This window comes from Myotis nattereri, assembly GCF_964212035.1.
Source record: "Myotis nattereri genome assembly, chromosome: 1".
NCBI lineage: Eukaryota > Metazoa > Chordata > Mammalia > Chiroptera > Vespertilionidae > Myotis > Myotis nattereri.
The window spans coordinates 10,427,153-10,571,331 of NC_138075.1; the positions used below are offsets into that span (position 1 = coordinate 10,427,153).

The window sequence follows — 144,179 nt, forward strand, 5'->3', positions numbered from 1 at the left end:
CTCTTTCTTTCTCCTTCTCCCTGCCTCTCTCTAAAATCAATAAAAAAATTCAAAAAAATCTTTTAAAGATTAGGCAAAAAACAAATTTTCAATATCAGTAATACAATGTAATATGTATAACCCAATCATTAGGCCATGAAACAAATGCAGACATTCCCCCCACCCCACCCCACCCCACCCCACCCTCCAAAAATAAATAGAATTTTAGGCTTACTCTATTCAGGAATAAGAGTTTAAGTGAATTTTTTTCAAAGCTCCGCAAAGAAAACATACTCTTCATCTTCTGTCACATTGTTGTACGTATCTGGTTTTCAGTATCAGAAGGCAGTAAATGTATAATCCACAAGAAAAGCTCTGTACACATTTTCAATGGAATGAAATGAATTCTAGTCTGATTTCACTTATATGGAACTATACATAGTTAAATAAGACTGATCCTTCTAAAATTACTGAGTATAAAGAGGAGAGCTTAAATACATACAAAATAAGCATAAAGACCTGCCACGATCAAGCTACATGCTAAAAAGTCATCGACAGATTACAATAGGGCGACATGATTTTCATTTTTAAGTTCAATGGAAATTGCATATATTCCCTTTTTATTCTTAAACACAGGTGGTGTATACTATTATCAGACTGCCAAGATGTGAGGACAGAAAGGATGACTGTCTCCAGATACAACATTATGTTTGTCGCATTGTATATAAAATCTAACCACTGCTTAGGCAAACTTGGGAGAAAGCAAGCCTAAAAGATGAAAACGTTTACAGCTTGTAAATCAGTGATACTATTATCTTATCGAAATGTGAGGTTCGAATTTATTTCCTTGAAAACAGAGCACTAAACGGTTTCTAACACAGTCATCTAGCTGGTAGTTAAGCTGTGTCTAACATGTACACAGAACGCTTAAGACTGTAACACATGGAGGAATTCTGTTGAATTATGTGTATTCAGATGATGGTGTTATAATTCAAACTGAACAACAACAAAATCTTGGTAAAACAAGAAATGGAAGGAATAAAAATTGATTTCTGAACCAAATGTGTCCAACTTCACGCTAGTGGATCTGAGAAATACAGGCATGGAGGAGATATGCTGCATGTGATGACAACTGCATATTATAATTGAAGAGAAGAGTTACAGCCCATATTCTACCTTTTTTTTTTTTTTTTTTAACTAGGTAGGCCTCAAAAAACTTTTATCAGTTTTTTTCTAATAGCACATCTTTTCTAAATAATTCTCAGTTTGCATTCCAGAAAATGTAAGAAACAGTTTGCAAGAATTTGTGCAAATATGTTTCTCTAAGGCCATGAACTGGTTTGCTAAGTTGCATTGTTTTATTCAAGTAAAGAGCCCTTCAAGAGTTAGATGCTGTGAAGGAAAGCAAGTACCTTCACCTCTCAGGTCTGCACACAGGTCTCTCCCATTCAAAGCCAAAAGGTAGAATGCTTGTTAGAGCATTGCAAAATATTTACATTGTAAAAAATCTAATGCACGTTTAGTTTTTCTGATAGATTCTTTTTGTATATTACAAAAAAAAGCGCAAAAGCTTAGAATAAGAATCCTTTTTTTCTTATAAAGGTCAAACAGATACTTCTTCACATGCTGTCCTTTACACAATGGCATACTGTTCATATAAAAGGTCTCTTATCCTATAAAAATCTTGACAAAGGCAGCCTTCTAATCCGATGCGTCCAGTTTCCGTCTAGAAACCAAGTGAAAAAAAAAGTTCTTTAGTACATTCTCTACCATTAATATGCACACATAATAACCAAAATAAGTTAACTTTAGGATTGGTCAGGAAATAGATTGCTCTGATTCACGGAATATGGATATATTATTCAAGTCATGAATTTTACATACATATCAATGTCAGAGAATTCAAATAAAAATTTACAGTAAAATTATCAAGTCTTTGAGAGTCACTTTTTAAAGCCTTCAAGGTCATCATTATGAATATAAATGACTGATTTTCAGTTTTGTGAAATTACCAATCAAGAATTATAGAATTCAAAATGGCAAAACATCAGAAGCAGCTGTTCAATTCAACCCTTATTAATTAATAAACACGCTTACTCTACGAACTGCTACTTGATTGTTGCAAACAAGGACACCTCCTACAAATTCAGCTTGGATCCCCTCCCGTAAGAGAACTTGTTTGAAGTCGGACAGTCTTGGTTCGTTCATGAAGACTGACTGGTGTCCAGGAACCTTGGATAAGGTGAAAGGGGAAGAAGGACTTCAAACGGAGGACTAGACACATAGCTGTACTGACAAAAGTAAAAATAGCCCATGACCTTTAAGACATTTTCTATTATTCCCTGAAGTCCTTCGACAGATCATTTCAAGAATGTAAATCACATTCCAAGTTGTTATTCTGAATCTCACCTCATTATTTGACATTACAAAGGCCTTCACATTTTCTGAATGCTTCACAATCAATTTTATTAGTCATGCCTCATAATAACAGAGAGACATTTGGTAATGTTATGCTCTTCACTCACCCACTTGCCCCAGGGGGTCAACTAGAGTGCCAGTGGGCACAGCTGAACCAAAAACCCTTTGCTTAGTTCAGAGGAGATTTTCTCCGGATCCCTCCTCCCTCAGAGCGAAAGCAGTGGATGCTACGGGCTTTAGAATCGCAAAGACAAGTGCTTCAACCTAATGCTGCTACTCTGAAATTGCTTTGATGAGTGCTAGCTTCAGCACAGAGAAAAAAACAGTTCTAACTCCTCCCCATCTCAAGAGTAGTACTGACAGGGATGGAGGCTGTCTCTTTTCTTTATTGCTTAGAAGGGCTAAGCCATCACTTGACATGCACGTAAGACTCTTATAATACGGTTTTAATGTTGTAAGTTAATTCCCCGAAACCTTTGCTAAGTAGGTATCTCTTGAGAACATGTCAATACTAGACTAGAATTATATTTGTACTAAATAAAGATTTCTAACTATATCAAAAGCAAGTGATTTGAACTGAATTGACAACAGACAAAACTGGGGTGCAGGAGAACGACATTCTTAGGAAACTATAAATCTCCCAATTAGAGGCAGGTAGCCGATTCTCAGAATCATCAAACTTAAAAGTCCATACTGAAAAAAAAAATCATGAAACAATTATGCATCTTATAACATCTGCTAACGGTTTCCTTTAAGTTATTATTCCCTAGCCATACCACACACACACACACACACACACACACACACACACACAACGAGTAATCTAAAAAACTCCGAAATCAGCCTAAATATGACATATATTTTTAATGGAAAATTCAAGGATGACAAATGAAGGAAAAGATAGAAGCAGCGCACGCTTTCCTACCTCATTAGGTGGCAAGGGTTCCAAAGTAGGAATGATCTCACTTTCTTCACCTGTTTCTTTCTCATCATCTCCAAACAGACTTTTCATGGCCTTTTGTTGGGCGATAACGCTAGAATCTGAAGGTGCGTCCACTTGCATTTCTGAGTCCTCTCCATCATCCTTCAGTTCTCCTTCTTCTAAAATAACTCCTGTGTCCACTTTGGAAACTCTCATGTCTAAGACACCATCTATCCAAGCCAGTTCAGCATCTTTTGCCTTACAAAACTGAAGGGAGCTAACAAGTGAGTCTTTTAATCTCACCTACACACGCAAAGGGGAGGAAGAGAAATAAAACCCATGAATAAATTAACCTATTACTATCATTTTCTAAGTCTGGTAATGTGCATTAAAATTTCAAAATGGTTCACTTCACCTGATCTTCACCATGACTGGTAATGACCTAATGACCTGTAAGGTCACTTGGCCCCTGTCTACTTCCCAAAATAAAGCTTCTTAACCCAGACTGCACACTGGGGTCACACTGCACATTTTTTTCCCCATTTATCAGTGTCAGGGCCCCACTTGCAATCATTCGAATATAACTAGTGAAACTAAGAGCATTGAGACCCCCAGTTCCCCCACAGATTCCCCAGATGTACAGGTGAGGCTGAAAACCACTGGTAAGTGTCATTCCCTAATACCTGATGGCACTAGAGCAGCACTGAGTGCTTACAGTTTTCTAAATAAGCCATGAGGTTTCACACCTCCCTATTCTTAGAATGTTGCTTCCACCTGTTTTGCCCAGAATGACAAGTTTCGCCTGGTAAATTCTAATCCATTTTTTCCAAACAAATATAGATATCACTTCTGCCTTAACGGACACCATCTCCCACTAACAAATAAGAATTAATCAATTTCTCCTCTATTCCTATTTTCTGTGCCTATCCCCATTTTTTTTTTCTATTAGTAGAACCCTGACATCTGTGAATTTTTATAAAACTTTTGAATTCTTGAACACTCACCATTCCCCTCAGCTGTATATTTTTGCATATGTAGTTCTCTCTCTTTCCTACTCTATATACATCCCTTCGAATCCATCCATCAGGATTTGGTTTAGTAATCACTTCCTCTGGGAAATCTTTTGTAGCCTCTAAATATGGGTTGGTCTCCCTCTTTAGACTCTTGTAACATCCTCTACTTTCTCTGTCAAAGGTAAAACGGTGTGATAAATACTATTTCCTTGCTATAAGCCCCACAGACTAAGATCTGCCTTGGCAGGGGACCACGTGTGTCACTCACTGCTACATTCCTGATGGAGCTGTCCGTCCTAACCTGCAGCAGGCAGTGTTTCCTGTGTGTGGCTCCAGTGCCGGCACGCTCACCTGGTAGATGTGGGTCTCGCTGGTGGCGTCCACGGTCTCGTGCAGCTTCGGCATGTACACTTTAATGTCTTTCCCCCCAAACGCACGGCAGCACTCGGCCAGATCCTGACTGGCCTCTGGAGGCCCGTGGACAATGATCAGCTGTCGGGGTTTCATCTGATTAATGATCTTTTTAATGGAATCCCCATCAGAGCGTCCTTCATAGTCTATGTAAGTAACCCTGGCTCTGTAATTAGACATAATTATTCAATTTTACTTTTCTGATAATTCAAAAACCAGAATTTAATGACTTTTATTATCTGGAAAGAAACATATACAGTATATAAAATGAGGTTTTAAAGAACACACATGTGTTATATTATTATTAATGTGTATTTGCGGGAGGTATTATGGATTTTTTAATAGGTGTTATTAGAAAAAAATGGCTCTCTATACAACAAAAAATAAAACTGGGTCTTGACCTAATGCCATATAAAACAGCAGCTGAGTTGAAGTCATAAAAGAAAAAAAAAAGTAAAGCTTTAGATTAAGGAATAAAATATAAGAATTATTTTTGTGACCAAGGATAGGGAAAGACTTTTTAAAATATGAAACCCCAAATACCTAATGGGAAATATTCTATTATTTCCTTACATCAACATTAAAGATGTTTTTAAATGAAGTAGACCATGGTCAACTCTTATAAACAAATACTAGAATGAGAGGTGGCACTTATTGGCACTGTCTAAAACCAGCCAGCAATATTATCCAGAATATACACCGAACTCCTGCAAATCAATTAACAAAAAGGCAGCAACCTCTAGAGAAAAATGCACAAAAGATATAAACATGGACTTTACAGAAGAGAAAACAAAAACCGTAACAAGCATCTGAAGAGATAATCAAGCTCAGTAATAATCACAGTAAGACAATGGAAATAGCACTGACATGTTACTTTATACCCAGGAGACGGGAAACACGAAAGAGTTGGATAAGCCGCATGTGCTGGTGAAACGGGGAAGACGGAGCTCCCGCTCTGCTAGGGAAATGTAAACGGGTCCAGCCAGTCTGGAGAGACCTTGTGAGACTGCTGATATGCAGCACTGAGAACTTAGCTTTACCCAAGAATGATACTAGATGATATCACAGGACAGATATAAACCAATGTGCTCTCTAATGAGTTTTTTAAATTCCAAAATGAGGATTTACTGGGGTTAACTGTGCCAAGCAGAGAAGGAAACAGAGTTTTCTGAAGATGACGATAGCAGTTTTAAGATATTAGGACACTGGAAATGTCTAAGTCGAGTATATTAAACAAGCACTTGGGAAAATTAAACCTATGAATTGTATGCCTTCACCTGCTACTAGACACACTAGAAATGCCAAAAAGAATGTTTCTTTATATAAGTGTACAATTTAATGTTTAACCCCTCCTCTCCACCAGTTCAATTACTCTGGCATTCAGGTATAATTAATGAAGAGAAAATACGTCCATACTTCACAAGTCTTTACATGAAAAATTAAATTTTGAAAGCGCAAACTTACTAGAGGACATTCAGAAGTTTCACTTTGGAAACAATGTAAATTATATAATTCAAGTGTTTGAAATTTTTATTTACAAAATGCAATGAAAGCACTTACTTTATTTCAATAGATTCTGTCATAGAAATACACTTGGTAGGAACATCAGATAAATCCTGATCCATGGGTTCATCTCCATTTGTCAAGCCAGATTCTAATTTGCTTTTTTCTTCTTCAGTGGCTTGAAGTTCTGGCACCAAGAAATCCTCTGGTCTAAATAATAAGTCTCTAATTAGAAGTAGTAACAAACAAGCTAATATTATGTTACTATAACTGACTAGTAGATGGCATAATTTTTAGACTCCTCACATATCTCAAGACTTAAATATACAGTTGATCCAAAGCCAATGCAACTTCATAACATCAATTATCAGATGACTGCATATATTATGTTCTTCATGGCCATTAAGGAGTACGCTTTAAAACACAGCCTGTGCGCCAGTGAGAGCCCCCAGACAGGTCATCAGATCTCAGCGGTTAGTGTAAGTACTATTACAGCCTGGCTCTGCATTTGCTTCCAGTTTCTGTGGTTTCCCTGGCCACCTCCCAATTCTTATAAATCTCATACATCCTTGATTTCTTTAAGACCCCCAGTCCTCCCACCCCTGCTCAAAGAAAGCAGGTAGCTCTCCATTTGCACATTAACGAGAAGACTGACATACAAAATCATCAGCTCCCTCAAAAGCCCCTGTCTTTATTACAACGAACTGTTAAGACATCTGTCTTCCATTTTTACCTCCAGGTTCAGAGAGTTGAACGTTAAAATTCAAAAACAAACTTTTAAAACTGTTTTCTCTAACTCCTGTGATTTCTGTCTAGGCCCCACCCCCAAACCCCTCACACGCCTTGGAATCCCCACCTGTTACCCAGCACCTAGACTGCCGTAGCTGCTTTCCCCTGAAGCCGTCGCCCACTGTCATCCACAGAACAGCAGCAGCAGCCACCTGACGTGCATTTACTATGATTAGACTCTATGCTAAGTGCCTTAACAACAACAACCTTGTTTAATTCTTACCCTATTTTTCAGACAAGGAATTGAAGCTAAAAAGCACCATCCATATGCTAAACAGATTGGCCATTAATTAAGTGGGATGGTAAGCAAACTCACCAATGCTGTTTAGATTATTTTTCTTCTCTACTATTTTAGACGTCCAAGTAGACAGTGGAATTTTCCTAATTAAACCCAAGAGTGAGTTTAAAACCCAAGTCCACAATAGGCTCAAGACAGTATTATGAAAGTACAACGAGAGTACAAGAAAGGAACCGTGTTGAGGTAGCAAGGAAGAGCCAGGGAAGGTTTCCAATAGTTTGTGGGGCCAGATTTAGCAGCCCAGACACCTGGGATGGGAAGGTGGGACACAGCAGAAGAAACAACATGTGCAAAGGGGTAAATGAAGAAGCTGAGAGGGAATCTGAGAAGGCTGAAGAACACGGACGTAGCAGAAGGATGTCGAAACATCACAGAACAGGAGAGAGAAACTAGGTCGTGAAAGACATCGTGCGCTGTGCTAAGGCACTGACATTTACCTGAAAGCAATGGCACCCTAAGGGGTCTTTATACAGGATAGTGTTTTCAGATTTGAGATTAGAACATGTGATTTCAGTTCTTTTTCTAATTGTGGGTATAGACTTTGTAGATTTCCCATGGTTCCACTCATGCTATCTCATGTTTTTCTTCTAAGTAAAACATGGGTGTAACACTATCTGAGACATAACCCATTTCCCAAACTTAACATAATCCCACCCATCAAAAGTTCTTCCTATCCTATGTCTCTTCCCAATGCATGTCCTTTATCTCTCTTTTTAAGTGGGAAATAGAAGTCTTCATTCTAAGTAATAAAACTACCAGCTCTCCGCCCTAGCTGGTTTGGCTCAGTGGATAGAGCATCAGCCTGAGGACTGAAGGGTCCTGGGTTCAATTCCAGTCAAGGGCACATGACCAGGTTGGGGGCTCAATCCCAAGTAGGGGGCGTGCAGGAGGCAGTCAATCAATAATTCTCTCTGACCATTGATGTTTCTAGCTCTCTCTCCCTTCCCTTCCTCTATGAAATCAATAAAAATATATTTTAAAAAATAATAAAAAAGTGATACCTGAGTATAAAAAAACAAACAAAAACTACCAGCTCTCCTTTAATTTCAATTCTCTAGATGTTTCTCCACCTTCCCACTTTTACATTTCACACTGTCTACATTTTTCAAGCTGAGGTTCTCAGAAAGCAACAAGGTACACAAAGACCAGAAAGACCAAATTCATTGGACTCAAGTGGTAACACACTTGATACCTCTAATCTGTAAGAAAGAAAAGCTTGTTTTGCTCACATACTTGATAATTTCTCCATATTCATCCCATTTAATTCTCTCTTCTGGGGCAGGAAACATGGGATAAGACTTTTTAGCCTGTTTGAAGAAACTCCCTTTCCGACTGCCTTCACCTTTCATCATCAGGTCGTGCTTAGTCTTATGAGCCGAAGGCTGGTCAATGTCTTCCTCAACGTCACTCTCATCGCTGGAATCTATATCGGCCCTAGGAGGATTTTAGACTAGATAAAGGTCATAGAGTCCCCTAAAGATTTTGAATTAATGCGCATAAAATTATTACTGAATACTGAATATTAACTGGATGGTAATATAATCATCAATATTATTGGGTTGATATTTTGTAAAACATAGCATTAACTGCCAGTTAATAAATACATATTAATGTTAGCAATGAAAGAATTTGATATTGCAGAATCATTTGAAAGATGGAACGAAAGTAATGCAGTTGAAACAAAAGTTAAATATTTTCAATTAAACTTTTTTTATCTTAGAAATGTTTTTCTCAAATTACATATGTAAAATTATAATATGTCTGAAAATAACTCACTCTTTGGACTGCTCAAGTTTTTTAGCAGCTTCTTTCTTTAGCTTCTCTCTTTCCAAGTATTCTTCAAGTTCTTTCCCTTCAAGCTTTACCCGTTTCCTCAACTAAAGAGAAATAGCAGACAAAAGGAAATATTATTATGAGATTAAGGTAAGTGAGGTGTGAGAAATATTGCATCTCTAAATTGATTCATCATTTTTAAACTGAATTTTTCTCTGAAATTATTCAAGTGTCCATTATGGGCACTTACAGATCCTATTTAGATTAGTACAAAAATTGAGCTTTCCCATTTCTAGGATGGACTTAATTTAAATCAAACTGGTTTCAAATCACTAATAAGGGAAAGAAAATACAGCTAAGTATTTTTACAATTTAGTGTAGGCAAGGCCTACATATGACATAACACCTAAAAGCCGTAAGGAAAATATGAATAAATATCCTATATAATTAAAGCCTAATATGCTAAATGTCCAGTCAACTGATGGGTCGTTCAACCAATCAAAGTGTAATATGCTAATGATATGCTAAGGCCGCTCAACCACTCACTATGACATGCACTGACAACCAGGGGACAGTCAACCAGTTGCTATGACATGCACTGACCACTAGGGGGCAGATGCTCCGACAGGTAGGTTAGCTTGCTGCTAGAGTCTGGCCCATCAGGAATGAGCGAGATGGGCCAGACATGCCCTGGAGCCCTCCTGCAGTCCCTCCCTGGCTGGCCAACCTCCCGCGTTTCTCCCCAGCCCCAATTGTGCACCTGTGGGGTCCCTTAGCCTGGCCTGTACCCTCTCGCAATCTGGGACCCCTTGGGGGATGTCGGAGAGCCGGTTTTGGCCCAATCCCACAGGCCCGGCCAAGGGACCCCACTGGTGCACGAATTTGTGCATTGGGCCTCTAGTGGCAGTATAAAAAATAAAATCTATTTAACATTTTAAATTTCATAGTTAAAAGAAACTGAAAAATCTATTTGCAGCACTATGTGACTAGCAGAAGCTACTGTTTTCCTAAGAAAAAGATGATCAACAAATCAGAAAAGATCAAATATATAGACAATTTCTAAAATAAGAAAAACAACAGCCATGAAGACACGTAGACTATATCTGGAGGTCAAGCCAATAGGAAGGATTTCTTGCTAGAATGATTATGGCTGTTAAAAGAAAAGTAAGGAAGTTAAAATAAGTTTTAATAATCTGTGCATTAGAAGTCAGGATAGTGTTTACCTTAGGAAGAAAGAGGTAGGGAAGACCAGAAAGGGGGCATCCGAGGTACTGATAATATTCTATTTCTTGGTCTAGATACAGGCTAGCCAAGTGTGTTCGATTTGTGAAAATTCATCACACTGTATGCGTACACTATGCACACTCTTCAATATATATTATACTTCAATGAGCCTTTTTTTTTTTTTAATTTCTGGATTTTTGGCTTGCGTAAACATGTGGAAAATGCTGTTATTCCCTGAGATGAGAAAACTCAAAGAAAAGGAAGTTTGGGAGAAGAGGAGACATAGTCAAAATTGTTTTAGATGTACCAAGTAGAGGAAAAAGTAATAGATAATGGACAGAAAAGGGTAACTACACAAGAAATATCCCTAACAAGGTAAGCGGGAATGAATCCTGAGGATAAGTACTACTTATGAAAAAAACTAAAAACCTCACATTTCAAGTTTCAGCTTTGAATGTCATTTTCTGTTTTTTTCAAACTTAAACCACGTTTAATATTCTTTTAAGAATTCCTCAAATGGCATATCTGCCTTAATTGAATTTCTAGTTATTAATATTTTCTAATACAGCATTTCATATCTGATGAAACTGTTTCAAATATTTCTGAGCTCTTTAAACTTTGTATTCCTAAGCTATTAAATAACCCAAAAGACAGTATTTTAAATTGGTGTGCTTGCTTTGAATCCTTCCTCAATAATTCTGTATTTACAGTGAATGCATATCAGATTTTAGTTACTATTACTATGGTTTTCTTAAGTAGAGTTTAATAAGATACTCTTCCTACTCAGCTTTAAAACTAGACATCCCTTAAAATGGCCGTATGAAGATAAAATGAAAAGCAGTCTTCTAAAACTCTGCCCAGCACTGGCAGTCATTAACCCATTCAATATCAATTGCTATAAATGTCAGGTGAATGATACCAGTTTTGGAAAATTGATATATTATGGTCTTTTGACATAACGGTCATTTGACTGTCTCGCTCCTATAACAGGAAACAAGGCAGCAGCAATGCAGATGCAGAAACAGGTGAGGCTATTTAGTGGTGAGAAGATAAGGGAATTCCCATCTGACTCCCACTTCTGTTAACAGCTCCCACAACATCATGTACTACGGGTGAGGACTGAGATGGAGCTGTAGGCGTTTTGAGAAGAAGAAGGTATGACGCTGTCTTACGGGACAGTGCAGAAAACTGCCCCAAAATGCTGAGTGCTAGTACTGGGTGTCCTTCTGAGATGTGAGGTCATGAACGGGCAGGAAAACCTGTCCCCACAGCAGAGAGTTTAAGTCCTTGGGTACAGGCACACACTAAGCAAATGGTTTAACTAGCCAAGGCTTTGCCAGGTGAGTACAATGGCAGAAAGAAGGATAAGAGAGTTAAAGGTGTTCACAGAGTAATGATGGACCACTGACTCAAAGCTGGAGGGAGGACGGATAGCAAAAGTGGTGAGGTTCACGAACCTAAAGTCCCCATGGGACCAAAGAACTGCTGGCATGGCAGTAAGAGTCATCTGTAAGATCAGGGTGGGATGCTTGAGGTAGTGGAGATGTGGAAGTTGTTCATCCATAACAAGGTTAAGGGCATGACCATGGGAATACACAGCACGAAGGTGGGAAAGATACTGAGGTGGAATAGAGGAAAAGATCACTAAGGAATAAGAGGTCAAGAAACAAGAGAGCCAAGGAACTGGGCAGAGAGAAATGCTAAAGTCATCAAGAATGAAGTCCTGAGTACAAGTGGACAGGAAGGCTATGAACCAGGGTCCGAAGTCACAGATGAATGACAGAATGACCAAGAGATCAGTAAATGCCAGGAACAAGGAGGGGTGAGTATATTGCCAAGTCTGACATAAGAACTGCAGAGGGAAGAGAAATGGCTTCAAAGCTGCAATACATAACAAGAACACCTACCTCACCCAAAGTACGTGGAACGTGAAAGGAGGAGAAAGAAGGAAAAAGAGCGTCTGCTTGAGAGGGCTACAGGGAAAAGTGTCATCAGGAAAGTGCTGGATTCCAACTAAGGAAAGGACGCAGAGCACCTTTTCAAAGGGGAAATGAGAACACAGTGTGTGTGCATACTGTCCGGGGTGGTTCCGGAGGCTACCATGGGAGGGTTCAAGAATGAGGATTTCCAACTAAGTAGCTCTGAAATTGGGCTACTAAAGGTTCTATACTGTTATTCTGATAAAAACCTTGAAAGTTTTGAGTTTTATAATGTATTCAAAACAGTGTTAAGATAAAATTCATATGCAAGCACTTACCTCTATTTCTGTAACTTTTTCAGCAGGATTATCAATTAGGAAACGTGCTAAAGTCCCAGGAGTAGTTCTGTAAGTTAGAATGATGGAGTTTTTAGGGTCCTCACACCACTGAATAAAGAGATCCCTTGAAAATCCACATTCCAGGTCGGGCTGGCTGGCAAGCACCACTTTAGGACTGGGTACTCGAGCCAAGTCAGAAAGACCATGACATAAAGAGAGATGGCGGAACTGGAACGGATTATTTCTTTTGTCTTCAAAACATCTCATCAATTTGTCACTCATCCATTCTACCTAATATGGGGGAAAGATGACAATGATAAGAAAATGCTATATTATAAATTCAATGTATTCTACCACAGTCAGGAAGTTCAATTCTAGCTCAAGTCCACCCCCCGACCCCCACCCCCACCACCACCACCACCACCACTAGTTGCTTAAATTTGTAACTTTCTGACAAGCAGCTTATTTTCTGCTTCTGTCCCCATTAGATCCCACCACCCATAGTGGTCACCCCCAAAACTCCAATTTTGCATTATGTTTCACTTATAAATTACTTTAAGCCTATTGAGACGGCTACGTATAAGTTCTAAATGAGTATCTTAGCCCAGAGATTGCTATTTCAAGGACAAGAGTTTATTCAAAAGAGAAAAATGAATTCTAACATTTATAGCCTAAGACCGTGGTTGGCAAACCACGGCTCGTGAGCCACATGTGGCTCTTTGGCCCCTTGAGTGTGGCTCTTCCACAAAATACCACGTGTGGGCGCACACGTACAGTGCGACTGAAACTTCGTGGCCCATGTGCAGAAGTCGGTATATTGTGGAAGAGCCATGCTCAAGGGGCCAAAGAGCCGCATGTGGCTTGCGAGCCACGGTTTGCCAAGCCACAGTTTGCCGACCACTGGCCTAAGGGGTTGGTTTAATTTTTGTCACCATCTGCCATGCTAAGTGCTAGAGGAGAAGCAACTTGCCCAATCTGTAAAATGGGGGCTGGGGGGAGGACAGAGGGGAGAGGAACAGAACCTATTTCATAGGGTATATAAGGATTAAATGAAATAATACATGTAAAGCAGAAAGCACAGTAAGTGGTTAATTTTTAGTTATTATTATTGTCATCATCACAACCTCTTCAAAAGAAAAATAAAATCTAAAGGGCAATTAAAACAGTGTTGTCTGTAGCAAACTATATTACAAACGATCATGAAAAGACAAACCTGGGACTTTGAAAACTCCACCACATTATAGCTGACGTTGTTCAGGAGTGCCAGGGAGTAGACACCCAGTCCTGCATCTTTAGTTCGCCAGATCTGGTCGAGGAGCTGCGCAAGTTCCAGAACTCTGCCTGCAGTGTCCACTGCTATCAACACGTTGCCATCCCCGCGAAGTGTCTCCAGGACATTTGCTAGAAAACAAGAGTGTAAAATCCCTATAGAACACAATAGTACTTTGCTACAAAATTAGAGATAACTTTATCTCCATGTTTTTACTATAAAAACTATGATTTATAAGTAAGCCATTACCAAGTCAGGTACAAATTAAAATAATTTTGTTCAGGCTATTACAAATACTTTTTATTCTCTGAATACATCTTTCTAAGAGTGAAAAACAATGCCATTAACTCTCAATTTTTTTTCACAGAGACATTAGAAATCACTGGTTTCCAACCCTTAATGTGGACTTTACACTAATACATACATGTTTTATATGTGTATGTATGCCTGTAGAATAAAATAGATCATATTCTCTCTGATAACAAAAGCATCTTTATAAACAGATTTAAATAGATTCCCTTGCTCTAGATAAAAGTGTGCTTGAAAATATTTAGTAAAACCAACTCTAGCAAAAACAAGAATTGAAAACATTCTTAGTGTAACAGAGTATACAAGCTATACTTTTTAAGTAGATAGACAAAGGCAGTGGTTTAAAAAAATGTTTAAAAGTAGAATCCCAAGCCCGGATGGTGTGGGTCAGTGGTTGAGCATTGAGCTATGAACCAGGAGGTCATGGTTCGATTCCCAGTCAGGGCACATGCCCGGGTTGCGGGCTCAAACCCCAGTAGAGGGGTGTGCAGAAGGCAGAGGATCGATGATTCTCTCTCATTTTTTTATTTTATTTTGTACCTGGCCTAGTAATGGCTTATTTATAAATCATAGTTTTTATAGTGAAAACATGAAAATAAAGTTATCTTTAATTCTGTAGCAAAGTACTGTTGTGTTCTTATTGATTTATATAAGATCTTTATATTTTGATATTCCCTAGACATATACCAGTGAGTGCCAGGGAGAGCTAGCCATATGGTGAATGGCAGGGAGAAGCCAATCTTTATACCTATTCCACAAAAATTAAATTCAAACCAATGAAAGAATCTTTTTGCTTTGATATGGTCACATAGGTGTTTTTTTTTTAAATAACTAGAGTTAGACAATCTCTTATGTCAAGAAAAATGAAAACCAGAACAGAATAAGCAGCAATTCACTCTACCAAGCACTTCCATGGCTCTTTACAAAGGTCCTTATGTAATACATACTCAGAAGTTGCTCATCTCTCTGTTTTCTCCTCGGCTGCACATATGTAGCATTAAATGAATCTGTGATAAGTAGGGAGGGTCTGCTTAGCATTTCCAGGGAACATCCATTTAAGTGGCTATAACAAATTTGAAGAAGAGAAATATTTTATATCATTTCAAATAAACCTGAAAATAAGCAATGTCTTTTATAAGGCCTTTTTCCTCCTCTAACTATAAAAGTATACATACATGCTCACTGATAAGAAAATCTGGTAAATTAAAAAAAAAAAAAAAAAAAGGAAAACCAAGATCTTCCAGAGTACCACCACTCAGGCATTTATAATAATAAAAGCGTAATATGCTAATTAGACCAGACGTCCTTCTGGGCGACCTTCCAGATGAAGCCGGGGCTGTGAGGGAAGCCCAGGTCCCGGGTGCCAGCGGGAAGTCAGTGCTGGCAGCTGGGGGAAGGGAGGCCTACTCTTGCACGAATTTCGTGCATCGGGCCTCTAGTAATTGATATAATATGCTATGAATACAAAATGAAGTATTTAAAATTAAACTGCTGTGTCTCCTTTTAAAGGGAGGCTGACTTTAAATATAACTATATTAGATGGTAATTACTAACTCTACCAAAAAAAAAAAAAGACAAAGTTCCTTTAAATAGCAGGTTAAGAGTATATAAAGTATAGTTTGATATACAAAAATTTATCTCTTTTGCAGCATCTCCAGGGAGAAATCTGTTTTATAGAGTGGACACTAACATGTAAATTTCAAATATATTTTTTATCTCTTAGTATCATAGTTTTCCCTTACCATGCAAAAAATTAAGTAATTTTCAAAATATTAACTAATTGGTGCATTTAAATATCTTTAGATTTCTGGTTAAAAAAATAACTGTTTTCTAATTTTCCCTCCAAAGTATAAAATAATGCCAATTGTATTTCTATTCGCTTTTCTCTTAATATACCTACATCTCCCTCTTGTGGTTGAAGTCAACTGCATAAACAATTTCTTCTTCTCCATCTTTGACTATTTTCCATATGGTCCCACCTATCATATGACCAGCCGGCAGAGGTGTGATAGACAAACCGTGTCCTTTTCCTAGGTCAACGAGATCATGACAACACTCAGATTTCTTTTACAACCCTACAGAGAGGTTATTTATTTGTAAGCTATTTTTTAACAGGTAATATAGAAAATGATACAAAATTCAAAAGTAAAAAGGCATACAGTGAAATGCAAGTCTCCTGGCTACTCCATTCCCTCATGGAAGCAAATGTTCTTGTCACTTTATTAAGATTCTTACAGACAGATCTGTGCTTATGAATAAAAGGCTAGAGATTGGACTTAAAGTTACTATTACTAGTAAGTTACTTAGTATGAACTACTAAATTTTATTACTTATATTGTACACACAATTATTAAGAATTTACATTTTTGCTAACCTCTAAACTGACCGTTCCTACCTCATTAAAGAATTTATCCTATAGAAAAATTCAGTACATGCACAACTATTGAGACCACTGTGAATTCCTAGTTAAATCTTCAGATTCCACTGTTGCACCATTTTTTCAATGCCAGGGTTCATATGTGAAAATCTTTAATACAATTATCTCTGTAGATAGTAAATATAAACTTACTATGTAACTTCCTGCCTTAATGAGAGAATAAACTTTTTAATGCTTGATTCTAGATAGAATTCAATCATTTTTGTCCTTAATGCTGCCATCGCATTCCATTTCCGTCAGTCACTACAGCCAGCCGTCTGTGCTGCTTATTCTCCTCGACCTGTGAGCTCCCAGGAGGATCTGCCCACGCTACCTCTGTGCATTACACACAGTAGACACTAAATAAATCTTTTCCAAGTTAAAGGTGTTGTCGCCCTAGCCAGCGGTGCTCAGTGGTTAGTGTCCAACCCCACACCACAGGGTCACAGGTTCAATTTCTGGTCAATGGCACTTATCTGGGTTGCAGGTTTGATCCCTGGCCCTAGCTGGGACACACATGGGAGGCAACAAATCAATGTGTCTCTCCCACATCGATGTTTCTCTCTCTTTTTCCCCCTCCCTCTCTCCTACTATCTCTAAAAAATCAATAGGAAAAAAATCCTTGGGTGAGGATTAACAACAAAAAGGCCAGAGTTGTTCACTTTTGTTAGTATTTCGTCTGGAATATTTTCCAGTCCAAATGACTCAGGGGAGGTTCAGAGTTCTTATTAAAAAATGCTAATTTTCTATTCCTCAGACCACAGTGCCTACAGCTTTTACTGCAAATTCCCCTTGCATTTTTCAGTAAGTTAAATCTCATTAGTCCAATTATTTTATTGATGGAAATATTTTTTACCTTTCAAATTCACAATCTGAGAGAATTTCAACTGCTGTATTTTATCAAAAGCTGCATCCACATCATCTAACGTGAACAGAGTGAAATCTTCTGTATTATGTCGAGACTAAAAGGATAACACAAATAAAAGGTTAAAAATGATCACTGCAGAACCGTTAAAACTTTTTTTAATTGCTTATATTACCTGGTAAAGATCATACATGAACATCTGTCCCATTTTATAAACAGGAATGGTCGCATAGATGGCGCAGTTCAGACCCAACTTCCCGACCGCGTACGGGAGGGCCCCGAGGTGGAGAGGATCCGGGTGAGACAGCAGCACCGCGTCGATCTGGTGAACGTGCCTGGAAGAGCACCAGCAACATTACCATTTCCCTAGTCATGTTTTAAGGATGAAGGCAGGACACTCAAACTAATTCACCAATTCAGATTCCTCTCAGCATTCTGAATTGAAGACTATGCTGGAGTATAAGAGCTAGAAGTATGATGCCTACAAATATTAATTCTAACCACTCCTGTCCTCTGTAGATATCAAAATCAAGGTGTAAGTCACACTAGGTCTATAGTGTATAGACACAAAAGAGAAAAGAAAAAGAAACGGTAGCTACCACATGTACGCTGATTTCAAATGTCTGCCTTACGTACCATTAATTAAAGTTCAAGAACTCAGTTTGGAATTTCAGAAATGAAGGAGGAAATACTTAAACAGCCACATATTTATTATGGATTTTTGGCCCAGCTATTTATCATGGCAATTGATAGCATATTCATGATAGTAAAACTTTACTTAATCAAGGAAGCATATGTTCTCATTGACAAAATAAAAAAATGTTTTGCTACAAGTTCTAAGTTTTGTAAATGTTTAAGTCCTCTTTCCTTCCCTAATTAGTACAATACTGCACACATTACTGAGTTTTTCTCCAATTGGTTACTATTGTTTTGTATCTCACGGTCACTATTCTGAGCAACAATTCTCAATGTCTAGTATCAAAAGATCAAAAAGTAAGCTCATGCGATCTGACTGTAGAGCTTTCACATGGAAGGTTTTTTTCTCTCTTCAAATTCTTATAAACTTACCCTTTTCTAAAATTTGAGTGCAAAATTTTTACTGAGATCCATTAGCCAAGTAACGATTAACTTAAGAGGATGTTGAATTTCAAATAACATAGCTTATTAGTCGATCAAACTTTATAAGTGAAAACTAGAGGTGCACAAAATTCAACCAGACGACTGGGCACTTAGCATATTAGGCTTTTATTACATAGGATAGTCATTCTTTGGCATAAGTAAAATTAAGTCTTTTACTATAAACTAAATTAGAGCAAAAAAAGCAAACACTATTTAACATGAAAACAGTATTACAATGTAGGAAAGCTGATGTACTAGAAATCTAGAAATATTAAGAGTAACTCACTTCCTCAGGGAATCGATAATATCCATAGAAAAGTGCTCATCCCAGCCACAGTCCAATAAAAATCTAAATTCATCGACTTGAAGAAGATAACAAAGAGCAGATTCTTCTTGAACCCCAGAGAGGGTGGTTAATTTGATAATAGATGTCATTCTTCTTGGTCCAATAACAACAGTCCAAACAGTTCTTTCAAAAGAAAAATATATATAATTAAGCATAAAAGTACAGCCTAATATACACACTAGACAAATTAAAATTATATATAATTTCTAAGTGGGCAGAAATTCCATAAACATGAAAAGCAAACATTTTAACACGTTAAGCGCCCAGTCACTGGTGACTGACACTATACTTTCCGTCCGGAAGACAAAACAGGCTGGGCGCTTAATGTGTTAAAAACCCCTTTTTATCACTGCTAAGTTTAAAAGCACAAACATCTTACTCACTATGTTTACAATGAATACTGTAATGGCTCCCCAGTTTGATTTAATGAAAAGTAGCGGAATGGGAATCAGACAGACTCAAATTTGACTCTGCTCCTATGTGGTTCTGGGTAAGTTAATTAACCTTTCCTCATAAATATTAATATATACATAAAGACAGAATTTATGTTGGGACACCTACTACACACATTTCAAGAAAATATAACATGAACACATCTATTGAGATTTAGAACCTAAAACTAGAATTGTGGGCTATTAAACAAATGTTATAAAAATATTCACTAGCAAAACAAAGCTCCACAGAAATATTCCAGATTTTAGCTCCTAAATATAAATTAGCCTTAGCCCTGGCCAGGTAGCTCAGTTGGTCAGAGTGTCTTCCAGATACTCCAAGGTTGTGAGTTTTATCTCATCAGGGCACATACAAGAAACAACCAATGAATGCATAAGTAAGTGAAACAAATTAATCTCTCTCTCCCTAATTGAAAAACAAAAATCAATTAAAAAATAAAATAAATTAGCCTTGCCCAGCTGGCGTGTCTCAGTGGTTGAGTGTCGACCTATGAACTAGGTCACCATTCGATTCCCGGTCAGGGCACATGCCTGGGTTGCAGGCCTGATCCCCAGTGTGGGGTGTACAGGAGGCAGCCATTCAATGAGTCTATCTCATTTTTGATGTTTCTATCTCTCTCTCCCTCTCCCTTCCTCTCTGAAATCAATAAAAATATATTAAAAAACAAAAATCACCGAGAGTAAAGGTGTGTTGAGACCAAGGCTAAGGTCACCCATACCCTCATGTTCCCAGTTACTACGTACAGATGTGAAAGTTGGGTAGTGAAGAAGCTAACAGGAAAAAACTGAACAAGTTAAGCCTGAAACATCACTGGAGGCCAAAAAAAATGACAACACTAAGGCTGTCCTACTTCACATCCATCATGAGAAGGCAGGGCTCTTTGAAAGTGGCAATCTACTGGGAAAAATAGAAAGCAGCAGGAAAAGAGGAAACCAAATATGAGATGGGCTGACCCCAGAGAAGAAGCCACAGGCGTGAGTCTGCAGGAGCTGAGCAGAACACTATGGACACCACTCATTTATAGAGTCACCAGGAGCTGGAGCCAATGCAACAGCAGGTAACACACCCACTACGATTTGTTAACGGCTGAAGAGAAACTCTTCATCTCAAATCTACCTGATCTCCCACTTTACTTCCATCATGAAGTGAACACTTTACTTCCATCATGAAGTGAAAACACAAAGTGCCTTGCAGATAGAATTGAATGAGTTCATGGTAAACGTTTCTGCAGACAGACCCTGATTTCACCACAGGAAAAGTATTTTTATTACAACTTCTCAGAATATAATAAAGCCAGATCTTTGTTAGACATTCATTACTTACTGATATCTCAGTCCTATATACGATGAAACACCATGAATTCAAAGTAAGAGCTCTTTACAAATCTAAAATATAAAGAAATGAGACTAATGAATGTGGCATAACGACTTACTTCAGTTTTAATTATGTTTAATTTCTATGTCTTGCCCTACGATAAACACTGTGAGCAGCAACAAACAATATGATATATGATCTTTTTTCAAAAAAGAAATTTGTCATGCCTGGCCGATGTGGCTCAATTAGTTGGAGCATCATTGAGTGCACCAGAAGGTTGCAGGTTCTATCCCAGTCGGGGCACGGACAGGAGGCAACCAATCAATGTGCCTCTCTCACATCAATGTTTCTCTCTCTTTCTCTCTCTTCCTTCCTCCCTCCCTCTAAAAAATCAATTAAAAAAAAAGAAACCTGTCATAATTTTAGGAAGCTTGAGCTGACATAAAATAGGGATAAGATAATAAAAGACATAATAAAAAACAAAAGTAATAATATACTAAATTGGTTATAATTAGAGGCTGAAATATGCAGTTTAGGAAATAAGATTTTTTAAATTGATATTAGCTTATGTTATTGAAAATCATAAAAAAGGTGGAATCTTAAGTTATTCATTAAGGATTGGTAGGACCTGGGTAGAAACAGACAAAGAGAAAAGGTATACAAAACAGTAACATGATCAAAGGCACAAAACAAAAAAAATTACAGGCTACCAGTGAAGAAACTAGCTGGCATCTGAATAGAAAAGGGCCAGACAGTGAAAGGCCTTGGAAACTTTGGACCTAGTTCTACAGGCAACAGAGAAACATTTTAAGATCCATGGTCAAGTAGGAAGATGACATGACCCAGGTAACTTTATTTTAGGGATATTGGCTGATGTATATGATTGATAAGAAGGTAAAGAAAGTTGAGAGATTGCCCAAACCGGTTTGGCTCAGTGGATGGAGCGTCGGCCTGCGGACTCGGGGGTCCCAGGTTCGATTCCGGTCAAGGGCATGTACCTTGGTTGCGGGCACATCCGCAGCAGGGAGTGTGCAGGAGGCACCTGATCGATGTTTCTCTCTCATCGATGTTTCTAACGCTCTATCCCTCTCCCTTCCTCTCTGTGAAAAATCAATAAAAAATATTAAAAAAAAAAAAAAAGAAAGTTGAGAGATTAAAAAGAGGGAGTATTTAGCAGGCTACTTCATCCTTTCAACTTTATTAGTTCTTTTTTAAGGCTATATTTCTTTAGCCCCCAAAATCTATATATATAAAAGCCTAAGAGACTGTTAAGACCAGTCGACCAAATGACCAGTCGCTATGACGTGCACTGACCACCCAGGGGACAGATGCTCAATGCAGGAGCTGCCCCCTGGGGGTCAGTGCGCTCCCACAGCCAATCTCCCGCAGTCCCTCCCCCTGACCGACAGGCCCCGATTAGCCCCGATCGCTGGCCAGGTCGAGAGACCCCAAGCATGCACGAACTCGTGCACTGGGCCTCTAGTACTTTCTTAAGTCTAAGACATGAATTCATCAGTATCTAAGTAACCAACACTTGTAACTCTACATGTTTAATTCCTTTTTTACTTCTTTTTGAACAGTCTGTTACCAACTTCTGGTTAGTTTTCCCTCAGAATGCCTTGCACATAACTCATTCTTTCTATTTCTACTGTCAGTACCTTAACGCAGGGTTTCTGTTTCCTGGCCTCCAGTCTTTCTGCCCTTATCTCAACTTAAACCAGAGGTCCTCAAACTTTTTAGACTGGGGGCCAGTTCACTGTCCCTCAGACATTCCACACATGCGCACTGCGGGCCCAGGACAAGTCGGCTGCTAAGCAGGACAGGCAGCAGCGGCAAAAACACCCGGCGGGCCGGATAAATGTTTTCGGCGGCCGCATGTGGCCCGCGGGCCGTAGTTTGAGGACCCGTGACTTAAACATTCCAGCCAGATTAATCTTCAGAAACACCCCTGCACACGTTATCCTCTGCTCAGAAATCTAGGCAGGCTTCCTACTACTTGAAGAAAAAAACAACACAGAAATCTGAATGCCTTCACTGGCCATGGAGGGTGCCAGCAAGCTGCCTTGACATCACTAGTCACCATCTCAAGACGCAGCTCAAATTCCACTTCCATACTAATTCCTCTATCATAGTCCAGACTACCACAGGTTAGCCCAGCAAAAATATAATGCAAGCCACAAATGTAAATTCAGGTTTTTTCAGAGCCATGCTGAAGTTTCACAGGTGGAATTAATTTTAATATACTTTTATTTAATCCAATATATATGTAATATTTCAACATGTAATCATTACTAAATTAATGATATTTTACTTTTTTGTATTAAGTCTTTGAAATCTAGTGTGTATTTCATATTTACAACACATTTCAATTTGGTCTAATTACAATTTCAAGATGTGGCTCCTGGTTACTGTAATAGCACAGGTCCAGACTCTCAAATCACTGCTTCCGAATGCAGAGCATGTGTTCTCCCACTCCGAAAGCGCAGGTTGGCACCGCTCTATTTTTATGTACATGTCTTAGGCTTGGTTTTAATGGTATCACCAACCACTTAGCCTCCCGGACTAAAAACTCTGGAGTCACCCTCTTACCACCAAATGGGCTGCCACCAGGTGAATCCTATTTGACATTTCAGAAATGTCACTCTGACGTCCTTTAACTCTCCTACCCCAACTGAGGCACTCATTACCTTACCTGAATGACTGCAATTTCCTCTCATCTAGTTTTCCTGTTCCAAGCTGATCCTCCATAACACAGCTGCCATCTTCTAAAAAGAACAAATATACTCATGCCACTTCCTTGTGCAAAGCATTCCGTGGCTTCCTAACTATTGAGTCAAATCTCAGATCTTTGCATTCCAGTCCTCCATGCAGGAATGACCTTCTCCTGAATCTAGTAAATTCCTTTTGACCCTGCAGGACCCAGCTCAAATATGTACTCCGTAATAAAGCTTTTTTGGTGTCCTCAGGTAGATATTTTCACCTAGCACAAACTGGGGACAAAAAATACTTGTTGAATGGATACTGAATGCACCAGGAGTAAAGGTATCGCCAATACCAAGCGCGGCCCTCAGAGCAACATAACTGTGCACTGAGGCTAGGAATGAACGCTAGCCACATCATAAACGCCTTCTGGACAGTGTTTCATTGCAACTGTCTATCAGTTCCAATCTCAATCTCTCTCTCTCTCTCTCTCTCTCTCTCTCTCTCTCTCTCTCTCTCTCTCTCTCAATAATGACCCTGCATGTCGATGACAACCAAGGGGAATTCTGCAAAATGCAAGGGAACAGGAAGGGGGTCCTGGTTGGCCCCTGAGCTGAATGCGGAGTCTCTTCCGGGTCACTTCCAGAAGAGCAGTGATTTCCTAACAGGATCAGCGCCGGTGTGCATTTTAAAAATCAGGAGATGGGCAATGGATAACCCAGGTCCGCCAGGTCACAGGAGCTCAGCCTCGCCAGGGGTATGGCTAGTGTGACCTCCTGTCGGCTTAGGAGCCTGTAAAATAGATGGAAGGCGGCCGGGGAGCGGGAGACTCGGAGGACCCAGCCCACTTTCACCAAAAAGGATGCCTGCTTTATTCCCAGTGCTTAGCAGCCTCCTGCTCTCTCACCCCGACACGACGGGGAAACGCCGAGGGGGAGGCGGAGAACACGGCAGCCACGAGGCTCAGGAGCCAAAGCGGGCGTCGGCTGGACGCCTCCAGCCCCGCCAGCTGCACGGCGCAGGGAAGCAGCCGGAGGGGGGGCGGGGAGGGGGGAATCGGACGGACGGCCGCCAAAGACCCTCGGAGACGTCACTTCTCCTTCCCTCGCTGAGCACTTGGGCCAAGATGAGCCGGACAGTCGCATCCGAAGCCCCCGGAGCCCGTCCCGGCGGAGGTTGGGTGGGAGCAGACTCCCCGCCGCCCAGGACGCCCCCTCCCCCATCCCGACGCTCACTCCTTTCCTCGCCCGCACTTGCCTCGTCCGTCCTCCCCCCAACGCCGTCCACTGCCCTTCCCAACCCCTCGGTGAATCCAGGTTCGAGAGCGAGGAAAGCTGACGCCCGCTCAGCAGCAGCCGTAACGGCCGGGCCGCAGACGCTCCGCCATGGCGGCCGCCATCTTGAAATTGGAGTCGGACCGCGTGGGCGGGGGGAGACCCGGGGCGATACCATCTCCCGGGGAGGGGCGGGGACGGGATGTAGGAAAGAGGCGGCCCTCGCCCCAAGTCTCGCCACCTGAGGCCTAAGGGTTACTCTCGCAGTAAAGGTTTCATATGTTAAAGCTAACATAAATGTGAGAAGAGTGGAGTATTGAAAGGAAAAAAGGTATGATATTGCGTGCCCCCCCCCCGTCCTGGAGCGGGCGCTGCGAATGGCGTGTCCCAAGGCCGCCGCTTCCGCCGGCGCTGGAGGCTGGACTCGCCGCTGCCCTTGGTCTTGGGGTCGGGCTCGCACCGAGGCCGCAGGTGGGTTCGGGGTCGACGCCGCGGGCTTCGGTTGTGCAGGCAGCCAGGGTGCGCCCCTAGGAAAGCCCTCGGCGATGGAGTGGGGGGGGGGGCCGCGGGTCGTAGTCTGGGGTTCCCCGGGGCTCCCCGGGGCTGGAGCGGCCCGGCCTCCCCGGGCTTCAGATCAGAGGAGGCGAGATGGGAAAGGGAGGTGCTGGGCCCAGGCCGTCTCGCGGCTGTTGGGAAGGGGACTCGGAGACTGTCATCCCGGGGCACGTGTTGTCGATCACGCGGTCCGCCCGGCCGCCCGAGAGGAAAGCGGCGGGGACGCGATGCTGGGCTGCAGCCTGGAGGGAGCCGCATGCGCCCCCGGTCCCGGGTCTGCGTTCCTCGTCACTCGCCATGGGAAGCTAACCCCGCTCTCTCTCTCTCGTAAATCTCAAACCCTCTGGAGCAGACCATGTGCACTTTTTAAAAATGGAATATTTACTTCGTGCTGAGTTTCTTGGGCGTATGTGTCGTTAAGACAGGCGACCTCAAGGAGCTCAGATTCTCCATGCATCCAGCGCTCTTTATCGGCAGCTTAGTTGACACTTTCTGATCAATACATATAAAATGCTGTGGGGAACAGTTAGAAAGTAGAAATATATATATATATACATATATATATGTATATATATGTTTATATATTTATGTGTGTGTGTGTGAGTCCATCTTTATTTTTCCAACGTGAATTCGGAGTGACATGCAAAAATTCACACCAGATAGTTTTCTTTTTTAGAAGGTAAGCGGGGAAAATTGGGTCGAAGAAAAAATAATATGTAGTTAGGGAACATAAGAGGAAGTGAAGAGTTATATAACTGTTTACCTCTGTGCTTCCTGTAAGAGACAGGAAGCACAAATACAAAGCTTGGCTCCAGGAGGCAGGCTGCCCATTAATCCCAGCTCTGCCGCTTGCTGCATCTGTGACCTCTGACAAATCAATTAACCCTGGATTTCCTCATCTGAAAAAAAATATGTCGACTGCTCTGGGGGCCTTTATTAATGAAACCTTGTGCTGTGAGGATTACTTGAGTTGTGATTAGGAAAAGCATTAAGAACAGTGCCTTGCGGGGGGGGGGGGTAATGTGGGTAATGTGTAATATTACATATTGCATATGTAATAATAAAGAAATTTTTTTTTAATGAACAGTGCCTTACACCCCTGGCTGGTTTGGCTCAGTGAATGGAGTGTGGATCTGCAGACTCAAGGGTCCCGGGTTTGATTCTGGTCGAGGGCACATGCCCGGTGTGCGGGCTTGGTCCCCAGTAGGGGGCGTACAGGAGGTGGCGGATCAATGATTCCCCTTCATCATTGATGTTTCTTGCTCTTCCTTTCCCTTCCTCTCTGAAATCAATAAAAATATTTTTTTAAAAATAGTTACTGCTAAGTCAGCTCTTTCTAGAGCAGTGGTTCTCAACCTTCCTAATGCCGCGACCCTTTAATACAGTTCCTCATGTGGTGACCCCCAACCATAAAATGATTTTCGTTGCTACTTCAAAACTGTAATCTTGCTACTGTTATGAATCGTAATGTAAATATCTGATATGCAGGACGTATTTCCATTGTTACAAATTGAACATAATTAAAGCATAGTGATTAATCACAAAAACAATATGTAATTTTATATGTGTTTTCTGATGGTCTTAGGCGACCCCTGCGAAAGGGTCATTCGACCCCCAAAGGTGTCGCGACCCACAGGTTGAGAACCGCTGTTCTAGAGGGAGGCAAAACAGCTTGATCTGTTATCTGATTCCTTGAGTGCATAAGATAAAAACCAACTCGTTTTGTTTGTTGTTTTTCCCAGGGATACCACAGCTACTCCCAGTTCGGAAGCAAGAGCAAACTTTTTCTTAAGAGCTTTCATGTAAAGAAGACAGTAATACAGGGTGTTGGAAAGTAGGCTTACAGGTGCTCACAATGCAGTGTATTTCAGTACACTAGTACATTACTGAAAATAATGCAGTCATTTAAAAATAATGCAAGAGCAAATTTTGTTTTGCACTCACAACTGTAAACTTACTTTTTCCCACCCCAGTGTGTACAGTGCCCTCATGGGCACCCAGGCGATGTCCCTCTTCATCCAAACCCAGGCTTGTCTCATCGGAGCCTGTCCCAGGCCCTCACTCGCCTTTACCCATCCCGTATGGCCTTGGGCCCATGACCAAGAGCTGAAAAGCCTGTCCATGCTCCCTCTCCTGTCCATTCTCCAAGAAATCATCCTAGCTCAGTTTTATGTCCATAAATCTTTGTCTTCCCTGGTCACCCTCTCGCAGCGAAATACACAGGAAAAGTATGTTCAGTGCTACTGCTCCCAAAGCCTATTCAATTGTAGATTTTACAATTATAATATGCAATACCTCTGGGACTAAGATTTGCCATTTCTTAGGGATGGAATCGGGTTTCCTTCGAGGTGGTTGAATCCAACTCTGGATTTTAAATGTACAGAATTCTTTAATCTATCAGTCCCACTGTCTTTTCCTGGACTCTCATAAGACCTCTATTCAGCAAGAACCTCAGGACTTGTATGGTCACATCTGCTCAGAGTAGAGCCAGACAAAAGGAGCTTCTGGCCACGTTGGAAGAATGCCAATAGTAAGTGGCTGATAGCCCACAGGTGGTCATGGGCTGAGCGTCCCCAAGTACTTTTTTGTTGGTGGTGAAATACAAACAGTATATAATAGTTATGCTGACGGTATGTTCCCTGACCGGGAAGCGAACAGTGACTCCTGGTTTATAGGTTGACGGTCAATCACTGAGCAACACTGGCCGAGCTTTTGCAGGTAGAATTTATACTCTCCATTTCACTGCATTATATCATCAGATCACCAATGAAAATAGGGAAAAAGTTAATAAATTGACTTTAGTGCATTACAATTTCTATGCTAATCATTGTCATCTATATAATTTTTATCAAGTAGATTTTAAGTAGTATACTACATTCTGATGCCAAGCAATTATAAAGAGGCTTATGCTTTTTTTTTTTTTAATTCTCACCAGAGGATATTTTTCCATTGATTCTTAGAGAAAGTGGAAGAGAGAGAGAAACATCTATGTGAGAGAAACACATCGATTGGTTGCCTCCTGCATGAGCCCGACCGGGGCCCGGGCCAGGGAGGAGGCTTCAACCAAGGTATGTGCCCTTAACCGGAATCAAGCAGGAACCCTCAGTCTGCAAGCCGACACTCTATCTTCTATCCACTAAGCCACACCGACTAGGGAAGAGGCGTATGCTTTTAATATCTATTCCTATATTCAGGACTATCTCCTGTTTCAGATGCAATTTAAAAGATATTTCAAAGTCAGTTACATTTCTGAATTTTTTATTTTTTTTAGCATTCAGGATGAGTTTAATTCAGCTTGTGCGTGACCACTGGGTACATATACTTGTCCCTATGGGATTTGTCATTGGATGTTATCTAGACAGAAAGAATGATGAAAAGCTAACTGCCTTCCGGAACAAGAGTTTGTTATTTAAAAGGTGAGTTTGGGCATTTTTAAACCAACAATTAGCCAGCTTTTGGAAGTATTCTTAATATCATATACAACAAAAATAAACAGAAGGGGTAATCTCCGTCCTCCAAGGACTTAGATCTAAGTGATATTATTTTCTAGCCTTGTTTGTTGTTTAATGATTGCATAAAACTGTATGATTACATTTGGAATGTAAACGGGTCTTCAGCTTATGAACAGACTATTTCAGATTTTTGGTATTCGAGGTACTTTTTAATATGGAAACTGCTTGAAATTGAACCAGCCCCCCAAAGCCTACTTTATATACAGCTTTCACATGTATGATGACATACCATCTTACGTGAGTCAGGGTGTCGCTGAAATAAATGGTGCTGACTGTGGTTTGGTGATGTGTTCTCAGCAGCACAGCCTGAGAGCTTTACACATGGCGGTTGAGTGACTAGATGGCAGCTAGTAGCCGCCTGCTTCCATTGTGTCTGGAAATGGCTCCCCTGGTAGCAGGGAGTTTGAGGTGACAAGATAGGGAGTTGCCCTGCATGTGCAGCTGGATCGGAGGAAGCTCAGAGGGCGAGAACAGAGCAGCAGTCGCAGTCCCTGCAGAGGAGGTTCACAGTCAAGGATTTCAAGAAAGATAAAATGAGCCGGAAAAGGTCTAGAAACAATTAATGAACTCATTGAGCTTTTATATGAAGACAGACTAAGAAATTACAGGTTATGCCCTAGCCGGCTTGGCTTAGTGGATAGAGTGTCGGTCTGCGGACTGAAAAGTTGCAGGTTCGATTCTGGTCAGGGGCATATACCTGGGTTGCGGGCTTGGTCCCCAGTGGGGGGCGTGCAGGAGGCAGCCAATCAATGATTCTCATCATTGATGTTTCTCTCTCTCTCTCCCTCTCCCTTCCTCTCTGAAATCAATAAAAATACATTTAAAAAAAGAAATGACATTTTAATCGGGAAAAATGTAATTGAAAAGATAGTAAAGGTTTAAAATCATGAGAGACTAGAATATGTTGACTCAACATAAAACCTTTTAAATGGGTTAATTTAATAGAGTATAAAATACTGAATTTATATTGTTCTGACTTTCCCTTTTATCCCTCATAAAAGTTTTATTTAATACTTTTTCCTTTCCTTCCATTTTTCTTTTCACACAGAGAATTGAGACCCAATGAAGAAGTCACCTGGAAGTAAAGGCTGTGGCTGAATTACAGAATGTTCACATTTTTTAAATTATCAGAAAAATAAAAACACTGAACAATTTAGAATGTGGTCCTTTTAATGTCGAAGTGATCTTTCACATTTCAAGTAATAAGTACACTAGCTTTCAAAATAATTAGTGTCTTCTGTACATTGATGTTAACTTTACAACTAGCATTTAATTTTCTGTTACTTAGTTTAGATCACAGTAATATTCATGTAGCCAATTTTTTCCTCAGATATTTTTCAGAAAATTATTTTCAAACCATGTCCTTCAAAGGAGCTTTAAAAGGAGGATGCTGCCGAAACCGGTTTGGCTCAGTGGATGGAGCGTCGGCATGCGGACTGAAAGGTCCCAGGTTCGATTCCGGTCAGGGGCATGTACCTGGGTTGCGGGCACATCCCCAGTGGGAGATGTGCAGGAGGAAGCTGATCGATGTTTCTCTCTCATCGATGTTTCTAACTCTCTATCCCTCTCCCTTCCTCTCTGTAAAAAATCAATAAAAAAAAAAAAACATAAAAAAAAAATACATTTAAAAGGAGGATGCTAAGATTTTATTTGCAATAAAAAGAAATGATCTATTGATACAACAGAGATGAATTTCAGGTTCATTATCCTGAATAAAAGAAGCCAAACAAAAAGAGCACACACACTGAATGATTTCTTGTGTATAACACGTGAGAAACTGCAAACTAATCCAGCGTAGAAAGGGGTCGGAAGGAAGAATGACAAAGCGACACATGGAAACTGGGGTATAGTACTGTATGTTAGTGTTCTTTCTTTTTTTTTTTTAATATATTTTATTGATTTTTTACAGAGAGGAAGGGAGAGAGATAGAGAGTTAGAAACATCGATGAGAGAGAAACATCGATCAGCTGCCTCCTGCACATCTCCCACTGGGGATGTGCCCGCAACCCAAGTACATGCCCTTGACCAGAATCGAACCTGGGACCTTTCAGTCCACAGGCTGACGCTCTATCCACTCAGCCAAACCAGTCCCGGCAAGGGTTCTTGATTGTGATGGTTTCATGAGTGGATATATATGTCACCTGTTAATGTTCAACTACCTTTTTTTGAGAAATTAGTTTCAGATTGAGTATAGACATAAAATTACAATGAAGTAATACACCCTGATTATCACTGATTCTTGTCGGAACTCAAGATACAAATTGACACATAAATGTTAAAATATCAAATGTTAAAATTTCTAAGCTGTTTGGTTTTTAGTAACAAAATGCCAGTTTAAAAGGTACAGTGTTGAAGACAATGGCTATACTCTCACTTATTAACAGAGTTCTAATGAAGTGGGTTAGAGAAAAGCTGTGTTGTTCAAGGTGACAGGAAGTACTGGAAGTGCATGTATTCTGTCTACCCTGTCTCTAGGAGCCCTCCTGATTAGCTCTGTAACCTCTCCTGCTGAATTATTGTAATACTCTTGCGCCAGTGAGTCAAAAAGAATTCATGCATTTATTCACTGTTCTGTACCAGCCCTTGATTACATATTGAGTAAAACTCTGATCCTGAAAAGCTGAGTGTAATAATGGCATGTAAAGTCATAATCCCACCGTGATGTAGCAAATGCTTTAATACAGGCATGTGCGAGGTATGGTGATGGCACAAAGGGCTGTTCATCTGAGGACTTTCGGGAGGTCAAGGGAACAGCTGATGTGACTAGAGCAGAGGGAATTCAGGGAGATAAAGCCAGACTGGTGGTTGGTCCAGATCGCAGAGCTTTTTAAGCCAGCAATGGGAAGCCACTGAAGGATATTTAATAGAGTAAAGTTTGTATAAGTATTCAAAGATCCCTCCCTCTATAAGCTCCATGAGGACGGGACCATTTGTCTCTCATGGTTGTCATCCCAGAGCTTGACACATTTGTTCAATGAGAGAAAAGCTGGTGAAATTTGCATTTCTGAGAGAACACTGATGGCACTAGGAACATAATTGAGACTGAAACCAGGAGACCAGAGATGCTTGGACTGGACTGCACAGGAAATCAAGAGGGCTTGAACTGAGCAGTAGCAATGAAGAGGGAATGAGGAGTGAACGCACAGCAAGTATTTGAGGACTGGCTGGAACAAGGGGTGAAGCAGGAGAGTTTGGAAAGAAATCAAGAAATGATTTCCAGACACCCGGCTTCATTAATTCATTTGAAAGACATCAACTACTAAATACAGAAAGTCAAATAAGACATTGATAGGGTATTGATTGGTGAAGATGTATGATTAAGTCAAATATGATACTGTATGAAAAGCACCATGTATGACAGGTACATACTGGAGCCCAGAGGAGGGACAGGGGCTTCTAAATTAGTGGGGCAGCGGGGAATACTTCCTGGAGAGTATGGTCATTGAGTTTTGAAAGACGATATGCATTATCTTACAGTTAAAGTTTAGGACATGCCAAATATTAGTTATCAGAATGGGAAATGTAACAAATCTAATAGCCAAATCATACATGGCTTCAGAGACAAAGCCAAAGCCAGAACCTGCATTCCGACTCCCAGGTATTGATATATTTTCACTTTATGATGCTTGCTATTAATCGCATGCTAAATAGGTTGGGAAGGCCTAATGAAATGGCTGGTATTAGTTCAGCATCCTCCTATATAATAAAAGCCTAATATGCTAAGTGTCTGGTCATCCATTCAACCAATCAAAGCATAATATGCTAATGTATGCTAAGGCCGCTCAACAGCTCGCTATGACATGCACTGACCACCAGGGGGCAGATGCTCCAACTGGTAGGTTAGCTTGCTGCTGGGGTCCAGCCAATCGTGACTGAGCAAGACAGGCCAGACACCCTGGAGCCCTCCTGCGGGCCTTCCCTGGCTGGCCAACCTCCAGCGTCTCTCTACAGCCCCATCGTGCACTGGTGGGGTCCCTCGGCCTGGCCGGCACGCTCTTGCAAACCGGGACCCCTCGGGGGATGTCAGAGAGCCAGTTTCGGCCTGATCCCACAGGCCAGGCCCAGGGACCTCACTGGTGCACGAATTTGTGCACTGGGCCTCTAGTCCTAGCTAATAAAAGAGAAACATGGTAATTAGCCATAACTTCGCTACCCTTCCCATTGGCTAATCAGAGCAATATGCAAATTAACTGCCAACCAAGATGGCGGCCGGCAGCCAGGCTACTGACATGAACAGGAGGTTTGCTTGCTCCAGTGATGGAGGAAGCCAACCTTCCCCGCCTGCTGCTGCTGGGCTCTGAGCTGCTCTCTAAGAAACATTGTTACAAATATAGAAGCTAAACAAAACTCCAGAAACCTGCTTTCAGCCAGCTGGGATCTCAGAGCTGGAGTCACGACAAAGTTTCAAATACAGAAGGTAAACAAAGCCCAGAAACCTGCTTTTAGCAGCCAAGGTCTCACAGCTAAAGCCAGCTCTCAGCTCCAGTGACAGCCATAGAAGGTAAATAAATCCAAGAATAAAAAAAAAAAAAGGAAAAAAGGAGAGGCTGGGAGCTTCAGTCACCCGCCAGCCTGAAAACGGCCCTCAGCCCCTCACCCAGACTGGCCAGGCACCCCAGTGGGGACCCCCACCCTGATCCGGGATACCCTTCAGGGCAAACCAGCTGGCCCCCACCCGTGCGCCAGGCCTCTATCTTATATAGTAAAAGGGTAATATGCCTCCCAGCACCGGGATCAGTGGAGCAGCGAGGCCTCCTGGCCCCTGGAGCAGCGTGACGGGACAGTGCCCAAACTCCCTGATCGCCCTGCAGCTCTGTGTGTGACAGGGTGCGGTGCCCCAACCACCCCATGGGCCCTGCTCTGTGTGTGACGGGGTGGAGCCGCAACCTCCCCATCGTCCCTGCCCTGAGTGACGGGGGAGTGCCCCAACCCCCCAATCGGCCCTACCCTGAGCGTGACTGAGGGTGGCATCGCAACCTCCTGATTGGCCCTGCTCTGTGCATGATGGGGGGAGCTCCCCAACCCCCTGATCGGCCCCGCTCTGTGTGTGACAGGGGGCAGCACCCCAGCCCCCTGATCGGCCAGCTCTGTATGTGACAGGGGTGGCACCACAACCCCGTGATCTGCCCTGCTCTGTGCTTGACAGGGGGTGGCGCCACAACCTCCCTATCGACCCTGCCTTGAGTGTGACAGGGGGCGGTGCCCCAACCCCCCAATCGGCCCTACCCTGAGCGTGACTGAGGGTGGCATCGCAATCTCCTGATCAACCCTGCTCTGTGCATGACAGGGGGCGGCGCCCCAACTCCCCAATTGGCCCTGCTCTGAGCCCAACCAGGAGCTGCGGGGCAGGTACCTAGGGATTGGGCCTGCCCTCTGCCACCTGGGAGTGGGCCTAAGCCAGCAGGTCGTTATCTCCCGAGGGGTCCCAGACTGTGAGAGGGCACAAGTGGGGCTGAGGGACACCCACCCGCCAGTGCACAAATTTTTGTACACCGGGCCTCTAGTATACAATAAAAGCCTAATATGCAAATCCACCGAGCAGTGAAATGACTGGTGGAATGAACAGTCACTATGACAGCCATGGGCAAACTACGGCCCGCGGGCCAGATCTGGCCCGTTCATCTGTTCTATCGGGCCCGCGGAGCCGAAAGAGCGGAGGGTTCTCTTGCTCTCCCCTCCGCTCCTTCACCAGCAGCAGTGTTAACATGGCAATGTCGGGAAACACGGCCACTGCTCCTTCTTCTGAGTCCAGTTTAAGAACCTATTGGCCCTCGAGTCAAAAAGTTTGCCCACCCCTGGGCTATGATGTGCACTGACCACCGTGGGCAGATACTCAATGCAGGAGCTGCCCGCAGGCCTCAGGCCGGTCAAGGCGGGTGCCAGCAGGGGCCCCCTGATGGCCTCACTGGTCGCCCCGCAGATCAGCCCTGGTCACCGGCCAGGCCTAGGGACCCTAACCATGCACTTAGGCCTCTAGTTACTAAATATATTCAAGAAGTGTTCTAGGTTATAAGGATTTAACAGTGAGCAAAACAATAAGGTCCTTTGGGTAGCATATATCCTAGCAAGCAACCACTGTAGAAAGTTGAGTCATGCACTTCCAAAATTCAAGTCCACCCAGAACCAAAGACCATATTTGGAAATAGAGTCTTTGCCAATTTAATTAGTTAAAGATCTCAATATGAAATCACCGTGGATTCAGTTGGTACCTAAATCCAATAAGAGGAGAGGACACAGAAGAGACACAGGAGAAAGAAGGCCACGTGAAGCCACTGGTAGAGATTGGAGCTATGTGGCCACAGCCAACTAATGCCAGAAGCCACCTGAAAGCAAGGAAGAATTCTCCCATAGATACTTGGGAAGGTGGCCTAGCTGACACTTAGGGTTCAGACATCTGGCCTTAAGAACAGTCAGATAATTTCTGTTGTTTTAAGTCCCCAGGTAGGTGATAATTTGCTACAGCAGTCATAGGACATGAATACAATCCAATTTTTTCTCAATAATACACTAATATAGTTAAACCAAGAATAAAACTGTAGCTGGGGCCAGTATGTCCCAGTTGGTTGGGCATCATCCTGTGCATGGAAAGATTGCCAGTTTGTTTCCTGGTCAGGGTACAGGCCATGGTTGTGGTCTTGATCCCCAGTAGGGGTGTGCAGGAGGCAAGCCGATCAACATTGATGTTTCTCTCTCTTTCTCCCTCTCCACGCCCCCCCCTCTCTTCCTCCCTCTTCCCCTTTCTTTTTCTCTAAAAATCAATTTTAAAATCTTTAATAAAAAAGAATAAAACTGTATACAGTGAAAAATCTCTATCCTACCCTTGTCTCTTATTTACCTAGTTCCTTTTCCATCTCAAACAGGTTAACCTCTGGGTTTCCTGTATATTCTTCCGGAAATTTGTAATATCTATATGCACACACCTACACAATACACACAATACATGTTTCTCTACACGGAAAGAAAATAAGAAAAAATGTTTTGCATATGTTTTCATTCCATGAGACCATGATTTGTTTCCCCAGTTGAGCCACAATTCCTTAAGAACACAGACTGTTTCCCCAACACCGTACAGGATGGTGCACTGCAAGGAGAGACATGGAGTTAGTGGTGACTGATTCCTCCCCTGAGCACCTGGGCCTCACTAGCAGCCTCCATTGCCTTACCTCCCACTGCTCCTTCTGTTCCTCTGAACCCGCGCTCACCAACGTTACCAGTGGCCTCCATTGCAGCAAAAGGTAGCGGGCCCTTGTCCTTATGTTGCAGGACCTATTGGAAGCAACATGGCTGCTCCCAAGAACATTCCCTTTTCAGGGCTCTCATAATATTACCTGCTCCTGCATTTCCTCCCTTCTCCTGGGCTGGTACTTCTCTAGGGACTCTACTCTAGATCCTTTTCTCAGTCTCTTCCTTTCCCCCACTGGTGATTTATTCACACCTGTGCCGTCAGCCGCCTTTTCTATGTCAACAACTCCCTATTCCACAGCCGAACCAGCCTCCTGCACTCCAGATCATATATACATATAACCATTTTTCAACATAACCACGTAACCTGGCTTCAAGGTGCAAGACCAGCTTCATCAAACTCTTCTGACCCCCAACCCTAACTTTACTAGGGTCACTCTCAGATCCTTCTACTGACACTTCCTCTTCAGGGCCTGAACACATAACACTAATAACAAGGTGTCTGTCTGGATTTGGACCCCAGCCCAGAACCTTGGACACTGTGCTGTTCATAGCCTCTCTGTGCCTCAGTTTCCACATGTGTAAAATAGGGATACTAGCACCTGCATCAAACGTTGCTGTAGTAAATTCATTAATATATGCAAAGCTCTTAGAAAATTGCCTACCCTCCAGTCAGCCCCATATCTGTATAAATATTAACTATCATTTTTACATAAGTGCTAGGTATTCGGGGAGGCAATGATGCCTGTTTCTTTTTTTTTTAAATGTATTTATTTATTGATTTCAGAGACGAAGGGAGAGAGGGGGAGAGAGAGAGAAACAACAATGATGAGGGAGAATCACTGATTGGCTGCCTCCTACATGCCCACACTGGGGAGGAAGTCCACAACCAGGGCAAGTGCCCTGATAGAGAATCCAACTGGTAATCTCCTGGTTCATAGGTCCATACTCAACCACTAAGCCACACCTGCTGGGCGATGCCTGTTTCTTAATGAGGCTTTCAATGGCGATAGAGAAATATATTAAGTAATTATAATCAGATATGAGTAGAAAGTACAAAGTATAGTGGAAAACAAAAAGAACATAGAACCCGGGAGGTCCTTAAGAATCCATAGCAATGGGTGGGAAGTGGAGAAGATCCTCCAGACGGCAGGCGGCGCTGCAGCCACCCTCCCCCCCCCCCCCCCCCCAGCCTGCCAGCTAACAGTGGATAGGAGGACGCGTTACATAGGTCACGTGTCCCCGCGTTTACCGCCCGGCTTTCACTCGCTCTTCTCTCCACGTGTCTCTCATCCTCGGGTGTGATTGGTCCGCGCGAAACACGTGGCCAGGGGCGGGCCAGGTGGGGCGGAGCCGGGTGGGCGGAGGGGTGGGGCCGGGGCGGGGGCGGAGCAGTAGGGGGTGGTCTGTCGCGGGGGCCGTTGGCTCCAGACAAATAAACATGGAGTCCATCTTCCACGAGAAAGTGAGTGTCCGCGTTCGGGGGCACCTGCCCGCGGTGCCGTGGCGGGCGTGGGGCGCGGTACTGCCATCTTCCAAAGAGCTGGGTGGGGCTCGTGGCGCCCCATCCCGATCTCGAGGGGCGGGGAAGACCTTCCTCGGGAGGGGAGCTTCCCTGAAGCCCCCACTGCACTCTTCGCCCCGGAGGCCCGTGCCTGTGACCGAGGTGCCCGGGGAGCCCGGGGAGCCCGGGGCCTGGGAAGTCCCGGGAGCCGGCGGGGAGTGTGGGCTGAGCCGGGGGCGCCGCGGGGCACCGGAGCCGGGGTGGCCCCGAGTGGGTTTGCTTCTGCGCTTCCCCTCCACTTTCCGTGGGCTTCCTTCCCCAGCCCTTCCTGCCCCCACTCTCCGTGGGTTGTAGCTCGTCACCTCCCGGGCGCCTCCCTCGCTCCTTCCAACTCTCGCAGCCCTGCTCGCGGCAGAATGAACTTTTCCTCCTCCGGGCTCCTCAATTTCCTATTGGAACCCCCGATCCGCTTAGTTCCCTGGGCTCGGGCTCACGTCCTGCCCCTGCACCAGTTCCCTGAGACTCCGGTGCCGGGAGCCTGGCTCCATCCCGTGGAGGGCCTGACATGTAGGGACCTAGACAGGGAAGTCGCCACGAGAGTTTTTGTTACGAAAGGTTTGGGTTTAGTTTCTTTGGGTTTCGTTTCTTTCGGTAGTCCCATCTTTCCGGATAGGAAACCAGGTTTCTTATTAGGTGTCGAGGGTGGGGGTGGGGGGATGGGTAGGATGGGGTGGGTGGGTAGGATGGAGTGGGGGGGTTGGGGGGGGGGTAGGATGGGGGGGGGGGTAGGATGGGGTGGGGTCCTAGCCTGGCTTGTTTTGATTCTTCGATGACGAGGAGCTTGAAAAGATGCTGCTTGTGGCATGCGGAGAAACTCGTCTTCTCCCACATGCAATTAGCTAGCTATTTCGGTTTGAGTGAAACCTTGCTCAGGATAACTTGGGCACATGATATTTTGTTTCGTAAGAGTTTCAAGTTTTGAAGGGGTTGCTGGTGAGGCTTTTAATTAGTAGGAGAAAAGAGGCTTTGTTTTGTTAAATAGTTGTAAATGATCATTTATCCATTTAAAAAGGTTCACAGGCACACCACCATCAAATAAAGACTAAGGAGGCAACAGCACAAATCTAAAGTTGTTAAATGGAATGCTTTCCTTTTTAAAATAACATATTTTTATTTATTTCGCAGAGGAAGGGAGAGGGAGAGAGAGAGATAGAAACATCAATGGTGAGAGAGAATCATGGATCGGCTGCCTCCTGCACAGGCCCTACTTGGGATCCAGCCCACAACCTGGGCATGTGCCCTTGACTGGAATTGAACCCCCGGGACCCTTCAGTCCGCAGGCTCATACTCTATCCACTGAGCCAAACCGGCTAGGGTGCTTTTCTTTTCAATAAAGAGAAGTTTTGGCATTAGAATAGACTAATTTTTATGTATGGGGAGGAAAGACTCTAGTATAGATATTACTAATCTTGACTTATTTGACATGATTTATGAAACTTGGGCAATAGAAATTTCGTTGATTGGCTATAAGGAGATTGGATAAGGAGAACCCTCTATGTACATATTGTTATTACTAATTTTCAGAAATTTTGGTATAAGACCAAATGTCTCAACATGGAAGATTCTTGAGACTTTTGCAATGCATATTTTAAAAATATAGACTGTTACCTATTTTAGATTGATTTCAGTGAAGGTAACTACTAAACCATGGGATCAAAAGGAGTGGAGCAATAGCCTAATGAAAATCTATTTACGTGAATGAAGTCACTCAATTATCAGCTTGAAGATATTTCAGGAATATATTTACCCTTATAAACATATGTACGTAGCAAATTAAGGCTCTTGAATTAAAGTTTTTCAGGCATATTTCAAGAGTATGGGAAGTACCTATAATCATAAGGCCCGTTGTTAGTCTCATCATAGTCCCTTCTCAGAATATATGAACTTAATATGCCATTTTCCACACACATATATTTAGCCCTTCCCCTCCACCACATATATTTAACCCTTGCTAGGTCCTGGGTTCAGAGAGCCAAAAACCCAACTCTGGCTCTAAGGAAGCTGTGCATGTAGGGATCTGCAAGCACTTCCCTTTGGAATCTTGGTTTCCTCATATTTAGAGTTGTCACTTTGAGGGTCCTTTTATTAAGTCAAAATGTAAACTCAACAAGTTTGCCTGTTACATCCCCAGGACCTAAGAGAGTGCTTGGCACATAGTAGATGCTAAATAAATATTGAACACATTGAGTTCTTGGAGCATCTAAGATATAATGGTGCTGTGTGTCTAAGCAATTTTTCTGTACATATTTTAGGCTTTGCAGGTCATATATTCTTGTTTATGTGTGTTTTCCTAACCATCTGAAAATATAAAAACCATTCTTAGCTACTGGTGCAGGTTGAATTTGGCTCAAGAGCAGGAGTTTGTCCTAATATTAAATGGCTCAAGAGCGGGAGTTAACTCTAATATGAAATGACCACTAACTGCTTTTTGTGTTTTTGTTTGTTTGTTTTTGTTTTTAAATATATTTTATTGATTCTTTACAGAGAGGAAGGGAGAGGAACAGAGAGTTAGAAACATTGACAGGAGAGAAACAGCTGCCTCCTGCACGCCCCCAACTGGGGATGTGCCCTTGACCAGAATCGAACCTGGGACCTCTCAGTCCACAGGCTGAGGCTCTATCCACTGAGCCAAACCGGTTAGGGCGCTTTTTGTTTTTTTTCGATTTTGATTTTCTGTTGCCTGCTTTCTGTCATTTTTGTTATCACTTCAATTGCTGGCTGCTCTCGGTGAGTTCACTGTGCCATCTGAATTGGTACTTTTATGTAATGTAAACTGAGAATGGTGACCAAACTTGCTGGGATTATATTTAAACTCAGTGGAAATGCTGAAAAGATGCTGAGCATTGACTTGATGACATCGATTATATGCCCTTTTGTGATTACTGGCTCTTAGCCACCGTCAGGATAGTTGAGGTTTAGTAATAGGTAAGTGGCACGGGGAAGTGGTGGTAACACAGACTTGAAGACTCTGCCTGGGTTTGGAGCCCAGCTTTGCCATTTATTGACTGCCTGTGTGATCTGGGTAAGTTACTTATATCTCTGGGACCCAGTTTCCTCCTCTGGTGTGAGGATAGTAAAGTGCCTGCCTCAGAGATATGAGTGCTTAGCCTGCTCCCTGGCACTTTGTGTTGCAGCAGTGCTGGCCTTGTTGTTACTGGGATGCTTGTGTTTGTGAACCTCAGGAGGCGGGGGACCTTGTTATAACTTGGTTGGGATGAAGTGCTGCTTGGTCGATTGGGTGGAGTATTTCCCTGGGAATTTGAGCTGGTTTCGGGTTGGTCCTGAAGACTTCGAGGGCAGTGGGGGATTTCATCCTTTTGTGGTTTTGTAAAGCTGGAGATGCAGTTTGCTTATCCTCTAATCCCAAAGCAAAGTTAGGACTGAAATCATGGAATTTCAGTACCTCTGAACTTAAACTATAGCAAAGTGAACTATTCAGCTTTGGTTGAAGCTTGATGAGGAGGAAGTGACTGGGGATAGTTTTTGGAGAGGGGGATGCATAATCTTTAGAGGGACCACTGTACAATTTTTTTGTTCCTTGTAGCATTTGATTCATCTTGTGACTTTAAAAAAAGTGCTTTTGAAATTTGGGCTGGACAATGTGCTATTTTCTCTCATTAAATCATAGTAAAAATACAGAATGATGTTATTTCCTAATAGTGATATAGTTTTACTTAGATAAGTGCTTGTTTTTCATTTTTTATATCAAATATTTGGATGTCACTGTTTCTATATATAGTATTAAGTATGGTAACCATAGTTCAAGAGCCCCAAACTGAGGTATGACAGCAGGAGAGAAAATTTGCATTAGGACTGATCCCAGAAAATTCATTGTCTGGTTACCATATTAGGTAACTCTTGCTGTGTGCAATAGCTGTATCTTAGCAGAGGCTTTTTTGTTGTTTGAATTTTTAAATTAAATATAATACATGTAGGGGCACACAGATCATAAGAGTGCAGCTCAATGAATTCTCACAAAGTAAACATACGTGTGAATAATACTGAGATTGAATAACAAACATGTATTTCCCTGCCTTTTCCACCCCTGCCTCCACTCCCTGCACTAGTCTAACATTGTAGACTAGTTTTGTCTGTTTTTGAACTTTTGTAAATGGAATCATATAGTGTAGACTCTTGAGTCTGTCTTCTTTTGTTTAACATCATTTGAGAGATTCATCCATATTGTTGCAGGTAGTTGTAGTTGATTCATTCTCATTGTTGTGTACTATTCCTTTGTGAATATAAACCAATGAACGAATACATTATACTGTGATGGGCATTTGCTAGTTTCCAATATGAATAAGTAGTGCTTTTTTGAACGTTCTTGTACATGTTTTTTGATGAACATAATTTTGCATTTCTGTTTTTTTAAATATATTCTTTATTGATTTCACAGAGGAAGGGAGTGGGAGAGAGAGATAGAAACATAAATGATGAGAGAGAATCATTGGTCAGCTGCCTCCTGCATGCTACACACTGGGGATCAAGCCCACAACCCCAGGCACGTGCCCTGACTGGGAATCAAACCGTGAGTTCCTGGTTCAGAGGTCGATGCTCAACCTCTGAGCTACACAGGCCGGGCGACATTTCTTTTGTTTGTGTTCTATACCTGGTAGTGGAATTGCTAGATCATAGGGTATGTGGATGATAAGCTTTAGTAGGTATTACAAATAGTTTTCCAAAGTGGTTATACTAACTTACACTTTCACTGGTAGCAAATGATAGTTTTGATGTCTCTAATACTTTCCAACATTGTAGCCATTTTGGAGAGTGTGTACTAGTAATGCATTGCGGTTTTAGTATATACTTCCCTAATGGTAATGGAGTTGAGCACCTTTTTGTGTGTTTTAGCCATTTGGCTTTCCTCTTGTGAGTGCTTGTTTGACCTGTAATTTTTCAGCAGAATATAACTAAGATATCTGTATATTCTTCGGTTTGCATTATAGTATTCAGTGGGAGTTGCTCTCTGGTGGTAGGAATACAGTAGAAGGAAAAGGAGGTGGAGACAAGTCCTCTTTCACTACCATACCAGGTTATGAAGATAAATTTAACTCAGCCCCTATCTCAAACTGTCTCAATGCTGCTTTCCTATTCCATTACATATGTATTCCTTATATCTTTTTTATAATTCTCACCCTGAGGATGTTTATTGATTTCTTTTTTAGAGAGAGGAAGGGAGAGAGACAGAAACATCAGTGTGAAAAACATCAATCGTTGCCTCCCGTACACACCCTCAACTGGAGATTGAACCCACAATGTAGGTATGTGCTCTGAACCGGAATCAAACCCACAACCTTTTGACGTATGGGACGTCGCTCCAACCAAGTGAACCACCAGGCTAGGGCTCCTTATATCTTTTTCAGCAGCTGAATTTTGTTCCTTGCACATTAATTGATCAGGAAGAATATGTATCTTGTAAGATGTTGTTCTTTGGGGTCACTGTCTGTTGTGTAACATAGCTCAGACAGACAGACTGGGTTACAGAATAGACTTTACTGGGGAAAGGAGAACTTAGAAGGCCAGAGTTAGCAGGAGAAACGTGTTTTCCTTGCTGCCATCATCCCACAGAGGCAAACCCCTGGTCTTGATTCATAGGCGGGATCTCATTTATTCTTGAATGTCTCTTCTTCTTTTTTAAAAAAATAGATTTTTATTGATTTCAGAGAGGAAGAGAGAGAGAAATGGAAACATCAGTGATGATGAGAGAGAATCATTGACCGGCGGCCTTGGGGATTGAGCCCACAATCCAGATACATGCCCTAACTGGGAATCGAACCATGACCTCCTGGTTCATAGGTGGGACACTCGACCACCTAGCTATGCAGGCAGGGCTTGAATGTCTCTTCTTAAAAGGCAAGCTTGGAAGAGCAACATTGTTTCAGGGAGAGGGCTGACGAGTCTTCTCAGTGCCAGGCAGTCTGGATACATACTTGGGTTGTCATACATGTAAAAAAGCCATCTGCCCAGCACCTGAAGGCCCATGGGAAGTTGTAATCCCCTGCGCCCATAACAGGAAGTCAGTGATGCCATGGGGAGCCGAGCTTGGATGCAGCCCCCCATGTTTGCTTGTCCAGAGTGAGCTCCAGGGATGCCTTTTGGACAGTCTTGCTCTCGCCACCACCCTGTGTGTGTCTTACCTTCAGAGTTCCCAAAGGAAACCTCAACTCTGCAGCCATGAGGTCTCATTAACTTAGATTGTTCTTACCTGTATCAGCTCTTGAGATATGAAGTTACGTGAATAAGCATTGAAATCAAGTAGACATTACCCTGTTAAAAGAACAAATGTTCTAGGGACTAAAATTCCCTTTCAGCATTAGTAATTTGCTCTGGAATCTTGAGTGGATTTATTTTAGGCACTGAAAATGAGGGAGGCTAAGTGCTTATAGAGTAATTTTTAGTAAAATATGAGATTTGGTGTATTTCATAGATGTTTGTTTAATATAAATCATTCTTAAGTTTTCCATTATAGAGCTAAATTATTATGGTTTCATTAATGGCAGGATTGTAAAACAAATGTTAAATGAAAATGCATTTACCTTTTGTTAGTGTTGTTTGTCTAAAGCAGCGGTTCTCAACTCCCTTTGGGGGTCGAACCACCCTTTCACAGGGGTCGCCTAAGACCATTGGAAAACACATATATAATTACATATTGTTTTGTGATTAACCACTATGCTTTAATTATGTTCAACTTGTAACAATGAAATTGGGGGTCACCATAACATGAGGAACTGTATTAAAGGATCGCCACATTAGGAAGGTTGAGAACCACTGGTCTAAAGCCAGAAAGGTTCAGTTTTGACAGTTAAGAAGTTAGTCATTAAATTCCTCTTTAAGGAAAGACCCTGAACAAATCTGTTTATCAAGCCACATTTGAATTTTTTCTTTTGGATATTAGCAAGAAGGCTCACTTTGTGCTCAGCATTGCTTGAATAATCTATTGCAAGGAGAATATTTTAGCCCTGTGGAATTATCTTCTATTGCACATCAACTAGATGAAGAAGAGAGGATGAGGATGGCAGAAGGCGGAGTGACTAGTGAAGACTATCGAACGTTTTTACAGGTACTGATTTTAAACTCGCCAAATTGCATTTTTTTAAAAATGTGGGTATTAAGACTCATAGAGAGCAGGCAGACAGCTCTGATGAGGGGGAGAGGGTGTTTGAGGGCATAGAGGGATTGGGGAAAGAACAAAAACAAAACACACACATGGGTATTAAAAAGAAAAAGAAAAAAATGTGGGTATTGTTTAGAAAAGAACAAACTATTCTCCCTATCGGGATCTGACTTGTTAATTATAACTCTGCTGTTGACTTTGTAAATGAGAATGCACAAAATGTTATTTTAAATATGCCTATTAATGACAGTTTTTCCTTCTTTCTCCACCCTCAACCTTCACCTCAACTACCTTTCCAAACTAAACAGCAGCCTTCTGGGAATATGGATGATAGTGGTTTTTTCTCTATTCAAGTAAGTAGTCACAAAAGTACTAAGTGTTGTTTTTGTCCCTGGCTGTATTTCAGCTCAGGGTATGGTTGATAGAAGCATCTTCTCACAGTGTTTCATAGTCACTCTAATGATATGATCTTTAGAAGTTCCTCCAATGGGTTGTGTCTAAAAGTATAAAATTGTACTCTTAGGGTATTATACTTTTATATAGGTAAATATGAAAATTAGGATTGTAGAATCTTCATTTTAGAATAGGGCTTTTTTGAAAGATTATTTAATTTGCATCTGGATACTAATAACCTTAACTCCAATAAGTCACAGTCTTTTAAAAATTACTATCTCTTGTGTAAATTTGAGAAAATGCAACACCTCACTGTCTCCCTTTTAATCAGCCTACTGAGACTGGGTTATTTTATTATGGCCCGAGGCTTTTTCTTTTCTTTTTTTTTAAAGGTATATTCACCCATAGACTTCAAAGGAAGCTATATTGCTTGTGAGATTCTTTTATCTGTGGGTCTTTCATGGTGTTTCTAACACCTTGAAGGTGCATCCAGAGTTCTTTCGGAACCTCTCTTGAGGGATCTCCTTCTGAAGATAATTTTGTTTGCATTCCCCTTGCGCTGTCCTGGACTCCTCATTCACCAGCATTTCCATTCAGTGCTTCCCTACAGGGCTGGGATGGAAGTCTGAGGGGCCAGCCCTTGTCCTTTGTGGTGTGTGGCGCTGCCCTTGGTGCTGATTCACATTTGCCCCTACATGGCATTCACTTTGTTTGCTAGTACCAAGTGCACTTGCCTCTTTGTCAGCTACCTAGAAGGATTAGTAGTGAATTTTCAGAAATCTCCTATTTCTTTCAAGACAGTTTGAAATAACCAGGGTTATCTTTTGTTTTTCCTAAAATTATAGACCTGTGATAACAGACGATTAAAATCTATGAACACTTCAGTTTAAACCCCTAGAAAGAACTCATCTTAATAGACATATAATTATCACTATTCCTGACATATCAGGTAGTGAGTTGAAATATAACTTTTCTGCAGCAGGACCATAGCGTCCAATTTATCATATGTATATAGAGGACTAGTTTTAAGAATACACATCTAGATTTTTGAGGCAGTTTTATCTAGGAATTGTGTGGTTCCCTGGAATATCCCAGAAACCTAGAGTTAAAAAGACTTTTTAAATGCTATGTTTGTATGTTATTTATAGGTTTAGTGAAATATCTTATACACACACACTTTGAAAAAACTATAGCCTTCCAGGGAAATTGATATATGAAGTATAATTGTTTGCACAATTAATATGACTTTCCCTAATTACATTTGGAATTGAATGATTTAGCTCATCAGAATTTGCTGTTTTTTTTAACAGGTTATAAGCAATGCCTTGAAAGTTTGGGGTTTAGAACTAATCCTGTTCAACAGTCCAGAGTATCAGAGGCTCAGGATCGATCCCATGTAAGATTTATCTTGCTTTTCCTACGTTTCTTTTCCTAAATTTGATTATTAAAGTTATAATTTCTTAAGAAAAATATATTTTGAATGTTTTTGTTTTGATGTACCCTGCTTCATTCCCTATTTCTCCTTTTGGAGATGTCCATGAACATGTGCCCTCTCAGCCTGCCTGGCAGCTCTGTGTGGTGGCACAGAGCTGATCCTTTAGTGATGTGTGATGCCTTCATTTTGCACAGCATCCCAAATGTGTAGAGATTCATTCTGTTTATAATTTTAAAAAAATTAGTGATACTAAACTGTAAACATAATCTTACTAGTAAATTATCATAAGTTTTATATAACACTTGCCAGTAGACAAACTAAATGACTATGAACTCTAAGACTTCAACTTAATATTGGGTCTTTATTTTTTTCCTTTTCTAGAAATGAAAGATCATTTATATGCAATTATAAAGAACACTGGTTTACAGTTAGAAAATTAGGAAAACAGGTAATGTTTCTCCTGCTTCCTTGTATTTTTTCTCATCCTGCACTCCATTTGCAACTAAAATGTTCAACAGTCCAGAGTATCAGAGGCTCAGGATCTGATGAAGAAACTCACCATTCATGTGCAGATATGTAGCATAGTTTCAATCTTGATAGTTAGAAATCTGCTATTTTAAAAGACAATGTCAGTTTCCAATATAGATTTATTTGTGACAACCATGTACAGTTTAGGTGTACCACAAGAAAAATTATTTATTTAAGACAAATGCAGCCCTGGCTGGGTGGCTCAGTTGGTAGGAAGCATCATCTTATGCACCAAAAGGTTGCTAGTTCAATTCTAGTCAGGGCACATACCTAGGTTGCGGGTTTGACCCCTGGACAAGGCAGGTACAGGATGCAACTGATTGATGTTTCTATCTCTCTTTATCTCTCTCCTCCTCCCTCTCCCTCTTCCTCTTTCTCTCTCTCTCTTCGAAATTTTTTTTTTTAATCTCAGTTTGACTTGTTTTCCAGCGGTTCTCAACCTGTGGGTCGCGACCCCTGAAAATACATCCTCCATATCAGATATTTACATGACGATTCATAACAGTAGCAAAATTACAGTTACGAAGTAGCAACGAAAATAATTTTATGGTTGGGGGTCACCACACCATGAGGAACTGTATTAAAGGGTCACGACATTAGGAAGGTTGAGAACCACTGGCAGTCATACTAAGCTTAGCTGGGTTATATCTATTCGTAACGTGAAATTTCCTTCTTAATTATAATGTATATTAATTTAAATGATGGCAATTTTTTTTTTCAGTGGTTCAACTTGAATTCTCTTTTGACGGGTCCAGAATTAATATCAGACACATACCTTGCACTTTTTTTGGCTCAATTGCAACAAGAAGGTAAATAAAAATGGAAAATTTTATAATGTTATCTTTCAAAGAAGCTAAATAAAACTAACTCATTAGATATGAATATAACAAAACTATTTTTATGGCAGTGAGGTAATCTTTGTTTTACATGGTGAACTTGAGGTTGTGGTCTGACTGATACTGTTCAGGGGGAGTTTTCACTGACACCTGGCCCTCCCCTGAGGATGCTGCTTCCTTTGCAGCTCTCTAAGTAATGGCTCTTTTTTCTCCGGTACTTCACATACCACAGAGCCAAGGGCTGGCCCAAGTAATTCTCTTCCTCCTCCTCGCCCCTTCTGGGCCACTGTTCTTCCCTAAAATTTCCAGCTCCTTTTAAATACGTCTCACTATATTAAACTTGACCCCCTGATTTTTTGTAGTCATTTGTGATCCGCCTCTTTTCCATTGAAGATCTTAGGGTCTGACTCACTGTCTTCCTTCTGCTTGAACTCCTTTCACCATTCTTAGTGATCTCTATATCAAAAATCAATCCAATGCCTTGCTTCTTAATTGCAAATATCTCTTTATTCCACTTTTGCCTTGCTGTTACCAATAACTGTACCACCTTTAAACCCTAATTGCAAGCATCCTATTTTTTTTACTATTGCCTCCTATCTTTGCATCATATTTTCTCTGTTTTGTCCATTGCAACAATTCTTTAAACCCTACCACAAGGTCCAAACATCCTCTTATAGTCTTACTTCTTATCTTAGTCTGCTTATTTTCTATAATCCATCATTATAATCACTACAGTCCTCAACTCCTTTCTCCTTTCCCTCCATCATACTTTCATAACAAAATTCCAAACCTGGTTAAAACCAAAACTTTGATCTTGTCCATTCTTGCACCAGAGCAGCTGAACATGGCTAAAGAATAACATGAGCCCTGGCCAGTTTGGCTCAGTGGATAGAACATCGGCCTGCACACTGAAGGGTCCCGGGTTCGATTCCGATCAAGGGCACATGCCTGGGTCACAGGCTCGATCCCCACTGGGGGGCGTGCAGGAAGCAGCCGATCCATGATTCTCTCTCATCGATGTTTCTATCTCTCTCCCTCCCTCTCCCTTTCTCTCTGAAATCAATAAAAATATATTTAAAAAAAAAGAGTACATAAAATGTGATGATTGATTTGGCTTTAAATCTATGGTCACAAATTTCAAGGGAGCCTTTAGTGCTACTTGCCATTCTTATTGTTTTCCTGTAAGTTCACTTACTCTCCATGATGGTTATTTCACAGCTTCTCTCTTCAGACCTCTAACCACTCCCCTGTCCTTTTCTACATTTATTATATTAGCTGAAAGACTTCTATACAAATAAACTTTCCCTCATCAACTATTTGGTTATCCTCAAGTATAGTCACATAGCAAAAGCAGGATAAATATTTCTTTTATCAGGTTTTCAAAAAGTTCATTTCATAGTATCTTTCCTTCAAAGGTAACCAATTGAATGGTTGTTTTCTAAAGTCATTGTAAGTTAATCCATTAAAACATAGTTTATATGTTTCAGTTCATTATAATTTTCATATTGATACTCAGATTGTCCCATCTTGGACCACTGGGAATCTTTTGAACTTGACTCCAAATTTCTGAAATGACTCTGATTGCCTTTTGAATCCTTTCTCATATTAACAGAATTTTCAGGCTTATCTTTTATTATTTCCTGCCTTTTTAGTAAAAGTGTTTACAGGTCACAGTCTGGGAACTGGCATGCTTCTTGTTGCTGGGTTGGTCCTCATGTAGAGCTTTCCGGTTCACATGTAACTTCTTTGGTTTTATATACTTGTATTGCCGGAAGCCGGTCCATCCTTGCTGATTGACACAGTCGCTGCAGGAAAGAAACATCTGCACAGCATATGTTTCAAGGGACCTGGCGTATATAGCATACTGTTCTTAATATGTTTGCTCCCCTTAGCGCTGTGTGTTTTAACCAAGGTCACCTCTCCGAGAAAGGTTGTTTCCCCAGGTAGGAATTTTTCCCTGAAGTCAGGGAGGGGATGCCTCTCCTAGAAAGGTTGTTTCCCCAGGTAGGAATTTTTCCCTGAAGTCAGGGAGGGGATGAAACTCCTTAACTAAGTGCCAGGCGGGTAGTTAATCACTACAAACAATCATGCTTAAGCTACATAATCTTTACTCCCTGGAATGGAGATAAGAAACGCCCTAACCTTTGTAATAGAAATTGACAGGATTAAAATCAACTGGGATAAATACGGATGTAACAAGACAATAAACAGCAGAACCTCTCTGGAGATCGAGACCAGAACTTGGCTGGAGATCCTGGCTAGGCTGCTGATCAACTGAACGCTGTCTCCGTGTCATTCCTTCTTCGCCGACTCCGTCTACGCCTTTGGGAACCCCTGGACCTGCTGGGGTTGGACCCCGGCATTGTATCTCTTTTCTTTTAAACCCTTAGTTTTTAACTATTCTTCCCTTCTTGAAATGCTGTCTACACTTGGCCGTAGACAGGCCACAGTGCTCTGATTTTCCTCGTCTTTCATTGGCTGCTTCCTTCAGATTCCGTTTGTGGATTGCTCTCTCCAGTTTCTAACCATTGAGTGTTCAATCCCTGGACAACTTCTTGACTATGTGCTGTCCCATTATTTTAAATAACGTCTCAAAATAAGATCTGTATTCCAGTTCTTCCCAAACTTGTATGTGCTGTCTAGACAGCCACCCTGAACACCAAATGCTTAACTTTGATATCTCCACTTGGAACTCCAGAAAGCATTTCAAACTGAACATGTTGAAAAAAGACTGATTATTTTTTCTCCCTGTACATGCTCTCCCTCAGGCTTTCCATTTCAGCAAGGGTCACTTTCTTGCACTCTGGTTCCCATATATTATATTGATAAAACAGCCCTGAGTGGTTTTTTAAAAAACATAATGCATATTATGGTACAACCTCACCCTTCACCTTTGAGTGGCTTCCCAGCACACATAAAATGAAATCTAGTCTTGAATAAAAACTAGGATTCTTACAGTATACCACCTGAATAGGCAGGGTTTCTGCTCTTCATGGAAGGCCATGGTGAGCCGACATAGTTCTTCTAAGATCTGGAAACGATTTACTGGCATAAAACATGTTAAACCATCTGAACTCTGAGCACACTTGTCCTTGTGAAACCAAAATGGCTAGCCCAGCTACTGTTGCTCAGTGGTGGAGTGTCGACCCATGAACCAGGAGATCACGGTTCGATTCCAGGTCAGGGCATATGCCTGGGTTGCGGCCTCAACTCCCAGTAGGGGTATGCAGGACACAGCCGATCGATGATTCTCTCTCATCATTGATGTTTCTCTATCTCTCCCTCTCCCTTCCTCTTTCTGAAATCAATAAAAACTATTTTTTTAAAAAAAGGTTAAACGTATTATTGTTTTGAGTTTTTCCATTAATACTCTTTGGTCCTATTTATTTGTTTCATTGTCTGTTTTTATTTTTTGGTATTATTTCAGTATCTATTAATGCTCACAAAAGATATCCAGTAACAAGCACCAAAGTTTAAGAAAATTTTATGGTAGAAAAACATAAATCGATTAGGATGACTTAGATATAGCCCATCCTTATTCAGTTTTTACTAGTATATGGAGTATTTAGCTGGGAAAACTGGCTTTCTAGAATAGTATTTATAAAAAATTATATAGGATCAGTGTAATTCTTTCAAAAGACAAGCCACACCTTTCATACCTTATATAGATTTTAGGTGTTGCTTCTCAGACCTTGTTTTCAGTTAGGAAAGGTGGGGGGGTCGGGGTGAGGAGGCAGCTCTTTCCACAGACTACTTATTTTACATTTATTATACATTATTACATATGTCATCTGATCGTGTCCTCATAGTAGCCCTCAGAGGAAGTACCAGTCTCATCTGTTTCACAATTGAAGAAACCAAGACATAGGTGGGCAAAGTGATTTACCGGAGACCATGCAGCTAGGAAATGGAAGAGCTCGCATTAAAACCCAGGCCGACTGCTTCCACATTCCTTGCTCTTACCCGGACCTTTACTGCTTCTCTGCTACCATGTAGTGAGTAGCCTACTTGGTCAAGCACTGTTTTAGGAGGACCCTTTATAGATATTATTTCCTTTATTTCTGATACTCCAGTAGATGGCTGTTCCCATTTTACAGGTGAGGAAAGTTATACTCAAAGACTTACTGGTAATTTATCCTAGCTTACCCTGCCAGTCCATGCAAGAATCATTACTGAACTCAGCTTTTTCTGATTCCTCAATTTATATTCCTTCCATTACTATACACCACGCTGCCTCTCTAGCTGCTATCATTTTTCATTGATTTTGAATCTCTTACTAGCTGTTTAGTTTATTTTTGCCTTTTTTTTAGGTTATTCTATATTTGTTGTTAAGGGTGATCTGCCAGATTGTGAAGCTGACCAACTCCTCCAGATGATCAGGGTCCAACAGATGCATCGACCAAAACTTATTGGAGAAGAATTAGCACAAGTAAAAGAACAGAGGTAAAATTAACTCTGCAGTATGGAATGTGTGATACTCTTTCATTACAAGAAATACATTTTCATGCTAACATTGGATGGGTGGTCCTTTTATTGTTGGTAATTTTTTTAGACCCACATGTTTTAGTGAAGTTTATTGGTTCAAACTTGAATCAACTCTTTGAATTACTTAAAAATGTTAACTTAGAGTCACATCAGAACACAAAGTTTATATTGTTAGACCTTATCTGCGAGAAAAATCTGTAAGTTTCTTTAATTCTATTTTTCAATTATAATTGACTGAAATGTGTAAGTTTTGACATATAAAATCTTCAGCTTATAAATATTTTTTTTTAAATTTTTTTAATTGCTCAAAGTATTACAAAGGGTATTACATATGTGTCTTTTTTTTCCCCCCGCCCTTGACTATCCCCTGGCCTCCCCCACCCCCCAGCGTCCCATGTCCATTGGTTATGCATATATGCATGCATACAAGTCCTTCGGTTGATCTCTTATACTCCTCCCTCCTGCCCCCCAACTTTCCCCGGCCTTCCCGCTGCAGTTTGACAATCTGTTTGAGGCAGCTCTGCCTCTGTATCTATTACTGTTCAAAAGTTTATAATGGTCTCTATTATCCATGAATGAGTGAGATCATGTGGTATTTTTCCTTCATTGACTGGCTTATTTCACTTAGCATAATGCTCTCCAGTTCCATCCATGCGGTTGCAAATGGTAGGAGTTCCTTCTTTTTTACAGCAGCATAGTATTCCATCGTGTAGATGTACCACAGTTTTCTAATCCATTCATCTACTGATGGGCACTTAGGCTGTTTCCATATCTTAGCTATGGTGAATTGTGCTGCTATGAACATATGGGTGCATATATCCTTTCTGATTGGTGTTTCTGGTTTCCTGGGATATATTCCTAGAAGTGGGATCACAGGGTCAAATGGTAGTTCCATTTGTAGTTTTTTGAGGAAACTCCATATATAAATATTTTTATATCTAAAATGCAAGATTGGTCTGTAGTTATTATCAGTGCTTTCATTCTTTAGCGTCCAGAAAACGGATCTGGAACAAACCTTAGAAGCAAATGAGGGATCAGGAGTGTTAGATGAAGAGGAGGAGGATTTGCAGCGGGCTCTGGCCCTAAGTCGCCAACAGATTGACATGGAAGATGAAGAAGCAGATCTCCGCAGGGCTATTCAGCTCAGTATGCAAGGTACAGACATTCTGACGGGGTTTTTTCATTGTTGAAGAATTGATTCAGATAATTCTTGGTTTCCTGGAAGTTAATGAACTGTTAGATGTTCTTTGACAGTTACTGCAGAATCAATAGCTATGTACAGTCAGCTGTTCTTTTAGTTTTCTTATAATATAAATACCTTTTACAACCTATGTTATATTAGGACTATATATTTTTTAATTCTCACCCGAGGTCATTTTCATTGATATTTTTAAAAAATATGTTTTTATTGATTTCAGAGAGAGGAAGGGAGAGCGAAACATCAATGATGAGAGAGAATCATTAACTGGCTGTCTCTTGCATGCCCCTTACTAGGGATCGAGTCCATAACCTGGGCATGTGCCCTGACCTGGAATTGAACCGTGACCGCAGTTCATGGGTCGACACTTAACCACTGAGCCATACTGGCCAGGCTTCATTGATTTTTAGAGAGAGGGAAAGAGAGGGAGAGAGGGGCAGGTCAGAGGAGGAGAGAGAGAGAGAAGTATTGATGTGAGATAGAAACTCCTCTTGCACATACCTCTACCAGGGCCAGGGAACTGAACCCACAACCTAGGCACATGCTTCACCCGGGAATCGAACCCACAACCTTTGGTACACAGACCAACCAAGCCACACTGGCCAAGATAACTAGCTGTATTTTTATTTCTGGTTATTCCATTTGGTTATAATACTATACTAACATAGCAATAAACTGAGGTCAATTTTTGTGGGCAAAAGTGGGGGAACTGTTACCCAGACCAACTGTTTCATAAATGTATTTGCTGTTAGACACAAAGGAAGGCCTGGGCAGAGAATATAAATTGATTTTAGAAAACTCTAACATTGGTGTCTGTGCAACATATAGCTTGAGTCCACTTTGACGCTTTTATAGTGATGTAAGCCCATACGCAGAGGAGAGGCAAGACATATTCCCTAGGGAATCCCGGCGGAAGGAAATGTCAAAACAGTAGCTCTAAGTGGCTTACATAAAAGCATGAGGAATTTCTTTTGGCAGTTTTGTTTTCATGTAATTAATATGATTTTGCCTTCTACTTTCTAATGAAATTGATTGAATTCCTGAAATCTATATGATAAAAGGCTAGTGGCCGGAACACCAGAACGCTGGAACGACCAAACGACCAGTCACCAGGAGGTGCATGGAGCACCTCTCGGTCCCTCCCTCCAGCCTGTGAGCTGCTTGCAGCGGCGCTGTGGCTCGTGGTGGCGAGCTACTCGCGCACGGCAGGTCTGGGGTCCCGCCAGTGCGGCGGGGCTGGGCCACTTGCGATTTCACGCACGGGGCCTCTACTATCTAAATAAAATTGAGGTAATGGCAGACACTAGCTTTTGCAATTTTAGTTATTTGTGCGTAATTCACTCTACTTACCACTTTATTTCACCATTTGTGCGAAATCTCTGGTTGGTACAATAAATGAGACCATGGAAATATACTGAAGTTGTTGTAGGACCCAAATTTTTGAAGATAAAGGAACACAGAGAATGTGTTTGTTTCATGATCATCCACTTTAAGTTGGTTCTAAGGAATTCTGTGTCTTTGGAAATATAGATTGATGTCTAATAAGTTAGAGCATGAGAAAGTGGTGTTAATGGCTCTTCCTCCCTAGTTGGTTGTTGGTCTTAAATCCTCACATTTGCTACCAAGTTGGGTGACAGCTTTGGCTGTAGTGGATACTGGTTAGGTTTGAACTGCGTTATTCAGATTTCCCCTGAGGCTTTCAGACCCTTACTTATCTATCTATTAAAAAGCTAATATGCAAAGTGTCCCCTTGGGAGTTTGACCTGGAGACCGGGAGTTCTATTGCTCGCTGTGATGTGCGCTGACCACCATGGGGCGGCGTAGAACGAAGGGAGGCCCTGGCCAGCAGCTGGCAGCCGGGAAACGGAAAGGGAGGCCCCAGCTGGCCGCCAGAAGGCCCCGATCAGCCCTGATTGCAGGCCAGGCCTTGAGCATCTAGTATTTACAGAATAGTAGCAGAATCCGTTTAAGAAGAAAACATTTTAAAAGCTTTTGTGTGAGGAGGTGGGAGTGGCTGGGGAGAGAATGGGGGGAAAAGGGAAACATATTAATAGTTTAAACAATAAAGAATTTAAATTTTTAAAAAAAGCCTTTGTGTGTAATTCACATAAGTATAAACATCTTGTTACTTTACCTGGTAAATAAACTGTTTGTTTTGGTCCTATTTTTGTTTGTTTTCAGGTAGTTCCAGAAATGCACCTCAAGATGTTCCACAGACATCAGGTACACAGCTGACTTCAGAAGAGCTACGGAAGAGAAGAGAAGCCTACTTTGAAAAGTAAAGTAGTTGGTACAATATTCAAATGGCATATTCAGTCTTTACTTTGGCTATTTTTTCTATTTGTGAACTTAGAGCTTTGGCTTAAACTACTTATTTTATTTAGGATTCTCTTTTTAAAAAAGACTGGTTACTCCCTGACCCTGTGAACATTTGGATGTACTTATTTTAATTTACAACAAATAAACTGTGAAATGGAATGTTGTTTTAGGGGGAAACTTTGCCCCAATACTAATTAAGTTTGCATGAAATTGGGTGAAGGAAACCCTGTGAGATTTCAGTCATCAAAGGGAAAATGAAATTGGATCAAGGCAAGAACCATGCTTCATGATCCTTTGACTGTGCTTCTCGGCTCCTAATCCTGCAATGTTCTTCTGTCTGTTCATAGGGAACAGCACTTTAGTTCGGGGAGCCCACTCCTACCACAAATAGAGGTGGTGGCTAAGAGCTCTGCTCATTGCGCTCTAGTGCGGTACTGCAGGACTGTCAGCATCTGGCATGGGAGGGCAGCCCATAAATCTGAATCATCAGCTCCTGAAACCTAGCTTTGTATCAGCTTTATAAAAAGTGCCCTTAAAATAAAAATTTTTTCCCAGAAAAATACCACTCTTTCCACTCACAGGTCTTCCCTTTATCTTAATGATAAAAATCCATCTTGGAAAGTACGAGATCTGTAACAGATATTCAGACCCTCTGATCCCAGATCAGAAACCAAAAGGCCAGTGGCTGAACTTGGCCTGTTAATTACTGTACTTCATCAATTCTCAGATGCACATATTTTCACATCTCCACACCTCTGCACCTGAGAAGCATCTCACAGTCATATTGGCAGTATTTTAGTGGTCCTTAAGATGTTGGAGCTAAAATTTGATGGTGTAATGGAGATAATATTTACTTTGTTTTCTGTGTTTGTTTGTTTTTAAGTCACAGCTCAGAAGTATATGAAGGAAAATTCTGATCAACTGACATCCTCTTAATGTGAGATATTTCTAGTCTTTATTCAGTGATAGAGTAATAGATTTAATTATATGTAAAATTCCAAAATAGTGCTTATTAGTACTTCTTTTAAATTTAACTTTTATTTTTTAAATATGATAAACTTAAAATTCATATAAAAGTAGAGAAACCAGCATAATGAACCCCTATTACCCAGATTTAACAAAGATTAGCACATACCAGCCTTGTGTTTCTATGTCCCCATCTCCTATGCTTGTCACTCTTCTACCCCCAAGTTGGGATTTTTTTTGTAACAAATCTAAATCATTATATCATTTATCCATATTTATTTCAGTATGCCTCTCTAAATATATGAGCTTATTTTTTTACATAGCCAAATGCTATTGTCACACAATAATATTTTATAATATCATAAAATATCTAGTATTAAAAATAACTTAAAACTACTTAATTAGATAAAAACTAATACCCTAGAAATTTTATTTTAAGACATATCAGAATTAAAAGGAAACATAATTCTACTTTCCTTATGTAATACTGATGTCAGTATTTGGCACCTTTTCTTCTGGTCACACAGACACACATACATATTACTTATACCCATTTCCCCTAATAGTAAATATTCTTCGTAAATAGGCTATATGGTACTTTATAAAATTAATGTGTGTATCATTTACATATGAACATTTTTATTTTTATTATTATAATTAATAGTGCAACGAACTATCCATGTACTGACTCAGTGTCTCAAATCTATCATTGTTCTAATTATTCTGAGGATGTCAGATTTTTTAGTTAAAGAACATGAACATTTTTAAGGCCTTGGTACAGATTTCTAAACTGCTTTCCAAATAATTTCCAAGTGATTCTTCTACCATGTTTTTTCAGACTTTGTTTTCTTGTTGTTGTTGTTTTTTTTTGCCAGAATAAAATTGTCCAAACAGACATACTTAATAGAGAATCTACAAAGTTTACAAATACATCCAAGAAAAGGAAACCGTCTTTTAAAGTATAAAAAACAAATTCCTCTCTTATTTAAAAATTTTAAAAGATATTTTGGATTAGAAATGTAGAATTTTCAATGCATTGAACTTTTTAGAGTGGAAAGAATAATGCAGTGACATTTCATAATGACTAAGGAAATTCTAACAAGCACAGTGCCAGTGATAACTGATGCAGATGTGTTATCAACCCTGTGCCCTGTTATGATGGCTGAGCATAGGGATAGCTCCCTCCTGGTTGGAGGGTAGTTGATGGGGAGGAAGATGTGCAGGGAAGGTTTCCAGCTTCAGGTTTTCATCCTCTGCCTCCTGGTTTGATCTCAGAAATACTGGTGGGGCTCTGGCTGATGTAGCTCAGTTGGTTGAGCATCGTCCAGTGCACTGAGAGATCACTGGTTAGCTTTCTGCTAGATGTCTGGGTTTTGGGCTTGATCCCCAAAAGTAGGGGGCTCTCAGGAGGCAGCTGATGGATATTTCTCTCATCGATTTTTCTCTTTCTCTCCCTCACCCTTCTTCTTTCTCTAAAATCAATAAAAACATTTTGTTTTAATTTTTTTTAAATATATTTTATTGAACTTTTACAGAGAGGCAGGGAGAGAGATATAGAGTTAGAAACATCGATGAGAGAGAAGCATCGATCAGCTGCCTCCTGCACATCTCCTACTGGGGATGTGCCCGCAACCCAGGTACATGCCCTTGCCCGGAATCGAACCTGGGACCTTTCAGTCCGCAGGCTGACGCTCTATCCACTGAGCCAAACCGGTTCTGGCAATATAAAAACATTTTTAAAATGTTGTTATTGATGTCGGAGAGGAAGGGGGGGGGGGAGAGAGAGAGAGAGAGAGAGAGAGAGAGAGAGAAAGAGAGAGAGAGAGAGAAACATCAATGATGAGAGAAAATCATTGATCAGCTGTCTCCTTCAGGCTCCACACTGGGGACCAAGCCCAACCCCGTGCATGTGCCCTGACTGGGAATCGAACCGTGACCTCCTGGTTCCTAGGTCAATGCTCAACCACAGCTATGCCGGCCAGGCTCAATAAAAACATTTTTAAAAAAATACTAGTGGAGAACTAGAGAAGATTTAGAGTCAAATGTTGCTGAGCGGAGTTAAGAGCTAACTTCTTGGTATTTCTTTTTAATAGTGGCTAGCATTCAAATATCATGTAGGGCTTATTAATAAAGGGGCTGAAAACTAATATTTGCCTTTCACTAGAATTTCTGATTATTAAGCCTAGATGGGCCCCTGTCTCTCTAGCTTCCATCTTTGGAAATGTGGCTGTAAGCTTCTCGAGTTAACTCTTTCTTCCTTCTAACCCTCTTCAAACTGACCATGGTGCTAACTTGTTATTTATTAAAATTTATAGGTTTGGTGGGAGTTTTTTTTTTATATATATACATATATTTTATTGATTTTTTACAGAGAGGAAGGGAGAGAGATAGAGAGTTAGAAACATCGATGAGAGAGAAACATCGATCAGCTGCCTCGTGCACATCTCCCACTGGGGATGTGCCCGCAACCCAGGTACATGCCCTTGACCGGAATCGAACCTGGGACCTTTCAGTCCGCAGGCCGACGCTCTATCCACTGAGCCAAACCGGTTTCGGCAATGATGCAGATTCTTAATTTAAAAAGTGTTTCCCAACAAGGACTATTTTCATGGTCATGGATTGCTTTCATTTTTTGATTGCCTGATACTTGAGCCACCACTTCAGTGGCATGGCTTGGTTAGGGTTCAGTTTAAGAAACATAAACGACTAGAGTTTTTTTTGTTTTTTATTTTTTATTGATTTTTTACAGAGAGGAAGGGAGAGATAGAGAGTTAGAAACATCGATGAGAGAGAAACATCGATCAACTGCCTCCTGCACATCTCCCACTGGGGATATGCCCGCAACCCAGGTACATGCCCTTGACCGGAATCGAACCTGGGACCCTTCAGTCCGCAGGCCGACGTTCTATCCACTGAGCCAAACCGGTTTCGGCCGACTAGAGTTTTTTTTTTTTACCAGAAAGTACTTAATACAGAAGGTAAGGCCTTACACAACCTTAGGAAGAGCTGAATGCAGCCTGTAGGCCAGGCCTCCAGAATTCTAACTTGTCTGAACAGCTTTGACCGCTGCCCAAGTTGAGATAATGGGGAATCGGGATATCGAGTTTAGGAACATACTTCCTGAGCTGTGATCCTAGGATCAGGAAACTGCCACCACAGTTGCCTAGACATGAAGACTCAGGAACATGAAATCGGGCTCCACTGCAACTGCCGTAAAGCAGAATTCTGGGATTGGCATCCCCATGACTTGACTTGGTGCAGAGAACAGCGAAAGCAGCAGGGAGATGGTTGTGCCTCATTTCTGCCCTTTAAAGCTCATACAAATGCTTTAAAAGCACTCTTTTTCCAGAATCTGAGGTCTAAAGCAATGTAAGACATGTTGTTTTCAGCTTTCCCGACTCTGTGATACAGAAGGCACAGTGGGAATGGATGCTGAGTGCTATTTGTGCACATTCTATCTCACGGTGTCATCACATATGAAAGGTGTTAGAAGTGTTTCAAGGTTGGCAGTTCATTTACTCACTTTTCATGAATTTAAAGTAGAATAAAAGTTACTGCTCTAAAGTCGCTGTCTCACCTGTCACTCCCTTGCATTCAGTGTGTTTTCTTGAGTGGAGGAGGAAGAGGGCGTGGAGAGAGATCTGATGTGCTAGGAAATCCACATAACTCACAACCTGTCCTTCTTGTGCCACGTTCCAGAGTCAGAGTATGCTAGTGGGCGTATACTGCCCACGTGTGCGTCATTAGCCTGCACACCAGCGTCATAAACACGTGCAGATGTCAGTGTGCTCGCTCCAAGACCAACAAGGAGAAATGAGGTTCCCCACTGGTTGAATTTCCTTTGTTGCTCATGTTTAAAACACAAGATTATGGGGGACACTAGGGAAAAATGTGCTATTAATAGTGTTACCGCTAATTTTAAAATTCTGTTTCCTTTAAAAATCCTTTTATGCATTTTTTTGAAAGCTATGGCTTCTCAGATTGTTGCTGTTTTTAATTTTTTTAATTTTAGCATATATATGTATATGTGAAATCATTTAAAATATACATAAATGCAGAAATAGTTCACAGAGCTCCATATACCCATTGCTCAGATTCCCCAGTTGTTGATATTTCTGAACCATTTGAGAATTACTTGCAGACATGATTTCTCATTACATGTCAGCACTTCAGTGTAGATTTTCTCAGTACAAGCACCTACCTATTACATCATAACCATCATGTTTAAATGTTTTATGACATTGTTTCTCCTGCTTAAAAAAATACAGGGAGAAGTTATTTTAATGCAGTAGATATTACTGAAACTTGGTAATGTATATTAAAGAGTTCATCAGGTAGTTGATGAGTGTCTACTAATGCCTAGCATAGTTTTATGCACTGGGCAACAAACAAGATAAGGGGAGTACTCTTGTTAGCTTACATTTTAAAGAGGAAGACAGAACACATGGTGATAACTTCATGCTGGAAATTAAAATGAAGTGACGGGATAGGGGGAATGCCAGGTGGCCACTGAGGACGGTGGGCAGGAAAGGTATCTCTGAGGACATATGAAGCTCAGATCTGAATGACAGGAAAGAGCCGGCCATGGAAAGATCATGTTAACGCTTATGGTAATTTGAGATGCTTTCCTTTCCTTGAAGTGCTTATTTTCAGAGACCTCCCACAATATTAAGGATCTGTAAACCAACACATTTGCATAAAAATAGCTGCCAGTGAATCCTTTTGTACAATGTGTTATTTTGTGGTTAAAAATACCTGTCTATTAATTTCTCTGATAAATGCAAATTTTACATCCAGATTTTGTAGGATCGCACTGTGATACTTTTAACTAATATATATATGTCAGACTGATTGCTTTTGCATCCTTTTGTGGTTTTCATGTCAGTGACTTTCGTTTTGTGGAACCATTTATTTTCCATGTGAATAGCACTCCTCATGGTGTATTTATTCTGAGGGTTTGTTTGTTTAATGTACATTGTCCTTTGCATGTTTCAGGCAGCAGCAACAGCAGCAGAGGCAGCAGCAGAACCCACCGGGACAGCTTCCACACCCACGTGAAACACCCACCACAAGTTCAGGAGCACTTGGCCGTGATCCAGGTACACCCCCGACTATACATCACGGTCGTTACCTGCACACTGTTGGACACACAGGCTCTGTGTGATTTTGGCTTTCCAGGTTGTTTCTTCTCTCTTTAATTGTATTGAAATTTTGAATGAATTTGTAATCTAAATTTCTCTGGATTAAGGAGCAGGCAGACTAGAGCACTCAAAGGGTATTTTGCTTTAAAATTATAAATGATACCCTGCAACGTCACAGTAATTAATACATTCTACGCAAGTTCTTCAGAAGTAATGAATATTGCTAGGTAGAAAATAAATTCATCTTACCCCCTGGACAGCTAAAACCCCCTAAGTATAGTCTAAGTAGCAACAGGAAGTCTAGAGTTACATATCAGGCCTGGGTTTAATAAGTCATAACCTTGGGCCAGTTATTGTTTAGTAGAAGTTGAGTGACAAAATGTATATGACAAAGGACTTCTAAGCAGAATGCGTGAAGAACTCTCAAAACTGAGATAAGAAAACAACTCAAAAATGGGCAAAGGATTTGAATGGGTACTTCACCAAATATATGGGTGACAAATAAGCACATTAAAATATGCCCAACATCACTCATCATTAGGGAAATGCAAATTAAAACCACAATGACATACCATTACACACCTTTGAGAATGGTTTGCTAAAGAATGAAAATGGCAATACCAGAGGCTGACAAGGATCAGAGCGACTGGGACTCACATACATTGTTAGTAGAAATGTAAAAGGGCACAGCACCTTTGGAAAAGGGTTTAATATTTTCTTAAAGTAAACTGAACCATGTGATCTACTGGTCCCACTCCTAGGTGTATAAACCAAGAAAAAGAAAACGGAGGTTTTCACAGAAAAGACTTGCATGTGACTCCTAAGAGCAGCTTTATTCATAATTGCTTCAAGCTGGAAACTGCCTAAATGTTGTCCTTCACTTGGTAAATGGATGCACAACCTGTGGCACATCCAAACAATGGACTGTAGTAGCAATAAAAAGGGGTGAACTGGTACTGTTTTCTACTCCTGCTAAGTACAGCTAGCAGCCCTGAGCATTTGTATTAAACCAGTGGTTCTCAACCTTCTGGCCCTTGAAGTACAGTTCCTCATGTTGTGACCCAACCATAAAATTATTTTCGTTGCTACTGTTATGAATCGTCATGTAAATATCTGATATGCAGGATGGTCTTAGGCGACCCCTGTGAAAGGGTCGTTCGACCTCCAAAGGGGTCGCGACCCACAGGTTGAGAACCCGCTGTATTAAACAAATCTAAGAGTCTGAAAGGTAGAGAGAAGACAGATGTGCGAGGCAGATCTGGGTTTTCTTTTTGCCTCATCTGTCATGGACCGTGTGCTGGAGAAACCACAGGTGCAAACCAAGAAAAAAGTGATGAGGAAAGGGACCACTGAGCAAGACAGAAACTCTTTGATAATAAACACCTTAGTCCGCCAAACTGGATGAGGTAAATAAACCGGCCCTACTGCCACCTCACCCTGTCAGCAGAGGCCAAGAGGGAGCCTAGACTTGTATCCCCACCTGGCAGTCATGAGGCACCCCGCCCCCCCCCCCTTCCCCTCCCCCTGGCCCAGGTGCTGTCCAAGAAAGCCAAGTGGGGAACTGGAGTTTTTATTACTCCTCCAGGAGGCAGCAAGGCTGCCTTTGCCGTGTGTCAGTGGTCGTGTGTCCTGAACTTGCACCAGCAATAAAGAGGCGTCCCTCTGGCTTCCTGCCTGGGTGGTGTCAGGAGAGGCTTAGTGCAGATTCAGGATTGTCATTGAGGCGGAAACAAGGCCACTCCCACAGTGTCGGTGAGAAACAGTAACAAGGCCTCCTACCCTCCCAGTCATGGAGACATCAGTGGAGGACGGTGGGAAGCCAGAACTCCCACATGTGCTCAGCAGTTGCGATCACACACACCCTCCCCTATCTGGCAGCAGCAGCAGGGTAGCACCCTTTCCCCCCACTGGTGCTGTGTCGGAGGAGGCCTGTTAAAAGAGAAAATTTAAATAAGATTCAACGTCTCCTAATATCCAGATGTCTCAGAGTCGATCCAGAATCACTTGTCATACCAATAGTCAGGAAAAGTTTAACTTGAATAACAAAAGAAATTACTAAGCACCGTTACCTAGATGACACTGATGTTAGAATGTTCTGACAAGGATTGGTAAAGCAGCCATCGTAAAAATGCTACGATGAGCAATTACAGATATGCTTCAAACAGTGAAAAATTAGAAAAAATAGGAGCTATAAAGATCCAAGCCCGGCTGGTGTGGCTCAGTAGAGCGTCAGCCCATGAACGAAGAGGTCATGGTTCAATTCCCAGTCAGGGCACATCCCTGGGTTTCGGCTTGATCCCTAGTAGTGTGCAGGAGGCAGTCAATCAGTGATTCTCTCTCATCATTGATGTTTCTAGCTCTCCCTTCCTTTCTCTGAAATCAATAAAAAAAAATTTTTTTTAAAAGAAGAACTAAATGGAACTCTTAGAATTGAAAAATAATAACTGAAATTTTAAAACTTAGTGGATGGACCCAACAGGCAAATGGAAGGACAGGAAAGAATCAGTGAACTTGAAAACAGAACAGAAGTTTCCCATTCTGCCCGCTGGTGTGGCTTAGTTGGTTCAGCCTTATCCCATGCACCAAGAGGTCGCACGTTCAATTTCCAGTCAGGGCACATGCATGGGTTGCTGGCTCGATCCCCAGTAGGGAGCATGCAGGAGGCAACCGATTGATGTTCTCTTTTATCACTGTTTCTCTCTCCCTTTCCTTCTCTCTCTCAGAATCAATAAAAATCATTTAAAAAAGAAAAGAAATTTCCTATTCTGAGCAACAGAGAGAATTAGACTCGGAAAATTAACAGCCTTTAAGACCTGTGGGACTATAATAAAAGATGTAACATGTTCCATGGGAATCCAGGAAGGAGATGAGAAAGGGGTTGGGTCTGAAAAAGTATTTGAATAAGTAATGGCTGAAAATTCTCCTAATTTGGCAAAAGATATAAACCTACAGATTCAAAATGATCAGTGGACCTCAAATAGGATACATCCAGGGAAATCCATACTAAGACACATATAGTCTAATTTCTGAAAATGGAAGACACAAAAAAAATCTGAAGACAGCTAGAAATAACTTAACCTACAACAATTTTGCATAATAGCAAATTTCTCATCTGAAATCTTGGAGGTCAGAAGGAAATGGCACATTTTTCAAGAGCTGAAAGAAAAGAACTCTCAACATAGATTTCTATATCCAGTGAAAATTTCCTTCAAGAATGAAGGGAGGAATTAGAGACTTTGTCACAGTAAACCTACTCTAAAATAATGGCTAAAGGAAGTTCTCTAAACAGTAATCTTGGAACATCAGGCAGGAAAAAAAGAATAATAAAAATAGGGGTAAACATACTAGACTTTCCTTTTGAGTTTTCTAAGTTATGTTTGATGATTAAAGCAAGAATTATAACATTGATTTGACTTTTAGTGTGTATATACAAAATATTTAAGGCAGTTTTAAACAGGGGAGAATAAAGGGGAGTAAAGGGAGGTTAGGTTTCTGCATTTCATTTGAACTAGTACAGCCACTCTGGAAAATACCTTGGGAGTTTCTCACAACCCAGCAGTTACACTCCTGAGAATTTAGTACAGAGAAATGAAAACTTCTGTCCATGTAAAAACCTGCACACAAAAATTCATAACAGCTTTATTTGTTATAACCAAAAACTGGGAACAACCAAGATGGCCTACAGGAGGTGAATAGTTAAACTAGTCCATCCACAGTGGAATACTACTCAGGATTAAAAAGAAACCAACTATTGCCCTGGCCGATTTGGCTCAGTGGGTAGAGTGTTGGCCTGCGGACTGAGGGGTCCCAGGTTCGATTCCGGTCAGGGCCAGGTACCTTGGTTGCGGGCGCATCCCCAGTAGGAGGTGTGCAGGAGGCAACTGATCGATGTTCCCAACTCTCTATCCTTCTCCCTTCCTCGCTATAAAAATATCAATAAAATATATTTAAAAAAAATAAAAAATAAAAAGAAACCAACTATTGATACATGCAGCAAACTTGGATGACTCTCAAGGGCATTATGCTGAGTGGGAAAAAATAAAATAAAAAAAGGCCTCAAAAGTGCTTATTCTGTATGATTCTATGTGTGTAACATTCTAAAAACGACAGATTCATAGTGATGGGGAACAGCTTAGTCGTTACTGCAGTTAGGGAAGGTAATGGGGAGAGACGTGGGCATGAATTTAAAGGAGTAGCAGGAGGCAGATCTTTGTGGTACTGTAGCAGTTCTCTGTCTTGGTGGTGGTTACACAGATCTGCACATATGATAAAATACCATAGAACTACACAACATTGTACCAGTGTTAATATCCAGGTTTTGGCTTAGGCTATACTTATATAAGATTTGGTGAAATTGAGCCAAAGTGTACCCAAGTCCTGTCTAAATTATCTTTGTAACTTCTGTGAATAAATTTTCAAAACAGATTTTTTTTTTTAAGTAATGAATGTGTATTTCGCCATACTCAAAAGGCTCCATACATACTGCTTCATCCCATTTATGTTGACATGCAGGGAAAAGCAAACTGTGGGGCAGAGAATGTGTCAGTGGTTGTCTAGGATTAGGGGATGGAGATTGGCCACAAAGGGGGAGCAAGAGGGAATTTGGAGGGGACAGTGGAACAGTTCTGTGTCTGGGTGTGACGGTAGTTATTCAACTCAATGCATTTGTCAAAACTTACAAAACTAAATTCGTGAAGTTTACTATTTTAAAATTTAAAAAACAAGGAAACTATAGTAGTCAAACAAATACATTTTCTAAGAGTTTACCTTTTGATGACTGATAATTTTCCAGAAATATCTAAGCAATATGTGTATTTTCTTTCCCCACAGGTGATATGAGTGAAGAAGACATGCTTCAGGCAGCTGTGACCATGTCTTTAGAAACTGTTAGAAATAATTTCATAACCGAAGAAAAAAAATAATGCCTTTTACAAGTCTCTAAAATAGTCATACTTTCCAACATTGTCCTGTGTGATTAAAGCATAGGGTCTATTTAGTAATGTGTCAAAGAGAACAAGGTTCAACAGAGGAAATAAGACTTTTAGGTGGTCTGCAAACAAGAAGATGAGAAAGTAGAAAAATGCATCAGTTGTAGGACTGAGTCATAATCCCTCAAATACTAGCCAAAGAGGCATCCAGCAGTTAAAGAAATTAATAATAGTTTTCTCAATGTTCCTTTTTCATTTTTGAGTGTGCAATATCTAATGTGTCTAAAATTAGGGCATTTTTCTTGACTCTTTTTGCAGACCAACTAGTAAGCTCTTGCCATAGAACTTTTCCCATATATTTTGTTTTCTTTTCCTCCCTTCTGTGTAGGTAATTGGCTCACTTTCATCACCTAATACAGTAGTTGCTTCTATGTCTCATTAACTAAAATGAACCTTTTAGGACAGTGTCTCTTCTCCATGCTGATAATAGGAACGGTTCCAGAGGATAAGTGTTCTCCCTCCACCTACATATGGTGCACTTGGATGTTTCCTCATGTTATTGTCTCTGGTCACAATTTATCTGCTACCTGGTTTTTATTATTTTTCTACAACTCTTAAAAGATGGGAATTTTTCTTGAGGTTTTTCTTTTTAAGCCCTCCAAGGTGGGATCATTATGTCATGATTCTGGTGCATTCCTAAACTCGCAAGTCAGCTCTGCACAAGTATTTAAGAATAAATGAGCATTTCTGAAACGTGTGAGCACATCCTTTCCCAGATGCTTCATGAATGTCTTCTCAGTGTCTTGGAACTTCGCAGCTGTGTCGTAACCCTCTCTCCAGCACGCTTCTTTTCCCCTTTTCCCGGTGAGAAAAACAGAAACGCGGTATGCAAGCAAGTTTCCTTCTGGTGTAAGACAACGTCTAATGCCCACCATGAATGTATGTTAGACAAAATTTGGCCTTCAATTTTAGTAGCAGAGCCAATTTATTTTTTTTCTCTTGTGATGGAGCTGTCTGTTCTGTTTACAGCTGGGTCATGGAATGTAGATAGATGTCAGCTTCTGCTGTACATCTTCTAATAGGTATAGCTTGCCAGAGATGATGGTCTGGAACATGAAAATAATTTACTCATAATATATATTAAAATTTATACTGTGATTTAACACTTGGTTGTTTAAAATAGCTTAAGAATTATAGAAGTCACATAGAACTGAATGGGTCTGTAAATAAGAAAGTCTTTAGTTTTGATAAACATTCTATGTGATGACCAGAGAGTTTCTTGCTAGGTCAATACAATGGTATGATTTAGGTGAAAATTAACTAGGTCTCTTTGAAATGGGTGTTTTAGATTCTGTCATCTACTCCTCATCCCTCATCCTCCATCCCCTTTTGAAGCCCTTTTGAATGTCAAATTGTTTATAAGCTGCAATGTAAGAAGACATTGCAGCCGATGACTTAGAAAAATAAAATATGGTGTGTTGCCATATTGGTGTGTGGCTGCACACATTTTATCAGGGGAATTTTTTTTATCTAGGATTTATTGCTAAGTGAAAAGAGATGAGAAAATGCATTTTATTTATGATTATGATATAGCTTTTTCTTGGAAAAAGACAGATTTTTTTTAGTCATTATTTTGTGCCAAATGAAGTCTTCTGACGATTCCCTTACATAAAATTAGAATTTTGCTTTAAAATCTAGTTTTCTTTTGACAATTGAGAATGTTCCAGAAGAATTATAAAACTTTAAAACTGCAAGTGATGTTAGAGTTTAGTACTACTCTCTCAAGACTTACAAATCAAAATATGTATTTGGCCTTTATTTTTTCCCATTGAAAATTTACTTTAAAACTCTTCATTCACTTGAATTGATGAGCTACTTACTATAAAAACGAGAGGACGAATACACATAAGTTTTAACCTAGAGTTTATAAAGTTTTTATATTACACACCTTTGTCAAAGCCTTTAGGGAAATAGAGCATGTCGACCTTCATTTGCTAGGGATTTTTTAAAAAGCAAAGCTGAGCACACACTGGATACATTTCAATGTGTTTATTTAGTTTGTTGTGACATTGTTATATTTGGCAGGCAGATCCAGAATCACCAGTAAAGTGCCATCGTGTTTGGATTAGGTTAAATGTTCAATTAGAACATTTAAATTCCATTGATTGGCCAGTATGAAAAGATGCCAGTGCTCATAATCACAGTATCAGAAAATGTAAAAGTTACGAAAAGCTACAGATCACACATCAGGAACTGCTGTTTACTATAAACAACCTAGAAGAAAGGAACAATAAAATTCACAACTGTCCTGCTAACAACTTTATATTAAGATTTCCATTCTGTTTCACCAATTGGGAACACCTTAATGTTTAATATTTAAACTATTGGTATCATTTTTCTAATGTATAGTTTGTATTACTAAGATAAAATACAGTGGCAATGCTAGTGTTAGAAGTAAAGTTTAAACAAGCTTTGGAAATGCCACTTTCATATTTTGAGGTGTCAGATTTAATAAATAGTTATTTATGTTTTAAATTTTGGAATAGTTAACCTCTGATCTAAAACCATCAATTTACATTTCTACAGTAATTAACTTACAAATATTTCAGTACTGTAAATTGTTTGAAGTGATTGCAGTGGGTAAACTATATTTCATTCAGCTCTAAGATCTTGGCCAAATAATTTACAATTCACAGAATATTTACGAAGGTGCTTTTTCCCCCCTTTAAACCTTTATTTTTCTTAATTATGACTTTATTCATGCCAAAGTTAATGAGGAAAAAAACCTCAAAACTAGTTGAGACTCATATGCAAAATTACCCATAGTCTACATTGTTTCACATACTATTAAGTTCAATAAAGTAAATTTTATTTTAGTCAGAGCCTAAATCACATTTTTAGTGTCTGCTTGTTTGATACTATATTTAATAGTATCATGCTAGTGCCAAGATTTACTAAATGTCCTAAAATTGGCCCATTGGACCTGTCCAAGTTAAAAAAAAGAATTGACTCAGTACATACACAAAATATAATATCTTCAGTTGAAAATATTGAAATATCTTCAGTTGAAAAATCTTGATGTGTTAAATTCTGAGGAAGATTCAATAATTAATATTGATGGCTTCCTACTAAAAACTTGACCTGCAATTAGAGAGGCCGATGACCACTACTTTCAAAGTGAATTGTTACATTGGGGCCTCACAAGTATGGACATGTGTGTGATCTTAATTAAGAAAAAACATTGGATCAACTGATCTCAGTAGTGTAGATAATTTTTCTTGTTTTTTTTTTTTTTTTTAATCCTCACTGGAGGACATGTTTAGAGAGAAAGGGAGAGAGAGAGAGACATCTATTGGTTGCCCTCTGTATGCTCCCTGAATGAGGATCAAACCCGCATCCCAGGCACTTGCCCTAACTAGGATCACACTGGCAACCTTCCGGTGTATGGAGTGATGCTCAACCAACTGAGCCACACCAGCCGAGCTAATATTTTCACTTTCCTTCATTCCTGGTCCCTTTATAACCAGTATCTTTTGCTAAAGAAGTGAACTGGGTTGAATCTTTTAGAGCCTTACACATAACAAAAGTATTTTTTGTTCCATTCTGCTTTCATGAACAAAAAGATTATTGACATAGTTGGTTAATTCCTGAATTTTGATTTTTTTTTAATTTGAAGGAAATCTTTGCTGTTTTTCACCCAAACTGAGCTGGCATTTTAAGAAGTAATACTAGTAGCATACTTCTAATTTCACAGTAGTTGGCATGCTAAATTAATAATGAATCAAGGAGTGGGAAGCAATAGTGAAGTATATGTGGAAATTCCTGACTTATTGAGGAAGCACGTCAGTTTTCTCTGGCATAGTTCAAAGGTGAATGTTTCTGGGAATGTTTTTAATGCTTTTTTTTTTCTTAAAGAGGCAAATGTACATTTGAATGTGGTTATCTACTTTCTACAACACTGGATTACTAGAAATAATTTTTAAAAAATCAGTCTTCTATATAAGTAAACTATCTGAAATTCAAGTACAAAAACATCTGAAATAAAAAGCATTGTCTTGGCCATGACACAAGTGCACTGTGACGGTGCCATTTGCTCAGGACTCAACTCTGCAACCCTTGTCTGTGCACCCGTCTGAGTCTTCCGCCGTTAGTACACACACAGGCCTTCCTGTCTGGTCCTTAGAAAAGCCGGGCTTCCAAATCACTGTTGAACACAGGATTCTATTGTTAATGTGGATGTTCTATAAGTTGTATTTTAAATATCACAGATTATTAAATAAAGGTAATGTTTGCTTTTTTATTTCCGTTTTTATGTGTGTTTATTGTTAATTCATAGCCTTGCCATTCAAAGTTTGGTTGGAGGACCAGCAACGTCTGCACCACCCCGAGAACTTCATAAATGCAGTTTCAGGCCACACTCCGACCTACTGAGAGCCTGTTTTTAACAGGATCCCCAGGGGATTCCAGTGCAGAGTGAGGCTGGAGAAGCATTTTATGGACTATGGTGATGAATATAGCAGGCCTGGGGCACCCACTGACACTCTGTTCCAGCTAACTGCTGCCAAAGGGCCCATTATTACTAGAGCCTCAGATCTTTTCTTAGAAGCTAAGAATCCCACATTTTTATTTGAAATTAAGTTTTGAATGCTGGCTCAATTATTTTTAACTCGGGGCCAAACCACATGATAACAATTTTTAAGAGTGCTGGTTTTCCCTTATTTTATCCAACTCTGGACACTAGAATCTATAATAATTGAACTCTACCAGGACTAATAGAATCCTCAAATTATGAGGGTTATATATCCATTTTAGCCTTAATTGGGGTTGGGCACAAACTTCGAAAAAAATTTTTCAAATAGATTATATGATCTTTTTAAGTTACTAGCTTGGTGCTTAGAAGGACCAATTCATTGAATTTGGATGCCACCAAATGAGTGATCTCATCAACACTCACCCGTAGGCCTTCTGAAACATAAGTTGATCGGAGTGCCTATTTCATGTTTCCTTTTTGTAAAAAATATATTTTTATTGATTTCAGAGAGGAGGAGAGAGAGAAATATCAATGATGAGAATCACTGATTGGCTGCCTCCTGCACACCTCACACTGGGGATCGAGTCCACAACTTGGTATGTGACCTGACTGGGAATCAAACCATGATCTAGTTCGTAGGTTGATGCTCAACCACCGGGCCACGCTGGCTGGGCCCTATTTCATGTTTTCTAAAAACATTATCTTCTATTAAAAGGAACTTTGGGGTTATCCTTACCCTGAAGATTTGCATGTTTAGGACCCTTTTAACCATTTTTTTAAAAAATTATTGTTGGAAGTATTACAGGTGTCCCTCACTTCTCCCCCATCTTTTAACTATTATGTATCGATATCACCAAATGCTCAAAATTCATGGGTCCAGATGACTTCTTCAGCCTGTCCTTTTGATATTCCCCCTTTGCTCACTGTAGTCCCACTTCAGTCCTAGCAGAAGGCTGAAGAAGCTAGTAGCGATACAGATCTTCAGATAAACCCGGGCCTTTCCCACCTGCAGGCACTCTGTAACACTCCCTGTCTCCTTTCCTTTGCACCTTTTGCATCCTTGCTCCTATATTTCACTTGCCATCTCCTGCTTGAAGGACTCTTCCAGCTGGACTATCACTTCTTGCTGCGCTCTCTTCTCTCCCAAGATTGTTCCAGTTCTCCCGGGTCTGGAACCCCAGCCACCCTTTGCCTCATGGGCTGCTAGAGAGAAATGATTCCTATGTCATTCATTCAAAACATTTGAGCACTTGTCTGTGCCAGGGAGGGTTTTGGAAGCTTAGAAACAGCCATGAATAAGAGTCTGTTCTCATGGGCTTGTAATCTGGCTGATAGGTAGAGGGAACATTTAATGAGCTTGCCCTAAAACTGGTTTGGCTCAGTGGATAGAGCATCAGCCTGCGGACTCAAGGGTCCCAGGTTCGATTCCAGTCAAGGGCATGTACCTTGTTTGCGGGCACAGCCCCAGTAGGGAGTGTACAGGAGGCAGCTGATCGATGTTTCTAACCTCTCTGTAAAAAAATCAATAAAATATATATTTAAAAAAATAAATTAATGAGCTTGACTTTATAACATGTTAAGAACTGTGCTTTTCTGTGAGAAAGGAAGGCAAACAGGATATGACATGACAGAATGTGACTGGGAAGGAGGACTGCCTCTGAGTGGGTTCCAGAAAAGCCTCTTGGAGGTGACATTCAGACAGACACCCGAAAATGAGGGGGTAGCCATGCAAAGGCGTGGTGCCACCAGCCCTGTCTGGGAACAGCAAGCATGATGGCCCTGACATGAGGGGTGGCTGCTGTTCCTGCCGAACAGAGGGAAGGCTAAAGAAGCTAGTAGGTAGTGGACAGGAGATAAAATTGGGATGCAGGCAAAATCTTACCATGTAGCTGAAACCGGTTTGGTTCAGTGGATAGAGCGTCAGCCTGCGGACTGAGAGGTCCCGGGTTCGACTCCGGGCAAGGGCATGTACCTGGATTGCGGGCACATCCCCGGTGGGGGGTGTGCAAGAGGCAGCTGATCAATGTTTCTCTCTCATTGATGTTTCTAACTCTATCTCCCTTCCTCTCTGTGAAAAATCAATAAAAAAAAAATCTTACCATGTACAGTTTCATAAATAAAGGTTATGTATTCTATTTATATTTTATTACACCAAGCCCTCTGCCTCCACTTTCTAGAATATTCCCAAGCCTTTATTTAAAAAAAAAATCTTTTAAGGGGCTCATCAACTACATCCACCAAAGAGCATGCCAGTGTTCAACGTAAGTAACCCAAAAAACTGGCTGAATGTTTAACCCTAAAGATATTGTTTAACCAATTTCAGATTATAATTTTAGTCAAGACTCCCACTACCCACTTGTGCATTGTGTTTTTCTTCCTGTTAATTTTATGCCATTATTTTCATCACTATCAGATGACTACAGTTCAGGTTTGAAACCTTAGTATCATATTTAGTTGTTAATTCACATCATCAACTGTAGTGGCTAATATCGGAATCTCTCCCATTTATACCCTTTTTGTCTTTCTCAGCCAGTTCTGGTCCAGTTACTATCATGTGCAGTAACATCTTAGCTGTTCACTTCGCCTTCAGCCTCTCTGTTTTTTTCCTTTTTTAAAACTGATTTCAGAGAGGAAGGTGAGGAAGAGAGAGACAGAAACATCAATGAGAGAATCATCAACCGGCTGCCTGCCTCCTGCATGCCCCCTACTTGGGGGATCGCTGAAACCTGGGCATGTGCCCTGACTGGGAATTGAACCCAACCTCCTGGTCCATGGGTCCAGGCTCAGCCACTGAACCACGGGGAGGGGCCAGCTTCTCTGATTTTGAGTCCAGCCTTCCCAAAGCTGCTTAGCCCCATCACTCCAATGACCTTTAAGTGAAGCTCCAGTACTGTCAACATGTTATTACAGGTTTAATATCCGTAAACACTGGAAAGGATGATGCCAAATTAGCATTTGCTGAAATGATCGTATGCCTAGACAACCCAAGGAAACTACCTGAAACGCTACTGAGCTAAGGAGGGAGGTCATTTTACCATGAGAAACGGATGCACGAAGTAGCCTTACTCAAGGTCATGCAAGCTAACGAGTGAGCCCCAGGCAGGCAGTCCCAGGGTCTGCACCTCTAACCCGTGGGCAAATGTTTAACCAACACTTCCGGAACGAGATGCAAGTGTTCCTTTAAAACTATCCCAGTTTCAGGGAGAGCTTGCCTGGTGCCCTCAGATTCCCAGAGTGGAGGCATCGCCGTGTTCCATCCACAAATAGTGCAATCTGCTATTTGTAGCCCCCCCCCCCCTTTTTAAAATATTTTTTTACAGAGAGGAATAGAGAGAAACATCTATGAGAGAGAAACATCGATCAGCTGCCTCCTGCACACTCCCCACTGGGGATGTGCCCGCAACCCAGGTACATGCCCTTGACCGGAATCGAATCTGGGGCCCTTCAGTCCGCAGGCCGACGCTCTATCCACTGAGCCAAACCGGTTGGGGCTGTAGCCCCCCCGCCCCCTTGACAGGCTGTTTAACAACCGACACAGTAACCGGTGATCAGCTGTGCGAAGCCTCTTCCCGCGCGGTGGAGCGACCCCGCCAGTCTCCTCGCACCACTGCCTTCGCGGGCGTCAGAATCAAAACACTCAGGTTCCACCAACACTGAGCCCACGGGGTTCCGGGCCACGTCGGCTTCGGGGCGCACCCAGCGAGGGCGGGCTCCGCCTGACACACAACCTCCGCCCGCCGACAGCCCCGCGGGCCCCGCCGGCGCGCGACCTGGAGCGCGACCTCGCGCTCAGCCCCGGGCAGCGGCCCCAGCTGACCCGCGCTGGGTCTTCCGCGATCCCACGCTCCCTTGCGCTAAGGACACGTCCGCCGGCTCCGCAGGGCCCTTCTAGGCCACCGCGGCGCCTCTCTATGGTCCGTTGCCGCGTTGCGAGTGGCTGTCATGGCGGCCGGCGTCGAGTTGGCAGGAGTTGCTCACAGAACTGGGGCGAGTCACTGAAGCAGAGGGAGAGGCGGCCCAGCTGGACGGCGGGAAGTCGCGGGGATGAGCCGAGGCCCCGCGGGGGTGACCGTGTGACCGGAGGCGGGCCCCCGGGAAAGGCCCAGGCCGGGCCTCCGCGTTTCTATGCGGAACGGGACGTTGGTGGGAGCCCCCGAAGCCCGCGTTGCCTAGGAACCCCGCCGGGTGTCATCGCATCCTGAGGGTTTAGATTTTGGAGCGAAGGCAGCCGCTCCAGGACGTTCGGCGGCGGGGGTCGTCGGACGGCGCCGGACGCGCTTTCCCGGAGCGGAGCGGATCGGGTGGTTCTCTAACCCGCGGCGATGTCTTCCTGGTTGGGGGGCCTCGGCTCCGGCTTGGGCCAGTCGCTGGGTCAGGTCGGGGGCAGCCTGGCTTCCCTCACGGGCCAGATTTCAAACTTTACGAAGGACATGCTGATGGAGGGCGCGGAGGAAGTGGAAGGTACCAGCTGGGGCGAGGGGAGGGCCTTGTGGGCCCCGGGAGCGTGCGTTCGGTCCCCACCTCCCTCTGTCCGGGACGCGGACGGGCCGCCGGGGAGGTCACCCCGCCCCTTCGCGATCGGCGCTCCCTTCGCCTCCTCCGACCCGGGTTTCCCGGTGGAAAGGCCGCTGGCCTCCGGGAGGAGGTCGGGTTCTCCGCCCCGGACGTGTCGGGATTCCTCCGGGCGGAGCGGCGCTGCTCCTGCGGGGAGTCGTTTTATTTTTGTTTGGTTCGTCCACGCCCACCGCTCGCTTTGTCCTGAACTTGGGGGCGGAACTGATTTTGGATACTTTTCCTTGATCTGACAGTTGTTGTTGTTTTAAATATATTTTATTGATTTTCCACAGAGAGGAAGGGAGAGGGACAGAGAGCAAGAAACATCGATGAGAGAGAAACATCGATCAGCTGCCTTTTGCACACCCCCTTACTGGGGATGTGCCCGCAACCGAGGTACATGCCCCTGACCGGAATCGAACCCGGGACCCTCCAGTCCCCAGGCCGACGCTCTATCCACTGAGCCAAACCAGTCAGGGCTGTTTTTTTTTTTGTTTTTTTTTTAATGATGTGTGTATGACCCACAGTCGCTTTTATTCCCTTTGGTTTATGTAACAATGGCAGTCACTCACGAAGTGCTTGTCCGGTTTGAATATACTGTTAGTGAAACACAGCTGTTTTTCCCGTTCGTTATTTTATATATTTTTTATGTGTGTTTCCGCCCAATCGCCCGGTGGAACAAGGGAGAGAGTCTGTTCTGCGGGGGTATCCTTAGCCACCTTCCCTCGTTTTTTAAGCCCTCGTTTTGGTTTAACTGATGAACAGCGACTCAGAGTTGCGCGTTGTTGGATGGTTACTTACTATTTTGATTTCTTGATACTTCTTTCAACAAGTAGTATTTAGATCAGAAGAGTCCTTTTTTTCTTTTTTAGGACCATCCTAAATGGGTTTATTACAAAGACTGTTTGCGGAGGCGTGGAGAGGGTGGAGAGCAGCCGCCAGGAGCGGGAAGAGGGGTCACGGCCCCCGCGAGGGGCGGGCTCAGAGGGGCTCTGGAGCCCCGACCTGGGTTTGCCTCCAGGCCCAGGACGACAGCAGTTCCTTTGGCAGCTTTACTTTTTGTGCCTCAGTACCCTTAGCACTCTGGGTTGATTTCTAAAATCCTGTTTGGACTGAGCCTTCATGTGTGTTTGGCTGAAGGAAAGTGAGTTTGACAAAAAGACAGTACTTAAATTTAGAATTTTTGTGGGTGCGTTTAGAGGGGAGGAAAATTGGTGCGCTCCCGAAATCCATTTCACTGCGTGGGGTATCCCTGGGGTGGGGCCGGTTGGGAATGGGGGTGAAAGGGATTCTTTGTGTTGGGGAAGGAGAGGGTCAGGGAGGTCAGTCAGAGGCAGGGAAGGGCCCCTGACGCGGGGAGGGACTATTGTATACCGCACAGGGGAAAACTGCTGGCCATTTCTTTGACCCTAAACCAGAAAATATGCCTACCCCAACCTGTATGTCCTGCAGGCTTAAGGTGGAATTAATTTTGTTCTTCCCACCAAATGTGTTCCTATAGCCTCAATCTTACTGGTTTCACCATCCACCAGTCTCCGAGAATAGAAATGTTTGTCGTCTTTGCTTTGCCTCTTTTTCATCTTCCAATTGGTCACTAATCTTGGTCATCCTGAGCCAGAATTGTTACTTTTATCTGTCCTTTCCTTATTACTCCTATTTCTTTAGTTTATACCCCATTATCTTTCCCATCCTGTCATTCATTTCTCCCCGTTCCACTCCATTTTCTATTGAGTTGCCAGTTACTCTTCTAAAACAAATGTGCTTTAAAATCTCTTGACCATGACTTCCTTGATAAAATCCAAACCTCTTAATTTTGGGAGACCAGAAACCTATCTTATCTGGGTTCAACCTACCTTTTCCAGTCTTACCTCTTGTTCCCTCCCGTTCTCTTCCAATTGACAAACATAATGCACATTCACATACACATACACATACACATACACATACACATACACATACGTGCTTGCATCCAGAGCAATGCCACGTGGAACTTTGTGCCTCTGCATGGGAGACAATTTTTCCTGTGTGACCCCGCTCACATGCCAGGGGCTTGGTGGGACTGTTCTCACTCCATGGCAGGTTAGATTGATTGCAGGCGATCTGTGTTCTAGCAGAACTTTGTGAGTCTCTGACCGCACTCACCATGTTGAGTTGTCATTTATCTCTTGGTGCCCAGGGTGAGGACTGTATTTTATTTTTCCTTATGTGGCATCTTCCCTGGTACATAGTGGATGCTCAGTAAAAATTTTGCTCAGTGATTAAAAATCTTCAAAGTTGCTTAGTGCTTTTGTTTTCCTTTGTATTAAAATAGGACTTGCTTAACACCTAATTACTGGTTTTATAAATCATTTAAAGATCAGGTCAGAGTCCAGTTCATTGATTCATGCAACAAGTATTTATTGAGTGTGTATCCTGTGTCAGCGGTGAACAAGATAATAGTTCTCAAATAGTACTGTTGGTATAGCTTGAAAATCATCTGTGTTTACAATATCAGAAAGCTGCTATTCTACCAAGCAAACACTGTACTGATTTATTCAAGGTTAGGAGCTTGGGATATTAAGTCAAACATGGGTTGAAATTCTCCTTCCATATATTAAAAATTGTGGGCTCTTTGGCAAATTATTAAGTATTTAATCTCTAAAAGGCAGAGTTTCCTTATCTGTTAAATAGGGATAATCATATCTATCATGAGGTTGGGAGGATTAAATGATGTCATGAGTATAAAACACTTAGCACTGTGCCTAGAGAATAGTAAGCATTACTAAACAGTAGCTATTGTTTTTGTTTTCCCTGTGTGAGGAATAATTTTTTGTATTACATCGCCCCTTTATTCTTAAAAAGGCCAAGATTTTTTTTGGGTGGGGGAGGGAGGGGTAACTTTGTTTTATCCCTCTTTGAAACAATTGCTGGTCTATAATTACCTTCCTAAACAGATTAGATTATAATTTGTTCTCTTCTGACTAGCAGTTAGACAGTCCTGTCAGAGTTTTAAACAAGATGTATAAACAACCACAGAAGCAACTGCACCTGGTGATTTTCAAAACAAGAAGAGTGGGTTTGTCACTTTTATTGTACGCCACTTGTATTTTCTTCCAATTTAAACTGTAATTCAGAGAACTTATTTTTATAGTATTGAAGTGCTATGAGTAATGAAAAATACTAGTACTTAGGAAAAAACCTAACTGTGCATGATAATTTTCTGGTCGCATGAATGGTGCGTTGCCACTACTGGCCTCTGATTCTTTTCTTACTGGTATATGAAAGTGTGTGAACCTACACTAAGCTATTCCTATTAGACAAATTTTTTTTTTTAAATTTATTTCAAAGAGAGGAAGGGAGAGGGAGCTAGAGATAGAAACGTCAATGATGAGAGAGACTCATCAATCAGTTGCCTCCTGCAAGCCCCCTACTGGGGATCGAGCCCATAACCCAGTCCTGTGCCCTGACAGGGTTCCAACCAAGGATCAAGGCTCAGCCACTGAGCAACACTAGCTTCGCTGAGCTGTTCCTATTGTAAATAAATTGTGTCTATGTTATTTGAAATAAGTGTTCTTGTAGCATATTTTCATTCTTTGTTTCTAGGTCATTAATTATTTGATAGTAGTGGGAGCAGAAGTTAGAAATAAGGCCTTAAAACCCAGTTGCATAAATTTCATCTAAACACAGAGAGATTTCATTTGTAAAACTTAATTTTCCAAACTTTAATGAACACTTCCAAGGAATAAAGGAGGATATCCTAGGGTGTATAAGATAGGCAAAAAGAATGACTTCTCTGACAGTAAAGAACACTTGTAGCAGTAGGAAGTAGTGATAAGATCAAATAATATTTATCTTCTGAATAGATTCTAGGATCAGCATACCATTGTTTAAAGCTCAGTGCAGTATATTTCCCTTACAGAGCCTGTTTATTAGTCTATATGGTGTTGATTGTATATTCAGTATGTGCTGTTTCTTTTATAGCAGAATTACCTAATTCTAGGAGAGAGGAAATTGAAGCCATTCATGCAATCTTAAGATCAGAGGTAAGGAAAATTAAAGACTACTGTTGAACTTAGATTTTTCTTTTTCAAAGTCATGAAAGTTATTCATGCTTTATTTTGGTCCTCTCTTTTTAATACACTGCTTTGCCACTTTTTGTCTCTTGCTCTTTAAGTTTTTTAAAGCATTATCACCTTCCTTTAGATGAAGACTATATATGTTACTGCACTTTGCTGTGTAATATTTCCATCTCTGCTTCTCTATGCTGGGAGTAGGAAAACTGCTAAATATCGAAATAATAATGGTAACAGTTTATTATTGTCAAGGATTTACTGTGTTCTGACTGTGCTAAATTAAATTGCACACTTAAGTGTAATGTTTGTATACAGAAAAATTAATAATATAGGTATAGCAAATTACTTTTATCATCTTTTTCATTACTAGTTAGTGCCTTGTGGTGTCTAACTCTGGACATTATGCATACTTAATAGGGATGAGGAAAACTTGGAAAGGGTTCAAAGGAAAGCCACAGAGAACATGAAAGGATTTAAAGTGAGATCTGTTATAAAGTATGAGACATTCAGTGATTTAGTCCAAAAATAAGAGCATTGAGGGAACACAATCATATTTTAGGAAAAGACATTCTTAGAGGACTGTAACAAGCATGTTTTCCTGTCTGTTAAGCTCATAAAAAGAGAAAATTGAATTTGAAAAAATTTACTTACAGCAAGCATTTTTGAGTTTTGATCGAGATTACCAAGATGAGATTGCAGAATTTGCAAACAGAAGACCTCTCAAGAAGAATTACAGTGATATTTTGCCTCCATAGAAAAGGGCAGGTTGGTGACACGTTAGAGACGTTTTCTGTAATTACTTAGTAAGTAGATGCTTTTGTGACAGGTGAACTTAATTTCTTCTTTTTTGTAAGACTGAGATAGGAAATTGTTCCTGTAGTCCCTAGAGAAACCTTTAGTACAGACCATCCAGAAAAATTATATGGCAGTTGTGTGTAGTAGCATTAATTTTGGTAAATTTACCAGTGTACATTTTGGGGGGAAATAGTAAATAGGGTTAACGATCTTAATGAATGTCTGCTCTGTTACAGAGCTTGAGAAGGGAGATAGAAAGAAACCTTCCATCCCTCTTTGATCTCAGGTCTAATCTCTCGTGTTACCATTGGGCTACATGGCAAATATGATTCTAGTGTTTAGAAATACATATTTTTAGTATGACACATCCCCAAATGAAAACCTACTTCCTCTTTTGGTGCTTATTCAAAGTAATGTGAGCTACTCAAGTACTAGAGGAAAACATACTATTGGGCTTCCCAAGGGCTTTGTTTTCTAAGGTGATTTTAAATGTACATGATTCTTGCCTTATGTCAGCACATAAGCATTTCACACCCTAAATCCTTATGTGACTGTGCAATGAAAGAATAAGGTGAAGATATGATTGAAGCCATCAGGGAACTTACAGTATAAAGTTTTAGTTTAGACAGAGTGCAGTGTGTTTTCCAGAGGAAATTAGACTTCTATACAGATGTTAGTATTTGAAGGTGACTGAATTGGCTGGGTTTCTTTAGTTGCAAGTAACAGCAACCAATCTAAGCAAATTTAACCCTCTATACCAAGAAAAATAGTTATTACATTTGCCATCTGGATCCAATGGGCTTTTTAAATTTTTTAAATATTAAATCATTTTATAAGTAATTTACAGAAGTAAGAATGAAGTCATAGTGAAAAATTTTATTAAATATTTTAATAAGAGCTTATATAGCAAATCCAAAATATTGTTCTATATGTTTCTGGTTTTAAAAACATATACTCAAAATAGGCAATGTTCTTTGAATGCAATTTACTGCTTATTAACTCTTATGCATGAACTGGATTATATCTTATCTTGTAAATACTGATTCTAGATCCACTTATATTTCTAATAGATATTAGCTTATTTATTTAACTTCTATTTCTTTATTTGTGTCACTAAACCCAATACTTTTGAAAACTCTGATGGTTCATGATTTTGCTTGTCATCTTTGCTCTATAATTGCAAAACATTTTTTTTATTTATTTTTATTTTTTTTAAAAATATATTTTATTGATTTTTACAGAGAGGAAGGGAGAGAGATAGAGAGTTAGAAACATCAATGAGAGAGAAACATCAATCAGCTGCCTCCTGCACATCACCTACTGGGGATGTGCCTGCAACCAAGGTACATGCCCTTGACCGGAATCGAACCTGGGACCTTTCAGTCCGCAGGCCCACGATCTATCCACTAAGCCAAACCGGTTTCGGCTGCAAAACATTTTTATTCTTAGATTTATTAATGCCAATTTAAAGGATCAATCCTTTGAATTTTTTTCATCTTTAAGTTATCTGTTTCCTCCCAGTCATCTGCCTTCAGCATTTACCCCTGTATGAACTATATCAAATAAATGTTCAAATGTTCATAATGAAAGAATACTGTCACATATCCATTTAGCACAGTGGGAATGGTTCAAGTTCTTGTCAAAACACATTGTGAAATAAAATATTTTCTTATTGAATGACTAACTTGATGAGAACACTATATTTCCTTTTTATTCTTTTTTTAAATTGTTTTATTGCTTAAAGTATTACAAAGGGTATTACATATGTCTCTTTTTTTGAAAAAATATATTTTGTTGATTTTCCACAGAGAAGAAGGGAGAGGGATAGAGAGTTAGAAACATCGATGAGAGAGAAACATCCATCAGATCAGCTGCCTCCTGCACACCTCCCACTGGGGTTGTGCCCGGGACCAAGGTACATGCCCTTGACTGGAATCGAACCTGGGACCTTTCAGTCCGCATGCTGACGCTCTATCCACTGAGCCAAACCAGTCAGGGCTCCTTTTTATTCTTAGGGATATATTGTTGAGTCATCAGTTCTTGAGTTTGAGAAAATTTACTGAGGATATTGTTATTTGAAGATTTGTCTGAGATTTTGCTTCTATACTCAGTTTCACCATAACTCTTAGACTCTAGAATGCTTTTTTCTATCTCTTTGCATCAATCTTCTTAGTTGTGTAATAATTGTTTAAATTTTTTGTTTTCTTCTCTTTGTTAAAAAATGAAAATTCTGAATTTTCAACTGTGTCCAATGAAAGCAAAAAAAAAAAAAAAAAAAAGCTACAAAGATGAGATCGCCAGATAGTTTTTATCTTTTTAAAAAGATGATGCAATACATTGGGCAACACAGTCAGAAAACTGGTTAGTTCATTATTGCATCATTCTTTTAGAAGATTCCACCAGTCTTTCATTTTCTTATTATTTAATTAGTTTTTAGCATAGTGGGAATAATTGATGAATAATGACAAAATAATTCTTAGGATGATAAAATAGCAAAATGTTTCAAGATATGGAAAACAAGATCATTATAATCCCATGATTGTTCTTAGACTTATAAAAGGGCCCAATGTATCCTGTGGTACTTTCAAGATAGAATGAATTTTATGCTGTTAAATAAATGTATTTTCTCTTTGTTTATTGGAAGATCTCTAAAAAAAGAAGAAAAGTCATGAAGATCAGTTATTTATTTATTTATTTTTTCAATCCTCACCTGAGCATATTTTTTCCTTTGATTTCTAGACAGAGTGGAAGGGAGGGAGGGAGGGGGAGAGAGAGACAGAGAAGCATTGATGTGAGAGAGACACATCGATCGGTTGTCTCCTGCAGGCGTCCTGACCAGGCTAGGGAAGCTACAACCAAGGTGTGTGCCAGCAGTTGAACCTGTGACACTTGGGTCAGTGGGCCAACGCTCTATAACCACTGAGAAAACCAGCAGGGCATGAGCCTCAATCTTTTTTGATAGTTAGGACTACTCAAACAGGAAACTCATAGGCTAAAATTGGTCCAGTAGACCTTGATGGTATAACAAGGATTAAGCAGAATGGAATAATTTCAGAATAAGAGTATCATGGATTCCAGAGGCAGAAATTGGAGCCAGTCTTTGAGAAGGATCTGCAACCAGAACTGGAGCCCTCAGGAATCTCTCTCTGTCTAGCTCCTCTCTTCTTTTTTGTGTTTATTCTTTTCTCCTTTCAGACTAGCCCCCTCGGCTTCATATTCCACATAATAGAAATAGCCCATGACAGTTCCTGGTGTGTTATGGGTCAGCACATGAAGTCTGTCCTTCATGTGCTTTATTAACCTTTCTGATTCACACAGCTAGGGAGATGAGGAGAGGCAGCCAATTAGATATTGGCCAAATTTAGAGTTTTTGAGTTATACTTATTCAGCAGAGTTACAGGTAGTCGTATGTATTGTTTGTGAAAAAGCCTAGAGTGGATTTTTATGACTAGGCTTTGACTTCACTATATTGTATTGCTTCAGTTATGTGTGGTGTTTTTCATGTTAACAGAAAATCATGTAAGAGCAGCCAATAGAATAGAAAGTGGTTGTGTGACCATTAGTCCTGTTTCTTATTAATATTTCTTCAACATAACCAAGGCCTGGTTAGATTTCTGGAGATAGTCTCCCAAACTAGGATTTGTGTATATTCTAATTTTTCCATTAATTTACTCCACTGATTGTTCTCTAGGAATTCACATAATCTCCCTGGATCATAATTTTCACATCTGTCAATATAAGAAACTAGAGGCCCGGTGCATGAATTCATGCATGGGTGGGGTCCTGCCGGAGAAGGGGCCAGCCCCTGGTTGAACTCCTGGTCGAACTGCTGGTTGAGGGGACAATTTGCATATTTGCCTTTTATTATATAGGATTCCTCGAATATAAGAAGAGAACAGATGACATCCTCAAAGTGAAAAAGTCTTTGCCTCCTAGCAGCAGCTTTCTTTTCCACCATCAGGCTCCTCAGACTCAGTTATTATTGTTAAACTGTGTTTGTAGATATATTAGTAGAAGTCTTAGTAAATTATTATCTGTAATAATTTGTAAATTCCTTTTTGCAGAAAGTTTTAGGGTTCATTTCTCTTGCTCCATTATGTACTTATTCATTCAGATTTCAGAGAATGATAACAGGTCAAGATTTAATATTTAGGTATATAAAATTTAATATTTTTGTACATGTCAATATCTTAAAATAAAGGACTGTGATATCTAGATTCATTGAATTATACTTAGAATATTTTGTATAATTCAAACTGTAGTTTTTCAAACCAAGTAGTTTTTACATTCGATTTTTAGAGGTGCCCCTGGGATTTAGGCAGACAAGTGATGTAAGGCTTTGGCCTCCTGTCTGTACTTCAGCCAGAAGTCTTTTTAAAAAATATTTCTTTAAGAAAGTTCTTCTGTTTGGAGAGAAAACAAAAGTTTAAGTATGTAATCTAGTTCATTCATTTACCAGACATTTACTGCCTATTATATGCTAGATACTCTGTATAAAAAGATGGGGTAAACATTGATCAGTGGTTTGGTTTTAGCAGAAAATCAAACTGAGAAAGATTTATTTATTTATTTATTTATTTATTTTTAAAAATATATTTTATTGATTTTTTACAGAGAGGAAGGGAAAGGGATAGAGAGTTAGAAACATTGATCAGCTGCCTCCTGCACACTCCCTATTGGGGATGTGCCTGCAACCAAGGTACATGCCCTTGACTGGAATCGAACCTGGGACCCTTGAGTCCGCAGGCTGACGCTCTATCCACTGAGCCAAACCGGTTAGGGCAGAAAGATTTATTTTTTAATTTTGCTTTAGAATTATGCATAATCTCTATAAACATGCTTATTGCACTAGTAGCTTTAATGAAACGCGTATTTTAAAGACCAGAATTCTGTCACATCTATTTTTTACATCTTTTTTTTTTGTATAAAGCATTGTTTTCATAATGCCGTGAAATAACTATTACTAACGTTTTACTTTTTAGTCACTTTGTTAAAATACTTTTTTCTTTGCTTCTAGAATGAAAGACTAAAGAAACTTTGTTCTGATCTAGAAGAAAAGCATGAAGCTTCTGAGCTTCAAATAAAGCACCAATCTACCAGTTACCGAAATGAGCTGCAACAGAAAGAGGTAAAGGTTATTACAGTTACTTCATACTTCACTGAACAGTATCTAGGAAGTTTTCAAGAATTGTAAGATAAATCGAGCTATATTTAGATCCTTAAAAATATGGAAAGGGTGTTGAAGTTAATAATTACCAACTCAGTTTGTTATCATTAATTTAACAAGAACTCTGTAAGCTTTTTTATTATGTTTATGTTACATAAACTAACCTTTGTGGAGTTTAATTTCTGCTTTCCCAAAGAAGAAAAGTCCTATCTATAAAAATAAAAGCATAATATGCTAATTAGACCAGACGTCCTTCCTAACGAAGCCGGGGCTTCGGCTGGGAGGGAAGCCGGGTCCTGGGTGCCAGAGAGAAGCTGGTGCCGGCAGCCAGAGGAAGGAAGGCCTACTCTTGCACTAATTTTATGCGTAGGGCCTCTGGTATAAAATATCTTTAGGCACCTGTTGCTTAGAATTTCTCATTTTATGAAACCTAATTTCTTATCTCTCTACCTGAAATTGTTTGAAATCTGTGATCATTGCTAATTTTAACTACAAGTGTTAATATATGTTGGCATTTACTTGATTTTTCCATGGAAAAACAGAATATTAAGTATTTCATAGTTGACTTATACTGTCATATAAATTTTTTCTCCTTTAGTTTGACAGAAATAGGTATTTTGGAATTAGCTTTTCTTTGCAGTTCTGGTAATAAATATTATACAATATAACCAGTGTTATCATGAATCCTTAAAATATAGACTATGTCTCTATGTTTCATTCTGTTGTTGAATTCTCTTTAGTGTTCAGTACATAACTAGAATTCAGTTAACACTTCTATTGAATAGAACCATGTCTTGGTTAATTATCCAGATCACTTGGGTATTCTTCATTTTGTTGATAAAATGTTCATTTCTACCATAAATTCATATTTGGGTTTTTTAAATTTAGATGCACTGATTTTTAGTTCTTTTAGTGACGTATTAAGATGAAAAATTAAAGCAAACCATCTTAAAAGTAAATACACACATTTAAAGAAGAGCTTAATTTCCAGTCTGTTGGGAATTTATTTCATAAAGTATAATAGAATGAATTACTACAAAAATGAATATAAAAACGCATAACTACAAGTTCAAATTAAAAACCCACCTTATTTTAAAAGGCTCAACAGATATAAAATTATTCTGTCAAATTGGTTTAAAAGACTAAGCCTTTTGAATTTCTGTACTTTTCATGGACAGGTAGCAAACATTCATGGCATCAGTCCACACATCACGCTTTGAGTAGCACTGACTTACAGATATTACAATAGAGCAATAGTTCACATCCAGGGGTTTATAGCTGAATCATAAGCGACACTTAAAAAATACACCAGCTCATGTTTTCCAGGAGATTCTGGGTTAGCATACTGGGAAGAGGCCCTGCTATTGGTATTTTTTGAAAACTTCATAGGTGGTTTCATTGAAAATACCACTGTGGAAAACTTTGGCATTTTATATTCTACTTAACTATTGATATTAGACCCCCAAATTAAGAATTCAAGTTTAGAAATGCCTTTGTTATTATTAGAGTTTACACTTTTTAACTCTACAACTTGATATAAATGTCTCTTGTATAATGAGAACTTTCTTTGTATTGTAGCTACATTTGAAAAAAATTGTGCATTTTAGTACTCTTTACCAGAATGAAAGATAATATATGAATATACTTTAGCAGAATCTATTTGTTGTCCTCACTGTGATGTTCATATTCCTTAAAGATGCAATTTGCCTCATACTGTGTATAGAAAAATGAATGAAATCTGTGCACTACTATTAGAACCTCAATTAGAGAAGGAACTCCGATGTGCAAAACCTGTTTGCTGTGACATTTGACATAGTTGTGTTTGGTGTTTGTCTAGTTGGTTGAGGTTACCCATGTAGAAATGCTGTATTACTTGGTGGCTTGTCTTTTCAAGTATCCAGTTTTCCTCGTTGCGGAAGGGTGTCTTCTGGACTAGCTTGAATATTTTAGGAAGCTTATTTCAGAGCTCTCTAGCTTCTATGTTTTGTCTCAGGTGCATGTGGCATTATGGTTAAGTCCTGTGTTCATAATTTCTTTTGGACAATGACTTATCAATACTCTGCTCAGGGTTTTAGAATCTTTAGTATGTTTTCTCCCTGAGTAGAGTCAAATTTTCATTAGCCCCTCTTTGCCAAGACTAAAGCCAAGCCTTCTGTCAATGCATGAGCCAGTAACTATAGTCTCACTGTGTTATCATATCTGAGAAGACTGGATTAATAAATCAAAGCATTCTCCCAATAGCATTATACAGACCACAACAAAGTTATTCCTGATTCATGGTGCATTTTAAGCCTAAATCCAGCCATAATCAGTTACATAAGAGTCTTCCAACAAATGTTCTCAAGAAACTTTCCAATGCATAGGCTAACACAGCTTTTACTTCCTCATCATTTGAGGTTTGATAATCACAAACAAAACTCTGAGGAATAGTCTATCCTACCTGATACATAGAAGCTAGTAAATCCATGTTTAACTGAGAAATCCCATTGCTTTAGTTACCATCTGAGTGAAACATTATCTATGCTTTAACTATGGTAATTATATTTGCTTTTAAATAAAAATGTATGGTTGAGATGTTATAGAAAACTTAGATTAAGTTGATAGCATACAATCATTGGATATTGTTAAATTATTATGACTTTTAATTTTATGAATCTAGAACAGCGGTTCTCAACCTGTGGGTCGCAACCCCTTTGGGGGTCGAACGACCCTTTCACAGGGGTCGCCTAAGACCATCGGAAAACACACATATAATCACATATTGTTTTTGTGATTAATCACTATGCTTTAATTATGTTCAATTTGTAACAATGAAATTGGGGGTCACCACAACCTGAGGAACTGTATTAAAGGGTCACGGCATTAGGAAGGTTGAGAACCACTGATCTAGAATATGGTTATTTTAAAGTACCTTCTCTGAAATATGGATTATAAATATATAGGTGGAAATCAGCCATCTTAAAGCAAGACAGATTGCACTACAGGATCAATTGCTAAAGCTGCAGTCTGCTGCTCAGTCTGTAAATTCAGGAGCTGGCAGTGTGCCCACAACCACTGCATCATCATCATCATTCAATTATGGTATCAGCCATCATGCTGCAGCTTTCCACGATGATGACATGGACTTTGGTGATGTAATTTCATCACAACAAGAAATAAACAGATTGTCAAATGAAATTTCAAGGCTTGAATCTGAAGTTGCACATTGGAGGCATATTGCTCAGGTAGGTAAACTTTTCATGAATTTTTAGAAACTTGGAGTGGGTGAAAATACGGGTGCTATGTGTAGAGATTTCATTATCAGAACTATGGACTAGAAAATCGAAACTTGCATTCTAATTCTGCCAATAACTTTCTAAGTGATTGTAATCAGATCATCTTTCTCTCTCAGCCTCAGTTTCCCCTTCTGCACAATATTGGGAAGAAATTTTCAAAATAAAAGTGGAGTTGCTGTGGTTGAACCAGCACGTTTTTCCCTGGAGTTCCTAAGGCTTTGCTGCTGGAAATCAGGGCTCCAAGGCACGAGATTTGAAACTACTTGCTTAGATATTGTTTGAGGTTTCTGTTTGCATTAATTACATGTAAAATGAAAATCTGAGAATTGGTATTATAAATTTTAATAACTATTTTGACCCTAGCCAGCTTGGCCCAGTGGATAGAGCATCAGCCTGCGGACTGAAGGGTCCCAGGTTCGATTCCGGCCAAGGGCACATGCCTGGGTTGCGGGCTCAATCCCCAGCTGGGGATATTGCAGGAGGCAGCCGATCAATGGTTTTCTCTCATTGATGTTTCTATCTCTCTCTCCTTCTCCCTTCCTCTCTGAAATCAATAAAGAAATATATTTTTTAAAAAATTAAAAACTATTTTGTGTTGTTTCTCATGCATTAGAAATTAAATACTTGCTATTTTGGGCTGTAAACTTTCTTCCAGGGAATGCTTTTTTGTCTTATATATCAGATTTTATATGTACTGCTAAGGCTGTCAATAGATATGAGATTCAGAATATACTGGGACAGAAAAAATACACTGGCACATTGTTCATATGGGTTTAATTCATGAGTGTATAGAAAAATGAAGTATTTTCTGTCTTTTTGTGAGTGTAATCTAATTATGTAAAGGAGAAATCCTCCCAATTAAAATTATTTCCGGCTTCCCAAGTTGCTAGACATTTCTAATATTCAAAGTAAATCTGGAGAGAATGATCTGTCTGTCCATCTTATGTGTGGTAGTAGTTCTTAAACTTTGTACATGTAAGAATAACCTGGGGAACTTGATAATATTGTCGATTCCCTGTCCTCCCTTAAGAGATTAAGATTTTGTAGCCTATTTTGAGGTGTTGAAAACTGCATTCAAAAAATAAATCATAAGGTGATTCTGGTAATATGAGTAAAACAGTTTAAGAAACATTGCTTAGGGTAAGATTTCATAAGGAAGAGATGGATTTTTTGTATGTTTACTTAAGCATTCCTTGAATGCCTACTATATGACAGACCTGTACTGGGATATAAAGGTGAAAAAGGCATAATTGGGACCTTTCAGGGAACTTAATTTTCTAGCAAGGCATAATAAAAGTTAATATTTGTATTATACTTTACAAGATGTTTCCATATATACTATCCCAATATATGTTATATGATCCTATATAATAAAAGCCTAGTATGCTGTGTCCAGTCATCCAGTTGGCCATTCAACCAATCAAAGCGTAATATGCTAATGATATGCTAAGGTCGCTCAACTATATGATGTGCACTGAACACCAGGGGGCAGTCGACTGGTCAACCAGTCGCTATGAGGTGCACTGACCACCAGGGGGCAGACGCTCTGACCGGTAGGTTAACTTGCTGCTGGGGTCCAGCCGATTGGGACTGAGCTAGATGGGCCGGACACGCCCTGGAGTCCTCCTGTGGTCCCTCCCTGGCTCGCCAACCTCCCACGTCCCTCCCTGGCCCTGATGGTGCACTGGTGGGGTCCTTTGGCCTGGCCTGCACCCTCTCGCAATCTGGGACCCCTCGGGGGATGTCGGAGAGCTGGTTTTGGCCCAACGGTGGAACGACTGTTTGCTATAATATGCACTGACCAGCAAGAGGCAGACACTCAATGCAGGAGCTACCCCTGATGGTCAGTGCACTCCCACAGGGGGAGCACTGCTCAGCCAGAAGCCGGGCTCATGGCTGGCGAGTGCAGCGGTGGTGGCAGGAGCCTCTCCCACCTCCAAGGCAGTGCTAAGGATGTTCGACTGATGGCTTAGGCCCCTGTGGGGAGCGAGCCTAAGCAATCGGTTGGACATCCCCTGAGGGCTCCCAGACTACGAGAGGGCACAGGCTGGGCTGAGGGATCCCCCACCCCCACCAGTGCACGAATTTCATGCACCAGACCTTTAATCCTTAATAGGTATGTGAGTATTTATGTTTTACAGATGAGCAAAGTAAAAGTTTAAGTAATATACCCACTGTCACAGTGATTAAGTTGTGATTCAAATACATTATCTTTCTACTCCAATCCTAAGTTCTATTATACTGTGTTCCTTCTTAAAAAAAAAAAAAAAATTGATTTTTAGAGAGGGAGGAAGGGGGAGAGAGAGAGACATTGATCAGCTGCTTCCTGCACACTCCCTACCAGGGATTGAGCCCACAACCTGGGTATTTGCCCTGACTAAGAATCGAACCGGCAACCTTTCGGTGCACAGGATGACACCAACCAACTGAGCCACACCAGCCAGGGGCTCTGTGTTCACTATTTTATCCAGAGAGCAACTTTTGGTTCCTTAACACACTCTATAGTAAATGTCAATAGAGGTAAATGAACAAGCTTTGAATAAGAAGAATCCAAAAGTGATTTTATTTACTTGTCAAACCAAAGGTTATTCTATACTGGAGTAGAAGTCTTCTGGATGAAAACCTTTTATTTTATTTATTTATTTTTTAAAATATTTTTATTGTTATTATTAGCGTTCATTTTAGAAATTACCTTTTAGGACACTGATATAAAGTTGGACAAACTTCTAAAGAATGAGTAAATGACTAGCTCTGCTCATCTGCCAGAAATTTGCATTGGTTTTGCAAAAATAGAAGGGTCCTTTTGCCTTTGTGGTAAAAAGTTATACAGAGACTTTTTAATACACATTTTGTTAAATAAGTAGAATATTCTGTGGTGTTTTTCTTATTTTGTGAAACTGTTGTCTCCCCTATTAGTTAACATACTTGTGAAGGTATCTTTTTACTTATTGTGTATTACTCACTATTGGACTAGGTTTCTTAACAGATGCTTGGCATTTTAAAATCAGAATTTGTCTTGGAAATGCCCCATTTTTTAAAAGTATCTTTTAATAAAGTTAGTCTGTGACTTTCTTTTTTATAAGAATATCAATATAATTTTCGAAATCTGTTTTTCTGATCTAGATTTCTAAAGCTCAAGGATCAAACAGCTCTGATCAAAGTGAAATTTGCAAACTGCAAAATATCATTAAGGTAAGGCAGATTGTTGGAACAGTGGCTATTATACATTTAAAATTTGCTTATGAAAATCATAAGCCTAAATTAATAAAAGATGTAAAAGTAACTACAGATTAGGGTATTTATTTCTTTTTACCATTTTATATCTTTTTTAGTCTTTATGACAAGTTAAGGTATATCTCTCCAAAGTCATTTGTTTTGAACATTTATTTATTAGGTAGTTTATATTCTGTGTCTCTGTTTTCTATTGTATTTCATAAAATGGTCTTTATTAAAATAGAATTCTAAGGTTGCTGAAGTTTCAAGGTTTAGGGTTAAAGGATATTGATAAAATAAAATGCTAATGTTATTCATTACAAATAATTATTTTCTCTTAATGATAGAATTTTGCTAGTTTGATCAGTTTTGGGTTTTATTATTATTACGGTACTAGTATGGTGGGTTCCTCAGTCAAACCTGTGTTTGAATCCAGGCTCTACTATTGCAAGCTGTGCTTCTCTGGGCAACTTCTGTTTTGTTATCAGTAAAGTAGATGTCATCATAATACCTCGTTTGTAGAATTATTTTGAAGTATAAATGTAAAGCTCCTTGCCTAGTACTGGCACATAAGTACATAAGAATAAAGTATACATTCACTTGTCTTCTCAGAAAATAGAAGCTAATTTATAGATTAGGATTCTTCATTACAAGCAGCAAAACTCATCTCTGGCTAAGTAAAGCAAAAGAGGATTGATTGATTGATTGATTGGATTGCTTGATTGGAAGGACCCTGGGTTGTTTGTTCATGGGACTGAAGGAAGAGTTGAGCATTTTGGCCTCAGAAAAGACAGGAATGGAAACAGCATCGAGGATCTAAGTAGTGGGACACAGTGGACAGACAATTCAGGGTGCAGCTATCATTATACTTCTGGTTTAAGCAATTTCCCTCTTTGAGGGACTCAGCCCAAGATCTAGTTTCCTAGCAGAGAGAGTGGTGGTCTCAACTTGGGTAGCAAGTCAACTTGGTTGACCGTTTGGGAGTCCCAGCAAGACTGGAAGGAAAAACTGAGCAGGAGGATGGAGTAATAGGACAGTAGTCACACATTAGCTAGAAGTTTGACACTGATATTGGTGGAATGTCATTAGCAGAAGTTCATGGTCACGGATGCTAAGGAAAAAAGATACTTTGCTCACTTTTTGTTTCAGTTTTTTCTTATTGGTATTCCCTCATTAAAAGTAGAAAAACTGTTTTTAAGGCTCAAGAGAGGAAAGGGTGGCTGGAGTCTCAGAATTGTCCAAATGTTGGGCCTGTGTTTACATTTTTTTCAGCTTTAGCACTTTCGGAGAATTATTTTTAATAATACAGACTTTTGGGCAAAAATGAAATAGCTTAGATAAGTTCATTGATTATTAAAGTGGTTAACTTTGTTTTTATTTTTTAAGGAACTTAAACAGAACCGAAGTCAGGAAATTGATGATCATCAGCATGAAATGTCAGTATTACAGAATGCACATCAACAAAAATTGGCAGAAATAACTCGTCGGCATCGAGAAGAGTTAAGTGAATATGAAGAACGAATTGAAGAATTGGAAAATCTGTTACAACAAGGTTATTAATTTCATTAATGTAACATATTAGCTGGCATAATTAAATGACAAGCTTAGCACTGTAAGATCAGGATACTAATGTAAAGTTGGACAAAGTCCTAAAGAATGAGTAAATGACTAATTCTGCTCATCTGCCAGAAATTTGCACTGGCACTCCTATTGTCATGGTTCTGCAAAAATGGAAAGGCCCTTTGCCTTTGTGGCAAAAGTTATAATACGGAGACTCTTGCATTGTTTGGTATATTTCACTTTCAAATTCAGATACATAGACTTTTTAGTATTTGACTCAAATAATATCTTTCCTCAACTATTTTTTATTTATTTATTTATTTCCTCAACTATTTTTAAATGCTTTGCTTATTGTAGTTACTTAACTTCTTTTAGACTAGATTTCTTTAGAACATTTTTAGATTTACAACAAAATTGAGAAGAAGGTACAGAGATTTCCCTTATAGTCTCTGCCTCCACTCCTACCCCCACCCCCATTTATATTCTCTACTATCAACTTCACTCAGAAGGATGACACTTTTTTTTTTTTTTTTACCAAGGATAAAACTACATTGACACATCATAATTGCCCAAAATCCGTAGTTTACTTTAGGGTTCATTCTTGGTGGTGTACATTCTATGGATTTGGACAAATGTATAATGACACGTATCCATCATTGTAATGTCATACAAAGTATTTTCACTGCCCTAAAAATCTGCCTATTCATCCTTCTCTTTATCCCCTGCAATTGATCTCTTTATTGCCACCATAGTTTTGTCTATTCCAGAATTGTTATTACAGTTGGAATCGGATAGCCTTTCAGATTGTCTTCTTTCACTTAGTAATATACTTTTAAGTTTCCTCCATGTTTTTCATGGCTTGATAACTCATTTCTTTTTAGCACTGAAAAATATTCCATGCAGTTTATTAATCCACTCACCTACTGAATGACATTTTGATTGTTTCCAAGTTTGGGCAATTATGAATAACGCTGCTATAAACATCCTTTTTGGGGTTGTTATGTGGCTATCGTTTTCAGCTCCTTTGGGTAAATACCTAGGAGTATGATTGCTGGATCATATGACAAGAGTATGCTTGTTTTATAAGAAACCACTAAACAGTCCTTCAGAGGAGCTATACCATTTTACATTCCATAAGCAATGAATGAGAGTTCCTATGCTCCACATCCTCACCAGCATTTGTTGGTACTGGTGTTTTGGATTTTGACTTAATAGTAGTGTAGTGTTATATCATCATTTTAACTTTTCAAGCCTTCCAAATTCTGAAGTTTATAAAATCTTAGTTGTATATAGCAAGTTATTTAACTATTGGTACATTTGTTGTCCTTGACTTATGTTTATGTTCCAGGTGGCTCAGGAATTGCAGTAACTGATCACTCTAAAATCCATGAGATGCAAAGAACTATTCAAGTTCTACAAACTGAAAAAGTAGAGTCTACAAAAAAAGTGGAAGAACTTGAGGATCAGATAAAAGATATAAGTAGAAAATTACTGTCTTCAGAAAATGACAGAGAAGTTTTGCGGAAGGAACAAGAACGACTAAACGTGGAAAACAGGCAAATAAGTAAAGAATGTGAAAACTTGAAACTGGAATGTAGTAAATTGCAGCCTTATGCTATGAAGCAGAGTGACACTGTGAAGGAAGGGGAAAGCATTCTTCCACAGAGCACATCACTGGAAGAAGAGGTGTTCAGACTACAGCAAGCACTGTCTGGTATAAAATGTTTGGAACTTACTCCTGATTGGTTCTTCATTGCATACTAGCTGTTTTTAGAGACAGCTAGCTCTTTGTATAACTGGGTACTTTGTGGAAATGAAATATTTATGGAAATGACTGGAATTTGAATAGAATTGTTTGGTTTAGATTCAGTGTCATAATACATCACAAATAGGAATTTTCTACTAAAAAGGGTTAAGTGTTGGTTAGGTGTCTCTTAACCTCTCTTCCTCATCTTTTAAGTATTTATGTGTAACTCACTGATTTAGGAGGCCATGTACATTTCTGAGAAATGTTTATATAGACATTTGTTGGGAGTAGAAATGGGCCTATTTCTGTTAATTTGTAAAGAACCAAATATTTCCTATAACTCATTAGGGCTCAAACCCTGCAGTTATGGAATTCAGCCTACCTTCTTCAAAATCTTGTGTTACCTTTCAAAATGATCTCCTGAATCTAAGCAAACCTGAGAATGATAGGAGCCATAGGTCTTCCATAGTTGTCCATACTTAAGGTGATATTTAGTTACCATACCAGTGTTCTGTTACAAAAAATAAGTATTAAATGAATTAGGCCAAGCAGCGGTACTCATTCATGCCAGAAAAACGTAACAGGAGCTCTTTAGCTGAAAAGATACATCTTATTTTCCACTGTGTCCTCGTCTCACAATAAACTATATGAACTCATTCATTCTTGTTCTGGAGGTTTCTAGCCCTTGTGTGTTTGTGAGTACCCATGAATTCCTGACCTGGAGGGCCAAGTTTATAAATTTGAATTTAAGTTAGGTTCAAAGTAAAATCTCCATGTCCTCTCTTCTTTTCCTACCTTGGTAATTGCTAGTGTTTATCAGTCTCCCAAAACAGAACATTTGAAGTTATTCCTTAGAAAGTTTGTAGGTTCTTAGTACTTTATCTTCCCAGATGAGCTGTAGGGTTTCTCATAGGTACTTTAGTCCTAGGAGCTGCCATGAAGGCAGAGGGAAAGCTGTGCAAGTTGGATTTTGGACTTCTTTCTCATTTGACTTCAAAGTAGCACAGCTCTTTTCAAAATAAATGTATTTAATGTATTGGGTGACCCATATGAGTTTACTTGCTTTAAAAACAAATTTATTGGCTTAGGCCTTCCCCTTTTTCCATTTCCACTGCCACTGAATAACATCAGCCAATCATAATTTTTTTTTTTTTTTGGCACAGTTAACTTTCATAGTCCCTGAACGAAGTAGGATAGCATACTGGTTAAGAACACAACAGAGTTGGAATCCAACTCCATTACTAACTAGCTGACCTTGGATAAGTTAATCAATATCTCTATGTTTTGTTTTTTTCATCTACATGGTTGCGGTAATATTATCTTCTTTATAGTTGTAGTAGTAATGATGATTTTATGACTTACTAGCTGCAGAGTTCTCTTTAGAATAGTGTCTAGCCTACAGTAAGTTTTATAAAAGTGTTAGCTGTTATTAGTCTCTGGGCTTCATTATCCCCTCTTCACATAATTCTTTTTTTCCTTCTTTTTTTTTTTTTTTTGCTAAACAAAACTTCTATTGAGAGAAAAGAGTACCAAGAGGCTGTCTTCAAGAGGTTCTTGAGCCTCAGCCCTCAGGACGTGGGGTCCCTGGGCCGGTGATCTATTAGGAAAGAACTAGAAAGAGGTTCGATGGCCAGGCTACCATGTGTTTCTCAGATACCATGCTGAGCTGCAGATCCTGGGCCCCTGTTTCTAGGTTAAGGCCTACCCGTGGACTCACAGGCAAGGTCTGCAGTCCCCACAGTTTGGTCTTCAGAGGTGGCCTCATGGGGCAGGTTGTATATTTGCTGGCAGAGCCACAGGACAGATGTGCTTGGTAGCATCACCGCTTGGTGTCCGTCTTAGCACTGCTTGGAGCAGATCCACATGGCAGCGGGCTGCTAATGCTACCAGGTAGATAGGACATCACTAAGCTCCTCCTGAAGGGCTTGCACTGAAAGCTCTGCGGGCGCCTCCACTTCCCCAGCCCAGGCCCGGAGGTTCCGAGGCTGGTGGAACTGGTCCGTCCCTTGCAGCAGCAAACTCTGCATGGAGGCAGTACATGTTCTTGAGCATGGGCTCCAGCTGAAGCTGAAGGGGCCAGCAGCATTGGTGCCCTCCCCGCACGTCCCCACGCTTCTCCGCACCCACAGTGGACATGGCACCCACGGCGCTGCAGCCCAGACTGCTCTGAAGAGCCCCGTGCCCAGCCTGGAGCCTGCCTCAACAATTTTTTTTGTTTTTTTTGCAGCCAGAATGATTTTTCAGAAATGCAAAGCAGGTTACATTCCTGATGAGTACTTTGTGGCTCCCTGTGAAACTTCTTTTTTTTAAAAATATATTTTATTGATTTTTTACAGAGAGGAAGGGAGAGGGATAGAGAGTTAGAAACACTGATGAGAGAGAACCACCGATCAGCTGCCTCCTGCACACCCCCTACTGGGGATGTGCCTGCAACCAAGGTACATGCCCTTGACTGGAATCGAACCTGGGACCCTCCAGTTTGCAGGCCGATGCTCTATCCACTGAGCCAAACCAGTTAGGGCCCCTGTGAAACTTCTTGATCAGACAAGTAATACCTTAATGATCTTTTTTTTATAATATATATTTATTGATTTCAGAGAGGGAGGGAGAAGGGAGAGAGAGAAGAAACATCAATGATATGAGAGAATCATTGATTGGCTGCCTCCTGCACGCCCCCTACTGGGGATCGAGCTCACAACCCAGGCATGTGCCCTTGGCCAGAATCGAACCTGGGACCCTCCAGTCCGTAGGCTGACGCTCTATCCACTGAGCCAAACCGGCTAGGGCTGAACTTTCTATATGGCTCCTTAAGCTGGCAATGTTGACTCTTAGCTCTGTTGCCTTTGCATTTACTGCTTTCTCTGTGTAATCTCTCTCTTTTCACTCACTCTTCTTTGCATATTAAGATTCAACACAGGTATTATGTTCACTCTGAGGCACTAGCGCAGCTGCTTCCCTGGCCCCACGTGTCACCCCACCCCACCCCGTCCTTCGGGTTTAGGAGTTTGCCCTCTTTGGCCCAATAGCACCTTGTGCTCCCTGTATCACACCGTACTGTAATCACGTGCCTACTTTCCTTCCCCTCTGAATTGTAAGCTCCTTGAGAGCAAGCAAGGGCTACATTTTTCCATTTTGTGGTCTAGCAGCTGACCTCATAGTAAATGTTCAGTTTTTCCTGTATGAACATTGAATGAATTACTTCAGCTGAACTCATGGTATTCTGCACTTGTGTTCTAAAACCCCTTCTGTTTATGGATCTATCCGGAATACCAGATTGGATGGTCTTTTTATTAGTAGTCATGTCTAAGTCACTTTAGAGAATTGATAGATTGTGTATTGTTGTATGAATATACATTTGTGTTTTAAGCCCTCCCCCCTCCTTGGTTTTAGTCCTTATACTATTTACTGTTACACAAACTATTCAACTCACTTTGAAACAGTTGTTACTGTTTTTATCAAGGCAATAAATATGATTCAGAATACAATTATAATTCTTATATTGTTTCATAGAATTGGATTTTAACATAGTTTATACCTTGCATTTATAATATGACTTCTTTGGAATAGTCAAAATAGAAATAAAAAATAACATACATTTTACCCAAGAACTCTCAGGGCTTGCTAATTGTGCTTATAAATATACTTTATTTTAATTGGGTTTCATTTCTGAGTTTAATTTTAGGAGGGAATTATGAAGTTATTTTAAAGAATTCTAATGTCAGATTCATTGTTGTTTTTACAGATGCTGAAAGTGAAATAAAGAGACTGAGTCATTTAAACCAGGTAAACTCATTTTAAGAGAGAAAGCTTTTGGCATTGGTTTACCCAGAAAAACCATTACAGTTGCTTATTTTGTGTGTGTTTTTAAATATATTTTTATTGATATCAGAGAGGAAGGGAGAGGGAGAGAGAGAGAGAGAAAATCATCAATGATGAGAGAGAATCATTGATTGGCCTACTTCTGCATACCCCTGACTGGGGATCAAGCCCACAACCTGGGCATGTGCCCTGACCAGGAATCCAACCATAATCTCCTGGTTCATAGGTCAATGCTCAACCACTGAGCCACACTGTCCGGGCTGTTGTGATGGTGTTGTTTTTTATAAATTCATGTGAACTTATCCTAGGAACTTTTATCTTGGGAATTTTATGTTTGCTGATTAACAACAAACTTTTTGCATTATAAATTAACAATTTTAAAAGTTCCATAATTGAAAAATGCAAGTATATCTCTTTGAATATTAATTAGACAAATGTTATATTTGTAGAGACAGTGGAAGCAGATCCTCTACCAAAATGAGAAATGCATTTTGGTTTCCCTTTATGATATTTAGGGAGTTGTTTCTTTTTCTGATGATTACAGGTTATTTTGTAAATGTATTTGTATATTTTTTCAAATATAATAAAGAGCCCTAACCGGTTTGGCTCAGTGGATAAAGCGTTGGCCTGCGGACTGAAGGGTCCCAGGTTCGATTCCATTCAAGGGCATGTACCTTGGTTGCGGGCACATCCCCAGTAGGGGGTGTGCAGGAGGCAGCTGATTGATGTTTCTCTCTCATTGATGTTTCTGACTCTCTATCCCTTCCTCTTCCTCTATGTAAAAAATCAATAAAATATATATATTTAAAAAAAATATATATATATATAATAAAGAAATTCTCTCTGCAAATGTCTGTTAAATGAGTGATGGGCTTTTTAGATGGTCCAGTGTTGCATGCTTATAATTTTTATGCCACTTAAGAAATGCAGAGTACAAATACCCAATTGTATATCTTGCCTGCTTTCTTATAAACTCGAAATTTCCTATCATCTGAAAACTGTTTTTAACATGTTTACAGGATAATCTCACTGAAGACAATCTGGAACTTAAAATGCGTGTCCAAGTTTTAGAAAAAGAGAATTCATTATTGAGTCAAGAAAAGGTGGGTGCAATAAAAATGGGGGCAGAATTAAAAGGTGTGTGTATTATATATCGATCACAGCTAAGAGCCAGTTTATATCAAAATGAGTGTTTAGCTCTTGAGAGTCCTGAGGGTAAAGCTGATCTCATCGGTGCTTGTCAGGCCAGGTTGAAGTACTGGGCAAGGTTCAGAGTATGAGCCTGGCCAGAGTTTCTGTTTAGAGATAAACCAGTAGGCATACAGATAGGAGCAGAAAAGAAAGGTAAAGGTTCTTTGGTTTCAGATGAAGTCCTGACAGCAACATACACACAGGTGGGTCGGGAGCCTGGAGTGGCATACTATAGTAACTATACGTACTGCTTATATGCCCCAGAATGTGTCTAGTGTGGTGGACAGGAATTTTTTAGTGGTGAGGGGCAAAGAGGGACATTGCCAATGGTAGAAATAGGGTCTCTTGTGTGTATTGGTAGCAAGGATAGAGTAAGATTTTGTAATGTTATGTTGGGCTTTGTTTATATTTTTAATCTTTCAGTGTCTCTTCTTCCAATTGATAGTATGTGTTGTGGTTTTCCCCTTTTATCATTTAAGGAAGAACTTCACATATCACTTTTAAAATTAAACAATGAATATGAAGAAATTAAAAGTACAACTGTGAGAGACATGGATTTGGATTCAAAATTACATGACTTAAGACTTAATTTGGAGGCAAAGGAACAAGAACTCAATCAGAGTATTACTGAAAAGGAAGTACTGATAGCTGAGTTAGAAGAACTGGATAAGCAGAACCAAGAAGCTACAAAGGTAATAAGTACCATATTAAAGACAGTGTGGTAGCACATTCTACCAGTAGACCGAACACTGGATTGACAAGCAAGGTGATTGGTGTGATTTAATTTTGTGTTTTAATTAATATTTTAGTTTATTGATGCTCTAGTCATAGAGGTTGGCGGACTTTTTCTGTAAAGTGTTAGTAAATATTTTAGGCTCTGCAAGCCATATAGTCTCAGTTGCATCTGCTCAACTCTGTTGTCATAATATGTAAACAAATGAGCCTGACTCTGTTCCAATTAAAACTTTATTTATAAAAACAGGTGGCAGGTCTGATTTGCCCATTGGCTGCTAGTTTGTTGATTCCTGCACAGTGTTTAAAGTTGAAAATAAACAACATATATCTTTTACCTTCTTTAGTTTTAAATTCTAATTTCTAAAATGATAAAATAATTTGCTATAAAATATTAGTAACTTCGTTGGGTTTTTTAAAAAAAGAGTTTTAAGAAGGATTAGAGCCTGCCCGGGATGGCTCAGTGGTTGAGCATCGACCTATGAACCAGGAGATCACGGTTTGATTCCCAGTCTGGGCACATGCCCAGGTTGTAGGCTCTATCCCCAATGAGGGGCGTGCAGGAGGCAGCTAATCAATGATTCCCTCTCATCATTGATGTTTCTATCGGTCTCTCCCTCTCCCTTCCTCTCTCTGAAATCAATAAAAACATTTTTTTAAAAAAGGATTAGAAATAACTGAGAATTATTATTCTATTGTATATGACATTTTATAAAATTTCCTTTAGGTACTAAAATGAGAATGTTTTAAAGTTAATATGCAAATTATTATTATTTTTTGCAGCACATGATTTTGATAAAAGATCAGCTATCAAAGCAGCAAAATGAGGGAGATAGCATCATCAGTAAACTTAAAATAGATCTAAATGATGAAAAAAAGAGAGTTCATCACCTTGAAAATGATAAAATGAACATTACTAAAGAGTTAGAGATGCAGAAAGAAAAGTTAATTCAAAGTGAACTGGTCCTAAATGACTTGCATTTAACCAAGCAGGAGCTAGAGAATAAAATAGAAGATTTACTAGCTCAACTAAATAAATCACAAAACAGTAATTTAAATATCCAGAAGGAGAACTTTGAGCTTAAGGAACATATTAAACAAAAGGAGGAGGAACTTTCTAGAGTCAGGTGTGAATTAACTCAGCCTCTTAATCAAGACTCTAACAGCAGTTTTAAGGATGACTTACTTAAAGAAAGAGAAGCTGACATCAGAAACTTAAAGCAAAATCTTTCAGAAGTAGAACAACTCAATGAAAATTTAAAGAACGTTTCTTTTGATCTCAAAATGGAAAATGAAAAGTTGGTTTTAGCATGTGAAGATTTAAGACATCAGTTGGAAGAATCTATTGCTGGTAACAATCAGATTTCTCTGGAAAAAAACACAATTTTGGAGACTCTGAAAACGGAAAAAGGACAGTTAGAAGCAGAATTGTGTCGGGCTGAAAAGAGGCTGTTGGAAGAAGCAAACAAGTATGAGCAGACCATTGAAGAACTGTCAAATGCACGGAACTTGAGTGCCTCTGCTTTACAGCTGGAACATGAGCGTTTAATTAAGCTCAGTCAAGAGAAAGACTTGGAAATAGCAGAACTCAAAAAGAATATTGAGCAGATAGACATTGATCATACAGAGACTAAGAACATTTTGTCATCTAGTTTAGAAGAGAGGAAGCAACTAACACAACTTATAAATGAGAAAGAAGTTTTTATTGAAAGACTTAAAGACAGAAGTTCAGAGCTCCGGGAGGAGTTAGATAAATACACTGAAGCCTTCAGAAAAAATGAAATTTTGAAGCAAACCATAGAGGAGAAAGACAGACATCTTGGATCCATGAAAGAAGAAAACAATCACCTAAAAGAAGAACTGGAACGGCTCCGGGAACAGCAGAGTCGAGCTGCACCTGTGGCTGAGCCTAAAACCCTTGACTGTATTACAGAACTAGAATCTGAGGTATCTCAACTGAATATTATAAAGGATAACCTTGAAGAGGAAATAAAACACCACCGAAAGATAATTGAAGATCAAAACCAGAGTAAAATGCAACTACTTCAGTCTTTACAGGAGCATAAGAAGGAAATGGATGAGTTTAAATACCAGCATGAGCAAATGAATGTCACGCACACCCAGCTCTTATTAGAGAAAGATGAGAAAATTAAGACTTTGCAAAAAACAATTGAAGAAATCAAAACCCAGTTGCATGAAGAAAGGCAGGGTATTCAAACAGAGAATTCTAATATTTTTCAAGAGACAAAAGTTCAGAGCCTTAACATAGAAAACGGAAGTGAAAAGCATGATTTATCTAAGGCTGAAACCGAAAGGTTAGTAAAAGGAATAAAGGAACGGGAATTAGAGATTAAACTTCTAAATGAAAAGAATCTATCTTTAACCAAACAGATTGATCAGCTGTCCAAGGATGAGGTTGGAAAGCTAACTCGGATTATCCAGCAGAAAGATTTGGAGATTCAGGCTCTCCACGCTAGAGTTTCTTCCGTTTCCTACAATCAGGATATTGTTTACCTTCAACAGCAGCTGCAGGCCTTTGCTATGGAAAGAGAACAAGTATTAGCTGTTTTGAATGAGAAGACTAGGGAAAATAGCCAACTAAAAACAGAATATCACAAAATGATGGATATAGTGGCTGCCAAAGAAGCAGCCCTCATTAAGCTACAAGATGAAAATAAGAAAATGTCCACTCAATTTGAAGGTGCTGGCCAAGAAATGTTTCGAGAAACTGTTCAGAATTTATCTCGTATCATTCGAGAAAAAGACATTGAAATAGATGCATTAAGTCAGAAATGTCAGACCTTATTAACAGTTTTACAAACATCCAGCACCAGTGACGAGGTTGGAGGTGTTAATAGTAATCAGTTTGAGGAGCTTCTACAGGAACGTGATAAGTTAAAACAACAAGTAAAGAAAATGGAAGAGTGGAAACAGCAGGTGATGACCACAGTACAGAATATGCAACACGAATCAGCCCAGCTTCAGGAAGAACTTCATCAGCTTCAGGCGCAAGTGTTGGTTGACAGTGATAACAATTCTAAGTTACAAGTGGACTATACTGGCCTGATCCAAAGCTATGAGCAGAATGAAACCAAACTCAAAATTTTTGGGCACGAATTAGCACAAGTTCAGCATAGCATAGGGCAGCTTTGCAACACCAAAGATCTCCTTTTAGGAAAACTTGATATTATCTCACCTCAGTTCTCTTCTGGATCATCTCTTACCTCTCAGTCTGCAGAGTCTCTTAAAACAACTAAGTCTGAAACATTAAGTGAAGCTTCTCAGCACGAGATAGATGAGCTAAGAAAGTTGCTGCAGGAAAAAGATGCAGCAATTAGAACTCTCCAGGAAAATAATCATAGACTCTCTAATTCAATTGCTGCCACCTCAGAGCTAGAAAAAAAAGAACATGAACAAACGGATTCAGAAATTAAACAGCTAAAGGAGAAACAAGATGTTTTGCAAAAGTCACTTAAAGAGAAAGACCTCTTAATTAAAGCGAAAAGTGATCAGTTAATTTCTGTAAATGAAAATTTCACAAACAAGGTGAATGAAAATGAACTTTTAAGGCAGGCAGTAACAAACCTGAAGGAGAGAACATTAAGTTTAGAAATGGACATTTGTAAATTAAAAGAGGAAAATGAAAAAATAGTAGAAAAAACCAGGGAAAAGGAAACAGAATATCAAGCATTACAAGAGACTAATATGAAGTTTTCTATGATGCTGCAAGAAAAAGAGTTTGAGTGCCACTCAATGAAGGAGAAGGCTCTTGCTTTTGAGCAGCTACTGAAAGAAAAAGAGGTATGTCCTGAATGGGGTATTACATACAGAGGGAAGTTCGGGTGGAGGAGATTTTTAATGTTACTCCATTGATATTATCTTTGAAGGGGAATATGAATTTGTTCACTTAGAAATACTTATTTCAAGGTTTTGTGTTTCATTCTAAATAAATATTCTTCAGAGGCATCTGGAAGTTTCTCCCCAAATGACTAGGTATTTCCAAATATTTTTTTATATTGGGTTAATCTTTTAGAGCCTGTTAAGTAGGAAAGGTTTAGTAATAATATTTTTCTTCAGAAAATAGAAATGTGTTACAAGAGTATTTTAAGTCAGTGCAACTTAACCAAATTTTAGGCATATTTCAGTAGCTGCTAGTAATGTTAACATTTCAGAGGTTTTTATATGTAATGAGAAGTTCTGTGAAATACATGCTCCATCTTTGACAATCTGCAATAGGTTATACATTTTACCTCGTAACACAGTAAGCACTTGTGTGTGTGTGTGTGTGTGTAAAACAGAAGTTTCAGGAATTAGAAATTACCCTTACTATATGTGATGCTGTATTTAGAAAAGTTTGACATGCTTGCATTAAATTGATTATTATGAATCAATCACAACCTAGGATTTGAAAAATGTTAGCCATGAGTAGTGCTTTTCACATAGTAGACTCAGTCAATATTCTAATCCCAGCTTTGTCATGAACCAGTAGGTCACGGTTCAATTCCCATCAGGGCACATGCTCATGTTGCCTGCTCAATCCCCAGTGTGGGGCCTGCAGAAGGTAGCCGATTAATGATTCTCTCTCATCATAGATGTTTCTGTCTCTCTCCCTCTCCCTTTCTCTCTGAAATGAATACAAAGATATATATTAAAAATAATAATAATAAATAAAATGACTTCCCTATTTCTCCTCTGCCAGCATCTTGACACTTACTTTCTCCAGCAACAATTGTGAATGCCTGATGAATGGGGACACGCACGCGCGCGCACACATACACACACACACACACACACACACACACTTTTTTTGAGTGATTTTGGGTTTGTGAACACTGTTGTTTAGGGTAAATTTGAAGAGATTGTGTCTTTTGAGTTCTTTTTAAATATATGTAATAAACTTTTTCTTTAAGAGTCATTTTAGATTATTAGAAAAATTGCAAAGATACTTGAGTTCTCATATACCTCACACCGAATTTCCCTTATTTTTAATCTTACATTACTATGGTACACTTGTAACAACCAGTGAACTAATATTGATACATTACTATTAGCTAAAGTTCACACTTTAGCGGGCTGGAGGGAGTTAATGGGAGAAAAAAGAGACATATGTAATACTTTCAACAATAAAGATTTTAAAAAATAAAGATCACACTTCATTTGAATTTCCTTAACTTTTAACAAATGCCCTCTCCTGTTTGAGGATGCCATCTAGGGTACCACATGAGTCCTTACGCTCCTTTAGACTGACAGTTTCTCAGACTTTCCTTTTTTGATGACCTTCACATGGTTAACTATATTTTAAAATTAATTAGTGAAGAAATGTCATTCTTAAGTGTATTTTTCTTTAAAGCTAAAGTTATTTCTTTCCTAAAGGGCGAGACGGGGGAGTTAAATCAGCTTTTAAATACAGTTAAGTCAATGCAGGAGAAGACGGTTACATTTCAGCAGGAGAGAGATCAAGTCATGTTGGCCCTGAAACAGAAACAAATGGAAAACACTGCTGTGCAGAATGAGGTATTCTTTCACTTTAAAGAAACAGTGATTCAAACACCAAGCTTAATCATTATGAGGAAAACTGTAAGGATTAGCATTTACAATGAATTTCTCTCATTGGCGATTTTTTGCTTAGTCTTGCTCTAGTGTGCTGTGGTAGAATTTTCATCTAGAATGCATTTTGCTTCAGTTTTCAAAAGTGAAAATCGTGATCTAATCATTATGTTTTACACCTGAAACTAAATTATACCTTGATATTTTTAAAATAAAAATGTGAAAACAAAGGCATATCTTGGATATAAGAAAATTCTTTTCCAGTCATAAAATATGGGAAAAATGAGATTTACTGAAAAAGTGGTCTGTGTATAATCTTTGTATAATTCCATAGTCTATCATAGCCACAGGAATGAGGTCTTACAAAAGAAATCTTCCAAATGAATATTCTGGATCATTTCAGGAGACTTTTTTCCTAGCATAAATGCATCTTGCAGTATGAGAAATTAATATACAGTTAATACACTTCAGTAATTGGGAAATTTGATAAGTTAGTGGCTTGTGGAGGGGGAGGGAGCATTTTATAGAAGAAAAATAAAGAAATGTCCTCTATCTAGGTTCAACATTTACGTGACAAAGAATTACGCTTAAACCAGGAACTAGAGAGATTGCGTAACCATCTTTTAGAAACAGAAGATTCTTATACCCGTGAAGCTTTGGCTGCAGAAGATAGAGAGGCTAATCTAAGAAAGAAAGTCACAGCATTGGAGGAGAAGCTAGCTTCATCCTCTAGTGCAATGGAAAATGCAAGGTAACTTTCTCCCATTTTTAGTCTTAATAGTAACACTTCTTGATTATAAGACTCAATAAGCATTTTTCATATTTTGCCTCATTTTTTTCTCACAAAATTTATTTTGTCTATTTTACAGACAAAGAAACTTAAAGAGGCTTAGTAACCTTCCTGAGGTCAGGCACAGTGTGTGGGGGTTTCATACTGGGGTCTAACTCTTAACTAGATCTGGCATTCAAAGTGAGCTTTCTTGGAATCTTAACCATTACCTAGATAATTGAATTGCTTCTCATCATTTTAGGAGTTTAGACTTAAATCCCAACTGATTCATTTAGTTTTCAAGCTCTTAAAGGATTAATTTAATTAAATTTGTGTGATTTTATTTTTAATCAAATGATCTGAGGTTGAACAAGGTTTGGCTCTAAGAAAGAGAGAGTAAAGGAAGTAACAAGGTGAAGAATTAACCTGGGTCAGTAAGAATTAACTCTTGGTTTCTTAGAACTTTTGAATAACCGGGTCCCTATATATATATATTTTTTTTCTTTTCTTTATTGATTAAGGTATTACATATGTGTCCTTATCCCCCATTGCCCTCCCATCCCCCCACTCATGCCCTCACCACCCCACTCCCTCACTCATGCCCACACCCCCCTGGTGTCTGTGTCCATTGGTTTGGCTTATATGCATGCATACCAGTCCTTTGGTTGATCTCTCCCCTTACCCCCACCCTCCTCTACCTTCCCCTGAGGTTTGACGGTCCGATCGATGCTTCTCTGTCTCTGGATCTGTTTTTGTTCATCAGTTTATGTTGTTCATTATATTCTACTAATGAGTGAGATCATGTTATTTCTCTCAATAAATGTTTTGTTTTGTTTTCTTATGACAAAACATTTTATTTTTCACTTTAGGAAAACCACTTAAGCCAAAAGAACATAAAGTCACAATCCCACCCACCCTCAAATAATCTTTTTATTTTTTTGCCTTTATATGATTCTGTATGTTTGTGTACATATTATATATTTTTTAAAGCAAACTGGAGATTATATATTCATACTGTTTTATAAACTGCTTCTGTTACTTAATATGAGTATCAGTACATGTTAAGCCATGTGTTTCTGCAATATCATTTATGGCTACAGAGTGTACCGTTATTTGGATTGCCATAATTTCTTTAAGCCGGTCATTTATTATTGGACATGTAGAGTTTCAACTTTTCAAAATTATTAAGAGTGCTATCATATCTCAAGATAGGTATTTTTGTGTTGATGACAAATTACTTTCTTGGCGTAAATTTTTAGAAATGGAAGTTTGGTTCAATGGTTTTTTTAAAACTTTTGAAATGTACTGCCAAATAATCTTACAGAAAAATAATGTCTATTTATATTTCCATTTAGTGATATGCACATCTTTTAAAAAACTTTTTTTTAAATATGTTTTTATTGACATTAAAGAGAGGGGAAGAAAGAGGGAGGGAGAGAGAGAAACATCCATAAGAGAGAGAAACATCTATTGGCTGCCTCTTACACTTCTCTTACTGGGGTTTGAGCCCCAGCCCAGGCACGTGCCCTGACTGGGAATCAAACCAGTGACTTTTTAGTACATGAGACAGCCCTCACCTAAATGAGCCACACAAGCCAGGGTGATATGCACATCTTTTAACTTATTTTTTTATCATGTATGATGCTGAAGGATATACAAGGAGATAGTAAATATATCTGTGCAAATAAATTGTGGGCCAGTAGAGACAATACTTCTGAGAATGAAGTCCTCCCTCACATTGTAGGGTATATTATTATGCCTTCAGGCTCAGAAGGAAAGCTTTTTTAAAGTGAGATTGAGAATAATGGGTGATCATTTGTGTATGTGTTTCACAAAGGGAGAAATGCCAAAACATCCTCAGACTATGAAATTGGTACTTTCCTTTAAATATTCAGGCCCTTGTTTTCTCTAATTAAAACAGTCTAGTCTCTGCCTTCTTTCATTTACCCTTCATAATTGCCAGAATAACCTTCATTGAGTAGAGCTGTGACCTTGTTACTCCCTTTTCCAAAATCATTAGCCTTATTTCTCACTATTATCTACATTACCCAAACTTTATCACTCAGTTCTTCAGATACAGCTATTTTTCTATTTCTTTCTTCTTTTTGTTTATATTCTTTCTTCTACTGAAAGCGGGCCTGATCCCTAACAGTATTTCTGTCCATCCCATCTGTCCTTCAAATAGCATTTTCTTCATTAACGCTGTTTCTTCACCCCACTCCTCAAACCCAAAACCAAACCCTGGTGTGATACTATTTCCTTTGAACCCGCGTAGTAATTTGTGTCTTTGATAGGGCACTTCTTTTTTTTTTTTTTTTTTTTTAAATATATTTTATTGATTTTTTACAGAGAGGAAGGGAGAGAGATAGAGAGTTAGAAACATCGATGAGAGGGAAACATCCGATCAGCTGCCTCCTGCACATCTCCCACTGGGGATATGCCCGCAACCTAGGTACATGCCCTTGACCGGAATCGAACCTAGGACCCTTCAGTCCGCAGGCCGACGCTCTATCCACTGAGCCAAACCGGTTTCAGCTGATAGGGCACTTCCATCTTACTTTAGGGTACAGGTAATGTTGACCCATCTTACACTTTCTCCCACCCAATGGAATGTAAGGTTACCAAGGGTAGGAATGATGTCATTTGTTTTGTACCCTTCCCACAAGCATATATTCTCACACATAATTTAATAGATGTTCATTAAATATTTTTATATATGTAATTCAAATCTACAAACCTACCTAACAACAGTAACATGTGGTAATCTGTTAACCTCTTGAGTGACATCCACAGCTCATTTAATCTTTACTATCTTTGAGTGATTTTCTAACCAGCAAAGTTGAATACAACTCAGGGACATTTAAGGGCAGTTGTCTCCTATTTATCAATTTACTGCTCTTTCCACAAGAGGGTGCTACTGGGTAAAGTTTCTTCAGAGTAGCTGCTCTAAATGGACTTTGATGGGCTTCTCGAGTAAGGATTTAACTGGTATTAAAAACCCAGGAAAGACTATTGCAATATTTTGTATGTAATAATTATATATTAAGGAAGTACATCAGTGACATAAGCCTGGATAGATGCTATATAAATCTCTTAGGGAACTCTGATTTAATCACTTGGGGCAGTTGTAGGAGTTATTTAATACACACAGAAAATGATGGTAAAAGATAATTAACTAGTAATCAGAGCAGTTAATCTATGGGCTCACCTTAGGAAAGCTGTGACTTCATGATTTCACATGTTAAAAGCATGGGGGTGTCATAGAATTCATTGCTCATTTGATTGGAAGCTGGACAAAATGCCTTCCAAGGGCCCTTAGAACTTACAATTTTATGATAAATTACATCATAGAGTTGCCTGCTGTTTATAAATTTTTCTCATGGTGACAGTTCTTGTTTACGCAATGTTGTCTTTTAAAATGATTGCCATTTAGAGTCACTTTCACAAGAAGGATGGTTAAAAACGGAGAACAAAGATCAGAGGCACTCTTCAAGTTTCTTTAATGCAATAAAATATAGGTCACATTCATAGAGACAGAAAGTAGAATTATGGTTGCTGGGGGAACGGGGAGTTGTTGTTTAATGGGTGTGGTGTTTTGGCTTGGTAAGATGAAAAAAGTTCTGGAGATGAATGGTGGTGATGGTTGTACAGTAATGTGAATGCACTTAGTGCCACTGAACTCTACACTCAGAAAAGATTAAAATGGTAAATATTATGTATATTTTAACATAATAAAAAAAGTAGGAGACTTCATCTTGTTAAAGTTATCTAAATACTATGAAGTCTAATTTGCATTTACTCCACTAAAATGTACGGAAGATGTTTCATCTTGTAAAGAACCTAAATAGAAATAGTTTGACTTTTATTCTTTTTGTTTGAAGCCATCAAGCCAATTTGCAGGTAGAGTCATTGCAGGAACAATTGAATGTAGTCTCCAAGCAAAGGGATGAGACTGCCCTGCAGCTTTCTATGTCTCGGGAACAAGTAAAGCAGTATGCTCTATCACTGTCCAACCTGCAGATGGTACTAGAGCATTTCCAGCAAGGTAAGTAGTATGGTTAGTCTCACACTGAAGAAAAATTATCGTAGTTATTGGGAATTATGGCTTATTTCAATGCCATTTTAGATTAGGCCTGGGGATGTGGATATCTTTGAAAGATTACCCACTAGTAGGGGGGGAAGATAAGTAGCCATCAACAAGTTAATTTAGACTGCTTTTATAATTAAGACTAGAGAACATAAACTATATATAGTAATTATTAAAAATTTATTTTAGTATCATGTCATGAGCTATTAAGGTAAGTGTTGGGTAACTATAAGTGTAACAAAGAAATGATCATCACGTGATAGATAACAAGTGGAATACAAAGGAAGAGAGAGGCACTGGTAGAAAAGATGGTTAGGTTTTGAGATATCGGTTGGAGGTTGAATCCACTTCAAAGAGTTAATCATCAGTAACTGCTGTCCTTTGAAATATTGATGGGCCTGTTCTTGCTCTTCATCTATACTTTGAGGTATTTATGTTTTCTAGTCCTGGTGGAAAATAATTTTTGGAGACACAATAGTGACTGGAACAGTTGGACCCTGATAACTGAATATGCTTTCTCACATCTATCTCCCATCCTCAGATTTACCCCCTTTGATCATTCTCCCATCCATTTGTTTATCCATACATTCAGTAATTATTGGCAATGAATTAACTGCTAGTGAGGGCAAGTGGGTGATTAGGGAATATGAGGCTAATGAAGCATCAGGAGTTCTAGTTTTGTGCCTAAGTCAAACTTTAAATTTGTACATATGTAGACCTTCAGGGTTACTCATGGTTGAAATGTTGAATTTTAAATATAAGATTTCTCTAGATCTACTCTATATAATACTAAACTGAACATGTGTACAAAGTATATGGTACTGGGGCTGTAGGGAAAGCTTTGCCAAAGAGGAAATATTTGGGTGGAGTTCTGGAGGGAGGGAAGAGTTTGCAAGATGGACAAGATGGAGAATCAGTTAGGCAGAGGAAACTGATCTCATTACCTTAATTCCATTAACACTATCACTCAGGCATGTGTAATTGTTGAGACATATGAAATGTTTTTGTTGAATTCTTAAAATTACAAGTAGTTTAAAATTCTAATTTTATCGCACAATTGCAAAATACTATGTAACTTTTTTCCTCTCTAGAGGAAAAAGCTATGTATTCTGCTGAACTAGAAAAGCACAAACAGCTTGGAGCTGAATGGAAGAAAAAGGCAGAAAATCTGGAAGGAAAGCTGATGTCAGTGCAGGTTGGTTGAAATAATTTCCCTTGTAAATATTATTTTTAATGAAGCAATTTCTTATAGAATCTTTGTCTTGGAAATAATCTCTAAACAACTAATTTATTAAATATTATTTGAGTAACTAATCTGTACCCCATAGTGTGGCATAATAGTGAACAAGATACTCAGGATTTTCCTCCTGTGACTTATAGAGTAGACACAGCAAATATGAGATGACAGGACATTTTCAGTTTTTTTTGGCACAGATGAGTATTTTAGAGATCACTGAAGGGAAAAAACAACAAATTAATCTACAATTTTAACTTTATAATTTTCTCTTTTCAACAAAATATATTGAGTACTTTATTTCACATGGATTAAATTAATGTATGTTATCCCATTAGATTTTTCTTTTGCAGAGTAATCCTTTAAAATATTTTTATCTTTATTGTTATGCTATATTTCGTATATGCAAAAATCATACATAAGATATAAATAAAATGAACCTTCATGAAGAGATATGACACCAAAGTGACTTGCTTTTAGATTTAGGATAAACTTTTCTAAGTCATGAATTGACGCTGGTGGAAAATAAAATTTGTTTACCTGTCATGTTGTGCAGGCACATTCATATTCCAAATAAGTAAAGCCATATTTCCTATAAAGTTTTGAAATTATTAACTATTGAGTGGTTGTAAAATAGTATCCTATATAATAATCCTATATAATAAAAGGGTAATATGCAAATTGATCCTAACAGTGGAACGACCAGAACCACCGCTCAACCAGTCACTATGAGGTCCACTGACCACCTCTTGGTCCCTTTCCCAGGCTGGCAGACACCAATCTCCCAATGGCGAACAGGGAATTGGGGTGGGTGGCAGGGGATGCAGGTGGCTCCACGCCAAGGCCCCCACCCCACCAGTCACCCCACACACAGAGGGCAACCTGCGGCGGGGGCAGGACCGGTGAGCAGTGGGAACAGCCGACCTCTAGGTCCCTTCCCCTGGCCATCAGGCTCCGATAGCCTGATGGGGAATGGGGAACCGGGGTGGGTGGTGGCCAGGGCGGGGGGTGGGGAAGGGGGTGTGGCCGGCTGCGGGCAGCTGGGGAAGATGGCCCTGACCCTGACCGCAGGCCAGACTAGTTTAGATAATATGCATAAAATATAAAAATAACAATACAGCAAATACCCACATATTCACCGCCCAATATAAGAAATAAAATGACACCCTTTGAAATTCCATATGCACCTTCCTCATATCATCCCCTTCTTACCACCTCCTATTCCAAAAGTTTGTTTCCCCCCTTTGTTATTTTTATGGTTTTAACATGTAGATTTATATCTCCAAACAATACATTGTTTGGTTTTACATATATTTGAATTCTGTATTAAGTGGAATTTTAAACTACAGTGGGGCCTTGACTTATGAGTGTCCCGACTAACAAGTTTTTTGAGATACTAGCTGTCTCTTGGCCGATTTTTTGCATTGAGTTGATAGAGTAATTTGAGTTAGAGCTCCTTAACGAGCTCGGTCTCGGAACAAATTAAACTCATAAGTCAAGGCCCCACTGTATATGTAGATTGAGTAATTTTTCTGAGACTTGCTTTTTTGCTTAGTATTATGTTCATGATTTTTAGCCATGTTACTGTGTGTTACTGTGTGCAGTTGGTTCACTCTTTTACTGTTCTATTCATTGCATAAATATATAATTATTTACTTATTTTATTGATAAAGTAATTTTCATTATCTACTATGCAAACAATGTGGTTATGAACTTCCTTGTTTATATCTTCTGGTATACATATACAAGAGTTTCTATTTTGTGTGTATCTTGATTGGAATTGCTGAGCTATGGGATATATATGAGCAATTTCAACTTGATTAGATGATGGAAAATTATCTTTTAAAGTAGTTGTGCTTATTTAGTCCTTCCAGTGGTACATAAGAGTTCTTGTTCTACATCCTTGTCAGCACTTGACCTTATAAGAATATTTTCACTTTTTGCCAATGTGGGAGGGAGGAAGGGCTATCTTCTTATGGTTTTAGTTTGCATTTCTTTGATTACTAATGAGGTTAAGCACCTTTTTATTTTAATTTATGTGTGTATTTACTTATGTATGTATGCATGTATGTATTCATTTTATTTATTTTTTTGGAGAGAGTAAGAGAGAGAGAGAGAGAGAGAGAGAGAGAGAGAGAGAGAGAGAGAAAGAAACATTGGTATGAGAGCCAAACATTTATTGGCTGCCCCCTGCACACCAGGGGATTGAGCCCGGAAGTCAGGCATGTGCCCTGACCAGGAATTGCACCACCAACATTTTAGTGCACAGGACGACATCCAAACAACTGAGCCACACTGGCCAGGGCGAGGTCAGGCATCTTTTAATGTTCATTAACCATTTATGTTTACTTTATGGCCAGCTCATTAATACATTTAAAATGTATTTTATCCAACACTTTTAGTTGTTTCCATTGGGTCCAGAGTATCCAGTCTGTCACACTGTTTGAATAGAAGTCAGATCTTCTTTTTAAGCTAGGTGGTTTTTTTCAAATTTAAAGTGTAACATATATTTAGAAAAAGAATAAAATAAATTGGAAGAAACTAAAGAGGGAATTAGTAAAGATAAAAGCTAAAATTAATGAAATATAAACCAAACAATAGTAGAAAGAGTAACAAAATCTAAATGTTAATTTTTGAAAACATCTTAATGTAGTTTTAAGCTTTAATAATTTCTTAAATGTAAACAAAATCAGATTTTAAAAATATTACTTGAAAACATACTTTCTTTACACTAAACTTAGTTTTGTGCATTTTTAATATTAAATTTTTAATGTGTGAACACTTATGTGTACACACACATATATACATTGGTATATATGCTGTACACACCTGTGAGATTTATTACAAGAATTGGCATTTTGATTGTGGGGGCTGGCTAAGCAAGTAAAAAATTAGTAGGCCTGGCAGTCAGAATGGGAAGGTCACAGAATAGGCAGGCTGGATAGAACTCATAGACATGGGCCACAGCTATTGTCTACAGGTGCTCAGGAAGGAACATCACCAGCGGGAGGGACTCCATGGGCAGCTGTCCACAGAAGGAATGCCTTCTCTTTCTGGGGGAAGCCTCTGGCCTGCTTTCAATGACTTTCAACTGGTTCAATCAGGCCCACCCTGATTATCCAGGATAATGTGCCTTCCCTAAATTAAACTGATTAGAAACTTTGTATTTGTAAGATACCTTAACAGCAACATCTAGATTATATTTGATAGAAAACGGGATTATAGCCTATCCAAGATGACACACCAAAAAAGGTATCACATTCTGATTCAAGATGGTAAAACTTGACCTGAAATTTACACGAGTGAATACTTTAGAATAGCTAAGAAAATTGTGTAAAGAAACAATAGTAAGGAGGGACTTTCTTACTAAATATCAAAATAGAACCATAAATCAGTATTATATTGACTAGAGTAGTAGAACAGGTGGAAAATTCAGAAACAGAGCTCAAGATATATTTGAGAATTTAAAACTAAACCCTAAGCTAAACTAATTTCAATTTAATGGGGAAAGGGTAGATTATCTAATAAATGATATGGATACAACTGCTTTCTGTATGGAACAAAATAAAATTGGACTCCTATCTCACACCATATACAAAATTAAATTTCAGCTGTATTAAAGCAAGGACGCTCAACTGGGAGTGGCACTGGAAGTCTGAGGTTTATTAGAGTGACTACATGGTTCTCTGGCATTTAGTGGTCAAAGGCCAAGAATATTAAAAGTACTCCCATTGAGAAACATTATTTTAAAGATGCAAATATTTTTAAAAATATTAAATTTTTTCTAAGAAAATCTAAAAGATCACATGTATGTAAAGAGGTTTTCACAGAAGAGCAGATCTAGCTGTCCTGTAATCATGAAAAAACTCTCAAATTCACTAGTAGTTAGGGAAATAAAAACTAATAATGAAACATCACTTTATACCCATCAGGCTTACAAAAATTAAAAAGAACATTTGTTGCTATCTTTCTTGATGTTCTGTATCTGCTTTTTGTAGCTTTTATTCAGTTCTGACACTTTTTTTTTTAAACTTTTGTCACCATGTTGTCTTTTTGTATTAGTCTTTTTCTGATTAGCTCCTCTTAACACAGTGTTGTGTTGTAAAGTGTGGGTTCTATCTTTGACACTTAGTTGCTTCATCTTGCCCAAGGTCACCAGCTGAAATGAAAAGTGTTAACTGACTCTAAGAAGTCTTCTAGCCCTATGTTTGTGAAGTAGTTTTTACATGCTGCTTTTTATTTTTAAAATATGTATGTATGTATGCATGCATGTATGTGCCCTGACCGGAGATTGGGCCCTCAGCCTTGGCTTATTGGGATGATGCTCTAACCAACTCAGCTATCTGGCCAGGGCTTTACTTGCTGCATTTTTTTTTTGTTTTGGGTTTTTTGTGTGTGTTTTTTGTTGTTAATCCTCACATGAGCATATTTTTCCATTGATTGTTAGAGAGGGTAGGAGGGAGGGGAGGAGACAGAGAGGGAGAAACATGGATGTGAGAGAGACACATTGTTTGGTTGCTTCCCTCAGGCAACTGAGGTAACGCCCTTGACCAGAATTGAACCCACAACCCTTCAGTCTGCAGGCTGATGCTCTATCCACTGACCCAAACCAGCTAGGGCTACCTGCTGCTTTTTAATGAACTTTTCTTCCTCAGGAACGTTTGGATGAAGCAAATGCTGCATTGGATTCAGCATCGAGACTCACAGAGCAATTAGATTTAAAGGAAGAACAAATTGAACAACTTAAAAAACAAAGTAAGTTTTTTCCCCTTTTCCTTTTTTTCTTTTTCTTACAAACTAGTATTGAATCAATTGTAACATTCCCCTGTGCATTGGTACAGTTGAGTGAGACCAACTTCCTTTGGTGGGTGACTTCCATTTCCATCTCCCATTAACCAGTTTGCTTACGTTTGAATATGGTCCTGTGAAATCAGACTCATAAATTGGCCCTGGCTGTCCAGTTAGTTTTCCTTGGTATTGAGGCAGTCCAGTTGTGTGGGCTTGATTGACCCTGTTGACCATCAAGGGGATTAATTTGATTTACCTGATTTTTGTTTATGACTTCTCTCTAATCAGTCTGTGTTCATCCTACTTAAAGCCATCTGATGTGTTAGAGAGTGCAATATCATCAAGTAAAAGTAACTTTTTGTGTAATGAATGGGCATAAATAGCTTTTTAGGATTATAGATGGTGCTTTACATAACGGCCACTCATGTATTTTTTGATGCTTGTAAGGTTTCTCATAGCCTTGTCAGTTCACTAAGTTGAGTCCTGTGCTTAGGATTATGAATTGGGTCTCAGAAAATCAGGTGGTTCTTAAGTGCTTTGTTGAATCTAACCTCTGACAAGGATGGCAGGTCCTCATTTAATCTCTGATTTAAGGGTCCCCAGGAAGTTGAAGCTATTCTAGGGCTGCATTTAGTAGGTAACAATGTAAGATTGTCTAAAGGTGATAAAGGAATCAGAAATGCAGCAACTTTAGTGCCTGGGTTAGTCATAGTAGCACCAAAGCACATAATTAGCTTTATCCTTGGCCAGAGTTCATGTACCACCTAAAATAAAATAGAAATTAGAAACAGGCAGAACTAGGAGATGGCACAGCAGAGATGCTATCAGACAACAGAAACAGCGACGTGAAGGCTAAGGAGGCAAGCAGACAAGAACCTCTGAAACATGGATACCAAAGGACAAGCCAGGGTAGGTGGGCCTAAATCCAGCAAGAGTCGGAGATAAGAGATTTTTAGGAATACAAAAATAATAAGGTGGATCAAGTGAGGCAATTCCTCTCGAGATAACTTCATTTGGAGGCAGATTACTGGCCAACTAAAAGTCCTCCGTTTACTTTGTAGGACTTGGCTAGCCTGGGAATTGTAATTGTCTTAGAGGGCCTGGAAACTGGCAGCAAGCACACAGTTTTATATTGACTACCATGGATATTTTATATAACATTTACTGTATATTAAGTCTTATTTCTTTTACTCTTCACAGCAACTTTAAAGTAGGTAGTATTAGTTCCATTTTATAAGTTAAAGAAGCTGAAATTTGAACTCTGATGTTTTACCTTTGGCCAGAGTTCATGTTCTTTTCATGTTACATCTTTCTTCCTGTCAGGAAAATGGCTTTTTATAGACTGACTTATATTTGTTCTGTATATCTCCATCTCCTTTGAGGAAGGACAGTATCCTCTCTGTTGTACCCTCAATGTTGAAATGGTTGCTCTTATCTGGAGACAGTATTTATTGGGAAAATTAGGTTGAAGGCTACTAGTGCAGCCACAGCATTATCTGGAAGACATGAGCAACTCAGAGGGGACACACTGGCACCCAAGGGATTAGCCAGAGAATTGCTATCTTAGGGTAGGGCTGACTAATGGAGGTGAAAAGCAGTATTCTGAACCAACTCCTTGGTCTGTGACAGCTCAGTGTTGTATGCCATGCTATTAGAATGTCTGAAGCCACATCCCCTTTTAAACATCTACCTGAGTTATTCTTATCAGAGTTGATAAATATTAGAATTCCTGCACTACTTAGTACTTATTCAGGCACCCATTTAAGCTCTCAATAGTAGTAGAATATTTTCAGATTTTGGTTATAAATGACAAGGCTTAAATGGCCTACGTCCCTATTCATGTAAAAAAATTACAATTAATATTCATTGTAAATGTGAAGTAGCTTTGGACTTATTTGTGGAGTCAATATTAGCTGTAGAAAAAGCCCTGATTATGCTTACACAACTGATATTTGAGAGGGCAGGCAAAGGGCCAGCACTGCACAGACAGGAAGTAGGGCGTAGAGGGCGCTCTCTTGTGCCTCTCAGCTATTCTTGCCGTTTACAGCCTCCTTAGTGTTCTGTTTCTTTCCTTACCTAAGTGCTTGATATTGCTGTTATAGCTCTAAACCCAAATGTGATTTTATTTTCTCAAAGCTACACTCTTGATTTGATGATATAAATAAAACTTTGATTGGCTTGGTTGTTTCAAAAGAATCATTGTATATTTTCTTTCATAGATCATTAAGTACTTTAAATGCTGATTGATGTTGTAATACTGTACTTTATTTTTAACACAAAACTTGGCCAGACAGCAAAAATATTTGCCAGGAGAAACAATTTTGAAAAGGACAGATTGGCTTTTGTTGCAAGAAAGTACATAGAGACTTGAATCGTAGAAGCAAAGTATTGTTTTATTTCTAAGCATATGTGGACTGATGATTAGTTGATATGCAGTTTCAACATTTAAACAATATTAGGAAACTCATTTTAAAAAGTGATTTTTTATTCAAAATGCTGATTATGTCATTGCTACCAGAAATGAGATGATTCAGTCTGGTCAGACATGAAAAGGGAGCTATTGTATACAATACCAGGATTAAAACAGTAATTGGTGATGATTTCTATCATTCTTAGAATACATAATTGTTAGTGCCAGGTACGTGTAACTGCTTGTGAGTTCAGGCTCTGGGTGGAAAGTATGAAGATGCCTTATGAGGCGTTAAATACTTAATGACAACCAACTACTTGGCTTCATTTTTGATGCTGTGTGAGAGACTAGATAGGATTCCTTTTTTCCTGGAAGTGACACAGAGCATAGATACACCATAGGCTCATAATTTCAGACAGTGGTGCCCAACAGTGCTCCTAACACAGTGCATGTTTAGTTCCTCAACAATCCCATTAAGGGGCAGGAACTGGGAAGGAACTTGAGCAGAGCCCCAAACCCTGGGCTTTCACCTTGACAGTGTGAGAACTTCTCTCTTGTCCCCTACCCCTAAGGGAAAGTAACAGTGAAAGAAAACCCTAAGATGATAGAGGCGCTGCTGTACTTTAATAGATAATGTTGGCTCGTAGAAGATTTAGTGCTTTCCTTCCTTTTAGAAACTATTCTTTCAACATTTTACCTGAAAGTATTCTTTTTCCTTTCCTTTCCTTTCCTTCCCTTCCCTTCCCTTCCCTTCCCTTCCCTTCCCTTCCCTTCCCTTTCCTTTTTTTCCCTCCCTCCCTTCCTCCCTCCCTCCCTCCCTCCCTCCCTCCCTTCCTTCCTTCTTTCTTCTTCTTCTTCTTCTTCTTTTTTTTTTTTTTGTTAATCCTCACCCAAGGATATTTTTTTATTGATTTTAGAGAGTATGGAAGGGAGGACAAAAACAGAGAGAGAGAAACATTGATGTGAGAGAGACACATCAATTGGTTGCCTCCCACACACACCCCTAACTGGGGCAGGGATCAAGCCTGCAACCAAGGTACATGCTTTTGAATGAAATTGAACCTGGGGTCAGCGCTCTATCCACTGAGCCAAACTGGCCAGGGCTGAAAGTATTCTTTTTCAATATACAGTTGGTCCTTGGGTTACATCAGAGGTCCGATCCTATAGTGACGTAACGCGATTTTCGCTGTATGTCGGAACCCATCTACATGAGCACCTACATCCCTCATATGGAGCACACACACAGCAGTAATGAGGTGAAACAGTAAAAAAAAAATTTAAAAGAAAGAAAATTCCTGACCTTTACTTGTGGTAAATAAATAATAAAAACATAAAGCACATATGTATATACGTTGAAATGATGGAACTTTTTTTTATAAATGGAGATGGCGATGCAACCACTAAACGACGTACGTCGAGTCCAATGTAACCCAAGGACCGTCTATAGTTCCAAAGACTTATTTCACATGTCATCTTATTTTTTATTGTTTTTTTTTTTTTTAATGAAACAGGTAAGTCAGTGTCATTCATTAATTATTCTGAGTTGATCAGAGTTCATAATTTCCATGGAATTGGTATTCATGGGAAAACACTCACCTATGGAAACCTAGACTACAGTGGAACCATTGAAAGATGTGTTATCTTGCTATGTTTATGGCCAGCTTGGACATTTTTCTTTTCCTTCTTTCACATCTTGTTCTTTACCATCATTCTTAAAATAAATTCCTGCTTAAATGAAGATGATGGAATAAAATTGAAATGGAAAGAACAAAATAGTTTTTGTTTTAATAACTAATTATTCAAAAGGATGGTGAGTTTAGTGGTACACAAAGAAAAGTAAGTTTTCATAAACAGTGCAAGTTTAGATTCTACATTGGTAAAATCTTTTAGCCTATCTACTGATCTATACCCATATTTTAAAGGGATCCAGAACTGGTTTTTGTTGTGTGTGTGTGTGTTTTTTAGGGAATGTTTGGTCACTGCTTTTTAAAAAAGTCTTCTGTGAGTTGAGAATGGAAAATTTTCTTAAAGTGTTTTTTTAAAGAAAATCTAGAAGAATGTAAAAATGAGACCCAGTAAACCTGCTTTAGTATGAAGTATAAAAACATGAGTTAAAACTACAAATATAAGAGAAGTTTACAATATTTTTTATGGAACTACGTTTTGGGTGCTGGATGGTAGAGTTTTTATTTTAAATAAAGACATTCCGTTTTCCAAGACATGATTTATATAAGAAAACATATAATGTCCTGTTGAACATAGGCCAAATACATTCCCAGACGCTTTGTTACCCAAACCTTTTGAGGGATTTCTTTATAGATGTTTTTGGCAGAAGTGGTGATTTTAGAGGAAACATATAAGAAATACCAGATGCAGTTTTCTGAATTGCCATAAATGGTTAAAAAGTTATTTGTGACGATATAAACATCTGGGTATATACTACACAATGCCAAAATTTTAGTTGAGAAAAAAGTTTTATATCGGTTAGATAAATAATTAAGCCCTTTTCAATTTAATGGTTATATTTTTGCATGTGTTTTATTAATTCTTATAAAGGAAAAAGTTAATTATGTAGAGATGAGTGTTTTGAATTAATGTTTTGTGTATTTTCCCTCATATGGATGAATAATTCAGAACATAAATCACTTATTTCTTTTGTTCAGTGTTCTGTTCTTCCCAGATAGTCTCCCCTCCCAGAGAAAAATCACTCATTTATTAATAAAAAATTCATTGTTTTCTGTTGTGTACCAAGCACTAAAATAGGCACTAGAGATACAAAGATAAGGGACAAGGGTCCTACCTTCACAAAGTTTACTGTCAGGCAAGAAGGGGAAGGCTACATGTAATCACATACAGGCAACAAATTGTTTACAAAGGAAGGAGCACTCCATTCTGCTTGGTAATAGTGGAATGAAAGGCTAGGAAAGACTAGTGAAGGGCGTACTTGACCTCACTTGAATGATGAATAGGTATAGCTAAGCCAACAGGGAGTTGGGGAAGAACATTCTTTTTTTTAAATATATTTTTATTGATTTCAGAGAGGAAGGGAGAGGGAGAGAGAGATAGAAACATCAGTGATCATTGATGTTTCTATGATGAGAGAGAATCATTGATCAGCTGCCTCCTGCACCCTCCCCCCCCCCCCCACTTGGGATTGAGCCCACAACCCAGGTATATGCCCTTGACCGGAATTGAATCCATGACCCTTCAGTCCTCAAGCCAACGCTCTATTCACTGAGCCAAACAGGCTAGGGCGGGGGAAGAACATGCTAGACAGAGGGAGGAATTCATGTGAAGCTATGTGACATCATCTGGAAACTGGCTGAAGATCTGGTGAACTGGTAATGACTAAAGGAGTGAGTGTGTGTGTGTGTGTGTGCGCTAGTGGACAGAGGTGGAAGTGGGTTGCAATGTGAAGAAATAATCTTAAGTTTGGATCACAAACACAAATTGTAAACTGAGGCCCAAATTCTGATAGGAAAGAGCAGATAGGACTGCGACTGTGGTGAATTGGAGAGTTTCTTAGAGGGGGCAGGAAATGCTCAGCTCCACTCAGCTGTTGCCTTGCAGGAATGTGGGCCCAGTGTTGGTAGGTCTTCAGCTCCTTCAAGAGACACTGGGAATGTAGACTTTAATGTGAAATATTTCATTTTTTTATTGTGACACCTATTTCAGTTTTTTCTAAAAACCCTGTGTGGGCTGAACATAACCTTTTGGAGTCAGAGTTACTCTGTACTGATTTGCAACAGGGAGCTTTCAGGAATGAGGTGAGGTCCAGTCTGCAGCTTAGAAAGCCTTTTGTCATTGGTATATTTTCTATAGTGATAGTGATATTCAGTAAGTGGCAAAATTATTATAATGACTTTACTTTTCTTTGACAAAATTGCCTTCCTTTTTGGGGGACATAGCTGGGCTATGTGAAGCTTTACAAATTAAATATAATTTGACTCACATTAAAGAATGTTTTGATATGGAAAGTACAGTACAAAATATCAGATTTCATACTGAAGGATTATAGAGAGAATAAATTTGATTTGTTCACATTAAAAATTTATATAAAATATCTTTCAAATGCACATAGTAACTCTAATTTAACTGTACAAATAATCCAGAAGACCTCGATTTTGCTATTTCAGTTAAATTACTGATTCTGATCTAGTAATAATTATAATTATGGAAAAAGAAAATATTCAGCATGTACTCTACCCCTTAAAATTCTGTCTGATATGGTTGAAAGAATTGAGTTAAAAGACAAAGCAAATCTGTTTTCAAATATAAATAAATTATAAAATGCCCTTTATTTTTTTTCTTTTTAATCCTCACTGGAGGACACGCTTTAGAGAGAGATTGGGGTGGGGTGGGGTGGGAGGAGAGAAACATCAATCGGTTGTCCTCTGTGTACTCCCCTACTGAGGATTGAACCCACAACCCAAGTATGTGCCCTGACAAGGAATCGAACCGTCCATCTTTCAGTGCGTGGGATTGACGCTTCAACCAATTGAGCCACTCCGGCCAAGCTTTTAAAAATCTGATTTGGTGCTATAATGAAAATGATCTTGTATAAGTTGAAATTCTACTTATACACCCCACCCCACCCCAATCTCTCTCTAAAGCGTGTCCTCCAGTGAGGATTAAAAAGAAAAAAAAATAAAGGGCATTTTATAATGTATTTATATTTGAAGACAGATTTGCTTTGCCTTTTAACTCAATTCTTTCAACCATATCAGACAGAATTTTAAGGGGTAATGAAAAAGTATCTAATTTCTAGCTTTTGCTTTGATTATATTTAATTAAATGAAGAGGCTAAATTTCCTTATATCAGCTTTAATGTATTAGATTTAAATTTATTTTTTAGGTAGCCAGTGCAAGTAAGACACAAGACCCAGTTTATTTACTGAAATATCTATAAGTAGAATCATCTTTTTAACATTTTTCTTCTTTTGATTCCTTTGCCTTGGTTTATAAAGATGACAAGGCAAAATGGAGGGAAAATATCAATGTTAATGTTAACCAAAGTGATATATATTATTGATATTGGTTAGGGCTAGATGGAGAGATGATATTTTAAGAAATCAGATGAATAAGTACTAATGCTTTATATATAGCACTTTTCTGTTTAGAAAAGTCACATTTAATCACTCAGACTCTCTAAAAATCCTCGGAGATAAACATGTTCTTTTTATAAAATAGGCAACAAACTCTGACCCTGGTGACAGAACCATGATTCATACCCAAGTCTTGTGACAGGACCATAATTCATATGCAGGTCTTCTGACGCTCAAGTCCTGCTCCAACCACCATTCTCTTCTTAGTCAGGTGACTGTTAAAACACTGACTTGAGTCTAGTCCAAGAGAGCTTAGTCATGAGTAGCCAAATAACTTTGTGACTTAATTTTATGATGTTCTCTGAAGACAGTGTTACTAATCATAAATAAAATGTAAAGTTATGATGTGCTAATCTGTTGTAGTCAATTGCATTTTGTGTTCAGTTTTGATTTTAAATCAAGTGGTGAAGGTCATGGTGCCATTTCTAGGCATTACCGAGAAGAGGCTCTGATGTGGCAGGTTTTAGGGTGTCATCTTTTCAGAGTAACTCTCCCCTAAACTAGACTAAATCTCAGACTAAAACTAGACTATTGCTCAACCTGAAAGTGTACCTACTGCCTTCTCTCTCTCTCTCTCTCTCTCTCTCTCTCTCTCTCTCTCTCTCTCTCTCTCTCTCCCTCCCTCCCTCCCTCCCTCCCTCCCTCCCTCCCTCCCCCCCTCCCTCCCTCCCTCCCTCTGTCTTTAACTTCCAAAGTATTTTTTTGGCATGTATTTCACAGGGATATTGTATTTGGCTAAAAACCCATTTCTGAATAACCATGTTTTTGCCTGCCCATATAAATACAGTTCTGATTTCAAATTGTGGTTTGAGTTAGTGTTCAGTTTTTGTGGAGAAATATTCAGAGTCTCTGATGGGAGGAGATCAGGGTGCCTGGAGAGAAAGACAGTCTGTAGGGACCTTTGAAGTCTGTGCTTTTCTAAACCTTTCCTAGTTCATACCAGCCTTCCAGCCTCTTCCCCCAAATTCTGAAGTTTTTATCTGGACTCAAATATCAGAACACATTTAAACTCCTGCTTGGATTTGAAACAGCCCTGTGATGCCTTCGAGGAGATGCAGCTATCAGTTCTCCATCACATTAGCTCAGGACTAGCTTGGATTCTGTTAGTGAGTGTAAGAAATGTTTACCCTGATATTTTGGCTTTAAGGACACTTTGACCCTACCTTTCAGAACACAGATTTTTTATCAATTTTATAACAACATTAATGAATTTTCATTAAAATTTTTTGACAAACTCCAAAACAAATTTCTTGATCAGGTTTTCATAGAACAAACTTATATTTTTCTAATTTACCTTAGTAAAGTCATTTTTATCAGAATCCGCTCTTTGCTTTGTGAATTTTACTCTGAGTATGTCTATCATTCAGTTTTATCTTTTATTTTTAAATAAGAGACAGTATGTATAGTGGTTATATCCTGGTTATGCTCCAAAGCAGTGCTGTCAAAAAATAATGCAAGCCACATGTATAATTTAAAATTTCTTAGTAACCACATTAAAAAGGTAATTAATTTTAGTACTATATTGTATGTAACCCGATATGTCAGGAATATCATTTTGACATGTAATCAATATAAAAATTATTAATTTTAGAAGAAAGTAGATAGGAGAAGGGAATCCTAGAGAGGAAGGAAGGGTAGGGTCAGGATAAGTTTGATCTTTTCTCTGCTACCTCTCTTTACCTTGGGGAGGAGAGAAAGCAAAGACTGCGCCCATCTTGACTCTGGCTCTGGTTTTAGCTTGTGAGTGGAATGGTTAATTCACAATGGTTAAGTTACTTCTGTTCTTCCTCTGAATAGTTGAGAGTTCTATTTATATTCAGGATGTAGTACTAGAAAAGCCCAAAGAACACCATGTGTTCATAGTATATATGTGCACATTAAGAATCCAAAATGTCTTTTGCTGGCTCCAACTTTAAAAATAGTCTTGTGTGTGTTCGTTCTCTCTCTCTCTCTCTCTCTCTCTCTCTCTCTCTCTCTCTCTCTCTCTCCTTTTCCCCCCCTCTCTCCAAGATTAAATTTCTTACTGGAAAGAAAGAAAACTGTAGTAAATTTTCCGAGCACAAACCTCACTTTTATAATATAGTTATGACAACCATCTCTGTTTTGGTAAAGTTAGCCTATTATATGAATTACATTTTGCAATTTAGAAAACCTATTAGGCATTGCAAACAGTTAAACTGGATATTTTCTATATATATTTAGTACTATATGTAAGTCTGAAGTTTAGTCATTGTCCCGACAGATGAAAACAGAAAGCAAATGGACTTGGCTCAATCTGTAAGTTCAGAGGAAACTTCTTTGAGGAAGTGACCTGGGAACTAAGATGTGAAGGGTGGCAAGGGGGTTAATTGGTAGTGCCAATGGAAAAGAGCTTTTCAGGCAGACAAAAATCATTTACAGAAGTCTTGCAGTGGGCATTGGAAGTCCAGAATAAACCATACTTTTAAAATATATATATTTTTTATTGCTTTCAGAGAGGAAGGGAGAGGAAGAGAGAGATACAAACATCAATGATGAGAGAGAATCATTGATTGGCTGATTCCTGCACATTCCACGCTGAAGATTGAGCCTGAAGCCTGGACATATGTGCCCTGACTGGGACTCTATTTCAGTTAAATTAGATTTAACTATTTTAAAAGCCATACTTTTATAGTCAATAGGTTTTCAACAGGAGTGCCAAAAGAATAGTTTTCAACACCTGGTACTAGGACAACGATTTCCACATACACAAAAACAAAGTTGGACCCCTACCTTACACCATGCATAAAAATAACTCAAAATGGGTCATAGACCTACATTTTAGAGTTAAAACTGTAAAAGTCTTAGAACAAAACATTGTACTAAATCTTTGTGATCTTGAGTCAGGCAACAGTTTCTTCACTGTGAAAGCACAAGCAACAACAAAAAAAATTAATTGGGAGTTCAACAAAACTAAAAACTTTTGTACTTCAAGTGATACCATCAAGAAAGTGAAATGACATGACAGCCCACAGAGTGGGAGAAAATATTTGCAAGTCATATCTCTGATAAGCTACTACTCGGAAAATGCAGCATGACTCAAAGAGTAGGTTTGTGGAAAGAGGTCAGAGTGTCGTGTGTGGATGTGTTTCTTAATTTGAAAAATGGAGCTCTGTGGCAAAGCAGTCTTCATTTCTTTCAGGATGAAATGTGTAATGCACCTTGAGGTTAATAAGCAGCTCCTTCAGCTCAGACTCTTCATTTCTGAGGTAATAGGTGTAAACTCCATGGGTTTGGCTGAGAGTTCCTTAGTCTAGGAATTCTTGGCCCTCTAACATGCTTGGATTTATGAACAGAGTATTGTTTCCTGTTGAAATTCTAGACTTTGCTTTTAATACTGCTCAAATTCGAACTATTCCACCAACATTTTACAGATTCTGCTTTCTTTTAAAACAAGAATTTGAAAATAAAAGAGTCCAAACATCCTTCTGAGTCAGTCCTAAATTATAGTATCTTGATTAGTATGTTAGAATCAATGATATGAATTGTATTTTGCAATTTTTTAACTCCACAATTTGCCCTATCAGCTGCATCCCGAGCTGTGGTCTTAGTTGTGTTAGATACTTTTCTTAGCTCACGAAAAGCAGAGTCTAGCCAGGAAAATGGAAAAAGGAAAATCTAAAATTGTCCTTTCCATTTCTTCCCATTAATGAGGGCTCTGGAAACGTTTCCTGCGAGGAAGCAGTGGGGAAAATCTCTTCTTTGCTATTAAGCTTCAGAAGCGAAGGAAAATCTTTTTCTTTGATTTTTATATTTTCTGCTAAAGAATTGATTACTTTATTGGGGGTAAACCGTGTGAATAAATGCATACCCTAGTTTACAGGTAGATTCTGTGTCAGCAAACGTAGTCCACTAAACCAAAGAAGAGATGAAATGGAAGTAAATGAATATTTCTAATTAGAATAAGTACATATATTCAGAATTCACAGCAAAGATGTCTTAAATCTCGTAACATATTCACCCAGATTGTTTTAATCAGTTAATGACTATCTTTATTCACATGTTTTAAAACAGATGAGCTCCGACAAGAAATGCTGGATGATGTACAAAAGAAATTGATGAACTTAGTCAACAGCACAGAAGGAAAAGTAGACAAGTATGCTCTGCCTTTTTACTTTTATGTATTTTATGAAGACTAATTTTATGGTAAAATTTCTACACCTTGATGTTTATATGTAATTAGGTTTTTTAAAAAATCTTTTTCTTATACAATAATGAGATATAGGTAGTTTTAATGAGATAGTAGAATAGCTTCTCTTCTTTTGGCTGTTATTTATTTTTCTTAGAATATGTTTTTATTGATTTGAGAGAGAAGGAGAGAGAGAGATAGAAATATCAATGAGAAACATCAATCAGCTGCCTCCTGCATGCTCCTCACTGGGGATTGAGAGTGTAACTCGGACATGTGCTCTGACCAGGAATCAAACCATGACTTCCTGGTTCATAGGTCGATGCTCAACCATTGAGCCATGCTTACTGGACTTCTCTTGTCTTTTAACTGAATTTTTCCAGCTCAAATCCTTTTTCTTAAAACTATATGGAAAAGTTACAATAGTACCATAACTAGAAAATAAAAAGTTTATTCTTACCATTCTTTTTTTTTTTTTAAGTTTTTTTAATTGGATTTTAAAGAGAGGAAGGGAGAGGAAGAGAGAAAGAGAAACATTGATGGCTGCCTCCTGAACACCCTCTCCTGGGGATCGAGCCCAAAACCTGAGCATATGCCCTGACCAAGAATTGTCTCGTACAATCTTTTAGTGCATGGGACGACACCCTGAGCCACACCAGTCAGGGCTTTTTTGCTCTTTGTACTGTTCATAAATGAACATATTTTTCTCAAATGTATTAGATCTGAAATTTAAGTATATATGTAGTAAATCATTAAAATTTTAAAGATTTCCATATTATTAGCAAATTTTTAATAAGTGTGCATGGGGAAATATAAGCATAGCCATGAAGCACATGAACTGTCATCACCATTTAAGGTGGGGGTGGGAAAAATCTGAAGTGTCTCCTTAAGGTTGACATCAATGCAGATAGGCACTGAGCGTTACTAATGGTCACCATCTCAGTTGATTGTTTGGTTGAAGAAAGTGGTTTCATAATAAGTGATGTTTTCTGGGTATATGTTTTGGGTTGTTTGAAATATTCTTAATTAGACACATCAAAAATTTTTAAATGCTACTTTAAAATATGCTTAGTGTTTTTTATAATTAAGTATTGTTTAAGTCTAATTAAATATTTGTATTTTTAGCACGTATTTATTATTTCGGTACACTAAATATTGGGAGAGCTTGTGCAGCGGTTCTCAACCTGTGGGTCGCGACCACCGGAAAACACATATAGCATATCAGATATTTACATTACGATTTATAACAGTAGCAGAATTACAGTTATGAAGTAGCAACGAAAATAATTTTATGGTTGGGGGTCACCACAACATGAGGAACTGTATTAAAGGGTCGCGGCATTAGGAAGGTTGAGAACCACTGTGAGTAAGCTTGAGCTGTTTCTGCCTTCATTTCCATAGAATCCTAATGAGAAACCTCTTCATTGGACATTTCCATACACCAAAGAACCAGCGTCATGAAGTGTTACGATTAATGGGAAGCATTCTGGGTATCAAAAGGGAGGATATGGAGCAGGTAACTGAATAATAAAAGCCATTCTGAATACATTTATAACTAAAGTAGTGGCATCAGATAAAATTTTCTTTTACTGTATATTATATAACTTTTCCTGAATACAATTTTTTCAATAATTTGGAAATGGAATAATTTCATACTATAGTGAAGGAGTGGACTTGTGCAATTTGTATACCAGTTTAAATATTTTGTAACTTATACACCACCCCTCTTATCAGAATGCTGAAATTTTGATAGTCCTCAACTTTTATCCAAGATAGTGTTTGGGAGGACATTTCATTGTATTTGTAGCTTCTCTCACTAAGAAACATTTGCTAAGAATTGGACTTGAAATATGGTTCTTATTTTTTCTTTTCTTGTACTGATAACACTTTTCTGTTTTAAAATAATTTTTCAGTTGTTGAATGAAGATCAGGGTGGAGTTACCAGATGGATGACTGGGTGGCTTGGAGGAGGATCGAAAAGTGTCCCCAACACACCTCTGAGACCAAATCAGCAATCTGTGTTTAATAGTGTAAGAGCTGATTTTATTTTTGGTGAATATGAGTAGTCAGATGATAGCACATCACATTCATTGGCAAGAATCAGATTTCTCTTTTAGCAGAATTATAGTTATGAAGTAGCAACGAAACAGTCCTTTTATTTTGAAGTTGTAGAAACAGATCCAGAGATGTAACTAGCTTAAGGATAATAAGCCAGGTTTAATAAGTTTATTGCATATAGGTTTTATTTTTTATTGCTTATATAGTACTTTTATTTTTAAAAGTATTATTCCTTTATTTGTATTTGATCATAATGCTATAGGCACACAATCATTTGTCTTACTACTATATTATGAGATTCTTAAGATGGAAGCTTTCTTTTATGCATGTATGTATCTACCTGGTCATGGAGCCAGTAAGTACTTATTGAGCACCTGCTGTGTACCCAGCTGCTCTAAGCATTGAGAATGTTAAGCATTGGGGATGCAGCAGCAAACCAGATACAGTGCCCCCCTCAATGACCTCCCTCTGGTTGAAGAAGGCAGATAGTTAATAAACAGGAAAAATAGCTCCTGTTATGTAGTAGGCTGATTGAATTGAGTAGCACTGTGAGTTAGAATGTGGAGTTTATTTCTCTATTTTATTTTTTTAATGAAGAGGAAACTGAGGATAGGTGATCTACTCACAACTTGATAAAGATAAAACCCTGTTTAAAATGGGAGGGCCTAAAGTTTAAAGGAAAGGTCTGCACTACATTATTTTAATCTAATGAGTTACTGGTGAACTTTTGCTATATTCATTGATTGTGTGTTACTTTAGAAGAATGAGTTTAATATTTGTTTTCTGTCAATACAAATTTTCATGTGTATGTAAACAGTTATTAAAATGATTTAAGAAATCTAAGTGGCTAATTCTAACCATAGGTTTGTGAAGTGTTGTCATTAAAAATTATTATGTTGAAGTTTTTACTTGATACCTCTGTCACTGAAGTGCTAGCACTTTTTTTTTCCTGAACCCAGGAAAAGATAATTGCTCATACATGTTATTGGCTACAAATGCCAGGCCCCATTTTAAGTGCTTCTCATGTTTTATTTTCCCAACAACTTAGATGCACCCTCACTAAAACTCACTTCTCAGGTCAGAAACAGGCAGGTTAAATGCATCTAAGACTACACTGACAGTTAAATGGCAGAGACTCAGGATTAGAACACTTTCTGGCTCCTGAGAACATATGATTCACAGTAACTGCCCTCTGAAACAATTACAATATTACCATACTAGACCCTCACCCAACTTTCACTAAGTCAATAGTGATCCACTTATTCTCATAGCATCCAGTTTTATGTGCAGAATGACATATATCCATTTGCACAACTGCCACAAAAACTGTTAGGTGACATGTTCACTCTTAATGGAGTTGTGCTAGAACTACCTACTTACTGTTATCTGGAAGTTACTAGAGTAATCACGTCTCCACAAACATTTTAAAACTACATCCCCTCCTAAGCCTCAGTTAATATTAATAATCTACTTATTATCAGACCAGTTTTTCTGATCTCTTCCCCTCCAAGACCTAGGAATTATAATTTTATGTGTCTCAGGCATGAAACAAGTCTGGCCACCAATACAGGCATCAAGCTAGAATGAACTAAGGACTGTACATCTGCCTTGCCCCTGATTGATATAAGAGCAACACCACCAATCAGGTGTCTCCTTGCCCATTGCCAGGGGGTTAAAGTGCTAGCATTTTAATTATTCATAAAGCTTATAAAGAAACTAGAGGTCCAGTGCACGGATTTGTGCACATTGATAGGAAGTTAATTAGAAAGTGGCCGGCAGGGCGTGACTGTGTGAGACAGGCCAGACACGCCCCGTAGCCAACCTCCTGCAGTCCCTCCCTGGCCAGCTGCACTTGGGGTGATGCTGGGGCTCGAAGGGCGTCTGTGGAGTGAGCGGGGTCCCTCTGGCAGGTGGGGCCCCGCAGCCTGGCCTGCGGGGATCGGGCCAAAACCGGCAATCCGACATCCCCCCGAGGGGTCCTGGAGTGCAAGAGAGCACTCTGCAAAGTTGCTGTTGCTCAGCAGCTCCTGCATTGAGTATCTGCCCCCTGGTGGTCATTGCACATCATAGTTACCGGCTGGCCGGCTGGTCAGCTGGTCGCTTAGGCTTTTATATATATAGATAGATGATTCAGATGGCATGATTAGCTTTTAATATTTCAGTAGAATACCTGGTATATTTTCTGTAGTGAATATAATTTTAATATCTGCCTAATATGACAGAAATATTTTTTTCTTAGTCTTTTTCAGAACTTTTTGTTAAATTTCTAGAAACAGAATCTCATCCATCTGTTCCACCACCAAAGCTTTCTGTTCATGATATGAAACCACTAGACTCACCAAGAAGGAGAAAACTAGATATAAATGTACCGGAAAGTTTTAAAGGTAAAACTAGATATTTATTTATTCAACAATTTAAGAAATGAAATGTTTAAGTTTGATTATGTTTTACAGTGATATTAACTAAATTTTTAATGTTTTTGAAAATGTGCAGTGACTTCTAAAATTCCAATAAGACATTATATTTTGGTTTCATGCATTCTGTGGTAACCTGATATTTAATTGGTTAAAAATATGTAATATTTTTTTCTTTGTATATTGGTGTCATTGTTTTCTCTCTCTGTAAGCCACTTTGAATTACTCTTCTTGGAAGAGGTGATTAAATGGTAAGCCTTTGGGCACCTGTTTTCCTTTCTCACTCATGGTACTTATTTCTAATCAGAGAAGTGTAGTTTATAGTTAGAGAAAGATTTTTTTTCCCCCTGAGAAAATCTGTTATGCTCAATACCCCAACCTTGGTATATTAATAATATTTATAAGAGTAGTTTAATAAACTGGCTTAAATATCCAAGAATGATAGGAAGCATTCTTATATGTTGAAAGATGTGCCTAGAAGCAAGTAGTTTGGTTATACCACAGTAGGTGTGTGTGTATGTGTGTGTGTGTGTGTGTGTGTATGTGTGTATTTTTTTTTTAATCCTTGCCCGAGGATATTTTTCCCATTGATTTTCAGAGAGAATGGAAGGAAAGAAGGGGGCAGGGTGGAGAGAGAGACATCAATTGGTTGCCTCCTGCGGGGCCCCGGAGATAGAGCCCACAACTGAGATATGTGCCCTTGACCATGAATTGAACCCACAATTCTTTGGTTCATTGGCTGACACTCTAACCACCTAGCCAAAGTGGCCAGGGCTGTGTACATAATTTTTTATTCCACTAGTTTATAAGGGTTTTATTTATATCCATATCCCCTATATTAGCATGCAGTATAATTTCTTGAGTTGAAATTTAAATATAACCTTTAAACTACAAAAAGATTATTTACTGTAAGGTCCCTTTTTCCCCCTGAAATCTTTATATTTTAATATAAACTAACATGCTTGCTAGTGGAACTGTAAAGGTACATATCTATACTAATAAAAGGGTAATATGCTAATTAGACTGGACAGCCAAATGACCTTCCAGACGTCATTCTGGATGTCCTTCCGGACAAAGCTGTGGCGGTGAGGGCCGAGGCAGAGGCAGGGGCAATCAGGCAGGCAGGCGAGCAGTTAAGGGCGATCAGGCAGTCAGGCAGAGGGGTTAGGGGCGATCAGGCAGTCAGACATCCCCCGAGGGTCCCGGATTGTGAGAGAGTGTAGGCCGGGCTGAGGGACACCCTGCTCCCTACCCCCCCAAACCCCCTTGTGCACGAATTTCGTGCACTGAGCCTCTAGTACAGCAGTTCTCAACCTGTGGGTCGCGACCCCTTTGGCAGTCGAACAACCCTTTCACAGGGGTCGCCTAAGACCATCCTGCATATCAGATATTTACATTACGATTCATAACAGTAGCAACATTACAGTTATGAAGTAGCAACGAAAATAATTTTATGGTTGGGGTCACAACATGAGGAACTGTATTTAAAGGGCCAGAAGGTTGAGAACCACTGCTCTAGTATGTTATAATCATATCACATGTCAGATGCTAAATTTTGAATAAGATATTGAATAATTTATATTTTGAAAATTTAAAAACTTGCTTAGTCATTTAAACAAAGTTATGTTTTCCTCAACTTTTATAGAAAAAGGAAGTGGTAAAATTTATTTGTTGTTTAGATAAAAGTTTTGGCTGCTAAATTTAGTGAAAAGTCTTAATTTTAACAGATGTAGACTGTACTAAAAATACTTTTTCTTGTTACACTAGGTTGTAACATCATAAAGAGGATTCCAAAATTCATTATGACAGGGTGTCCCTCTCTTTTACCCCTTCTCCCCTCAGGCTCTTCCCCCTTCTCCCTCTTTCCTGCTCTCCTCCATTCAGTTACAAGTCCTGCGTCAGTTCGATTTGTACTATTTAGACCCAAAAGCCCCTGATGTTCTGATTGCCCTAGGATTTGCAGGATTAAAGTTTAGTCTTTGATCCTGGATTTGTTGTAGTGTGGGAGCTAAAAAAATACTTTCCTCCCACCTTCTAAGTTCTTCTATCTGAACTAATAAATCAAATTAACAGACAAAATAACAGGAGAAAATCAAATTTTTAATATATGTGCATGGGAAAGGGGCTCACATACACATGAGAATTCCAAAGACAGGCAGCATTGGATATATATGAAATTTTGGACAGTGGAGAAAGCGGGGACCAGAAGGGTTCTGAGATTTCAGAAGTGAGAATGGGCAGGTAGTTGAGGAAGAGCAGAGCGCCTGTGCAGGGAAATCCTTGCTCAGCGACCAGATACATTGGGACGTGGTGGGCATCTAGCTAACAGGCCCGGCCCCAAGTCCTCCTGTTACCACACGCAGTCCAGGCAGGCCGCGGAGGCCAGCTTCCGGAGTGTCCCTGCCGCAGTCCCTCTCTCCCTCCGAATCTCCTAGGCAGGGAAGGGGAGGCTCAAAGTTCCTTTCTGAGCCTTAATTTCCCCTTAAAAATCAATGTCCTAAGAGGCAAAACTTTGTTCCCCTTCAATAGTAAATTAACTTTATCAGTTATGTAACTTGTATTTAAATGTAAAACGACAGCATTATTGTGTTTAATGAAGTATTAGTTACACATTCAAGTATCCTTCTGTCCCGTTTCCTTTCTCCCATTTCTTTCTCTGTCCTTCTACTAGTATATTTCATAGACCCTACGTATCGGATCCAGAACCCAGCAGCATATGAATTAAATTTATTTAGGGGCCAAATCTTGGAACCTAAAACACTTGTATAGTGCGGATTAAATAACATATAGGAGACTAAGTAATTCACATTTTGTCATTTAGATACGACAGAACCCAGGTCTGGGAGAAGAACAGATGTGAGTCCGTTCTTGGCTCCCCGCTCTGCGGCTGTGCCTCTCATGAACCCGGCTGGCCTTGGGCCTGGGGGGCCTGGGCACCTCCTTTTGAAACCCATTTCAGACGTGCTGCCCACGTTTACGCCTTTGCCAGTGTCGCCTGACAACAGTGCCGGGGTTGTGCTGAAGGACCTTTTGAATCAATAGATGACTCTCAAGCCAGAGACGACATGCACAGCACTTTAGAGAAACACTAAATGTATGTACTTTATCACGAAGTGGCCTTTTGGGAAAAGTCATGTATTTGTTTGCAGTTGTACTTTCTCTGAATTTAATAAAAATATTCGTATTGTTTTTAGAAATTGCAGGTGTCACAGGAGGAAGTGTTTGCTATATATTTTTTTGTTTCTCTGATTTAACCTAATTCAGGCTAGAAACATTTGATTTTTTAATCTTAATTTATGGAAGTAAGTAAAATAAAAGTAGCTATATATCAGGTTTTGATTTCTTTCTCTGATTTTCAAGTTAATTTAGGCTAGTTGAGACATGTGGTTGTCTTTTAAAGATAATCATGAGATTTACCCAAAAAAGAAAGAAAAAGAAAAGGAAGAAGAAATAATAACTGTGGCTTATCTGCATAGTGCAGAAAATTGACCTGAAGTGTATATTAATCTTCTTTATAGAGGATTTTATGTAGACAGGACAAGAAAAGGTTGCCCCTGGGAGGACATAGGTGTCTTGAGGTGGAATGTGTGTGTATTTTGTTCTATGCAACTTTATCACATGTGTAAATCCATGTGACCACCACTACAGAACAGATACATCAAGAACCCCTCGTGCTACCCTTTTTACAGTCATAGCCACCTCCTTCTTTAGCCCCTCCCCGAACTTCTGGCAACCACTCACTATTCTCCGATTTCTGTAGCGTGCTATATAAATGGAATCCCATAGGATGTAACCTTTTTGAGATTGACTTTTTCACTGAGTGTAATGCCCTTGGAAATCTATCCAAATTATTACGTGTATCAGCCTTTCTCTTTTTGTTGTCAAGTGCATACTATGGGCATATGATTTGGTTTTAAGAGCTAAGGTATCTTTTTAAAGTTATCGTCTTAAAACTACTTGTTTTTTTCACACCTATACATACAACTTTCATGTAAGCGTTAAATCGTACAGCTGCATTTACGGAACTATAATGAGCAATATCACTAAACACGGCCCCTCCTTCCTCTGTCTGAGATGTCCATGTGACAGGCATGTTAGTCCAGGAATTGTCCATTCGCATCCTCACGGTCACCGAGGGCAGTGGAATTACTTCAGCAACACCAGCATCAGGTGTTTGGAACTTAAGAATAAGGGAGTATTTCTTTAATTTTTTATAAACCTATCATAAAAAAATCCTGGCTTGGAACTTAATCAGGATGTTCATGTTTGTATAAGTTGTTGAAGTTGTATATTTAAAGACATTTCTTGCAAATTTTGTAAATTTCACTATGCCTTTAAAATAGAAACATCTATATAACAAGGAAAGGTGGAAATGATATTGATCCAAATATGTAAATAGTTCTGGCTCCAGCCAGGGCTAAATTTGATCATTTGTAAATTTTGCTGTGATTAACTGTATACTTTCTACTGTATTTAGAAGATTGGAAGTCTTTATGTGTTGATGGGTGAAACTGGTTTTTCTGAGGAATTCAGTAACTGAGACATTGCTGCTTCACAACGTCCTGTCTCCTTAGCTAACTTATTTATATTGCCATTCTTTATTTAGTGTGCTTAAAGGAAGTGGTCATCCAGTTCTATATTAGAACTGCCAAACTGCCTCCTGTCTGTTTTGCCCATTATTTCTCTTATAAAATTATTACCCTTGGGATCCTTTCAAAGATACTTTCACTGACCAGCCTAAATTATTTGCTGCTTGCCATTGAAGTTTCATTTCAGTGTGGAGCATCTGAAATAAAAATTTCTAAGTTAAAAAAAAAAAAAGACACATGATCTTTCATTTTGAAGAAATAGAAAATGCATAGAGTTTTTCTCTTATAATTTGAGAATTAAAATTTAAGTAGTGGGTATTTAAGTAGCATGACATCATATTTTAAATGCCTTTCATGACATTTTAAGTATTTCCTTCCCTATTCAAAACAGCCTATCTCCCTTCACCCCATAGTTTAACATAAGTTTGAAAGCTATGATGGGCATACAGCATGACCTTACATGGCTGCTGTTTAGTTATGTGACCTTGAACTGAAGCTGTAGTACCTAATGTTTCAGTTGTATCATCATTGAAACTATAGCTGCCTGGTATGCATACTAAGTGTTTGTTGATCTAAACCAGACATAACTCATCTACTTTCCTGAAACTAAGTTGTGTCAGAGATGAACCATCTGCTCAAGGAATCTTCTTAGTAACCAGCCATACAATGAGGAAGCATATAATTCTAATGTCAGCAGTAGGACATTTCTAACAATAATTTACTGCAGTCGTTTAACGACAGTAATTTTACTGTTTACTTCTCTGCAAACTTACTAGGATTTGTGGTTGAATTTTGCTTTAGCTGCCACAGTTTTTCACAACATTCCTAATGGTTTTCAACTGCTAATATTATAATAGAAAATCCAGCCAGACATTGAATTTGATTTAGTACAATTCTGTATCATATGGCTGTTTGAATTTTAGTTCCTGCCATTGTTTATTTAAAAGAAAAAAAATTGGGGAAAGAATTTAATTCTTTAAAACCAGCCACTTAAAATATTAAATATCCCCCCCAAATAAAACCTCCAGTTTATTTTAACCATTCAATGGTTAATCAAAAGGGAGAAAAACACTTTCAAAATAACTTATTTGATCATTAGGTGGAAAATATGAAAGTGTCCTCAGGGACAGGGGAGGGATGAGAATACTTAGAGCTATTATGTATCAAACTTAGAGCATTTGAATTTGATTTAAACCTAATGAAGTTTTTCATATATCAAAGTATTTAAAGCCTCTTCCATCAAAAAATTTAATTTTGTAAATATCAAGTCAGTTATACTTGATATTTATTTTATATATTCCTATGGAAAAAGTAAAGACACTTTTAATGTTCTGACATTTGTGATTATTTGCCAGTGTTTACTTTTTAACTTATTAAGGTTTCTGTACTTAAAATTGATCAATTGTCTTGATTTTTAGGGAAATAACTAAATAGGGGAAATTTACAACCCAACTATAGTATTGGGTTGTGTTTTATAGAACTAAAGTCAATGCATTTCTGAATTTCTCAGGAGCGCTGCAAGGCAAAAAAAATACTCCAAATAAAAATGATATATGTGAGTTGGCGATGTCTTCGTCCACAATAAAAAAAAAGATTTTTTAGCAAACAGCTGCTGACTTGTTCTTTAGAAGGGGGAGAAATGACTTACACATGTTGTTTATAGCAGCCGTTGATCAACTACTGAAGCTAATGTCTTCAAGTGCTCGCCGGATGTCTGCTGTGAGGATAGTGTTTGAGCCTTGGAAATGTTAAGTATGAACAGTTCATAGAGGCTTAACATAAGATAACGCATGAAAAGAGGTTCTGAGAGGCTTTAGCCAGCCTGTTCCGAGGTGATATTATGCATCATCCGGCCTTCGTGTTTCTGCAAGATGATCAGTCAATCCTGTCTTCGTTTTTCTTAGATGTGGAACTTGAATCATTTTAACTGTTTGTGTGATGGCAGCATTGGAAGGAACATGGGTTTTTAAGTTGGGAGGTGGCTTCTTTTGACTTTTAACAGCATTACTTTGATGGAATTGATTTTTCTCATCTCAAATAACCTAGGTCAGTGGGCGGCAAACTCATTAGTCAGCAGAGCCAAATACCAACAGTACAACGATTGACATTTCTTTTGAGAGCCAAATTTTTTAAACTTAAACTATATAGGTAGGTACATTGTTATTAACTTAGTTAGGGTGCTCCTAAGCTGGCCTTTGCTAAAAACGTCCTCAATCTGATTGAGGTACGTTCGCTGAGGCCGACCCCTTCCAACTCTCCCATCCACACTCGTCTTGTATACTTGTTTCAGATAGACGAGTGTGGATGGGAGAGTTGGAAGGGGTCGACCTCAGGGAATGTACCTCAAAACAATGTACCCCCCGCGCTGCGTATCCCGTGGCCCGCCTGCGCCGCGCCTCCCGTCACCTGACCCACCAACACCCCCCCCCCCACACTTCTTCTAACGCCACTTCTTCAAAATAGACTCGCCCAGGCCGAAAACCGACTTCTGCACACGGGCCACAAAGTTTCAATCGCACTGTATGTGCGCGCCCGCACATGGTATTTTGTGGAAGAGCCACACTCAAGGGGCCAAAGAGCCGCATGTGGCTGGCGAGCCACTGTTTGCTGACCACTGACCTAGGTAGTAAGCTTATGGGGTTGTAAGCATCAAATGATGCATTCATTCATAGTATTTATTAAATGATAAATGTACCACTCGTGGAAATGCTTTATAAAATCTAGTTCTATACAGGTGTCAGAACTCGAGATTATTATTGCCAAAAAGGGGGTAAGCATGTCAGATGTGGGGGTGTTGCCAAAGCCAAGAATTATTTCAAGAAGATGGGAGAGGTCAGAAGTGTGGAGTGCTCGCTGCTCTGGTGAGATAAGCTTGGATTCTGGGACCAGGGAGTTGTTGGATTTGACTTGGTGTTGGTGGAATGGTGGGAGGAAAAACCAGTCGTAAGTGAGTTGAGTAGGTGGTGAGCAATTGGAGATAAGTGTTTGTAAGCAGCTCTTCTGAGAAATCACATTGTCAAGGGGAAGGAGGACACTAGGCGAAGAGAGGAGAGTCGGGTGGAGGGAGAATTGGTTTAAGTTGGGAGGCTTCAGCATGTACAAATCCTTACGGGGTGAAGAGAGTGGAGAGAAGAGTTCCTGAGAGGGAGCTGATAGCACCCGAACACAGGGGAGGCATCGGCCTTGCATGGAAAGACTCCTTTACTGGCACAGACGGAATGGAAGAGAGGGGGGTGCAGATAGCAAATGGATTCGGGTAGTTGTGGGAATTTCTTCTGTGAGATGGGCAGGGAGCTTTATGGGCTAAAAATGAGGGGTGTGACGAGGGTCTGAGGCTTGAGAAATTCAGTCTAGTGGGAGAGAGAGACTCGTGTCCACATTGCTAGAGCAGTGAGAGGTGCTGGGGAGCCCTGGGTTGGCCCTGGCAGGCAGATGGGAGGAGGGTGTGGTGGTTAAAGGAAGTAACATTTGAGCACCTTAGGAGGAAGCGAGCTAGCAAAGTTAATGTCCAGCGGTCCTTGCCCCAACCAATTCTAATGGAACACAAAATGTTACTCATCTGAACTTGTTTTCCTGTCCTTGGGGCTTAGGTCATGTGAATATATGATATGATATGATGGAAGGTTTTACAGCATGTTATTGTCATAATTTAATACATCCAGTAAAGTAATAATCCTTTATAAACACACCAGTATTTCCTTTGGAGATAAAAGAAAATTCAAGAATGTTAATAAATGGATCACTTAAGGCAGATGTTTGACCCCTTAGTTTGTTTTCTGCCTTGGCTACTACTGTGCATCAAACTTTTAGCCCTTCTGGGGTTAAGAAATTAATTCGCATTACGATGATATTTTAACTGTGATCACTTTCAGCTGTGGCTGTTTTTACAAGAGTTACTCCCCTTTTCAGCTCTAACATTCTTTGACTTCAGTGAACTATTTCTGACCCTCAAAAATTAAATCTCAGTGATTGAAAATATTTGTGAACTTAATGAGTTTGGTGAAGTTGTTTCCTAGTTTTCCTTGGGCTGTTAAAAATGTAATTATTTTTTGTAAAATATAAGGCATTTAAATGTGGCAGGACTAACACTGTGAGAAGTTTTCCTCTAACAATGGTGAGTCAATGTATATTCTTGAATGAATTCATTTCCCAAAGGACAAGGCCCATTCCAGATGGTGAAGGCAAACATGATTTCTTTTAAAGAAAAGAATTGGAAGCAAGTAACATAGCTTTGCTTTAGGTTTCCAATCAGCTCTGTCCATGTAAGCATATTTAAAGCACCACGGTGTCATCTGTGAGCTAACACATTCATCCCTGTCTAAAAGGCAGTTCCAGGCCCTCTCCATTAATAAAAAATGGGGTGATGGTGATAAAGTTACACATTCTAGACTAATGAGGTAATTTTTTATTTTTGAAAACGTATATGGAATGTGTAGCCTTTGAACATTTTTGGAATCGTTTCAAAGTCATCTCCCTAAAGCATTTGGCATGCCTCGCACATGCAGGCTCCCCGCTCGGATAGTCTGGATGTATGCATTCAACCCGCGGCGCTCTTCAGGATCACACGCACCAACTGGCGCTCCCGTGTTGAAAAGTACTGATGGTTGAAATCAGTTCTCCATAGAGTTGCTACTTGAGGAATAGATTTCCATTTTTTAAAGTGTTTTCACTCTTAATTTTTTTCCTTGAAACATTAGTTTTACCTGGAAGTAATTTTACTTCTGCCTTCATCCTTTATTTGTGGGTTTCAAATATTTCAATCATTCAAGAATAAACAGAGGGGTATTAGGAGGGATGGACATCTGGCCATGGTAGGGTGAAGAGGTCAGCCAGTCCTCCCTGCAAAAAAACAAGTATATAACCAAAATGGTGAAAGACAAGAAATTGAAAATGGTTGATTTTTTAAAACCATCTATACTCTATAGAGCAGCGGTTCTCAACCTGTGGGTCGTGACCCTTTTGGGGGTCGAACGACCCTTCCACAGGGGTCGCCTAAGACCATCAGAAAACACATATATAATTACATATTGTGTTTGTGATTAATCACTATGCTTTAATTATGTTCAATTTGTAACAATGAAAATACATCCTGCATATCAGATATTTACATTACGATTCATAACAGTAGCAAAATTACAGTTATGAAGTAGCAATGAAAATAATTTTTTGGTTGGGGGTCACCACAACATGAGGAACTGTATTAAAGGGTCGCGGCATTAGAAGGTTGAGAACCACTGCTATAGAGCTGCAGGTAAGAACCACTGGAGTCTGTAGCTTCCTGCCTGGGGCTCCCCGACTCCCGCCAGCCTGTCTGAAAACCAGCAGCTTTGTAGCCTGAGGGCATGAACTCCATGGAATGGGGTGGAAGCTGAGCAAAAACCATGACTTTGCCAGTTAAAAGTGGTGAACTTGGAAGGAAACCTGGAGAAAACTCAGCTCTGCTAGGCTGAGGGTGCAACTCCAGGTGGGGCAAGTGCCGACCAGTGGAAATGTAATGAGGAGCTGAGAAAGCCATGGCCAGGGGAGAACCAAGGGAGCCCCATGAGAAGACAGCCTCGGCCACCCAGAGCCTGGCCTGTATTTTTC

General features: G+C 39.4%; 4 protein-coding genes across 6 annotated transcripts; 3 read left to right on the top strand and 1 right to left on the bottom strand.

Annotated features, from left to right (window-relative positions):
• Nucleotides 1-214: 214 nt before the first annotated feature.
• On the bottom strand, nt 215-24,787 carry CPSF2 (cleavage and polyadenylation specific factor 2). 2 transcript variants are annotated; one of them, XM_081097374.1, is made up of 16 exons: nt 24,637-24,787; nt 20,689-20,750; nt 18,853-19,035; nt 17,623-17,782; nt 17,439-17,544; nt 16,067-16,196; nt 15,114-15,229; nt 13,801-13,988; nt 12,588-12,878; nt 9,110-9,210; nt 8,567-8,767; nt 6,304-6,456; nt 4,684-4,909; nt 3,323-3,622; nt 2,077-2,211; nt 215-1,705 (listed from the first exon to the last, which is right to left on the bottom strand). In XM_081097374.1, the coding sequence occupies exons 3-16, from the start codon at nt 18,999-19,001 to the stop codon at nt 1,613-1,615; spliced, it is 2,349 nt and encodes a 782-aa protein (XP_080953500.1). In that variant the 5' UTR covers nt 19,002-19,035; nt 20,689-20,750; nt 24,637-24,787; the 3' UTR covers nt 215-1,612. The 2 variants fall into 2 exon arrangements, with proteins under 2 accessions (XP_080953500.1, XP_080953501.1); XM_081097375.1 differs by lacking the exon at nt 24,637-24,787 and having other exon boundaries at nt 20,689-21,263.
• A 207-nt stretch (nt 24,788-24,994) lies between these two features.
• Nucleotides 24,995-29,879, top strand: NDUFB1 (NADH:ubiquinone oxidoreductase subunit B1). Its single transcript, XM_081112149.1, has 3 exons — nt 24,995-25,124; nt 28,480-28,624; nt 29,769-29,879. Exons 1-3 carry the CDS (start codon nt 25,031-25,033, stop codon nt 29,803-29,805), a joined length of 276 nt encoding a protein of 91 aa, XP_080968275.1. The 5' UTR covers nt 24,995-25,030; the 3' UTR covers nt 29,806-29,879.
• Nucleotides 29,880-37,286: 7,407 nt separating this feature from the next.
• ATXN3 (ataxin 3) lies at nt 37,287-68,268 on the top strand. Of its 2 annotated transcripts, XM_081096143.1 has the most exons (11): nt 37,287-37,367; nt 44,362-44,526; nt 44,889-44,933; nt 46,284-46,369; nt 46,790-46,856; nt 47,658-47,745; nt 52,083-52,215; nt 53,246-53,412; nt 55,637-55,733; nt 61,736-61,839; nt 66,712-68,268. In XM_081096143.1, the coding sequence occupies exons 1-11, from the start codon at nt 37,344-37,346 to the stop codon at nt 66,801-66,803; spliced, it is 1,068 nt and encodes a 355-aa protein (XP_080952269.1). In that variant the 5' UTR covers nt 37,287-37,343; the 3' UTR covers nt 66,804-68,268. The 2 variants fall into 2 exon arrangements, with proteins under 2 accessions (XP_080952269.1, XP_080952270.1); XM_081096144.1 differs by lacking the exon at nt 46,790-46,856 and having other exon boundaries at nt 37,316-37,367.
• Nucleotides 68,269-75,243: 6,975 nt separating this feature from the next.
• Nucleotides 75,244-137,423, top strand: TRIP11 (thyroid hormone receptor interactor 11). The gene is made up of 21 exons (XM_081097397.1): nt 75,244-75,801; nt 79,855-79,916; nt 85,759-85,869; nt 88,851-89,132; nt 92,307-92,375; nt 93,783-93,948; nt 95,305-95,670; nt 99,446-99,486; nt 100,542-100,625; nt 101,193-101,405; nt 102,229-105,246; nt 106,819-106,959; nt 107,550-107,743; nt 111,643-111,806; nt 112,940-113,043; nt 117,738-117,837; nt 129,418-129,499; nt 130,934-131,048; nt 131,446-131,562; nt 133,830-133,974; nt 136,826-137,423. The coding sequence occupies exons 1-21, from the start codon at nt 75,663-75,665 to the stop codon at nt 137,044-137,046; spliced, it is 5,934 nt and encodes a 1,977-aa protein (XP_080953523.1). The 5' UTR covers nt 75,244-75,662; the 3' UTR covers nt 137,047-137,423.
• Nucleotides 137,424-144,179: the final 6,756 nt, after the last annotated feature.

What these genes read in the sequence shown, in the direction of transcription:
- ATXN3 (XM_081096143.1), top strand. Translation starts at nt 37,344, where the DNA reads ATGGAGTCCATCTTCCACGAGAAA. An exon ending in GCACAAGTAAAAGAACAGAG is followed by an intron (nt 52,216 to 53,245) that starts GTAAAATTAACT and finishes TTCATTCTTTAG; the next exon opens with CGTCCAGAAAACGGATCTGG. An exon ending in AGAGAAGCCTACTTTGAAAA is followed by an intron (nt 55,734 to 61,735) that starts GTAAAGTAGTTG and finishes TGCATGTTTCAG; the next exon opens with GCAGCAGCAACAGCAGCAGA.
- NDUFB1 (XM_081112149.1), top strand. Translation starts at nt 25,031, where the DNA reads ATGGCGTGTCCCAAGGCCGCCGCTTCCGCCGGCGCTGGAGGCTGGACT. An exon ending in GGCTCGCACCGAGGCCGCAG is followed by an intron (nt 25,125 to 28,479) that starts GTGGGTTCGGGG and finishes TATTTTTTTTAG; the next exon opens with CATTCAGGATGAGTTTAATT. An exon ending in AAGAGTTTGTTATTTAAAAG is followed by an intron (nt 28,625 to 29,768) that starts GTGAGTTTGGGC and finishes CTTTTCACACAG; the next exon opens with AGAATTGAGACCCAATGAAG.
- CPSF2 (XM_081097374.1), bottom strand. Translation starts at nt 19,001, where the DNA reads ATGACATCTATTATCAAATTAACCACCCTCTCTGGGGTTCAAGAAGAA. An exon ending in AAAAAGTTACAGAAATAGAG is followed by an intron (nt 9,211 to 12,587) that starts GTAAGTGCTTGC and finishes ATTTCTCTTTAG; the next exon opens with TTGAGGAAACGGGTAAAGCT. An exon ending in AACCCTTGCCACCTAATGAG is followed by an intron (nt 2,212 to 3,322) that starts GTAGGAAAGCGT and finishes ACCTTATCCAAG; the next exon opens with GTTCCTGGACACCAGTCAGT.
- TRIP11 (XM_081097397.1), top strand. Translation starts at nt 75,663, where the DNA reads ATGTCTTCCTGGTTGGGGGGCCTCGGCTCCGGCTTGGGCCAGTCGCTG. An exon ending in ACACTGCTGTGCAGAATGAG is followed by an intron (nt 106,960 to 107,549) that starts GTATTCTTTCAC and finishes TCCTCTATCTAG; the next exon opens with GTTCAACATTTACGTGACAA. An exon ending in AAAGGGAGGATATGGAGCAG is followed by an intron (nt 131,049 to 131,445) that starts GTAACTGAATAA and finishes ATAATTTTTCAG; the next exon opens with TTGTTGAATGAAGATCAGGG.